Source organism: Neovison vison, chromosome 5 (genome assembly GCF_020171115.1).
Source record: "Neovison vison isolate M4711 chromosome 5, ASM_NN_V1, whole genome shotgun sequence".
Classification (NCBI taxonomy): Eukaryota; Metazoa; Chordata; class Mammalia; order Carnivora; family Mustelidae; genus Neogale; species Neogale vison.
The window spans coordinates 68,499,634-68,643,812 of NC_058095.1; the positions used below are offsets into that span (position 1 = coordinate 68,499,634).

At 41.7% G+C, this 144,179-nt stretch overlaps 3 protein-coding genes and 1 pseudogene across 3 annotated transcripts; 1 reads left to right on the forward strand and 3 right to left on the reverse strand.

Annotated features, from left to right (window-relative positions):
• Positions 1–9,029: 9,029 nt before the first annotated feature.
• On the reverse strand, positions 9,030–10,946 carry LOC122906838 (serine/threonine-protein kinase OSR1-like). Its single transcript, XM_044249249.1, has one exon. It carries the CDS (start codon positions 10,911–10,913, stop codon positions 9,330–9,332), a length of 1,584 nt encoding a protein of 527 aa, XP_044105184.1. The 5' UTR covers positions 10,914–10,946; the 3' UTR covers positions 9,030–9,329.
• Positions 10,947–31,666: 20,720 nt separating this feature from the next.
• LOC122907801 (olfactory receptor-like protein DTMT) lies at positions 31,667–32,611 on the reverse strand. Its single transcript, XM_044250628.1, has one exon. It carries the CDS (start codon positions 32,609–32,611, stop codon positions 31,667–31,669), a length of 945 nt encoding a protein of 314 aa, XP_044106563.1.
• Positions 32,612–48,240: 15,629 nt separating this feature from the next.
• On the reverse strand, positions 48,241–90,601 carry LOC122907387 (cilia- and flagella-associated protein 251-like). The gene is given in 13 exon segments (XM_044250274.1): positions 48,241–48,268; positions 66,393–66,442; positions 68,546–68,562; positions 68,565–68,622; positions 74,548–74,627; positions 74,884–74,976; positions 78,353–78,372; positions 80,863–80,972; positions 82,393–82,533; positions 84,241–84,248; positions 87,202–87,285; positions 90,024–90,143; positions 90,439–90,601. Coding segments are annotated over 12 exon segments (936 nt in total). The 3' UTR covers positions 48,241–48,268; positions 66,393–66,400.
• Positions 90,602–122,216: 31,615 nt separating this feature from the next.
• On the forward strand, positions 122,217–122,655 carry LOC122907388 (annotated as a pseudogene).
• Positions 122,656–144,179: the final 21,524 nt, after the last annotated feature.

A 144,179-nucleotide genomic window follows, 5' to 3' on the forward strand; every position in this document is an offset into this window, starting at 1 on the left:
CCTGCTTCCCTCTCTCTCTCTGCCTGCCTCTCCATCTACTTGTGATTTCTCTCTGTCAAATAAATAAATAAAATCTTTAAAAAAAAAAAAAAAGAATCACCTAGCACAGTGTTACTAGAATTAAATACTCATTCAGATCACCCAGGCATTCTGCTAAAATGCTGATTCTGATTCAGCAGGCTGGTCCTATATTTTATTTTAGATTTTATTTATTTATTTATTTATTTGACACAGAGAGAACACAAGCATGAGGAGCAACAGGCAGAGGGAGAGGAGAAGCAGACTGCCGCCAAGCAGAAAGCCTGATGCAGGGCTCAAAGTAGGGCTAGATCCTTGGACCCTGGGATCATGACCTTGCTGAGGGCAGACACTTAGGTGTCCTAAAGTTCTACATTTTTTAATTAGCGCCCAGTGACTGCAGTGCTCTGGTCCAGGGACTACGCAGTACATGGTAAATATATATGAGGCTTTTAAAAATGAAGATTACTGGGTTCCCTCAGATAAATATAATCACAATCTTAGAGGAGGCCTGTACAAAAAATGTTAAAGTTACCAGGTGATGCTAAAATAAAACAAGGGCTAGGACTACTACATTAAAGCCTACCACAAGACATGAACAGACATTTCTCCAAAGAAGACATACAAATGGCCAAAGACACATGAAAAAATACTCAACATCACTTGTCATCAGGGAAATACAAATCAAAACCACAATGAGATGCACCATTCAGTACGGCTAAAATTAGTTAGACAGTAAGCAATGAATGTTGATTTGAATGTGGAGAAAGGGGAACCCTCTTACACTGTTGGTGGGAATGCAAGCTGGTACAGCCACTCTGGAAAACAGTATGGAAGTTCCTCAAGAAGTTACAAATAGAAATACTCTATGACCCACAAATGCAGTACTAGGTATTTACCCCAAAGATACAGATATAATGAAACGAAGGGACCCCTCTACCCTAATGTTCATACTAACAATGTCCACAATAGTCAAACTATGGAAGGAGCTGAGATTTCCTTTGCTGAACAGATAAAGAAGATATCTATATCTATATCTATATCATCTATATCTATATATAATGGAATATTACTCAGCCATAAGAAATGATGAATACTTACCATTTACATCTATGTGGATGGAACTGTACTAAGTGAAATAAGACAATTGGAGAAAGACAATTATCATAAGTTTCACTCATACGTGGACTATAAGAAACAGTGCAGAATATCATAAGGGAAGGGAGGGAAAACTGAATGGGAAGAAATTAGTGAAGGGGACAAACCATGAAAATTCTAAACTATGGTAAACAAACTGAGGGTTGCTGAAGAGAAGGTGGGTGGGGTAATTGGGGTAACTGGGTGATGGGCATTAAGGGGGACACATGATGTGATGAGCGCTGTGTGTTATACACGGCTGATGAATTGTGGAACACTACATCTGAAACTAATGTTGTTTTGGCCAATTGAATTTAAAAAATAATAAAACCTGCCACAAGAGCTGTCATTACATCAGAATTATACAGTCTTGTAAGAATACATGACACAGTAATATTTACAAATGTTACTATTGACAACAAAAATGTAAGTGGTAAACATTAATTAAAATATTTCTAGAAATATTTCTAGATATTCTAGATAGAAATATTTGATTAAAATATTTCTAGAAAAAATATTTCTAGAATGTAGGGAAGTCTTAGAAGGCAGCGAGGTGAAGAAGAGGAATGTTATCATACCTGAAGAACCATCCTGCCAAACATCACACAATTTTGCAAGACCCTTGAATTGGAAGGACCCTAAGGGTCCAGCTCATTCACCCTCTGCCCAGCTTACCCAGTGTGTCTGAGGGTGACTCCAGCACAGTAACTTAAGGTTCTGTTTCCCTTTATTTACTAAGACATGTGAAGTGACAGCTTCTGTAGTCATCACCCGTGTGTCTGCAACATCCTTTCTCACATCTCCTGTTCTATACATCCCTGGGCCTAAGAGACCCTGGATCCCAAAGGAGTCTAGATCTTAAAAGAATTCATTAAAGACACAGAAATCCAGTATTCTTAGCACAAATGCTCTAAGTCCTGGAGCAGTGACTGATTACATCACTGATCATAACTGACTATGCTTTGGGGGAATGTGGGGAAGGAGAGAAGTTCATAATATGGATGCTTAATCACTCCCTGTTTAGGGAATGGACAGTAGTCCCGTGGGGCTGAAGCTGACATTTTGGAAGGTGAGGGAGGATGCTTAGAGAAGCCATAGAAAGGGGCAGGGTTCAGGCTATGAATATTCTAAAATATTTTACAGTGTAAAAGGCTTTATCTTGTGGGCAAGAAGAAGTCATCAGTGGTCTTTGAGCAAAGTACCATGAAAGACATATTTTGGAAAGATTCCCAGGGTGGCATAATCTCTCACTACAACACAGTTTCTCATAAACACACTCAAGGGGAGAGAGAAACCTGCAGCTAATAAAGATTCGATCTCTATGACCCAATCATATGCAGATGCATAGAAAGTATTGAAATAAAAGACAGTTGTCCCAGATTATTTTCAATTCTTCTTCACGCAGAGATAGAAAATGAAACTCAGATTTGAAACTCACTGAGGTACTTCTACACCATTACCTCACTTGGAAAACCTTTATAGAACTCGGTGACCACCATCATTTCTACTTCTTCCCAAGTGTCAGTTTACCCATTTTTTCAGTTGTTCCTTGTACTGTAATTGATCACAAGGCTATAGTTGACATTTGTAACTCCTTCTTTCACTACACATTCTATGTTCTCATTGGCCATCATCTCAGATGTATGGGGCTCTTTCCATAGTATAATGGGAACTTTCATTCCTAGGGAATATGCACCCTTTTTGGTCCTGTCTTTATTAGGTGATTAGATTTTCCATTAAGATTTATTATTAAGTAGATAAAATACTAAGTGGCACCCAAGTGTTCCCCAGGATTTCAGACATGGTCCTATCTGTCCCAATAGTATAGAGCAACCTAGACTCCCCTTGGTAATCATTATCACCACTTCAGGAAGAATGGCAACCCTGCTCTTTATATATCAGTTCACATAAGAACAGCAAAATGTCCAGATGGAAGTTCATTGAATTGAACTTCCAATTCAGTGAAAACATTGCTATATGAAACCATCCCCTGATAGTAATAAGAATTATGTGGGACACTTCTCGTGCTCTATATTCATTCTTCAGTTTCATCTCTTGTTTTAGCCACAGCTACAGTAATTTGCACTGACTTCAACTAGCACCTGAATTCTGCTGCATATGCTCCTTGTTTCCTGCTCTGGGACCTCTCTAATGCTACAAAACGGGATGTTGCTGGGGGGCAGAGGGGCTTTCTTAATACCCATACAAATATTTAGGTGTATGATCCACTTTGTGTGAATTGTAGGGAGTGTGAGGTATTGATTATTATTATTATTATTCACATGGAAATAAAGTTTTTCCAGCAGCTGATTGAAAATATTATTTTCCACAAATTGTCTTTGCATCTTTGTCAATAATCAGGTGGGCAGTACTTTAGTGGATCTATTTCTGGACTCTATATACTATTCTATGCTCTTGTACCAATCCGTATTTCTATATTTTCTCCAATACCACACTTTTCTGACTGTTTTAATTAACAGTAAGTCTGGAAATGATGTAGTATGAGCCCCTTAACTTTGTTTTCTTTTCCAAAATCAGTTTCTTTTTGTGTTTTTTTTTTTAGTTTCTTTGCTTTACATATAAATTTTATAATCAGATGGTCACTTTGTACCAAAGAAGTCCTGAAGGAATTTTGATTGAAATGGTGTCCAATCTCTAGATCACTTTTGGTAGAGTTGACATCTTAACAATGTTGAGTCTTTCATCCATGCATGATTTATATCTATCCATGTTGTTCTTTGATTTTTGTAATCAGTGTTTGCAGTTTTCAGGATGTGGATCTTGCATATATTGTGTAAGATTTATACATAATTATTAAGTGGTTTGATGCTAGTGTAAATAGTTATTTATTTATCTATCTATTTATTTAAGAGAGTGTATGAACAGGGGGAGGGGGAGGGGGACAGGGAGAGAGAGGGAATCTCCAGCAGACCCCCTGCAGAGCTTGGAGCTGACAGGGGGCTCCATCTCATGATCCTGAGATTAAGACCTGAATCAAAATCAAGAATTGGATGTTTAACTGTCTGGGCCACTTGGGAGCCCCTAAAATAGTATTCTAAAGAGTTTTTCCACTTTATATATGTTTACTGTCAGTTGATATAAATTTCATTTTAACATATTAGCATTATTTTATATTTACACACAGAAATAAACTTCTTAATACATTAACTTTATATCCTATGGTAATACTAAATTCACTACTTCTGAAATGACTTTTCATGTTCTTTGGGATTTTCTAAATAGACCATCCAGTTGTCTATGAACAGAGATGGTTTAATACTTTCCACTCTATATAACTTTTATTTTCCTTGTTATTTCTCACTGCTTAGGATTTCAAATATAATGTTGAATAACAGTGGTAGGATCAAGCATTTTTACTTTGTCTCTGAACTTAGGGAGAAAGCATTCAATCTCTCACCATTTAGTATGATATTACCTAAAACTTATTTTCACCACCTTTTTATTTAAATCCCAGTTGGTTAACATACAGTGTAATTTTAGTTTCAGGTGTACAATTTAGTGATTCACCATTTACATACACCATTTACATACATACAGTGTTCATGGCAACGAATGCTCTCCTTAATACCCAATCTAACTCATTCTCCCTGCTTTTCCCATTTGTCCACCACCCCTTCAGTAACCATCAGTTTGTTTTCTATAGTTAAGAGTGTTTTTACTGGCTTGCCTCTTTTTTCTCCCTCCATGTTCATTGGTTTTGTTTCTTAAATTACACGTATGAGTGAAATGATATGGTATTTGTCTTTGACTGACTTATTTTGCTTAGCACAATACTCTCTAGCTTCATCCATGTCATTACAAATGGCAAGAGTTCACTCTTTTTTTAATGGTTGAACAATATTCCTTTGTAGATATATGTCACATCTTCTTTATCCACTCCATGGACATTTGGGTTCTTTCTGTGATATGGCTATTGTTGATAATACTGCTGTAAACATGAGGGTGTACTGGGGTGCCTGGGTGGCTCAGTGGGTTAAGCCTCTGCCTTCAGCTCAGGTGATTATCCCAGGGTCCTGGGATGGAGCCTCTCATCAGGCTCTCTGCTCAGTGGGGAGCCTGCTTCCCCGCCCACCATCTCTCTCTGCCTACTTGTGATCTCTGTCAAATAAATAAATAAAATCTTAAAAAAAATCGAGGTGCATGTATCCTTTGAATCAATAATTTTTATATCCTTTTGGTAAATACCTAGTTGTGAAATTACTAGAATTATTTAAAATTAAGGTAGTTTTTTTTTTTTTGAGAAATCTCCATACTGTTTTCCAGAGTGGCTACACCAGTTTGCATTCCCACCAACACTGCACCAATTTGCATTCCCATTTCTCCTCATCTTCATCAACAATTGTTCTTTCCTGGGTTGTTGATTTTAGCTATTCTGACTGGCATGAGGTAATATCTCTGTAGTTTTGATTTGCATTTCCTTGATGATGAGTGAGGTGAAGATTTTTCATGTGTCTATTGGCCATCTGTATATCTTCTTTGGAAAAATGTCTATTCATGTCTTCTGCCCATATTTTTGGTGGTGAGTTTTACAAGTTCTTTATAGACTTTGGATACTAACCCTTTATTGGATGTGTCACTTTAAAATGTCTTTTCCCATTCTTTAGGTTGCCTTTCAGTTTTGTTCATTGTTTTCTTTGCTGTGCAGAAGCTTTTTATTTTGATGAAGTCCTGATAGTTCATTTTGCCTCAGGAGACATATCTAGTAAGAAGTTCTTACAGCTAATGTGAAAGAGGTTACTGCCTGTATTCTCCGCTAGGATTTTGTTGTTTTCCTGTCTCACATTTAGGTCTTTCATCCATTTTGAATTTATATTTATGTATGGTTTAAGAAAATGTTTAAGTTTCATTCTTCTTCACCTTGCTGTCCAGTTTTCTGACACCATTTCAGGAAAAGACTGTCTTTTTCATATTGGATAGTCCTTCCTGCTTTGTCAAAGACTAGTTGACCATGTTGTATGGGTACCTTTGGGGGCTTTCTATTCTGTTCCACTCATCTGTGTGTCTATTTCTGTGCCAGTACCATACTGTCTTGATCACTACAGTTCTGTAAGAGAACTTGAAGTCCAGAATTGTGATGACTCCAGCTTTGCATTTCTTATTCAAGATTGCTTTGTCTATTTGGGGTCTTTTGTAGTTCCATACAAATTTTGGGATGGTTTCTTCTAGCTCTGTAAAAAATGTTGGTATTTTTAAAATTCAAAATCAATTAATTAACATACAGTTACTATTAGTTTCAAAGGTAGAGTTTAATGAGTGATTCAACAGTTGTTCATTACATTAAGTGCCCTCCTTAAGGCCCATCAACACCCAGTTACCCCATCCCCCCACACACCTCCATTCCAGCAACTGTAACTTGTTACTTGTAATTAAGAGTCTCTTATGGTTTGTCTTCCTTTCTGATTCTGGCTTGTTTTAATTTTCCCTCCCTTCCCCTATATTCATCTGTTTTGTTTCTTAAATTCTACATATAAGTGAGATCATATGATACATATGATATATATTTCTCTTCCTCTGATATTCAAGTTCCATCCACACCATGGCAAATGGTAAGATTTCTTTTTTTTTGACAATTTACTCTTTATTGATTAAAAATGAGGAAACATGCAGCAAAATACAAAGTCAAAAAAAGGGAGAAGGGAAGGTCAAATATTTTACATCTTCCATAATCCAGCATATGTCATAAGGAGGAACCTCCATTTATTGATACACCATTATTCTATCCTCAGATTATTAAATAGTATCAGCTGGCTCTAGGATTTGGTTCAAAACTTAAGCAAAAAACCAAAAAAAATCCATTAGTCATATCGAATAAGACCATACATTTCACAAACAGCATTGGCACATGTTACCTTGTGCTAAATTAGTCCCTACCCCCAGGGACCAAGGGATCCTAGAGTCCTAGAGACAGAGGTGTACCCTGGACCACTGCTCCTTGAAAGGAGCAAGGTTACTCACTAGGTTACGTGCTGTCCAACCTGGGAAGTTTCTGTTCACGTATTCTCTCAGCATCGCTGCGAAAGTCAGCAAAGGGAGTCCACCATACATCATGCAGAAGAAATAACACTGTCCTGGGTCTTGGTGTCTGACTCCTAATTCCCAGCAGGGCAAAAAAATGAACTGAAAAGAAAGAGAAAGCCCTAGGCCATTTCTATTGGCATCCTTGTCCCACTGCAGTTTAAAAGTCATGGCTGGCTGGGGAAACTGAATACGGCAATGGGCTGCTGCTCACCTCCTGCCTGGGCTCCAGACCACTTCCAAACAGAATGCTAGAACAGAGTGAGGCCACCACCTCCGGATTTATCAATATGTGGATGATGATGGCTTGACTGAGACAAAAATACATACTCAAAGGTAAGCCACTATCCTTGTGCCAAAGGGACACTATCTCCTTTTCATATGTTATTCCCATCCCTCTAAAAAAAATTTAAAAAAAGAAAAAGAAAAGCTAAGTATTTTTCCAGCAAACTGATCAATCTTTTCCCTCTCTAGGCTTGGCAGGCCTCCCACTTTTTACCAATCCTGCTGGGACCCTGGACTTTGGTGTCTGATCCTCTCACCTACTTTCCTCCCAATGGCCACTCCAAACCCATCCCACCCTTCTCCCCAACATCCACTCCTTTCCCAGTATGCCTCTGTACCCAGGGCAGGGAAAGGAAGCCCATGACTAAAACAACAAGCTCAGAAGGAAACAAGAGCTGCAACAACTCAGTTGTGGGGAAAGCTTCCAGAGATATTCCAAGAGACAACTAGGTGAAGCGATCTCGTTATTCACAGACCAAGAGTACTGGAAGGGCTTGCGTGATTCTGTAAGAGGCAGCTCTTCCCTTTCCATGGTGCTAAAGCCCATCTTCATGTGTCGTTTTAAGGCCAGACTGAGTGTCCCTTTCTTAGACAAAAATTGTTGGGGCTACTTGCAGTTAGACAGAGGTTGACTGTGAAACAGTAGGAAAGAAAATCGGCCCCACCGATTACTCACATATTGCATTACGAGTGCTCGTTTTTAAACCTAAAGAATAATTTATATTATTTCTATAGAAAATCAAATGAACACTGTCTACTCAAAAATCCTAAAAGTCTCAGCACATGTGGTTTCACTTTCCATCCTGGGTCAGGTTCAGCGCACAGAAGTGTGGAGCCCCTCCAAAGGGTCAGTGCAGGAGAGGGCCGGAAGGCAGGCCTCGCTGGCCTGGTGAGTCTCCTTTATTGCTGTAGAAAGCTCAGCCTTGCATTTCCTTGTGACGTGGAGGCCAGGCAAATTTTCATGGGAGGATTGAGGAGCAGTTTTTCTTCAACTGAATTTTTTAAGATTTGAAAATAAATACTTCCACAATGATATGAGTTATTATTCTTCCTGTTCAAAACTACTGCTGGGGAAATTCACTTTTAGAAGCCATTACTTGATGTTTTCGCTAAAAACAGTCCAAAGTTCCACTTTTTAGGATCTGATGGCTGAAGTTCGACTACATTCAGATGTTTTGCACCAGCTGAAGTTAAGGCTAGCAACCCTTTCTGGAGGGAGTGATGAAGAGGGGTGCCTGAGAGCAGCTTCAGCAAAACGCTTAGAAACATGAACAAAACAATAACACAGTTTAGGCTGCCTCTTTCTGAGGCTGTGCTTTTTCCTAACAAAGGTTGCTTGAATTCACATCAGATTAAAAAAAAAAATTACTAAATTAAGTTCTCCGGGCTCCAAATAAACAATCAACTTTTAATTGCTACTTCAGTGGTGAAGATATATCCCAAGATGCCCACATCCTGTCAGGTGTGGGAGAACAGGCAGGATGAGGAAGCCCAATATAGCTGCTACTTTCCACCCAGCGCCATCATTGGAGTAAGGCAAGATGAGCTGCCAGATCTCCCTCCTGGACCTTGAGGCACAGTCCCCTTCTCAGCTGGAGAAAAACAGGGGACATGCGCAGTAAGTTTACTAACGGAACTCTTTAAAGGGATGCTGGCCACTGGTGATCCAACTTTTCTTTCCCTGTGGGAAAAGCGGGGAATGATGGCAGGAAGAACATAAAGAAAGACCTCTAAAGCTCCTAGCCGGGAGGTTTGTTGCTGGGTTCTTTGGCAGTAGTGGGTTTAGGCCAACAGAAGCAACAGAGATACGCATGTGTGGAATCTCCTTAGGCCGCCTCTTTCAGGGCTGTGGTTTAACTGATGCTGAGCTGGGCAAATCCTATTAGTTTACCATCATCAGGAATATCCGAGCCTTCGACACCAGATGCCAGTTTGAAAGTGACAGATCGATTTGACTGAGGTTCTTCCACAATTTTCTGCAAATTCGCTGCCACTATTACTAAATCCCTTCCATCGACAAGGCCAGCAGAAATGAGTTCCTGAGATACACCCTCTGCTGTATCTCTCCCAAGAGTAAACTCGAATCGAATATCATTTAGTTCTTTTTTTGAATTCCTTAATCTGAGTACTAGGCTGATTGGGATCTTGGTTTCTTGTGAGCCTGCTCCTGAAGGCAGAGCCTGAGCTGTTTTTGCTGGCTCTGCTGGGGGTGGGGGAGAGACTTGAGTTGGCTGTGCAGGCATGTGCCCAGCTGGGTGAGGTAGATGAGCAGTAATCTGTTCTGGAACTTGGAGTAAAGTACCCACGGGATCAGTTGTTGGAAACAGTTCAGAATTTGATAATGGTTTTTTCACTCGGGGAGACCTGAGTTGTGAAATTGCTGCTTTCCCTTCCTCACTTTCTTCATCAAATTCGTCATCACTCCACTCCCAGCCGCCATCTTCTGTCTTATGAAGGCGGCCACTGGAACCTGGTACTCTCCGAACCTTCTTAGCTCTTTCAGAAATAGTTGGTGCTCTCTGCAGTATTTTTTCTTGAAGAAATTCTTTATTCTTTGCTTTTTGGAAAAATTTGTGCCTTAACAGTTCTGCTGCTGTTGGTCTTTTTTCTGGATCCTTTTGAAGGCACAATGAAATCATTTTCCTAAATGATTTTCCATATTTTTTCAGCATTTCTTTGTCTTGAACACCAGTTTCCAAAGAAGGAGGATCATTTTGTAGTGTCAGCATTAAAACCTTCATTGGTGGATACTTATGGTAAGGAGCAGCCCCTGTAGCCAGTTCAATTGCTGTGATCCCAAAACTCCAGATGTCAGCTTTGAAATCATAGCCTCGGACCTGTCCCATAACTTCAGGCGCCATCCAGCAAGGAGTTCCAACAAAGGTCTTTCTCACTTTATTTTGGGTAATATCACCACCAGTTGCTAAAAAAGCACTAACTCCAAAGTCTGCAATCTGTACTGAGCCATCTTCTCCAAGAAGAATATTTCCAGCTTTCTCATCTCTGTGAATCTGTCCATTTTTATGCAGGTATTCCAACCCTTCCAGCACTTCTTTGAGTATTGTAGCAATGGTAGGTTCATCTAGGACTCCACTTTTGTGCTCACCCTTTGCCACAATATACTTAATAATGTCTAGAACAGAACCTCCACTTAGCAGCTTCATGACTAGCCACAGTTCATCTTTTACCACAAAAGACATGTAGTAAGACACAATATTAGGATGATGGCACTGACTCATGGCTTGAATTTCTTTCAGGAGTCCATCCATGCTAGTTTGACATTTCTCAAGGTTTATCCGTTTGATTGCCACTTTCTCCTTCTTAGGGGCACAATATGCTGCTTGGACCACAGCAGTTGCTCCACTCCCGATCACCTCCTGCAGCTCGTAATCGTCCCGGTTGATAGACCAGGGCAGGGCGCTCGAGTCCTCGGACATGACGGCTGCACGGCTCGCGATCCTCCCTCAAACTCGCTGAGCTCTCATCTCCTCGCCGCGCCTCTCCCCACCCCCAACCGCCGCCGCCGCCGCCGCCGCCGCCGCTGCCGCAGCCGCGCCCCCACCAACCGCCTCGGGAACAACCACGGGTCGGACGGCGTCTGGGCGCGGGGTCACCGCGCGGCAGAGCGGCGGGGGCTTGAAGCTCCAGCGGACCTCGCCTCCTGCTCCTCGGCGACCGGCACTCCCAGCCCGGCTCAGGTCCCGGCCTAGGCCTCCGCGGCAGCAGCGACAGGGTATTCGCCTGGGCCCAAACCCTCTGTCCCGCCCTCCACCCTAGCCCCACGCACGGGCCAAACTTTCCCTTCTCCCCTAAGATTTCATTTTTTAAAAGATTTTGTTTATTCACTTGACAGAATGAGAGGAGAGAGAGAGAGAGAGTACAAGCCATGGGGACAGTAGAAGGAGGGGGAGAAGCAGGCTCCCCACCCATCAATTCAGGACTTGATCCCAGGATCCTGAGATCATGACCTGAGCTGAACCAGATGTTCAACCAACTGAACCAACCAGGAGCCCCAAGATTTCATTTTTGATGGCTGAATAATAGTCCACTGTGTGTGTGTGTGTGTGTGTGTGTGTGTCCATTCAGCTGTCAATGGACCTCTGGGTTCTTTCTGTATTTTGGATACTTTGAACATTACTGCTATAAACATTGGGACATTGGGTACCAGTGCCCTTTTGAATCACTATGCTTGCATCCTTTGGATAAATACCTAGTAGTGCAATTACTGGGTTATAGGACAGGTGCATTTTCAACATTTTGAGGAACCTCCATAGTGTTATCCAGAGTTGCTGTACCAGTTTGCATTCCCACCAAAAGTGTAGGTGGGTTCCCCTTTCTCCTCATCCTATCCAACATCTGTCCTTTCCTGACTTGTTAATTTCAGTCACTCTGACTGGTATAAGATGGTAGCTCATGGTGGTTTTGATTTGTATTTCCATGATGTCCAGTGATGTTTGGCATTATTCATGTGTCTGTTGGCCATTTGGATGTCTTCTTTGGGGAAATATCTGTTCATGTCTTCTGCTCATTTCCTGATTGGATTGTTTCTTTTTGGGTGTTGAGTTTGATAAGTTCTTTATAGATTTTGGATTCTAGCCCTTTATCTGATAAGGCATTTAGAAATATCAGCTTCCATTCTGCTGGTTGTCTTTTGTTTTGTTAACTGTTTCCTTTGCTATGCAAAAGCTTTTATCTAGATGGAATCCCAACAGTTTATTTTTACCTTTGTTTCCCTTGCCTTTGGAGATGTGTTTGGAAAGAAGTTGGTCACAGAGGTTGCTGCCTGTGTTCTTGTGTAGGACTTTGATATATTCCTGTCTCACAATTGGGCCTATCATCCATTTTGAGTTTATTTTTGTGCATGGTGTAAGAAAGTGGTCTAGTCTCTCTGCATATGGCTGTGCAATTTTCCCAACACCATTTGTTGAAGAAACTGTCTTTTTCCCACTGGATAATCTTTTCTGCTTTGTCAGAGATTAGTTGTCCATGGAGTTGAGGGTCCATTTCAGGATTGTTTATTCTGCTCCGTTGATCTGTGTGCCAGAACTTTCACCGAATCCTCATCAGCAACTTTATGTTTCCGAAGAGCTTCTTCCAGGGTCCAGAGGGGAAGGTTCTCCCACTTCCCAAACACCACGAGATCAATGTCACTAGTAGGTAAATACAGGCCAAGTTTTAAAACTTCCAAATATCTGGACGTCCGCGCTGGGCCAGAGTTCCTTAATCACACTCTCGATCCTGTTCACCACCTCCATCCTCATCTTCTCCTCCTCCAGTCTTGGAGACATGTATTCATAAAAATCACTGATTTCTTCATGCAGACCCACGACTCCCTGGTTGTAGTTCCTCTGCTTCCACGGTGTCCCGCTGTACACGCCCCCGCTGCCGTCGGCCCGGCCGCCCCCCGCGGCCCGCCCTCCGCTGGGCTGCAGCAGGCTGTAGTTGAGTCCGTAGGTGCTGGCCTTATTATCGCGCTTCCTCTTGTTGCTGCTTCCTGAGGCCGGGTCCGCGGGATGCGCGGTGGGGACGGCGGCGGAGGAGTGTGGGGACGAGGACGCGGAGGGGGCGGGGACGCCGAGGGGCCCGCGGCAGCTCGGCGGGCCCAGGCCGCCGGGTGGTGGTGGTGGTTGTTGTTGTTGGTCGTCTCCAGGGGCAGGAAGTCCCGCTGCTCCGCGGACTGCGCGTGGCCGCCCAGCAGGCGCTCCCCGGAGCGGTACATGCCGGCCGGGGCCGGGGCCGAGGCCGAGGCCGAGGCCGGGGTCGCGCCGCCGGGGCTGCCGGGGCTGCTGCCGCTCCCGCCGGTGGCCGTGCTGCTGCCGCCGCCGCCACCGCTCGCGCCGCCGCTGCTGTGACAGTGGTGGTTGAAGTAGAGGTTCCTCAGCCCCTGGGTCGTCTCCCAGATCTGCATCCACAGACTGTTGGAGGGTCCGAGCTGCTCTGGCTGGAACCAGGCGATCCTCGGATCCATCAAACGGCGGCGGCCACTGCCCCCGCTCCTCCCGGCAGCCCGCAGGGCCGCCGCCGCCGCCGCCGCCGCGCCTCAGGCGCACGCCCGGCCTCGGCGGCTGCTGCTGCTGCTGTTGTTTTTACTGCTGCCGCTGCTGCTGTTGTTTTTACTGCTGCCACTGCTGCCGCTACTGCCGCTGCTGCCGCTGCTGCCGCTGCTGCCGCTGCTGCCGCTGCTGCCGCTGCTGCCGCTGCTGCTCGGGGCCCGCCGCGGGCAGCGCGGGGTCGCGCAGGGAACCCGGCCGGCGCCGGCGGCGTCGCTCCCGCCCTCCGGGGCTCCGCGGGCCCTCCCCCCACCTCCCTCCGCCCCTCCGCCGAGCCCCTGTCACTGATGATTACATTTGGTAACATAGCTTGAAGTCCAGAACTGTGATACCAACAGTTTTGGTTTTCTTCTTCAACATCCCTTTGACTTTTGGGGGTCTTTTTTGGTTCTATTCATGTTTTAATTTGTTCCAGCTCTGTGAAAAATGTTAATAGTATTTTGATAGGGATTGCCTTGAATGTATAGATTGCTTTGGGTAGCATAGACTGTTTAACAATGCTTGTTCTTCCAATCTATGAGCATGAAATGTTTTTCCAATTCTTTTTGTATTCCTCAATTCCTTTCATAAGTGTTCTATAGTTTTCAACGTACAGATCCTTAACCTCTTTGATTAGGTTTATTCCTAGGTATCTTGTGTTTTTCGGTGAAATTGTAAATGGAATCTTGATTTCTCTTTCTTCTGTCTCATTGTTAGTGTATAGAAATGCAACGGACTTCTGTGCATTGATTTTCTATCCTGCCACATTGCTGAATTCTTGTAGGAGTTCCAGCAATTTTGGGGCGGGGTCTTTTGGGTTTTCCACATAAAGTATCATGTTGTCTGCAAAGAGCAAGAGTTTGGCTTCTTCTTTGCCAATTTGGATGCCTTTTATGTCTTTTTGTTGTCTGACTGTTGATGCTAGGACTTCTGGTACTATGTTGAACAACAATGGTGAGAGTGGATACCTGTAATGTTCCTGATCTTAAGGGAAAAGCTCTCAGTTTTTCTCCATTGAGAATGATATTCGCTGTGGGTTTTTTTGTATATGGCTTTTATGATATTGAGGTATATTCCCTCTATCCCTATACTGGAGAGAGTTTTAATCAAGAAAGGATACTGTATTTTGCCAGCTGCTTTTTCTACCCCTATTGAGAGGATCATATGATTCTTGTCCTTTCTTCTATTAATTTGGTGTGTCATATTGATTGACTTGTAGATTTGAACCACTCTTGCAGCCCAGGAATAAATCTCACTTTGTTGTCATGAATAATCCCTTCAATGTACTGAGGATCCTATTGGCTAGTATCTTGGGAAGAATTTTGGCATCCATGTTCATCAGGGATATTGGTGTGTAATTCCATTGTTTGGTTCAGTATTTATTTGTCTGGTTTGGGGGATTTAGGTAATGCTGGCCTTATAGAATGAGTCTGGAAGTTTTCCTTCCATTTCTATTCTATTTCTAGAGTAGGTATTATTTCCCTTTTAAATGTCTGGTTGAATTCTGCTGGGAGGTCCTCTGGCCCTGGACTCTTGTTTGTTGAGAGATTTTTGATTATTGCTTTAATTTCTTTGCTTGCTATGTGTCTGTTCAGGTTTTCTATTTCTTCTTGTTTCAGTTTTGGTAGTATATATGTTTCTAGGAATGCATCCATTTCTTCCAGATTGCCTAATCTGTTGGCATATTGTTTTTCATAAGATTCTCTTATAAATGTTAGCATTTCATCAGTGTGGTTGTGATCTCTCCTCTTTCATTTATGATTTTATTAATTTGGGTCATTTCTCTTTTCTTTTTGATATGTCTGGCTAGAGGTTTATTGACCTCATTCTTTCAACAAACCACCTACTAGTTTCATTGATCTCTTCTACTGTTCTTTTGGTGTCTATGTCATTGATTTCTGCTCTGATCTTTATTATTTCTCTTCTGCTGGATTTAGGTTTTATTTACTATTCTTTTTCCAGCTCCTTTAGGTGTAAGTTTAGGTTGCATATTTGAGACTTTGACTTTTTTTGTCTCTTGAGAAAGGCTTATATTGTTATACACTTCTCTCTACAACTGCTTTTGCTGCATCCCAAAGGTTCTGAACTGTTGTGCTTTCATTTTCATTTGTTTCCATGAATTTTTAAAATTCTTCTTTAATTTCCTGGTTGACCCATTCATTCTTTAGTAGGTTGCTCTTTAACCTCCAAGCATTTGTGTTCCAAATTTTCTCTCATGATTGAGTTTAAGTTTTAAAGAACTGTGATCTATGGCATTTTTCAAAGAGCTGGAACAAACAATCTTAAAATTTGTATGGAACCAGAAGAGACCCTGAATTGCTAAGGAAATGTTGAAAAAGAAAAACAAAACTGGGGGCTTCATGTCGCCATTTCAAGCTTTACTACAAAGCTGTGATCACCAAGACAGCATAGACCAGTGGAACAGAGTAGATAGCCCAGATATGGACCCTCAACTCTATGGTCAAATAATCTTTGACAAAGCAGGAAAAAAATATACAGTGTAAAAAAGACAGTCTCTTTAATAAATGGTGCTGCAAAAATTGGACAGCTATGTGTAGAAGAACGAAACTCAACTATTCTCTTACACCATACAAAATGATAAACTTGAAATGGATAAAAGACTTCAACGTGAGGTAGGAATCTATCAAAATCCTAGAGGAGAACATAGGCAGTAACCTCTTCAATATCGGCCACAGCAACTTCTTTCAAGATATGTCTCCAAAGGCAAAAGAAACAAAAGCAAAAATGAACTTTTGGAACTTCATCAAGATCAAAAGCTTCTGCACAGCAAAGAAAACAGTCAAGAAAACAAAGAGGCAACACACGGAATGGGAGAAGATATTCGCAAATGACACTACTGGAAAAGGGCTGATATCCAAGATCTATAAAGAACTCCTCAAACCCACACACACTAAACAGATAATCATGCCAAAAAATGGGCAGAAGACATTAACAGACACTTCTTCAAAGAAGACATACAAATGGCTGACAGGCACATGAAAAACTGATCATCATTAGCAATCAGGGAGATTCAAATCAAAACCACATTGAGATACCAACTTAAAACAGTTAGAATGGCCAAAGTTAACAAGACAGTAAACACCAAGTACTGGAGAGACACCATTGGTGGGATGCAAGTTGGTTCAGCCACTTTGGAAAATAGTGTGGAGCTTCCTTAAGAAATTAAAAATAGAGCAACCTGATGACCCTGTAATTGCACTACTGGGTATTTACCCCAAAGATACAGATGTAGTGAAAAGAAGGGCCACCTGTACCCTGATGTTCACAGCAGCAATGGCCACGGTTGCCAAACTGTGGAAAGAACCTAGATGCCCTTCAGTGGACGGATGGATAAAGAAGATATGGTCCATATGTACAATGGAGTATTATGCCTCCATCAGAAAGGATGAATATTCAACTTTTATATCAACATGGACGGAACTGGAAGAGATTATGCTGAGTGAAATAAGTCAAGCAGAGAGAGTCAAGTATCATATGGTTTCGCTTACTCATGGAGCATAAGGAATAACATGTAGGACATTGGGAGATGAAGAGAAGAAGTGAGATGGGGGAAATTAGAGGGGGAGATGAACCATGAGAGGTTGTGGACTCTGAGAAACAAACTGAGGGTTTCAGAGGGGTTGAACCTGGTGGTGGGTATTAAGGAGGGCACATATTGCATGGAGCATTGAGTATGGTGCATAAACAATGCAAAACATAAACAAATAAATGTAAAGAATTTTGGAACACTGAAAAGAAATAAAATAAAATGGAAAAAAAAATAAAGCACTGTGGTCTGAAAATATGTGGGGAATAATCCCAATATTTTGGTACCAGTTAAGACTTGATTTGTGACCCAGTATGTGATCTATTCTGGAAAATGTTCCATGTGCACTTGAGAAGAATGTGTATTCTGTTGCTTTAGGATGAAACACTCTTAATATATCTGTGAAGTCCATCTGGTCCATTGTGCCATTCAAAGCCCTTGTTTCCTTGTTAATCTTCTGTTTAGATAACGTGTCCATTGCTGTAAGTGGGGTGTTAAATTTCCCTATATTATTGTATAATTGTCAATGAGTTTCTTTAATTTTGTTATTAATTGGTTTATATAATTGGCTGCTCCCAAGTTAGGGACTTAATATTACAATTGTTAGGTCTTCTTGTCAGATAGACCCATTTATTATCATATAGTGTCCTTCTACACCTCTTATTACTTGGTTATTATTTGGTTTAAAATCTAGTTTTTCTGATATAAAGATTGCTACCCCATCTTTCTCCTGACATCCATTAACATGATAAATGGTTCCCACACCCTCACTTGCAATCTGGAGGTCTCATTGGTTCTAAAATGAGGCTCTCGTAGATAGCATATAAATGAGTCTTTCTTTTTTATCCAGTCTGCCTTTCGATTGAGTATTTAGTTCATTTACATTCAGAGTAATTATAGAAAGATATGAACTTAGTGCAATTGGATTACTTGTAATGCTGCTGTTTCTGTAGATTGTCCCTGTTCCTTTGTGGTCTTTGTTAATTTTGGTCTCTCTCTCTCCGCTCAAAAGATCCCTTTTAATATTTCTTGCAGGGTTGTTTTAGTGACCACAAATCCCCTTAGCTTTTGTTTGTCCTGGAAACTCTTAATCTCTTCTATTCTGAATGATAAGCTTGCTGGATAAAGTATTCCTGGCTGCATATTTTTCTCATTTAGCACCTTAAATATATCATGCCAGTCCTTTCTGGCCTGCCAGGACTTATGGACAGGACTGCTGCTAGTCTTAAGTTTCTACCCTTGTAGGTTAAGAATATCTTGTCCTGAGCTGCTTTCATGATTTTCTCTTTATCTCTGAAATGCGCAAATTTGACTATTATATGCAGAGGTGTTGAGCTATTTTTATTGATTTTGAGGGGGATTCTCTGTGCCTCCTGGACTTGAATGCCTGTTTCCTTCACCAGATTAAGGAAGTTCTCAGCTATAATTTGTCCAAATAAACTTTTCCTTATCTCTCTTTATCCTCTTCTGGGACCCCTATTTTCTAATTTTATTTCATTTTATTGTATTGCCAATCTCTTGAATCCACCTTTGGTGATCCAGTAGTAGTTGTTGTTGTTGTTGTTGTTTTTCAATTTATTTATTTTCAGAAAAACATTATTCATTATTTTTTACCACACCCAGTGCTCCATGCAAGCCGTGCCCTCTATAATACCCACCACCTGGTACCCTGTAGTTGTTTTTATCTTTTTTTCTCACCTTCCTTAATCTCTGTTTGTTTTTTGGGTTTGTTTGTTTGTTTGTTTGTTTTTGTCTTCTGTATCACTGACACTCTCTTCTGCCTCATTTATCTCAGCAGTGAGAGCTGCATCTGAGTAATAGCCTTTTTAATTTTGGCCTGATTAGATTTTAGTTCTTTTATATATCCAGAAAGGGATTCTCTATGTCTTCCATGCTTTTTTCAAGCCCAACTGGTTTCTTTGTAATCATTGTTTTGAATTCTAGTTCTGACATCTTACTCATACCCATATTGATTAAATCCCTGGCTGTCAGTACTGCCTCTTGTTCTTTAGTTTGTGGTGAGTTTCTCTCTCATTGTTATGTCCAGAAAAGAGGAGATGAAAGATAGAGAAAAGACAAAAACATAAACACCACCACCAGAAAAATACAGACCAATCAGAAGAAAAAGATGAAACAAAAAAAATGAGAAAAAAATCAAACAAAAGTAAAAGAGAACAAAACAATAAACTAGAGGGGCACCTGGGTGGCTCAGTGGGTTAAAGCCTCCACCTTCAGCTCAGGTCATGATCCCAAGGTCCTGGAATCGAGCCCCGCATCTGGATCTCTGCTCCACAGGGAGCCTACTTCCTCCTCTCTCCCTGCCTACCTGTGATCTCTCTCTGTCAAATAAATAAATAAAATCTTTAAAAACAAAACAAAACAAAACAAAAAAACCAACAATAAACTAGATCCTGGGTGTATTTTGGTCTGTTTGTCAGAAGAAACTAGATCCTGGAGTAGGAAAGAGAGAAAAATTTATATATATATATATATATATATATACAAAAATAAATTGAATACAATGAAAGGAAACCAAAGATAAAAAAATATGTATCACATAAATATAAAAATAAAAACTGAAACGACAAAGGAAGAATTGATTTTAAAAAAGAAAGAAAATAGCTGAAAATGAAAAAAAAGTAAAAATGAAAGTCTCAATAATATTTTTTTAAAAAACCTATGAATGGTATATATTGTTTTCCCCAACAGCCGAAATTTTCAGTTCTCTATCATCAGTAAACTTGTTAGAGGGATGTTCCTGCTGGTCTTCTGGAAGAAGGGCCTGTTGAGCTGATTCTCAGAAGTCTTTGCCAAAACGGAATCCACCCCCCTTGCAGGGGGCCAGGGTCAGTGTAAGTGGCTCCGGATTGCACCATGTGGTGCTGTTTTGCTCCTAGAAGGCTTTCAGCACCAATTGGGGGTGATGAAAATGGCAGTGCCTCCATATCTAGCTCCAGAGCTGAAAGCTCCTGACCCCCACTCTTCAGTGGGCCCTCACAGAAAAGCAGTCAATCACTTTTGCCTCCCTGATTTCTGCCCAAACTCAGTGTTCACCCAGCCTGTGATCAAATGTTTTTATCTCAGGCAACAACCCCCTTTTGAGTCTCCAAACTTTATGAACTCCTATGGTGCACACCCATGCTCCTCCCAGAGGAGAGAGTGGGGATCTTACCATGCTGGGATGCTGCTTGGAGAGCATACACCCGATGGTGCAGTTGTTCATGGTTTACAGAAACACCGAGCAGAAAGCTAGAGCCTAGACTTGCTGTTTGCAGCTGGCTTCCCCTCTACAACACTTTGCAAACTCTGCCACACTTTGGCACCCCCATTCTTTTTGTGACCCTGGGATCCTGAGGCCATCCTATCCCACCTGGGATTCTGCCCTACTTTGCCACTTGGGCCCATTTCAGGCAGGAATGTCCCCCTCTGGAGCAGACTTCTGAAAGTTCCAATTTTGCACTCTGCTGCTTATAATACTTTCCAATAGCCAGCTTAAGGAAGTTCTCTCCTATGACAGTTTATCTTCCAATATATTGCCTTGGACTCACATCTCCATACCTCCTACCTTGCAAAAAATGGTCACTTTTCTATTTGTAGAATTGTAGTAATCCAACAGAACATTAAAAGAATCATTCACTATGATCAAAAGGGATTTATTCTTAGGTTACAAGGGTGGTTCAGTATTCACAAATCAATGTGATACACCATATTAATGAAAGAAAGGATAAGAACCATATGATTCTTTTAATAGATGCAGAAAAAAACATTTGATAAAGTACAATATCCATTCATGATTTTTAAAAAAAAAAACCCTCAACAAGTGGGAATAGAGGGGACATACTTCAACATAATAAAGGCCATATACGAAAAACCCACAGCTAATATCAACCTCAATGCGGAAATACTGAAAAGATTTTCCTCTATGGTCAGGGATAAGACAGGGATGTCCCTTCTCACCATTGTTATTTAACAAATACTGGAAATCCTAGCCTTGGCAATCAGACAACAACAACAACAAAAATGAAGGCATCCAAATGAGCAAGGAGGAAGTCAAACTTTCACTATTTACAGATGACATGATACTCTATATAGAGAACATGAAAGACTTCACCAAAGAAATTGTGAGAGCAGTTACCCAAATTCAGTAAAGTCACAGTATACAAAAATCAACATCCAGAAATCTATTGCATTTCTAGACACTGGTAATGAAACCTCAAAAAGAGAAATCAAGGAATCAACACCATTTACAATTGCACCAAAACCCATAAGACACATAGGAATAAACCTAACCAAAGAAGTGAAAGACCTGTATTCTCAAATGTATAAAACACTGATGAAAGAAATGGAAGAGGAAAGACATGGGGATGGAAAAACTTACCATGCCCATGGATCAGAAGAACAAGCATTGTTAAATTGTCTAAACTGCCCAAAGCCATCTACACATTATATGCAACCCCAATCAAAATACCACTAGCATTTTTCACAGAGCTAAAACAAACAATCCTAAAATTTGTGTGGAACCACAAAAGACCCCAAACAAGGAAGGCTGGAGGCATCACATATCCAGACCTCAAGTTATATTACAATGTTGTAGTGATAAGGGCAGTATGGTACTGAGACAAATACAGACACATAGATCAATGGGACAGAATAGAAAACCCAGAAATAAACCCACAATTATATGGCCACTAACTCTTCAACAAAGCAGGGAAGAATATCCAATGGAAAAGACAGTATTTTCAACAAATAGTGTTGGGAAAACTGGACAGCAACATGAAGAATGAAACTGGACCGTTTTCTTACACTGTACACAAAAATAAGTTCAAAATGGATTAAAGAATAAAATATGAGCTTGGGGAATCATTAAAATGAGCTGTGTGGGGCTGTATGGGGCTCTTTCCATAGTATAATGGGATAGATAGGACCATGTCTGAAATCCTGGGGAACACTTGGGTGCTACTTAGTATTTTATCTACTTAATAATAAATCTTAATGGAAAGTCTAATAACCTAATAAAGACAGGACCCCAAAGGGTGCATATTCCCTAGGAATTAAGTTTCCCATTATACTACAAAGAGGTCATAGGGAGGTCTGGGTGGCTCAGTGGGTTAAAGCCTCTACCTTTGGCTCAAGTCATGATCCCAGGGTCCTGGGATCGAGCCACACATCGGGCTCTCTGCTCTGCATGGAGCCTGCTTCCTCCTCTCTCTCTCTCTGCCTGCCTCTCTGCCTACTTGTGATCTCTGTCTGTCAAATAAATAAATAAAATCTTTTTAAAAAACAAGGAGTTCACAGGCAGTAACCTCTTTCACACTGGCCTTTACAATTTCTAACTAGATATGTCTCTTGAGTCAAGGGAAACATAATAAAAAATAAACTACCAGGATTTCATCAAAATAAAAAGCTTCTGCACATTGCACTACTGAGCATTTACCCCAAAGATACAGATGTAGTGAAAAGAAGGGCCATCCGTATGCCAATGTTTATAGCAGCAATGGCCATGGTTGACAAACTATGGAAAGAACCAAGATGCCCTTCAACGGATGAATGGATAAGGAAGATGTGGTCCATATACACTATGGAGTATTATTCCTCCATCAGAAAGGATTAATACCCAACTTTTGTAGCAACATGGACGGGACTGGAAGAGATTATGCTGAGTGAAATAAGTCCAGCAGAGAGAGTCAAGCATCATATGGTTTCGCTTATTTGTGGAGCATAACAAATAACATGGAGGACAAGGGGAGATGAAGAAGAAAAGGAAGTTGAGGGAAAATGGAAGGGGAGGTGAACCATGAGAGACTGTGGACTCTGAAAAACAATCTGAGGGTTTTGAAAGGGTGGGGAGTGGGAGGTTGGAGGAACCAGGTGGTGGGTATTAGGGAGGGCATGTATTGCATGGAGCACTGGGTGTGGTGCAAAAACAATGAATACTGTTATGCTGAAAAGAAATAAAAATTTTAAAAATAAAAAGCTTCTGCACAGTGAAGGAAAAAATCAAGAAAACTAAAAGGCAACCTACAGAATGGGAGAAGATATCTGCAAATGATACAGCCAATAAACAGTGTCCAAATATATAAAGAACCTATCAAATTCAACACCCAAAAAATGAATAATCCAATTAAAAATGGACAGAAGACATAAACAGACATTTCTCCAAAGAAGATATACAGGTGATCAACAGACACATGAAAATATCCTCAACATCACTTGTCATCAGGGAAAAACAAATCAGACTACATTGAGATATCATCTCTTATCTGTCAGAATGGCTAAAATCAACAATGTAAGACATAACAGGTCTTGGCAAGGATGTGGGGAAAGGGGAACCCTCTTTAACTGTTGGTGGAAATGCAAGCTGGTGCTGTTTCTGTTCTGTTACCTCCATTCTGTTACCATGGGAAACAGTATGGAGGTTCCTCAAAAAGTTAAAAGTATAACTACCCCTATGATCCAGCATTTTTTTAACAGATTTACCAGAAAAATACAAAAATGTTAATACAAAGTAATACATGCACCTTATGTTTATAGTAGCATTATTTATAATACCTAAATTATGAAAACAGTCCAAATGTCCACAGACTGGTGAATAGATAAAGAAGATGTAGTGTGTGTGTGTGTGTGTGTGTGTGTGTATAATGGAAGATCACTCAGCCACAAAAAGAATGAGATCTAGTCATTTGCAACAACATGGATGGACCTAGAGAGTATTATGCTAAACAAGATAATAGGAAAAAGACAAATACCATATGACTTCACTCCTATGTAGAATTTAAGAAACAGAACAAAGAAGCAAATGGAGAGAAGGAGGGAGAGAAAAAGAGAGAGAGAAAAGATAGAGAGAGAGAGACCTCTATAGTAAACAAACTGATGGTAACCAGATGGGATGTGGGTGGGGGGATGGGCGAAATAGTTGATGGGGAATAAGGAGTACACTTGTCAGGCAATGGGTGTTGTATAGAATTGTTGAAACACTATATTGTACAATTCAAACTAACACAACACTGTATGTTAACTATATTGAAATTTTTAAAAAATAATATCCCCTAGCAAGGGGCCTCATTACATAGTGACATATTGTCTACCAGTAGGTCAAAGGCAGCCACTTTCCCCCCCACCATTCTTTAAACAGCTAGCAATTTCAAATACTTTAACTTTAAAGTAATTTTAAATGCTATTTAAAAACTTTAGTTTTTTAGTACAGCACCAATGAAATACATGCCTGTATCTGGAATCCTGATGTACAAAGGGGGAAAAAATGTATCTCTACACACTAAACTCTTGCATGGCATGTGAGGTACTCATAATTCATTCATTCATTCATTCATACAGGCATGCATGCATGAATTATTATCTCTCTCTGCTCCCTGTTGCTTTCTGAACATCTTTGATCACATTTATATAAGCTAAAATTAAGGTGAATATATATACCAGTTTGTCCTGTATAGTCCCATTATTAGACTCCTTTTACTCTCAAGGTATATTCCAGTTTGATCTATGAAGATATAATACAATAGACATCCTCAGGATGAAGAGATAGCTCTAAAGTTCTTTTGTTGGTGTTCATATATATCCATGTGGGTAACAGAGTATCATAAATTATACACAAAGAAACGATAATAATAATTATTATTATTAATGGTAATAATGATAATTCCAGTTCATTGTGATGTGTTAGTCAATTTCCTGGTTTTGTTAATGTAATCTAGTTATATAAAGTGGTACCACTGGAGGAACCTGGATGGGGTATAAATTATCTTTCTCTACTATTTTTTAAATTTCTTATGAGTATATAATTATTTCAAAATAAAAATTTTATATATATCTAAATTCCAGTTTGGACAATAAACTATATGACCTCTCAGCTAAATGTACATAGTTTAGTCACACTTAACCCCCTTTCTTGACTTTACAGTTACTTCATACAACTTCCCTGATAGTGCAGCCACTCTGGAAAACAACATGTGGTTTCCTCAAAAAGTTGAAAATAGAGCTACCTTATGAACCAGCAATTGCACTACTGGTATTTACCACAAAGATACAAATGTAGGGGAACCTGGGTGGCTCAGTGGGTTAAGCCGCTGCCTTCGGCTCAGGTCATGATCTTAGGGTCCTGGGATCGAGTCCCGCATGGGGCTCTCTGCTCAGCAGGGAGCCTGCTTCCCTCTCTCTCTCTCTCTGCCTGTCTCTCCATCTACTTGTGATCTCTGTCAAATAAACAAATAAAATCTTTAAAAAAAAAAAAGATACAAATGTAGTGATCCAAAGGGGCACCTGCACCCCAATGTTAGTAGCAAAAATGTCCACAATAACCGAACTATGAAAATAGCCCAGATTTCCACTGATGGATGGATAAAGATGTGTGATACACACACACACACACACACACACACACACACATATATATACATACACTGGAATATAATGCAGCCATTAAAAATGAACTCTTGGGGTGCCTGGGTGGCTCAGTGGGTTAGGCCACTGCCTTCGGCTAAGGTCATGATCTCAGGGTCCTGGGATTGAGCCCCGCATCGGGCTCTCTGCTCAGCAGGGAGCCTGCTTCCTCCTCTCTCTCTGCCTGCCTCTCTGCCTGCTTGTGATCTCTGTCTGTCAAATAAATAAATAAAATCTTAAAAAAAAAATGAAATCTTGTCGGGGCACCTGGGTGGCTCAGTGGGTTAAGCCTCTGCCTTCGGCTCAGGTCATGATCTCAGGGTTCTGGGATCAAGCCCCACGTTGGGCTTTCTGCTCAGCAGGGAGCCTGCTTCCTCCTCTTTCTCTGCCTGTCTCTCTACCTACTTGTGATCTCTGTCTGTCAAGTAAATAAATAAAATCTTTTTTAAAAAATGAAATCTTGTCATTTGCAATGACATGGTTGGAACCAGAGGGTATTATGCTAAGCAAAATAAGTCAATCTGAGAAAAACAATTATCATATGATCCCACTCTTATGTGGAATTTAAGAAACAAGGCAGAGGATTTTAGGTGAAGAGAGAAAAAAAAAAATGAAACCAGAGAGGGAAACAAACCGTAAGAGACTCTTAATCATGGGGAAAAAGCTGAGGATTGCCAAAGGGGAGGAGGTGGAAGGATGAGGAAACTGGGTGAAGGACATTGGGGAGGGTAAGTGTTATAATGAGCACTGGTTATTATAAAAGACAGATGAATCACAGACCTATACCCCTGAAACAAATAATACAGTATATGTTAAATAACTGAATTTAAATTTAGAGTAAAAAGAAATGGTTTTTAAGTTTTTGGAGTCAGGATTTAAATGCAGATTGGATGGCAAAGCCAGTGCTCTTTGCCTTATGAGTGAGACCTCCTGAGTACCAGCTTGGGAAACAACGGAAAGGATCCAAGAAACTGTATTTAAGTTTTGAAAATTAAAGTAACTCTATTCAAAAAGGTGCACCACTTTGGAAGACATTTTGGCAATTTTTAAATAAAGGCAAATACAGGTTTGTTATACAACACAACAATCTTGCTCCTAGCTAGTTACCCAACTGATGTGAAAATAGGTCAAAATAGGTCAAAAAATAGGCTATTTGATTCTTTTTGATGCTACATCAATCTTAAAACTTCTGCATAGCAAAGGAAACAACAGAATGGAAAGGCATCCTATTGAATGGGAGAAAATATTTGTAAATATCTAATGAAACTACATATCCAAAGAAATGGTATCAGGATCTCAAAACGATATCTTCACTTCTGTGTTCATTGCACCACGTTATTTACAATAGTCAAGATATGGAAACAAAGTCCATCAACAGATAAATGAATAATGAAAATGTAATATATACATACAATGGAATATCATTCAGCCTTTAAAAAGAAAGAAACCTTGATATTCAAGACAACAGGGATGAACTAAAGGCCATTAGGCTAAGGGAAAAAAAACCACTCACAGAAGGACAAATACTGCATGATTCCGTTTTAGATAGGAGGTATTTAAATAGCCACACTAGCAGACAAGAAAAATTGAATAGTGCTTGTCAGGGGCCAGGGGGAGAAGGAAATGGAGAATTGTTTTTTTTCAATGGGTATAAGATGATTTTGTTATATAAGATGAGTAAATTCTAAAGATCTGATGTACATTATAGTGCCTACAGTCAATAATATAGTACTGTACACTCTAAAATATGTAAAGAGAATAGATTTCACGTTAAGTGTTCTTATAAAAAAAGAAAAGAAAAACCACAAAAGAACAGAGGAAATCCTTGGAGATTAAGGATATATGAAATATCTTGGTTATGGTGATAGTATCATGGATATAAGGGTAAGTCTATACTAATCAAGATGTATACATTAAATGCGTGTAATTTTTATCACACTCCTGTAAAGCTAAAAAACAAATGGAGTATAAGGGCAGTGAAAGCTTGGGGATATATAAAGAGTTCATTTTTTTGCAGGTTGATTGAAGTTCTCATAGAGCACCAAGGGGAGATGTCTACTGTGAAGATGAAAATAAAATTGGGAACTGGTGACAGACTGCAGATAGAGATGTGGAGGTAAGCAGAATATATGAAAGGATTAAAATAATGGATTTAGATGCCATCAGCTAGGGGAGACAATAGGAAAGTTGGGATTCTAGACAATGCCATACATGGGGTTAAGACTGAAAAATCAATGGCTTTGCCCCTTATTGCTGAGGTGGGGGGAAAAGGAGAAGAAACCCTAAAATTAGACAGTCTGAGAAATTAAGCTCAATGTTGATCAATTCTGGGACTTTGGTAAGTCATCAAATTCCACATTTTCAGTCTTTAAGATGGTGATAAGATTCTTTTGTGGAATCATCATAAGAGTAAAATAAGAGCATGGATGTAAAACTTGCTTAAAAATTCCAAAATACTGGGCGCCTGGGTGGCTCAGTGGGTTAAGCCGCTGCCTTCGGCTAAGGTCATGATCTCAGGGTCCTGGGATCGAGTCCCGCATCAGGCTTTCTGCTCAGCAGGGATCCCGCTTCCTCCTCTCTCTCTCTCTCTCTGCCTGCCTCTCTGCCTACTTGTGATCTCTGTCTGTCAAATAAATAAATAAAATCTTTTAAAAAAAAAGATATTAAAAAAATTTCAAAATACTAAGCAGAAGGGAGACACCCTTAAACAGTAAGGCTGTTAACCAGGCTCTGGCTTTCCCATACCTGTGGGAGTAGCCTGTAAGGTCCTAGGTATACATTAACTCCCAGGTAAAGACAAACTAAACTATTGTAGCAGATAGAAGGTCCACTTTAGGTTCAGGTCAGGTCAGAATGTAGACCTGAAGATAAATCAGAGGAGAAAAGCCTAAAAGACAGAATGATGTGAACCTGTGTTTGGGAAGAGGTAAGTAAAAATCTGCATTCAACGATGAAAATCCAGTTTATCAGAGGTAAGCAGAGTGGCAAGATGCTTGAGTTTTAGTCAATATTGACCTTGGAGAGCAGGGTATTATTTAAAGCAGAGTTGTAGTTTAAGAAAAAAAAGCACATGACATATTAGTTGTTTAACAACTGGAGACAGAAAGATCAATTAAAGGCTTAAAAATAATGCTTCTTCAGTCACCTGGGAATAACAAAGAGAAAGACCTTGTTGGCAGGTCACTGAGACCCCCTTTTGCAGTGCAACTACATAACTCCACTTCTTTTATGTATTGAACCATTATTATGTCATTTTATTTTATTTGTGTATTTTTATTATGTTCAATTAGCCAACTTATAGTACATCATTCATTTTTTTTAAAGATTTTATTTATTTATTTGAGAGAGAGAGACAGTGAGAGAGAGCATGAGAGGGGAGAAGGTCAGAGAGCGAAGCAGACTCCCCATGGAGCTGGGAACCTGATGTGGGACTCAATCCCGGGACTCCAGGATCACGCCCTGAGCCGGAGGCAGTCGTCCAACCAACTGAGCCACCCAGGCGTCCCCATCATTCATTTTTGATGCAGTGTTCAATGATTCATTAGTTGTGCATAACACCCAGTGCTCATCACAACACGTGCCCTCCTTAATATCCATCACCTGGTTACCCCTTCTCCCCAACCCTCTCCCTTCTGTAACCCTCATTTGGTTGCCAGAGTCCAGAGTCTCTCATGGTTTGTTTCCTTCTCTGTTTTCTTCCCAGAGCTCCCTCACTGCCCATATGATTCTCCATGCTATTCCTTATGTTCCACATACAAGTGAAACCATATGATAATTGTCTTTCTCTGCTTGGCTGAATTCACCCAGCATAATCATCTCCAGTTCCACCCATGTTGATGCAAATGGTAGGCATTCATCCTTTCTGATGGCTGAGTAATATTCTATTGTATATATGAACCACATCTTCTTTATCCATTCATCTGTTGAAGGACATCTCAGTTCCTTCCACAGTTTGGATATTGTGGACATCACTGCTATGAATAATGGGGTTTATATACCCCTTCTTTTTCACTACATCTATATCTTTGGGATTAAATACCTAGTAGGGGAATTGTTGGGTTGTAAGGTAGCTCTATTTTTAACATCTTGAGGAACCTCCATACTGCTTTGCCGAGTGGATGTGCCAGCTTGCATAACCACCAATAGTGTAAGAGGGTTCCCCTTTCTTCTCCACATCCTTGCCAACATTTGTTGTTTACTGTCTTATTAATTTTTGCCATTTTAACTGGTGTAAGGTGGTATCTCATTGTGGCTTTGATTTGTATTTCCCTGATGGTGAGTGATGTTGAACATTTTTTCATGTGTCTGTCAGCCATTCGCATGTTTTCTTTGGAGAAGTGTCTGTCATCTCTTCTGCCCTATTTCTTGACTGAATTTTTTTCAGGTGTTGAGTTTGACAAATGACATTACAGATAAAGGGCTGGTATCCAAGATCTATAAAGAACTTATCAAACTCAACACCTGAAAAAAAAACAACACCAACCAAATAATCCAGTTAAGAAATGGGGCAGAAGACATGAACAGACTCTTCCCCAAAGAAAACATATGAATGGCTAACAGATACATGAAAAAATCACTACAACATCACTAACCATCCGGGAAATACAAATAAAAACCACAATCACATACCACCTTACACCAGTTAAAATGGCAAAAATTAACAAGATAGCAGCCCTTTATTTGTAATGTCATTTGTAAATATCTTCTCCCATTCCATAGATTACCTTAGTTTTGTTGACTGTTTCCTTTGCTGTTCAGAAGCTTTTTATCTTGACAAAATCCCAAAAGTTCTTTTTTACTTTCGTTTCCCTTGCCTTTAAAGAGGTGTCTTGAAAGAAATTGCTGTGGCCAATGTCAAAGAGGTTACTGGCTATGTTCTCCTATGGGATTTTGATGGATTCCATCTCACATCAAAGTCTTTCATCCATTCTGAGTTTATCTTTATGTATAGTGTAACAGAATGGTCCAGTTTCATTCTTCTGTGGCTGTGCAATTTTCTCAGCGCTATTTATTGAAGAGACTGTCTTTTTTTGCATTGGATATTCATTCCTTTTTTTAAAAGATTATTTATTTATTTATTTATTTGACAGAGAGACATCACAAGTAGGCAGAGAGGCAGGCAGAGAGAGAGAAAGAAGCAGGCTCCCCGCTGAGCAGAGAGCCCGATGCGGGACTCGATCCCAGGACCCTGAGATCACGACCTGAGCCGAAGGCAGCGGCTTAACCCACTGAGCCACCCAGGCGCCTGATATGTCAACGATTAGTTGACCATAGAGTTGAGAATCCCTTTCTGGTATCATAAAAACCATCTATGAAAAGCCCACAGTGAACATCATTCTCAATGAGGAAAATCTGAGAGATTTTCCTTAAGTTCAGGAACACCAAAGGGATACCCACTCTCACGACATTTGTTCAACATATTATTAGAAGTCTTAGCATCAGCAATCACACAACAAAAAGAAATAAAAGGCATTAAAATTGGAAAAGAAGAAGTCAAACTCTCTCTCTTCACAGATGACATGATACTTTATGTGGAAAATCCAAAGACTCCACCTCAAAATTACTAGAACTCATACAGCAATTCAGCAATGTGGCAGGATACAAAATCAATGCACAGAAATCAGCTGCATTTCTATATGCTAACAATGTAACTAAAGAAAGAGAAATTAAAGAATCAATTCCATTTAAAATAGCACCAAAACCATAAGATACCTAGGAATAAACCTAGCCAAAGAGGTATATACAGTAGAAACTACAGATCACTTGTGAAAGAAATTGAAAAAGACACAAAGAGATGGAAAAACTTTCCATGTTCATGGATTAGAAAAATAAACATTATTAAAATGTCTACGCTGCCCAAAGCAATCTACACTTTCAGTGGAATCCCTATTAAAATACAATCAACATTTTTCACAGAGCTGGAATAAAGAATCCTAAAATTTATATGGAAACAGATAAGACCCCAAATTGCCAGAGGAATGCTGAAAAACAAAACCAAGGCTGGGGGCATCACAGTCCCTGACCGCAAGCTATATTACAAAGCTGTGATCATCAAGACAGCATGGTATTGGCACAAAAACAGACACATAGATCAATGGAACAGAATAGTATGTCATTTAAACATAAAATGTCATAGTGAAAAAAGGCCTGGGTCAATATTCTGATATTAATAACAATGTATCTACTTGATAAAATAATGTAAAAGTCCCCGGCTTTACCATTATACAGGCAAGGTAATTTTTTTCTTGAAAAGAACTCTTCCCAGGGCCCCCTTCATGTCTCTGTTCCTTAGGCTATAGATAAAGGGGTTCAGCATGGGGGTGACCACAGTGTACATCATGGCCATGACAGTCTCCTTAACAGTAGAATTATTAGTTGATGGGCACAAGTAGAGACCAATAACTGTCCCATAGAAGAGAGACACCACAGAGAGGTGGGAGCCACAGGTGGAGAAGGCTTTGTGAATACCCCTAGCAGAAGGGACCTTGAGGATGGAGGACACAATCCGTGCATAAGACATGATAATGAGCAGGAATGGGATGACAAGAATGAGCCCTCCCATGATAAATATCACCAACTCATTAACTCGAGTGTCAGAGCAGGCTAGCTTCAGCAGAGTAGACATATCACAAAAAAAGTGGGGGACTTTGTTGTCTGCACAAAACCACAATCTGGCCATGAGCAGAGTGTGTAACATAGCATGGAACATGGTCAGCACCCAGGACAGCACCACCAGGGAGAGACAGAGCTTGGGGCTCATAAGGCTGGTGTAGTGCAGGGGGAAGCAGATGGCCACATAGCGGTCATAGGCCATGGCCACCAGGAGGAAGCTCTCTAGATCTGCAAAAAACAGGAAGAAGTACATCTGGGTCAAGCAACCAGCATAGGGAATGGAGGAGACTTGGCCCTGCATGGTTTGCAACAACTTGGGAATGGTCACAGAAGAGAAGCAGATATCAGAGAAAGACAAATTGCTGAGAAACAAATACATGGGCATGTGGAGGTGGGAGTCCAGGCGAATGAGGATGATGATGATAAGATTCCCTAGGACAGTGGTAACATACATGGCCAGGAACAGGGCATAGAACAGATCTCGCTGATCTGGATCAATGGGCAGGCCCAGGAGGACAAATTCTGAGATGACAGTTTGATTCTTTCTTGTCATGCTCTGTGTCCAGTATCTTTTGTCCATTATAAACCTGAATAAAAATGAACAAGTTCTATGATACTAGATAAGTTGTTCTGCAATAATTGATTTCAATCTCATTATCCAGAACAGCATTCTCTAACCACAATATAACAAATCACTAAATCCAATCACTTTGAGACTTGTTTTTTTTTTCATTTCTCACTCATTACCATTTAACAATGGTTGTTAAAATGTCAGATGGTTGACTCTTCCCTCTCTCCTGAAACACTCTTATCTCTTATCTTCTGTGTGATAATCCTGGTTCTCAGCCCTTCATTCTCAGTAACTGTGATTGGTGTCCTCTATAACGGTATCTTATGTATTGGTGTTTCCTTGGGCCTTTCCCTAAATACTGTTCTCTTATAACACCACATATACAGCCCTAAAAGAATGGCCTATTCCCATGGCATAAATTACCATCTTAATCTCATTGATAAATCTCTATCACCTCAGAAACTATATCATCAATTGCGTAGTGATTATCTCTTCATATACAATCCCAAGCATCTTTGGTTCAGCAGATCACAAAGAAAACTCATGATCTCACCCTGCCCCCCTCCCAACCTGTACCTCTACATCTCTCACGTGAAAGAAATCCAGGCACAGGTCATACACCTGAGAGTTTTCTTTCCTTCCATCCTCTCTCATCCTCAATATCCAATCTGTCAACACATCCTAAAGATTCAGCCACATTCAACCTCTTTCTCATTCATTCATTCCTTATCTCAACCTTCACTATCCTGACTGGGCTGACATCATGTCTTGTCTGTACTATTGGGAACAGCCTCTTTTCTCTTCACTTTTCTCCTTGTTTCCACACTTGAACATTTTCTCCTTCTGGATGCCTGAGTGGCTCTGTCCATTAAGCATCTGCCTTCAGCTCAGGTCATGATCCCGGAGACCCAGGATTGACTCCCACATCAGGCTCCCCACTCAGTGGGGTGTCTGCTTCTCCTTCTGACCTCCCCCACTCATGCCCTCTCTCTTTCACTCTCACAAATAAATCCTTATGAAAAACAATCTGAGGGGTTTGAAGTGGTGGGGGGGTCGGAGGTTGGGGGGACCAGGTGGTGGGTATTGGAGAGGGCACGGATTGCATGGAGCACTGGGTTTGGTACAAAAACAATGAATACTGTTATGCTCAAAATAAATAAAATTTTTTAAAATGTTGAAAAAATAAAATCAAATCAAATAAATTGGAATTGGAAAATAAATAAATAAATAAACCTTTAAAAAAAACAAACAACAACAAAAAAACACTCTCTCCTTCAATATACTTCATTAATACTGTGGTATTCTAAGATGAAAATCTGAATCATCATTCTCCCTAACATCTTCATGGAATTCTCATTGCTGTAAAGATAAAAGTCAAGGGATGCCTGGATGGCTCAGTCAGTTAAGCATCCACTTTGGCTCAGGTCATTATCCCAGAGTCCTGGGATTGAGTACTGCATCAGGCTCCTTGCTCTGTAGGGAGCCTGGATCTCCCTCTGCCTCTCCCACCTGCCCATTCTCTTTTTCATACTCTCTCTCAAATAGATAGATAAAATCTCATTTTAAAAAGATAAAAAGCAAAATTCCTCTCAAAGGAATTGCACAAAAGATGCTTCAACAACTTGCTGACATCCAGAGCTTCACCTAGCCCCATAATGACACTCAATTCACCTCTCCAGAAATGCTGGGCTTGAAAGGCACAATTTCTTGCCACCAGTCTTTTCTACTTGCTGTTCCCCCTGCCTAGCATCTTCCTCTCTCTGCTCCCTCCTCACCTGGTTTGTTCCTACTTACCCTTCAGCCATATTATATGTCATTTACTCAGCTGTATCTCTCTTGTCCCCCTTCCCCAGACCAAGTAAGAACCTGCCACTATGTTTTCCAGGCATCCCATACTTGTCCCTCAAGCACTGAATGCCCAGGAGATTGGTTATAGCTGTTCTCCCTATTGGATGGTAAACATGTAGGAGAGGCCACGTCTGCCTTCATGACTGCAGAAGTGTCAGCACCTGGCACAGTGTCTCGATATAGCCAATGTTCTGTAAATATTCATTGGCTATGCTTCAGGCTGAGACATGCATTCCTTCAACTTTGGAGACAGCAAACTTCTATTAGAATATTTACTTCTACGAAATCATCTTAGAACAAAAATTAATAACTTTCAGCACTTTATTATAGAATTGCCTGACATAACCTTGTTACTCATGGAAAATTTGAATTTCAACTATGCTGCTCTTTAACCAAAATAGCCGACCCGGTATACATCCACACCATCACTATTTCCTTTTGCTGTATCCACAAGATTCAGTGATATTGCTGTAAAAAAAAATGAACCTGATGGATCTCGAGATTTAGTAACTTGGAGATAAAAGGAAGAAATACAGGTAATTTCTGGATTTGAGATCTTATATAGCAATATTTATGAATATTATTATTTTTAAAAAAAGACAAAATGTAACTGGTGAACTGATGTAACTGGTTTAACAGGTTACACCAGTGTAACCAGTTATGTAACCATATGATGGTGTAACATCAGAGAAAATATTTCTAGGGAAGTCTCAGGAGGCAGGGAGATGAAGAAGAGGAGGATTATCATACCTGAAGAACCTATCCTGCAGAATGTCTACAACATGGAAAAACAAGACTTTTGGGTTAGAAGGACCCAAATGGATCAGCTCATTCACCCTTTGCCCAACCTACCCAGTATACCTGAGGCTGACACCGGCACACTAACTTAAGGTCCTGTTTCCCTTTATTTACTAAGACATGTGTAGTGCCAGCTTTTGTAGTCATCACCTGTGTCTGCAACATCCCTTCTCAAATCTCCCATTCTATACACCCCTGGGCCTAAGGGGCCCTGGATCCCAGAGGAGTCTAGATCCTAAAGGAACTTATTAAAGACACAGAAATTACCCAGGACCCTTGCGACAAATGCTCTGAGTGCTGGAGCAGTGACTGATTACATCACTGAGCATACCTCACTATACTTTGGGGGAAGGTGGGGAAGGAGAGAAGTTCATAATATGGATGCTTAATCATTCCCTGTTTAGGGAATGGACAGTAGTCCCACGGGGCTGGAGCCTTCCTTTTGGAGGGTGAAGGAGGATGCTTGTAGAATCCATAGAAAGGAATAGGGACAAGGCTATGAATTCCTAAAATATCTTACAGAGTAAAAGGCTTTATTGCAGGCAAGAAATCGTCATCAGTGGTCTTTGAAGAAAGTACCATGAAAGACGTATTTTGGAAAAATTCCCAGGGTGGCATCACCTCTCACTACAACCCAGTTTCTCATAAACATACTCAAGGGGAGAGATAAACCTGCAGCTAATAAAGATTAGATCCCTATGACCCAATCTTATGCAGATGCATAGGAAGTACTGGAATAAAAGGTAACTCTCCCAGATCATTTCAACTTTTCCTCATGCAGTGATGGAAAAGAAACCCAGATTTTCATTCCATTGAGGTATGTTTAGCTTCTTACATCTGTAGGAACCTTAATAGCACCCTGCCACCACTATGCACATTTGTCAGATTACCTCCTAGTTTCCAGTTGTTTCTTACTCTGTATTGGTCATAAGGCCATAGCTAATATTTATAACTCCTTCTTCCATATTTCCTCTATGTGTATCACTGTAGCTACATGGTTTCTTTACATTCAACTTTCATTCCTTGTGAGTCCAAATCCTCAGTGTTGATGTCTTTATTGGGTCACTATGGTTTTCCATTATCTTTTACTAAGTAGTACTCTAAAGAACCTCCTGGATATCAGGCATGGTCTTTCCTCATTGTGTAGAGAAATCCAGTTTTCTATTGTTAATTTAGATTTAATGACTGCAGACAGTATCATAGCTCCTTTCTTTGCCTGTTGGTTCATTAACACAAAAAACCTAAAATGGCCAAGTGGCAGTCTCAGATTCCCATAGAATAGAACCATTAAAGCAATCCTGGTAGAAATATTCTTTAGGAGATGTACCAGAAACTTCTTGTGCAGCGCTTCAGATTCTCTCAGACATCTTTTATTCCAGCTACAGCTGCAGTAACCAGTTCCGCAGACTTTAACCAGCTTCACAGAGATATAATCTAACTATATTACTTCAGGCCTGCTCCACCTGATTATTGCATCTTTCTGCATAGGGTTTTTCTGCTTCCACAGAGTAGAATATCACAGGTAGCCAGTTTAATACTGATAATACTGATGTAAGGGAGTCCAGGACCCATGTGTCAACCCTTAAAAAAAAAACAAGTGGTGGGAGCTAAGGAATATACGCTTCCCATTTTCACTAAGCTGGACAGTTCTATGATGCATTTCAACAAGCCTTATTCACCAGTAGTGGTCAACTTAATAAGCCACGCCACCCCATTTATTGGTTGTCCTTTCTTCATTATTTATAACCTTCTGTCTCTTCCTGTGAGATAACAGTACCAAAAAAATACTAGCAAATAATAAGATTTTGTTTGCATTTTGAGCAACCCAGACTATAACAGAAAGTAAGATCACTAAACCAGAAGCCTAAAATTGTCAGGGTGGGAAGCAAAAATTTTATGAGGTCATCATTTGGTGTAATAATGACAAAAGTCAGTCCTGCTACCACCTCTTGATTCCCAGACCCATATATCATGGCTATGGGAGAAGTAGCACCATGTGCGTGGTCCTGGTTCATATTCCATAGAAGTATACACCAATCTTTTGGGATGTGATCTCCCAACTGGCATCACAACTTTGGTATAAGGCTGTAACTGCGAAAACAGACAAGAACTTGCTATCATCCTCTGCATCCTCCTTCCATGTACCTTCCAAGGGATTTCTCCATCGTAATTGATTGCTTTTTTTCCCCCAATTTATTTATTTTCAGAAAAACAGTATTCATTATTTTTTCACCACACCCAGTGCTCCATGCAAGCCGTGCCCTCTATAATACCCACTACCTGGTACCCCAACCTCCCACCCCCCCCGCCACTTCAAACCCCTCAGATTGTTTTTCAGAGTCCATAGTCTCTCATGGTTCACCTCCCCTTCCAATTTACAATTGATTGCTTTTGAAGCTGGAGTCCATTACTCCCCTCCACTTATTTGTTTTATAGAGCGGTGAGCAACTGAGATCTTAAACATGAGGGCAGGGAGAGGAGGTAGGGAGGAAAGACTAGAGTGCAGATGCATTTAGAAGGACAGATATAGGAAAATATAAAATTAAGTGTAAATTATATATAAATATACAAATATATATTACATATGCACACTAAATATTTGAAATAATTAAATAAACTGCATAGACTAGCAGTTCTTACATAATTCTTTTTTTAATCTAGTATCTATTTTATTAGCATTTTTGGAAATCTATTTAAGACCAGTATTTCTTTTTTTTTTTTTTCTGCTTACCTTTTTTTTTTTTAATTTCTTTTCAGTGTAACAGTGCCCCACGGCACCTCTTGATACACCCCTCCCTTCAAAGATGTCTTCCCAAGGGCTCCAGCCTGCCTGATCACTGCCTGTCCCTGTCTCCTCCAGGGGTCTGTCTTGTCTGAGCAGCTCCCTTTGATCTGTTGGGTCTTTATCTCAGGAGCTTTCACACCTGCTGGCACAGACCTCCTCTGTCTCTGGCCTCCTCTGGAGTCCTTGCCTTTGATGCTGTATCTCTATATTCTCTACCACCCACTTTCTTTCTTTTTTTTTTTAATTTTTCTTTTCAGCGTATTCATTGTTTTTGCACCACACCCAGTGCTCCATGCAATACGAGTTCTCCCTAATACCCACCACCTTGTTCCCCCAATCTCCTACCCCCTCCCTTCAAGACCCTTGGGTTGTTTTTCAGAGTCCATAGTCTTTCATGGTTTACCTCTCCTTCCAAGTAACAGTACTGATAGTGGGCACCCTTGTCTTATTCCTGATTTTAGTGGGAATGTCCCTATATTTTCCCATTAAGCTTGATGTTGGCTTTTGGGCTGACTCAAATATAGTATTACATCATGTTAAATAAGCATCTATTCCTACTATTTTGAGGATTTTTACCTAGAAATGGTTGTTTAATTTTAGCAAATGTACCATTTTCATTGAAAAAAAACTCCACATTTAAAAGGATTGAAACATTTTAATTCAACAAATGAACTACAAAAAACAGCAGCTATAAGTATGGAGATGATCATTTAAACAATAAGAAAATGCTTTAAATTATAATATTTAAACTTCCCTTATTGCTATTTAAATTTCATTCATTGTATCAGTATAATATTTCATCTCAGCATCTACAATTTTAACAAATGCTTGGAAAGTTTTTTGTTCAGAAACAGATACTGGTCTAACAGAAACACATTTGAAAATATTCTTTTTCTGGTCGTAGTTTCCAACACACCTATGAACTCGGCCTCTAATCATTCTTGGAAGTTCACGACCCTGTTTTTAAAAAAATAAATATCAAAGAAGTTACTATTTACTTCATCTGAATTCCAGTTTTTTAAAACTAATCATATGACCAACTAAATATGAATCACCCCCAAAAGCTGTAATTCCCTCAACCTGATTTAGGGCCCCACTGCCTGTAAGACCAAGATAGCTAGGTATATATGGGTGTCCTGCCACAGAAGAAAGACATTCACTTGGGTAGGGCTTCTTACAAGCTGGTAAACTATTGGTCTTAAAAGACTGAATAACTCCCAATGTAATGGCACATGAATTATTCACTTTATTAGACTGCTAGAGTTCCACTTCCAATAAACAGCAGATCAGGTAGTTCAGACTAACTCTCTAGCTAAGAACAACTCAAATAGGTGGATGAAATATTTTTAAATCTCCTCATAGACATTAGAGAGCTACCAATGCAGTGAGGGAATAGAGAGACTCCCATCTGGGAAAAGACAGAAGTCCAAAGTGGGGCTTGACATTTAGGAATGTTTCCCCTTTGAGATTATCTGTCAAGAACAGCCAAGACAGTTGAGAGTCTAAGAAAGTGAGCAGAGGTTTTGACAGGCTCCTAGGACTGGGAGAGAAAAAGAGGAATCAGAGGCTCCCAAGGAAAAGAGATTCTGGTCACCATTCTCACTCTCACCCTTGGCTTAGGGTTGGTACCCAAAAGGGCTACACCTTTCATGGGACTAGTAAAATGGAAAAAGACCAGCCAGCATCAAATCTTCTGAATCATTAATTAAAGGTGAGTATTCTGGAGTTCCCTTCACCAAATGGTCATAAAAAACACTAGGTATAAAAGGTAGCAGTGATAATTGTTAAAAAGGCTTTATTAAAAAGCAGAATTTCTGTTCCTCAACAGCCATCACTATGACTAAAAAATCAGGGCCCCGTGTGGCTCAGTCATTAAGCATCTGCCTTCAGCTTGGGTCATGATCAAGCCTGGCATCGAGCCCCGCTCGGGCTCCCTACTTGGCGGGAAGCCTGCTTCTCCCTCTCTCACTCCCCTGCCTGTATTTCCTCTCTCACTGTGTCTCTGTCAAATAAATAAATACATCTTTTAAAAAAATAAAAGACTGAAAAAGCAAACTATGGAGTATGAGAAAAAATTTGCAATATAAATAATGGACAAATAACTTGTACCCAAAATAGTCACACACACAAAAAAACCTCTGATAAATCACTAAGGATAAAACAATAATTCAATAGAAAAGAGCAAGAGGCCTGAAAAGACTTTACAGAAGAAGGAGTCTAAGTGGCCAGTAAACATACAAGGTGTTCAACCTCATTAGTTACCAGGAACTGCAGAAAAGTAAGGTAGTTGTTTCTCTGGAGAATGCCGACTAATACACATTCAATTCCTCCTCCTGACTTAGTTCCATTGATTTAACTCCTTCCTTTCTTTGGGAAATGAGGATCCCAGTTAGATGCCCTTTCTGACCTAAACAACTTCAGACCACACAGATCCGCAGTTCCCTCCCCAGTGAATGGAAACACCACTCTGTGGTCCAGATGGTGGATCTGCATTGTCACAGCTCTGTCCAAGGGAGACTTCGGGTAGTTTGCCATGTTCCCCCTTATTATTTCCCAAGTGGACTGATAAGAGGCCACATTCTATGTTAGCTACGGGAGAAATAGAGCAGAACAAGTGGATGAACCAAAAGAGCAGAACGCTTGCAAATGAAAAATAAAATGAAAAATTGAATGAAAAATGAAATGAAAAAATGCTTGTTCAACCAATTCTCATTTAAATTAGGAAATCTGGGTTGCAATTCAGATAAAATCAGCAATTTAATATGGCAGATGGGTATTTTAAAATCTTTCTTATGAAGACAGGAAAGTTGCACCAGGGAGAATTAAAATCCCTTTTAACTGATGATTAAAAAAAAATTGAAATGATTTATTTGACCAAGAAACAGTGGATCTCAATCTAAAGAAATCTCAAGGGAAAAAAAATAGGACTGATAGAATGAGAGTGCAGATTTAGACATTAACTAAAATTGAGTAGGGAATATATGAACATGATGGATATAGAAATATCATTGAAACCCAGAGACTTGCCACATTCCTCATATCTCAATGTCACAGTCAAGTCCTTCTACTTATGATCAAGTCCAAGACCATGCTGTGCTATGTGATACATCCCAGACCCATATTAGTAGTCATGATGGCAGTAATTTAACTGTGGATATTAAACACCTTCATGATACTATTCAGGGCATTCCTTGCGATCCTTATAATCAGTTCCAAGAGTGACTTTCACACAAAGGATTAATGATATTTTATCTGATGTAAACCGCTTTGCTTGTATCAAAACACTGGTGCTGGCATTATAGGTGGAATGATGACACTTTTTATTGCTATAATCATTTTATGCTTAGTCCTCAGATGCTCATGGAAATCTATCTGATGACTAATGGTTCAAGAACTTGCAAAACGGACTTTGCTGCTTCTGCATTAACAAAAAGGAGGAAATGCAACCGTCCCTCAGAATGATAGGCTGCTTGAAATATCACTAATGAGAAATCGTACTGGTCACACGAGCATGCTTGACGATGACCTTGAGAAAACCTGAACTAGCGGCAGGCCTCCGGTGGAGAGGAGGATACACGTCCTTGAAGCCCAGCGGCTCAGGGTGGAACATCACCTTTTTCCCTTTTCCATTGTCTCCCCTGCCTCATGAAAGCCAGCTGTTAGAATAACCCCTTTATGTGCGCTTGCTCAGCCAAAAATTCCAAGCTGCTGGGCCAGGCACAGCCTACTCTGTTTACCTACAAGACTATGGTCGACATAGGACTCCCATTCCTTCTCGTTGACCTACAAGACCCATGACTAATGTATAACCTCCTCCTTTGTTGGTTGTGGTCTTGTATCTAATAAATATGGGACTGAGGAGCTTTGGGGGGTGACAGTCCTTTCAGCGTCATCCCTGCTCCCTCCCTCTCCCAGGTGACTTGTTTGTTCCTCATTCTTCTCCTGAGTGCCATGAGGAAGGGGCCCCCAAATGCCTGGCAGAGGGAAGAGATGCACGGAGAGAGGCCTGGTGTTTGTGTGAAGTGGTATGTCACTCAGCGCTCAGGGAGCTGTCCACCCTCAAGGCAAAGCTTTCCTCCTTTGCCCTGAGCTAGTCTTTCATGCCAGACCCATACTCTAGGCCAGGAGTGTCTTTACATTGCACTAGGGCTGTGAAGCAAGAAGATTCCGTGGGGTCCCCAGTGGGAGAGGAGCAGCGCTTCCAATAGGCAAGGCCGAGTCTCCCCACTTTGCCCTCCCCAGGCCAGTGTTCTCCCAGGCCCATCCCCGAAACGGAAAACCTACTCTCACTCTTCAAGGGTCCGTCCTTATAGCCCTACCCGCTCTGCTGGGCCATGGGAACCTGGAAACGATGGCGTCTGGATTTCCATGCCAGCACCCATTCGGCCCCCAACTTTTGCCCACTTGACCCACAGAAGAGACTCAGGAGAGCTATGCAGAGAAACTAGAACAGGCTTTAATTAATGAAATGAACACCACCTAAAGGTTCTGCGAAGAACATGGGGAGAGGGGAGGGGAAACCTGTGGGCAGCGGCAGGAGTCCCAGGAGCTGTGGGACTGGAGGCCAAAGGGACACGGATCTCCGTGTACTGTCCCAAGGCCCATGGCCCCTGGGATCACAGACGAGGCGTCAGGCCCCCACCTTCCCTCAAAATGGTGGGTCAGGGATTGGGAAGTATTCCCAATGTTGAATGGCAGGATGGAAGCCCAATTTTGCTCCAGTACCAGGCTTGATTTGTGTCTCCCGTTCCACCCTAGTCTTGCACCGGTGTCACCTGGAAGGAAGTGCAACACCGGCTACTTCTCCAGGAAGCTCAGCCAAGCCTCTGCCTCTTGGGCCCCAAGAGAGTGGGCTGTGCTGTGGAGGGAGAAGGCTTGTTGCTCGGTGCAGCTCTTTTGCGTCCTCTCCGGTGCTGGGCAGGGGATGAGGGGGTCTTGGTGGCAAGGCTGGTGTGGGCCGTGCTGACCAGGGAGGCGGTGCTGGTAGGAGGAGAGGCCACGATGCCCCCGTCCCCGCAGGCAGCCTTGCTGGCAGTGCTAAAGCCATCTGACGTGGACCTCTGCTTGCTCAGGTGCCTGGGGATGTGACTGAAGGGAGGGGCACTCGGGGCTCCCGACACAGGCTGGTTCGTCGTGCTGGCTCCAGTGGTCCCCGACAGGGTGCTCTGGCGGGGGCGGCCTCCTGTGTTTGGGCCCAGACTTGCCCTGGAGCCCTGTGGGCCAATTGGGGCCCTGCTCGTTGCAGCTGCGATGCAGAGAGCCCCAAACCTGGAGCACAGATCTGCGACATCATCTCCCCTCCCCAAACCTGGGGGTGCTGCCGAAAGCCCCATGCTGATGGGGGCTGGCATTGTGCTGCCAGCTGGGGGGCTGGGGTGCTGGCTGTTGGGCCCAGCATGGGACACAGCGCCAGGCAGCTGGAGGGCCACTGTCAAGCCAGGGACAGCAGCTGTGGGCTGCAATGTGGAGGAAGATGGCTTGTTGCACGGTGCAGCCCTTTTGCACTTAATCAATCGCTGGGCAGGGGATGAGGGGGTCTTGGTGGCAAGGCTGGTGTGGGCCGTGCTGACCAGGGAGGCGGTGCCGGTAGGAGGAGAGGCCACGACGCCCCCGTCCCCGCAGGCACCCTTGCTGGAAGTGCTGCAGCCATCTGATGTGGACCTCTGCTTGCTCAGGTGCCTGGGGATGTGACTGAAGGGAGGGGCACTCGGGGCTCCCGACACAGGCTGGTTCGTCGTGCTGGCTCCAGTGGTCCCCGACAGGGTGCTCTGGCGGGGGCGGCCTCCTGTGTTCGGGCCCAGGCTTGCCTTGGAGCCCTGCGGGCCACTTGGGGCCCTGCTCGTTGCTGCTGCGATACAGAGAGCCCCAAACCTGGAACACAGATCTGCAACATCATCTCCTCTCCCCAAACCTGGGGGTGCTGCCGAAAGCCCCATGCTGATGGGGGCCGGCATTGTGCTTCCAGCTGGACGCCTGGGGTGCTGGCTGTTCGGCCCAGCGTGGGACACAGTGCCAGGCTGCTGAGGGGCCGCTGTCAAGCCAGGGACAGCAGCAGTGGGCTGCAATGTGGAGGAAGATGGCTTGTTGCACGGTGCAGCCCTTTTGCACTTAATCAATTGCTGGGCAGGGGATGAGGGGGTCTTGGTGGCAAGGCTGGTGTTGGCCGTGCTGACCAGGGAGGCGGTGCCGGTAGGAGGAGAGGCCACGAAGCCCCCGTCCCCGCAGGCAGCCTTGCTGGCAGTGCTAATGCCATCTGATGTGGACCTCTGCTTGCTCATGTGCCTGGGGATGTGACTGAAGGGAGGGGCACTCGGGGCTCCCGACACAGGCTGGTTCGTCGTGCTGGCTCCAGTGGTCCCTGACAGGGTGCTCTGGCGTGGGTGGCCTCCTGTGTTCGGGCCCAGGCTTGCCCTGGAGCCCTGTGGGCCACTTGGGGCCCTGCTCATTGCTGCTGTGATGCAGAGAGCCCCAAACCTGGAGCAGAGATCTGCAACATCATCTCCTCTCCCCAAACCTGGGGGTGCTGCCGAAAGCCCCATGCTGATGGGGGCCGGCATTGTGCTTCCAGCTGGACGGCCAGGGTGCTGGCTGTTGGGCCCAGCGTGGGACACAGTGCCAGGCAGCTGAGGGGCTGCTGTCAAGCCAGGGACAGCAGCAGTGGGCTGTAATGTGGAGGAAGATGGCTTGTTGCACGGTGCAGCCCTTTTGCACTTAATCAATCGCTGAGCAGGGGATGAGGGGGTCTTGGTGGCAAGGCTGGTGTGGGCTGTGCTGACCAGGGAGGCGGTGCCGGAAGGAGGAGAGGCCACGATGGCCCCATCCCCGTAGGCAGCCTTGCTGGAAGTGCTGCAGCCATCTGATGTGGACCTCTGCTTGCTCAGGTGCCTGGGGATGTGACTGAAGGGAGGGGCACTCGGGGCTCCCGACACAGGCTGGTTCGTCATGCTGGCTCCAGTGATCCCCAACAGGGTGCCCTGGCATGGGCGGCCCCCTGTGTTCAGGCCCAGGCTTGCCCTGGAGCCCTGCGGGCCACTTGGGGCCCTGCTCTTTGCTGATGCGATGCAGAGAGCCCCAAACCTTGAGCACAGATCTGCAACAACATCTCCTTTCCCCAAACCTGGGGGTGCTGCCGAAAGCCCCATGCTGATGGGGGCTGGCATTGTGCTGCCAGCTGGGGGGCCGGGGTGCTGGCTGTTGGGCCCAGCATGGGACACAGGGCCGGGCAGCTGGGGGGCCGCTGTCAAGCCAGGGGCAGCAGCTGCGCCAGGGGCGAGTGCAGCAGAAGAGGTAACTGAACCTGGCTGGGCACTGGCACGGGTACCCCGGGAGGCAGATGCGGGTAAGGGAACCACATAACCCGCCTGGGTGCCACTGCCCAAGGACAGCTGGACTACTGCTGTGCTCAGGGCCTGGAGTGGGTCTGGAGCCTGAGCTGCCGGCTGTCCATGCGGGGGAAAGCTTTGAAGGGTGCTGGCTCTGGGCCACTGCCCACCAACAGCCCCGAGTGGGGCCTGGGCAGTGGATCCCGGGTTGCCATTACCTACAGGCAGCGCAGGCAGCCCTGGGGGGGCTGTGACTGAGGCTGTGATTTCCCTGGACGGCTTCGAGAGGGCCTGGGTAGATGCAACATTGCTCCCACTGATGCCAGTGTGAGACCCCAAGAGGAGAGGCTGGGAAGAACGGGAGCAGTCCGTGGAGGTGACCTGGGAGTCAGAGGCTGGCAGGGGAGCAGCCACTGCAGCAGGCAGGGCCAAGGCACTGGATGGGCTAGCTGGGCCACAGCTGCAGGTGGCCTCTGTGTCCCCTCGAAGAGTATCTTGGATGCGCTGGAGAGCAGTTCTTTTTTCCCGGTCCAGGTCCTCTGCAGTCACTCGAAACCCCGGCTCAGGGGGTGATGGCAGCCTCAGAGGCTCCCCTCGCCTGTGTGGCAGCAGAGGAAACTTGCGTTTTCGGGGCCTGGAACAGTCAGCTGGGGATGAGTAGTTCCTCTGCGCTGCCTTCTGCCCCGTAGTGGTATCGGCATCCTTTTCCGGCTGGTTCTTCTGGCGAAGTGCAGGCACTCCGGCAGGACACAAGGGGCTCTCTTGGCAGACTTTTTTGGGGGACCTCGGGGGCCGTGAGGCCTGACTTGTGGGCAGACCCCTCTTCCTCTGCACCGGGTGGCAGCCCCTGGTGGAACTGTAAGAACTGGTAATGGCATTTCGGGTGGGACAAGAGCTCCTATGGGAGCTGGGGGACTTCTTAATGTATGGGTCTTCTGAGCTCTCTTTCTGGGGGATGGCTCTCAGCAGAGGCCCAGGCCTGGGCACAAAGGAAGAGAGGCCACCGTGGACCCCCAGGGGTCTAAATGCCCCCTGTGGGGCCTCATTGCCTTTAGGGTCCTTTCTGTGAGTCTCTATCTGGGCCATCCCTTTGCCGCTCTTTCTGTGGTCTCTGCACACCTGCTCCGCTGTAGAGACATCATGGACATTTCTGGGTGTTGAGGGCCGCAGCCCAGTGATCACTCCCTGCAGCACACAGGGGGTGACCGTGTCCACGATGGACTCGATGCGGCAGCGGCAGGACATCTGTGATCCGGCATCTGACAGCATCGACTTCAGCCGGCAGCCCCACCTGCAGGAGGATGTGAGAAGCCCCAGAAGAAAGCGAGGGGTTGCCTGGATCCCAGAGTACCTTCTCCAAGCTGCTAGGACTGAGCGTGGTTGCCACCTTGCAGGGTACTTGGAGGACCTCCTGTGAGTGGACCCCGGGGCATGGACCGCCGGACGAGCCCTGGGCTCCAAGAGTTGTCTGTGGCCACAGTGAGCCCGGTGGGGGCGGACCAGCCCTCCTGGCAGGTGCGGACCCCGCAGAGCCCGGGGATGGGGGGAGGGGCACGGCCTGCTCAAGGTGGTGCCCATAGAGCAGTCGGGTAATGCCAGATGCTGAGGTTAACGAACTAAGCTCGCAGTGCTCTCCTTCAGCTGCCAAGTCACGGCTGAAGGCCTAGAGCACAATGCGGGGCCTGTTGCCAGGACACAGCTTTAGAACCTGGAACCTGAGGAGTGAGCGCGTGTGCAGGAACCCCTGTGCACGCGCACAGCTTCTGTTGGGTCGCCGCCCAGTGCAAGAATCAGGCCTGCAGAGGCGCCGTGGAGGGGTCGACTCCCTCATTCCCAACCCTTGGGGGATTCACAGATCTCATGGGCTTGAAGGCTGAACTGAGGAAGGGGAACGGGAGTGCAGTGGGTGCCAGCCATCTCTCCTGGCTGGGCCTGAAGCACTAAGGGACAAGAGTTGGTCCCATAGCTGCGCCCCTGCAGACCTGTCAGCCGGGCATGGCAGGGCTACACGCATTTTCTCTTTCCTGGGCAAGTGCCTGCATTGCCTCCTCCTCTGGGTCTCAGGCCCTTTGGTTCTGGGTGACATCTTGGACGGTGGGCTCACATGTTGTGCAACTCTGGCCTCTAGGAGACGCTCTGAAGACCTTTAGGGTTCTTTCCCCATTTTGATTAATCCAGCAACAGGATGAAGGTCCAAGTGGGCATTATGTCTTGCCTTTTGTCCACCATTCTTGCTCCAGTGTCCTTGGCCTGCCCTTGCCATGCTCTTCGTGTACACTTGGCACACCCGCGTCTGGGGTTACATCTATAGCTGAGTCTCTCCTCTATTCTCCCTGAAGATGCCACGGACTGGATTCCATTCACAGAACTTTCTTTACTTTCTGACAGCACCCGGTGTGGAGTCTCCTTGGACAGTCCCCACAAGCACCCACTGAAACCCAAAGGGCAATTGTTTCTGGTAATACTCTCTCACAGAAACACCAGGGGTCCCCTGGCATGTGGGGGTCCACACAGCAATGGGTGATAAGCCCGCCTGTCAGATACAACTGTGATCCCGGTGCTCCCTGGGCTTTTCTCTCTCGCTGCTGCTGCCACTCAGAACCAAATTCTCACCACTGACTGCGGCAACTGCCGTGCTAAGTTCTTCATGTCTGTTCATCCCTATCGAGTCCTCAGAGGTGCTTTAAGAAGTAGGGAGTCTTCTCTTCCCTGTTCCGTAGTTGGGGACGCTGAGACACGCAGATGATTCACCACCTGTCCCAGGTCACCCAGCTGGTAGGCTGGTGCCACCCTGAGTCCATGCTGAGAGCTGGGTCCTAGAGGCTTGCAGGCCTGGCTAGAACTCAGGCCCTCACTGTCCCTCATCCGTTCAGGTCTTAGAGCTTGCTGGAGAAGGGTGGGAAGGGGGAGAAGGTGCTGAGCAGTCCCCACACTGGGACTGGGGCCTGAGCGGGGCCTGTTCCCTGTACCCTGGCCCTGACCCCACAGCTACATTTGCAGTGTGGCCCATAGGCGGGGTGGACCCCTGTCCCCAACAGGGCCCCCTTTTGCCACTCTCCCAGGAAGTACAGCTTGGGCTTTAAGGGTGCTGGCCTGAGCATGCAAGAAAGGTGGCCTGGGGGCTGAGAGATGATGCTGACTGCTGTGGACACAGTGGCAGGTAGTTGGGAAAGATGGGGCAGCAAGCAGAGAAGCAGAGAAGGGGAAGCACTGCAGAAGGAGGTGGGAGGGGAGAGGAATAGAGGAGACTGACAACACACACATACACACACACACACACATGCACGCACACACAGAGACACAGGGCAGATAGGAAAGAGGGGAGGAGCAATGACCTAGGGATACAGTGAGGCCATCTAGATCCTGCCCTTCCTCCTGGCTGCATGTCAGGTCCCCAGTGGGCAGGTCACCCCCGCTGTGTCCTAGTCAGTCTTTTCCTCATCTGCATAGCAGTTTGGTGGGACCCTGTACCTGCTTGCACGAGTGGGTGGCATCTACCATTCCCTGTGTCCAGGGCTGGCCTAGTACCAGAGCTTTCATCTGCTCACGGCCCAACCCACATCAGGGGCACACAGAGAAACTTCAAGCAATGACAGTTTCTGAGGCCACAGACATGCTTCTGGGGGCTCAGGAGGCTGAAAATTTGGCCTGGGAAGAGAATTTCTTTCCCTGGCATTTTGCTGCTGAAAACGATTCCCCCCAGGCCAGGAGCGAGCTGTGTTCTTGGAGTAGCAGGACAACCCCCCACCCCATATGGGAAGCCTGGGAGGTGGGTTTCTGAAATCCTGAACTGTAATCCCACCAGTAATACTCCAACAGTTTGCTTTGATCAAAGATCCTCTGTATTTGAACATGCTTTCCAATTGTTCAGTAATGGGAGTCCCAACATAACATGGCTCACATATTTTTATATGTGGATATAATTTTTTATCTATCCGTAGAGAAAAATGACAAAATTCTTTGTTTTTAGAGGTTATTTCTCATGCCTGAATCCATCTCTACACCCAGGGGGGACTCAAACTCACAACCCTGACACCAATCATCACACACTCCACCGCATGAGCCATCCGGTCAGCTCTACTTTTCAGAGGTTATTTCTAAAATTCTGCCTTGAAATTTTTTAAAGATTTTATTTACATATTTGTCAGAGAGAGATGGAGAGCACAAGTATGGGGGAGGGACCGAGCAGAGGGAGAAGCAGACTCCCCTTTGAGCAGCAAGCCCAATGCGGGATTCCATTCCAGGACGCCGGCCTCATGACCTGAGAAGGCAGATGCTTAACACACTGAACCAGTCGAGGGTCCTGAAAATTCTGCTTTGAAATGTAACCTGGGCAATTATCAATTTATTTATTTTCTTATTAGTTTTATTATTATTTTAAATAATTTTAATATTTTATTTGCAAATTATTTATTTTATTTTATTAATTTTACTTTTTAATTTATTTTACCATTCATTTTTATTATTTATTTATTTATTTAAGATTTTTGAAATTTATTCGACACAGAGAGAGAGAGAGGTCACAAGTAGGCAAAGAGGCAGGTAGATGCAGACGGGGAGGTTGGCTGCCTGCTGAGCAGGGAGCCTGATATGGGGCTCGATCCCAGGATTCTGGAATCACGACCTGAGCTGAAGGCAGAGGATTAACTCACTGAGCCACCCAGGTGCCCTAGATTCATTAGCAAGTTACCTTACAATAAAAAGTTCACCTTTTAGAGTGCAGTCTGGAGGATAGTTTGATTTTTCGGTGGGGGGAGCTGTTGGGACCTTAGAAAATGACAGGATCATTATGGAGCTCAGTCTGAAGTTGCTTCACCAGGTCACAATGGACAGGGTATAATCGTAGAACTTAATGTTACCTTTATTATCACCTGTGACAATATAGCTGAAATGGACAAAAACATCTGTTTGGGAACTAACAATAGTAAGTACCATCTCCTGAACAGCTCATTTTATGTCCAGCTCTGGAATCCAGGCGTTGTACAAATTTCACTTAACACTGTGGCTGATTTTACAATCGTTCCACTTTACATCTGGGAAACTAAGGCTCAAAGAAGTTGAGAAATTTGCTCAAGGCCTGGGGTTGCCAGATTTAGCAAATAAAAAATGCAGGATGCCCAGTGAAATTTGAATTTCAGTAAAACAAGCAGTAATCTTTCAGTACAAGTATATCCCAAATACCACTGGGGACCGACTTACACACGGCAGCCCCATCAAGCCCTGTGGCTAGACTGTGCAGGGACCCAGGGTTACCTAATGCAAAGCACACGCTCTTACTCTCCTCTCCCTGCCCTCTCCCATCAGCCATATGCAGTGGCAATGGGCGTTGATTGATATTCTCTGCCACGAGACCACAGAGGACATCAGAGTCCATCCAACAGCCCTCTGAAATCACACATCTTGTCAAAAGCACACAGTCCACTTTACAGGAGGGCACTGCTCTCAGAGCCATATAAAACCCTGTCCAGTGGTCACGGCCAAAGGCAGTGTCCTGTGATATAATGGCTTTTATTTCCAATTCCCAGATCCATCCCAAATGTTTTTTTTTTTTTTTAAGCTTCTGGCATAAGTCTAATCACGGTCGGGGGCAGGATGGGGGATCCTCTAATAGATGCAAAGTGATTAAATGCATTTTCTGATTGATCAGCAAGGCAGGTGAGCAGAGTAATTGGTGAGAACACCTTTCACTGCTGTCTGCTTGAAAGAAATGGCAAAACAGGCCAAGTGTTTTCAAGATCCTTGGTGGGCTCCCTGGTCCTGGCTGGGTTTTATTTACCATGGAGAGAGGGGAGTACAGGCCTGGTCTTCACTGGGCCCTAGTCCCCCAACTAATTAAAGGCTGATTCATCAGCAGCTGCAATTCTTCTACTGTATTTTCCACACCCCCGAGTGGGGACAATTTGCATTTCTCTTTGTAAAGACATGCCAGGACCTCACCGCTCTCTGTATTAAAATAAATGAAAAAAAAAAGTAGGGCTTTTGAAAATCAGACAGCACTGTGACTCCAAACACATGTGCATGGTCCCTGTCATGAGGGAGAGTCCTCCGTCCCTGTCGGGAACTTCTCAAGCATACTAATAATGATGATTTCATCTAGAGCTCCCTTGTGCCAGACAAGAAGCTAGAGTTTTATGTGGCTTGTCTCACAAAAATTCTCATAAAATCACTCTGAGGGAGAGTGTCACCATGCCCATTTTGCACGTGGAAAAATGGAGGCTCAGCCAAGTTAAGTCGCTTGCCCCGAGTCATTCAGCAAGGCAAGGATACGTCTGGAATGTGAACCCCTTTCTGTCTGAGACCAAGGCCTTTAATGACCCTCTCTGAGGCCCCACAGCCTCTTCAGTCAGAAAACTTTATAAAGTTCTGTTGTATTTCATATTTTCATAATGGTAAGTGTTGTTTTGTAATCAGAAGAAACAATATAGTTATTCATGTCATTTCCTTAAAATTAAAGTACATAATATTTATGGTTAAAATGACTCTAATGAGTGTGGAAGGAAAAAAGCAAGTTTTTGTTTCACCAATACAAAGGGGTTCTTTAAAAGTAATACATGAAAAAAAAAGGCAATCCAGGGAGGACTCAAGATGGCGGAGAAGTAGCAGGCTGAGACAACATCAGATAGCAGGAGATCAGCAAGATAGCTTATCAAACCATCCCAAACACCTACAAATCCAACAGGAGACCAAATAGAAGAAGAGCAGCAATTCTAGAAACAGAAAATTGACCACTTTCTGAAAGGTAGGGCCAGCAGAGAAGTGACTCCAAAGTGATGGGGAGATAGACCACAGGGGGAGTAGCCGGCTCCCGGCTAGCGGCAGAGCAATGGAGCACAAAATCAGAACTTTTAAAAGTCTGCTCCACTGAGTGACATTGCTCCATAAGCTAAGCTATCATTGAAAATAGAAGGAGAGATAAAAACCTTTCAGGACAGGGGCACCTGGGTGGCTCGGTGGGTTAAAGCCTCTGCCTTCGGCTCAGGTCATGATCCCAGGGTCCTGGGATCGAGCCCCGCATCGGGCTCTCTGCTCAGCAGGGAGCCTGCTTCCTCCTCCCTCTCTCTCTGCCTGCCTCTCTGCCTACTTGTGATCTCTGTCTGTCAAATAAAATAAATAAAATCTTAAAAAAAAACATTCAGGACAAACAAAGAATTTGTAAACACAAAACCAGTTCGACAGAAAATATGGAAAGGGGTCCTCTAAGCAATGAAAGAGCCTAAAAATAGTAGACCAGAAAGGAACAGAGACAATATATAGTAATAGTCACTGTAGAGACAATACAATGGCATTAAATTCATATCTCTCAGTAGTTACCTGGAATGTATATGGACTAAATGCCCCAATCAGAAGACACAGGGTATCAGAATGGATTAAAAAAAATCAATAGGTTGTTTATGAGAAACTCATTTTAGACCCAGAGTTACCTCCAGATTTAAAGTGATGGGGTGGAAAACAATTTACCATGCTAATGGACATCAAAAGAAAGCTGGGGTGGCAATCCTTATATCAGATCAATTAGATTTTAAGCCAAAGACTATAGTAAGAGACAAGGAAGGACACTATATCATACTCAAAGGGTCTGTCCAGGAAGAAGATCTAACAATTTTAAATATCTATGCCCCTATCATGGGAGCAGCCAACTATATAAACCAATTAACAACAAAATCAAAGAAACACATCGACCATAATACAAAAATAGTAGGGGACTTTAACACTCCCCTCACTGAAATGGACAGATCATCCAAGCAAAATATCAACAAGGAAATAAAGGTCTTAATAACACACTGGACCAGATAGATATCAAAGATCTATTCATAACATTCCATCCCAAAGTAACAGAATACACATTCTTCTCTAGTTCACATGGAACATTCTCCAGAATAGATGACATCCTGGGCCATACATCAGGTCTCAAGTGGTATCAAAAGATTGGGATCAATCCCTGCATATTTTCAGATCACTGCTCTGAAGCTAGAACTCCATCACAACAGGAAATTTGAAAAGAACCCAAATACATGGAGACTAAAGAGCATCCTTCTAAAGAATGAATGGGTCAACCAGGAAATTAAAGGAGAAATGAAAAAAAACTCATGGAAACAAATGATAATGAAAACAGAATGGTCCAAAATCTGTGTGACACAGCAAATGCAGTCCTAAGAGGAAAATATATAGTGATACAAACCTTCCTCAAGAAACAAGAAAGTTCTCCAATGAACAACCCAACCCTACACCTAAAGAAGCTGGATAAAGAAAATCAGAGAAAGCCTAAACCCATCAGGAGAAGAGAAATCACAAAGATCAGAGCAGAAATCAATGAAATAGAAATCAGAAAAACAATAGAACAAATCAATGAATCTAGGAGCTGGTTCTTCAAAAGAATTAATAAGATTGATAAAACCCTGGCCAGACTTATCAAAAAGAAAAGAGAAAGGACACAAATAAATGAAATCATGAATGAAAGAGGAGAGATCACAACCAACACCAAAGAAATACAAACAATTATAAGAACATATTATGAGCAACTCAATGCCAGCAAATTTGACAATCTGGAAGAAATGGATGCATTCCTAGAGACATATAAACAACCACAACTGAACCAGGAAGAAATAGTAAACCTGAACAGACCCATAATCAGTAAGGAGATTGAAACCATCATCAAAAATCTCCAAACAAACAAGAGCCCAGGATCAGAGAGCTTTCCAGGGGAATTCTACCAAACATTTAAAGAAGAATTAATTCCTATTCTCCTGAAACTGTTAAAAAAAATTGAAATGGAAGGAAAACTTCCAAAATCATTTTATGAGGCCAGCATCACCTTGATTCCAAAACCAGACAAGGATTCCATCAAAAAAGAGAATTACAGACCAATATCCTTGATGAACAGAGATGTGAAAATTCTCACCAAAATACTAGCCAATAGGATCCAACAGAAAATGAAAAGGATTATTCACCACAACCAAGTGGGATTTATCCCAGGGCTGCAAGGTTGGATCGATATCTGCAAATCAATCAATGTGATAAAAATACATTAACAAAACAAAGAACAAGAACCATATGATACTCTCAATAGATGCTGAAAAGGCATTTGACAAAGTACAGCATCCCTTCTTGATCAAAACTCTTCAAAGTGTAGGGATAGAGGGCACAAACCTCAATATCATCAAAGCCATTTATGAAAAACCCACTACAAATATCATTCTCAATGGGGAAAAACAGAGCTTTTCTGCTAAGGTGAGGAACACGGCAAGGATATCCATTACCACTGATATTCAACATAGTACTAGAAGTCCTAGCCTCAGCCTTCATACAACAAAAGGAAATTGAAGGCATCCAAATCAGCAAAGAAGAAGTCAAACTATCACTCTTTGCAGTTGATATGATACTATATGTGGAAAACCCAAAGACTCCACTCCACATTTGCTAGAACTTGTACAGGAATTCAGTCAAGTGTCAGGATACAAAATCAATGCACAGAAATCAGTTACATTTCTTTACACCAACAACAAGACAGAAGAAAGAGAAATTAAGGAGTCAATCCCATTTATAATTGTACCCAAAACCATAAGATACCTAGGAACAAACCGAACCAAAGAGGCAAGGATCCACACTCAGAAAACTATAAAGAACTCAAGAAAGAAATTGAGGAAGACAAAAAGAAATGGAAAAATGTCCCATGCTCATGGAGTGGAAGAACAAATATTGTGAAAATATCTATGCTACCTAAAGCAATCTACACATTTAATGCAATCCCTAACAAAATCCCATCCATTTTGTTTTCAAAGAAATGGAACAAATAATCCTAAAATTTATATGGTACCAGAAAAGACTTTTATAGCCAGAGAAATATTGAAAAAGAAAGCCAAGGTTGGGAGCAACACCATTACATTTCAAGCTCTGTTACAAAGCTGTCATCATCAAGACAGTAGGGTAATGGGGCACCTGAGTGGCTCAGTGGTTTAAAGCCTCTGCCTTCAGTTCAGGTCATGATCCCAGGGTCCTGGGATCGAGCCCCATGTTAGGATCTCTGCTCCACAGGGAGCCTGCTTCCTCCTCTCTCTCTCTCTCTACCTGCCTCTCTGCCTGCTTGTGATTTCTCTGTCAAATAAATAAAATCTTAAAAAAAAACAGTATGGTACTGGCACAAAAACAGACACATAGATCAATGGAACAAAATAGAGAGTCCAGAAATAGACCCTCAACTCTATAGTCAACTCATCTTTGACAAAGCAGGAAAGAATGTCCAATGGAAAAAAGACAGCCTCTTCAACAAATGGTGTTGGGAAAATTGGACAGCCACAGGCAGAAAAATGAAACTGGACCATTTCCTTACACCACACAAGAAAATCGACTAAAAATGGATGAAGGACCTCAGTGTGAGAAAGGAATCCATCAAAATCCTTGAGGAGAACACAGGCAGCAACCTCTTCGACCTCAGCCACAGCAACTTCTTCCTAGGAACTTCACCGAAGGCAAGGGAAGCAAGGGCAAAAATGAACTATCGGGATTTCATCAAAATCAAAAGCTTTTGCACAGCAAAGGAAACAGTTAACAAAGCCAAAAGACAACTGACAGAATGGGAGAAGATATTTGCAAACAAAATATCAGATATAGGGCTAGTATCCAAAATCTATAAAGAGCTTAGCAAATTCAACACCCAAAGAACAAATAATCCAATCAAGAAATGGGCAGAGGAAGGGGAGGAGTCAAAATGGCAGAGAAGTAGCAGGCTGAGACTACTTCAGCTAACAGGAGATCAGCTAGAGAGCTTATCTAAAGATTGCAAACACCTGCAAATCCATCGGCAGATCGAAGAGAAGAACAGCAATTCTAGAAACAGAAAAACAACCACTTTCTGAAAGGTAGGACTGGCGGAGAAGTGAATCCAAAGCGACGGGAAGATAGACCCCCGGGGGGAGAGGCCGGCTCCCGGCAAGCGGTGGAGCAACGGAGCACAAAATCAGGACTTTTAAAAGTCTGTTCTGCTGAGGGACATCGCCCCAGAGGCTAAACCGGGGCGAAGCCCACGTGGGGTCAGTGTGGCCTCAGGTCTCGCAGGGTCACAGAAGGATCGGGGGTGTCTGAGTGTTGCAGAGCTTGCGGATATTGGAACGGGAAAGCCGGCTATAGAGACAGAGCCGACAGTAAGCTCATAGCTCGGTGTTGCCTTGAACCGGTCGCAGGCTCGGTGAGCTCGGAGCGTGGCAGGAGGTAAGGCAGACGGGAGTTACTAGGAGCTGTTTGCTGAGGGCACACTGGGGAGCGGGGCTCCGGGTTCTCGGCTCCTCCGGGCTGGAGAACAGGAGGCCGCCATTTGTATTCCCGTCCTCCGGAACTCTATGGAAAGCACTCAGGGAACAAAAGTTCCTGAAAGCAAAGCTGAGCGGATCACTCAGCCCGGCCCCTGGTAAGGGCGGTGCAATTCCGCCTGGGGCAAAGACACTTGAGAATCACTACACCAGGACCCTCCCCCAGAAGATCAACAAGAAATCCAGGCAAGACAAAGTTCACATACCAAGGAGTGCAGTTTCAATACCAAGAAGAGCAGCAGAATTCCAGAGGAGGAGAAAACAAACCACGGAACTCATGGCTTTCTCCCTGTGATTTTTTAGTCTTGCAGTTAATTTAATTTTTTTCTTTTTCATGTTTTTCTCTTCTTCTGCTAAATTTTTTTAACTTTTACCCTTTTCTTTTTTAACGTTTTTTAACTACTTTATCTAATATATTTATATTTTTTCTTTTTTATACTTTTCTTTATTCGTTTTCTTTTTTTTAATTCTTTTTTTTTCTTTATTTTTGAACCTCTTTTTATCCCCAAATCAGAAGAGATCCCAATCTCTTCAATCTCTTTTTTTAATTCTTTTTTCAATTCTTGATTGAATTTTTAATTCAATCTCCTTTTTTTAATTCTTTTTTTTTTCTTTTTCTTTTGGAACCTCTTTTTATCCCCAAATCAGAAGAGATCCTAATCAGAAGAGATTGGGAGATCCCAATCAGAGGAGATCCCCCACCCAATCAGAGATAAGATTTCTCAGATCCCAATTAGAGAAATCCCCCCTCACGATTTGGGATCTCTTCTGATTTGGTTAAAGCATATTTTCCTGGGATTGTTGCCACCCTTTTAGTATTTTACTTGCTCCTTAATATACTCTTAGCTGGACAAAATGACAAGGCGGAAAAATTCACAACAAAAAAAAAGAACAAGAGGCAGTACCGAAGGCTAGGGACCTAATCAATACAGACATTGGTAATATGTCAGATCTAGAGTTCAGAATGACAATTCTCAAGGTTCTAGCCAGGCTTGAAAAAGGCATGGAAGATATTAGAGAAACCCTCTCAGGAGATATAAAAGCCCTTTCTGGAGAAATAAAAGAACTAAAATCTAACCAAGTTGAAAACAAAAAAGCTATTAATAAGGTTCAATCAAAAATGGAGGCTCTCACTGCTAGGATAAATGAGGCAGAAGAAAGAATTAGCAATATAGAAGACCAAATGACGGAGAATAAAGAAGCTGAGCAAAAGAGGGACAAACAGCTACTGGACCATGAGGGGAGAATTCGAGAGATAAGTGACACCATAAGACGAAACAACATTAGAATAAATGGGATTCCAGAAGAAGAAGAAAGAGAGAGGGGAGCAGAAGGTATACTGGAGAGAATTATTGGGGAGAATTTCCCCAATATGGCAAAGGGAACGAACATCAAAATTCAGGAGGTTCAGAGAATGCCCCTCAAAATCAATAAGAATAGGCCCACACCCCGTCACCTAATAGTAAAATTTACAAGCCTTAGTGACAAAGAGAAAATCCTGAAAGCAGCCCGGGAAAAGAAGTCTGTAACATACAATGGTAAAAGTATTAGATTGGCAGCTGACTTATCCGCAGAGACCTGGCAGGCCAGAAAGAGCTGGCATGATATTTTCAGAGCACTAAACGAGAAAAACATGCAGCCAAGAATACTATATCCAGCTAAGCTATCATTGAAAATAGAAGGAGAGATTAAAAGCTTCCAGGACAAACAAAAACTGAAAGAATTTGCAAACACCAAACCAGCTCTACAGGAAATACTGAAAGGGGTCCTCTAAGGAAAGAGAGAGCCTACAAGTGGTAGATCAGAAAGGAACAGAGACAATATACAGTAACAGTCACCTTACAGGCAATACACTGGCACTAAAATCATATCTCTCAATAGTTACCCTGAATGTTAATGGGCTAAATGCCCCAATCAAAAGACACAGGGTATCAGAATGGATAAAAAAGACGAAACCCATCTATATGTTGCCTCCAAGAAACTCATTTTAAGCCCGAAGACACCTCCAGATTTAAAGTGAGGGGGTGGAAAAGAATTTACCATGCTAATGGACATCAGAAAAAAGGAGGAGCAGCAATCCTTATATCAGATCAATTAGATTTTAAGCCAAGACTATAATAAGAGATGAGGAAGGACACTATATCTTACTCATATGGTCTGTCCAACAAGAAGATCTAACAATTTTAAATATCTATGCCCCCAATGTGGGAGCAGCCAACTATATAAACCAATTAATAACAAAATCAAAGAAACACATTAACAATAATACAATAATAGTAGGGGACTTTAACACTTCCCTCACTGAAATGGACAGATCATCCAAGCAAAAGATCAACAGGGAAATAAAGGCCTTATATGATACACTGGACGAGATGGACATCATAGATATATTCAGAACATTTCATCCCAAAGAAACAGAATACACATTCTTGTCTAGTGCACATGGAACGTTCTCCAGAATAGATCACATCCTCTGTCCTAAATCAGGACTCAACCGATACCAAAAGATTGGGATCATTCCCTGCATATTTTCAGACCACAATGCTCTGAAGCTAGAACTCAACCACAAGAGGAAGCTTGGAAAGAACCCAAATACATGGAGACTAAACAGCATCCTTCTAAAGAATGAATGGGTCAACCAGGAAATTAAAGAAGAATTGAAAAAAAAATCATGGAAACAAATGATAATGAAAACACAACAGTTCAAAATCTGTGGGACACAACAAAGGCAGTCCTGAGAGGAAAATATATAGCGGTACAAGCTTTTCTCAAGAAACAAGAAAGGTCTCAGGTACACAACCTAACCCTACACCTCAAGGAGCTGGAGAAAGAACAAGAAAGAAACCCTAAGCCCAGCAGTAGAAGAGAAATCATAAAGATCAGAGCAGAAATCAATGAAATAGAAACCAAAAAAACAATAGAACAAATCAACCAGACTAGGAGCTGGTTCTTTGAAAGAATTAATAAAATTGATAACCCCCTGGTCAGACTTATCAAAAAGAAAAGAGAAAGGACCCAAATAAATAAAATCATGAATGAAAGAGGAGAGATCACAACTAACACCAAAGAAATACAAACTATTATAAGAACATACTATGAGCAACTCTACGCCAACAAATTTGACAATCTGGAAGAAATGGATGCATTCCTAGAAACATATAAACTACCAAAATTGAACCAGGAAGAAATAGAAAGCCTGAACAGACCCATAACCAGTAAGGAGATTGAAACAGTCATAAAAAATCTCCAAACAAACAAAAGCCCAGGACCAGACGGCTTCCCGGGGGAATTCTACCAAACATTTAAAGAAGAACTAATTCCTATTCTCCTGAAACTGTTCCAAAAAATAGAAATGGAAGGAAAACTTCCAAACTCATTTTATGAGGCCAGCATCACCTTGATCCCAAAACCAGACAAGGATCCCATCAAAAAAGAGAGCTATAGACCAATATCCTTGATGAACACAGATGCGAAAATTCTCACCAAAATACTAGCCAATAGGATTCAACAGTACATTAAAAGGATTATTCACAACGACCAAGTGGGATTTATCCCAGGGCTGCAAGGTTGGTTCAACATCAGCAAATCAGTCAATGTGATACAACACATCTATAAAAGAAAGAACAAAAACCATATGATACTCTCAATAGATGCTGAAAAAGCATTTGACAAAGTACAGCATCCCTTCCTGATCAAAACTCTTCAAAGTGTAGGGATAGAGGGCACATACCTCAATATCATCAAAGCCATCTATGAAAAACCAACTGCAAATATCATTCTCAATGGAGAAAAAATGAAAGCTTTTCCACTAAGGTCAGGAATATGGCAGGGATGTCCATTATCACCACTGCTATTCAACATAGTACTAGAAGTCCTAGCCTCAGCAATCAGACAACAAAAGGAAATTAAAGGCATCCAAATCAGAAAAGAAAAAGTAAAATTATCACTCTTCGCAGATGATATGATACTCTATGTGGAAAACCCAAAAGACTCCACTCCCAAACTGCTAGAACTTGTACAGGAATTCAGTAAAGTGTCAGGATATGAGATCAATGCACAGAAATCAGTTGCATTTCTCTACACCAACAACAAGACAGAAGAAAGAGAAATTAAAGAGTCAATCCCATTTACAATTGCACCCCAAACCATAAGATACCTAGGAATAAACCTAACCAAAGAGGCTAAGAATCTATGCTCAGAAAACTATAAAGTACTCATGAAAGAAATTGAGGAAGACACATAGAAATGGAAAAATGTTCCATGCTCCTGGATTGGAAGAATAAATATTGTGAAAATGTCTATGCTACCTAAAGCAATCTACACATTTAATGCAATTCCTATCAAAGTACCATCCATCTTTTTCAAAGAAATGGAACAAATAATTTAAAAATTTATATGGAACCAGAAAAAACCTCGAATATCCAAAGGGATATTGAAAAAGAAAGCCAAATGGAACGCCTGGGTGGCTCAGTTGGTTGGACGACTGCCTTCGGCTCAGGGCGTGATCCTGGAGTCCCGGGATCGAGTCCCGCATCAGGCTCCCAGCTCCATGGGGAGTCTGCTTCGCTCTCTGACCTTCTCCTCGCTCGTGCTCTCTCTCACTGTCTCTCTCTCTCAAATAAATAAATAAAATCTTAAAAAAAAAAAAAAGCCAAAGTTGGTGGCATCACAATTCCGGACTTCAAGCTCTATTACAAAGCTGTCATAATCAAGACAGCATGGTACTGGCACAAAAACAGACACATAGATCAATGGAACATAATAGAGAGCTCAGAAATAGACCCTCAACTCGATGGTCAACTAATCTTTGACAAAGCAGGAAAGAATATCCAATGTAAAAAAGACAGCCTCTTTAATAAATGGTGTTGGGAAAATTGGACAGCCACATGCAGAAAAATGAAATTGGACCATTTCCTTACACCACACACAAAAATAGACTCAAAATGGATTAAGGACCTCAATGTGAGAAAGGAATCCATCAAAATCCTTGAGGAGAACACAGGCAGCAACCTCTTCGACCTCAGCCACAGCAACATCTTCCTAGGAACATCGCCAAAGGCAAGGGAAGCAAAGGCAAAAATGAACTATTGGGATTTCATCAAGATCAAAAGCTTTTGCACAGCAAAGGAAACAGTTAACAAAATCAAAAGACAACTGACAGAATGGGAGAAGATATTTGCAAACAACATATCAGATAAAGGACCAGTGTCCAAAATCTATAAAGAACCTAACAAACTCAACACCCAAAGAACAAATAATCCAATCAAGAAATGGGCAGAGGACATGAACAGACGTTTCTGCAAAGAAGACATCCAGATGGCCAACAGACACATGAAAAAGTGCTCCATATCACTCGACATCAGGGAAATACAAATAAAAACCACAATAAGATATCACCTCACACCAGTCAGAATGGCTAAAATCAACAAGTCAGGAAATGACAGATGCTGGCGAGGATGCGGAGAAAAGGGAACCCTCCTATACTGTTGGTGGGAATGCAAGCTGGTGCAACCACTCTGGAAGACAGCATGGAGGTTCCTCAAATGTTGAAAATAAAACTGCCTTATGACCCAGCAATTGCACTACTGGGTATTTACCCTAAAGATACAAACGTAGTGATCCAAAGGGGCACATGCACCCGAATGTTTATAGCAGCAATGTCCACAATAGCCAAACTATGGAAAGAACCTAGATGCCCATCAACAGATGAATGGATAAAGAAGATGTGGTATATATACACAATGGAATACTATGCAGCCATCAAAAAAACAAAATCTTGCCATTTGCGACAACATGGATGGAACTAGAGCGTATCATGCTTAGCGAAATAAGTCAAGCGGAGAACGACAACTATCATATGATCTCCCTGATATGAGGAAGTGGTGATGCAACATGGGGGCTTAAGTGGGTAGGAGAAGAATCCATGAAACAAGAGGGATAGGGAGGGAGACAAACCATAAGTGACTCTTAATCTCACGAAACAAACTGTGGGTTGCTGGGGGGAGGGGGTTGGGAGAAGGGGGGTAGGGTTATGGATATTGTGTAGGGTATGTGCTTTTGGTAAATTGGAAGGGGAGGTGAACCATGAGAGACTATGGACTCTGAAAAACAATCTGAGGGGTTTGAAGTGGCGGGGGGGTGGGAGGTTGGGGTAGCAGGTGGTGAGCATTATAGAGGGCACGGCTTGCATGGAGCACTGGGTGTGGTGAAAAAATAATGAATACTGTTTTTCTGACAATAAATAAATTGGAAAAAAATGGGCAGAGGACATGAACAGACATTTCTGCAAAGAAGACATCCAGATGGCCAACAGACACATGAAAAAGTGCTCCACATCACTCGGCATCAGGGAAATACAAATCAAAACCATAATGAAATAGCACCTCACACCAGTCAGGATGGCTAAAATTAACAAGTCAGGGAATGACAGATGCTGGCGAAGATGCAGAGAAAGGGGAACCCTCCTACACTGTTGGTGGGAATGCATGCTGGTGCAACCACTCTGGAAAACAGCATGGAGGTTCCTCCAAAAGTAGAAAATAGAGCTACCCTATGACCCAGCAATGGCACTACCGGGTATTTACCCTAAAGATACAAACGTAGTGATCCAAAGGTGCACCCTAATATTTATAGCGGCAATGTCCACAATCCCAAACTATGGAAAGAACCTAGATATCCATCAACAGATGAATGGATAAAGAAGATGTGATATATATATATATATATATATATATATATATATATATATATATATGATATGATAATGCAGCCATCAAAAGTAATCAATTCTTGCAATTTGCGATGACATGGATGGAACTAGAGAGTATTATGCTTAGCAAAATAAGTCAGTTGGAAAAAAGACAACTCTCATATGATCTCCCCAATATGAGGAAGTGGAGATGCAATGTGGGAGGTTTGTGGGGTAGGAAGGAATAAATGACACAAGATGGGATCGGGAGGAAGACAAACCCTAAGAGATTCTTAATCTCACAAAACAAACTGAGAGTTGCTGGGGGGAGAGGGGTAAGGAGAGGGTGGTGGGGTTTTGGACATTGGGGAGGGTATGCGCTATGGAGAGTGCTGGGAAGTATGTAAACCTGGCGATTCACAGACCTGTACCCCTGGGGCTAATAATGCATTATATGTTTATAAAAAATATATATATTTTTAAAGCAAACCAATTAGTACAAATGGGAACATGAGAAGAGGTGAAGCCAACCCCACCCTTGATCCCGCTTCTCTGTTCTTTTCCTCAGAGGCACCAAATATTCCCAGTTAATAAGGACTTTCTCCAGAAATATTCACTGAATATACAAAATAGGTGTATACATCCAAAAGGGTTGTAATATACTTTGGCAATCACTGATATCTGCTTTTTTATTAAGTTAATTACAGATCCACTGTAGTGAGCACAAGTGATGCCCTCTTTCTGAAAATGGACCAATTTACAAGGTGTGATTTGAGAAAAGCCCACAGAGGCGGAGGTAGGCTATGGTGAGCAGTGGATGTCCCAGACAACCAGCTTCCCTTCCGTTGTCATGGAAAGTATTTGTGTTAAATTCAAATGAAAGACTGACTGGCTAAATTTTCCCAGAAGCTTGTTGAAGGTCTGCCTTTCATAAAACAGATTACACATTACGTTGGTGATAAATATAAAACAAAGCATTTGTCAGTAGTATAAAACAAAGCATTTGTCAGTATGGCATATTTTATAAATTACATTGATTTACAGTAGGAAAAAAGATAAAAATAAAAAAAAAACAATCACTAGGAAATCTCTTCCCCATGAATTGCCATGGTGCAGGCCGTTCTGAACCTCTGAAGATTTGCTAGGAGCAAGTGAAGGGCTGTGCACGGGGTTCATTAAACTGTTTGCTTCAAGCAAATGAAAAAGTGTTTAACCACTTGTTTATATCTATTCAACTTCTCTTACTGAGGTTTTAGAGAATGATAAAAGGGACTAATGTCTGTCTTGTGCAAAAGCATGCTCCAGTTGTAAGATATTACAAAATAATTATTCCCGTCTTATAACTATAAACCTTTCCCATAAACTAGTTTCCCATCAGTAGAAATTAAGTACTGTACACAGACATGCCCCAGACACCTCATGAAATCTGTACTACATAAAATAAGGCACAAGAGCCATCTTTCTTAGGCAATGTCTTAGAGACAAAATGTAGACAGAGAGGTGAGTGGCGCCCCACAATGAATGTACAGTGAATGAATCAATCAGAGAAATGCCTTCATTTGCCATGTGATACAGCAAGTTTGCTGCCCCCTTCTCTAACGACACAGAGAAGATCCTCAGTCACCTTTTCTGCCCTGAGCACAGGAGGGTCAAAAAACAATCACTGTCAAGGGAGGCCATCAAGTTCTTCCTAAGAGCTGCTCTATTTCCTTACAAGGCATTGTCGTGACTTGTGGGTTCTGTATTTGCAAACTCACCTACTCGCTACAATTTATAACCCCAAAATCAACCCTTGTGGCCCCTTCATGATGGTTTGTAGGCACGTGCAAATGCGGAGTGGCAAAAATCTGACTCTTCCTGTGCACACGTTCCTAGCTGAGTCCAGTGAAGACATGAGCTGCCTTCTTATTCCAGCTTTCAAACTGTAAACAAGTGTCTTTCCAGGGTCTGCTTACCACCGCATGGGTCATGTTTTTGAGGTGTTTTTACTTGGTGAGAGCAGTATTTAAACTAATGCAAACATGGTACTGAAAGGCAGTCTAATGACGTACCTTCCAGAGAATATACCTGAGTTAGATAAACGTCATTCAGGTATGCGTTTCAGAGCTGTTGGCTGTGAGTCAGCGCTAATGCATTAACATTATGTATTAATACGGTGTCTTTAAAAGAAAACACACATAAGACAAGGTTATGTATCTATCTGTGGGGGAAACTGCTATGACCCAAGGCTGGCAGGAATCTAATCCTATACTTCTCCTTGGACCAATGATTTTGTATTCGCTGAGATCTGCAGAGACTTTGTGAAACTTAACTGCCACACATAATGAGAATTGACTTTATTGTTTGATAACTTTGACTTATGAAATAGAGGTTTGGACAGAATTATCTTTGTATTCATCCATCTCAAAATTTTTTTGCATGCCCTCTTAAAACTAAATTTATATAAATCCTACCAATATTGAAGAAAGGAAGCAGAAGAAACACCATCAGGTGCTCACTGAGGGCAGCTTACATGGGTGTCAAATGCAGAAATTGTGGCAGGAAACGGGACCCGAGGTCCACCTCAGATGCGACAATGGCTCCAGGTGATCAGGCAGGAAAGATAACTTGCCTGATGCATCTGATGCACCACCTTTGTACTGGCTCTGAAACGTCTAAATATGTAAGATCATGTTTTATTATTCTGAGAACTGGGTAGCCTAAAAATGAGCCACTCACATTCAACTCTTTATTACATCACTCCGAACTAACTTTTCATTCTTTGTCATATGCACACATATATTAGTACAGGCATCACTTTTTTGGGGGTATTTTCTTTTACATAATATTTTATTTTGAACAATGCTTCCATTATTTTCAGCTGACAATTCAATACATTAAAGGACCCAAGTAAAAATGTCCAGTGATCTGCCCATGGTGTACTATGAAGACAAACAAAGAGTAGCCTGAAGTGACTAAGCTTACACATATTTACTCTCTACAAAATCTGACATATAAAAATGCAGGAAGCATTACTCACTTTTTCTGTTAAACGTGGGCACTGTGAGCAAGTATATCTTCCTCTTCATACTGAGGGGTACAGAAAAAATAATCAGTACTACAAAAAGACCTGGTTTCTAAAACAAAGAAATATTATAACCACAAAATCAAAAGGAATGCATCTAAACAGGGTCAGAGCTTTGCAACCTCCTCAGATAAGAGAACCTGCCTCAGGGAACATCTGAAAGCATTCGGAAAGAAAAGCAAATATGTTTTTAAAAAATGCCACAAATGATTTTGACTTTAAATGGTAGTAAATGAAAATCTGAAAGCTACATTTCTAAGGCATTAAAGCTACAATAAGTACCAGAAGTTATAACTAGCACTGAAAATTGGTGACTGAATCAGTGTTTTTGTTTCTGTTTTGCATTTTCAATTGAGGTAAAGTTCACATAACATAAAATTAACCATTAATCATTTTATTATTTTTAATAGATTTTATGCTTTAAATATTTTGAAAATATAAATTCAATTAATTATAAAGATTTTATTTTGAGGGTGCCCTGGTGGCTCAGTGGGTTAAGCCTCTGCCTTCAGGGTCCTGGGTTTGAGCCCCACATTGGGCTCCCTGCTCAGCAAGGAGCCTGCTTCCCCCTCCGCCTCTTGTGACTACTTGTGATCTCTGTCAAATACATAAATAAAATCTTAATAAATAAAGAAATAAATAAATAACGATTTTATTTTGATGTAATCTCTACACCAAACAACTCCAAGATCAAGAGCCACGTGCCCCACTGACTGAGCCAGCCAGGCATTACGACCATTAGTCATTTTAAAGTGTACAATTCGGGGACACTTAGTACACTAACAATGCTGGGCACCATCCCCTCTGTCTATTTCAGGACATTTTCATCACCCCAAAAGGAAGACCCCCTCCATTAAGTTGTCATGCATGCCCCTCCCTTAGGCCCAACAACCACCATTCTGTACTTTGTCTCAATGGAGTCTCTGCTTCCAGACATTTCACATCAATGGACTCATACAGCACATGTTTTTTTGTGTATGGCTTCTTTCCTTTACCATGATGTATAAGAGGTTCATCCATGTCGTAGTGGGTGTCAGTGCCTCGTTCCTTTTTATGGCCGAATCATAGTCCATTGTATGGAAGGACCACATTTTGTTTATGCATTCCTTAACTGCGGGACATGTGGTTTGCTTCTACCTTTTGGCTACTGACAATTATACTGCTGATATGAATGTTTTTATGTTTGTATTTGTCTGAATGCCTGTTTTAAATTCCTTTGGATTTAGGAATTGCTGGGTCATGTGGTAATTTTATGTTTAAGTTTGATGTTTTTTTAATCTCATGATTCTGCCCTGTGTCAGTATATACATTGCTGATCTGTTTGCTAATTCCTTTCTAAAAGGGGGTAAAAACAAAGGTCTTGAAAAAATGCTGTATTTTTTAAACATGTTAAATACATTCAAATAAATATTTGCCTCATTACTTTAAAAAATTAAATGAAATTTAAATTAACTGTGGAAAGAACCAAGATGCCCTTCAACGGATGAATGGATAAGGAAGATGTGGTCCATATACACTATGCAGTATTATGCCTCCATCAGAAAGGATGAATACCCAACTTTTGCAGCAACATGGACGGGACTGGAAGAGACTATGCTGAGTGAAATCAGTCAAGCAGAGAAAGTCAATTATCATGTGGTTTCACTTATTTGTGGAGCATAACAAATAGCATGGAGGACATGGGGAGTTAGAGAAGAGAAGGTAGTTGGGGGAAATTGGAAGGGGAGGTGAACCCTGAGAGACTATGGACTTTAAAAAACAATCTGAGGGGTTTAAATTGATGGGTGGGTGGGAGGTTGGGGTACCAGGTGGTGGGTATGACAGAGAGCATGGAGTGCATGGAGCACTGTGTGTGGTGAAAAAATAATGAATACCGTTATGCCAAAAATAAATAAAAAATAAATTTAAAAAAACTATCTGCTACTGACTTAATACACTAGTTTCCAATGAGACTAAAGTAAATGCTATAATTAAATCAAAACATTTTAACACATATTTATTGCTTCCTAAGTAGATACTGTATGGTTACATTACCAAAACATCTGTACTTGGGGAATGAACATATACTTGTCCCTACATTTAAGACAAATCAAAATATTTCTACTTACCCACAAATAATATATTACTGTGTTCTACTGTTGCTCACCAGTTCTTTATTATTTGTTGGATTAAAAGTAAAATAGTTCTGAAATATAAAGTATGGAATATATTACATTATGACAAATTTTCTGTTTCACTCAGGATAAGCTAAATGTTAAAAATAAATAATATTTATATTATATTAAATAGATGAGTAGGAATATAAAACATAAAAGACAACAGCATTTTGCAAGTGATAGGAACAGAATTGAAACCCTGAACATTAAAATTAATGGCCTCAAATATGTTCCCTTTCTTATTTAGTCTTATTTATTGTAATTCATCATCTGTAAATTGGAACAAGCACAAGTAGCACAATATTCACTGATAACCTTTAATCTGTGTCCTTTTGAACAAAAACTGCTGCATACACATTTCTAAATTTGACAAGGCCACAAGGTAACTTGGAGTGAATGAAAATACTGGAAAGAGTTTCTGATACCTGCAAACATGGTGAAGAGCATGGGCTCCTGGCTCCCTTCCCATAAATCAACCCTGGGGTAACTATGCAAGTGAGGAAACCACAAAGTGCAGAAGCTGAACAACAGCTACACCACCACAGAGCTCACTGGGGAGACTGAGGCACGTGTCCTGTGGGGGTATGTGTATGGGAGGGGGTGGCTGTGGCCTGAGGTGAAGGGATGCAGGGGGCAGCCCTGGGAGACAACTTCTAGAAACATGACTTACATTCCCTTCCTCCCACCTCCACACCATCACCTACTCCATGCCTGCTCCAGGAATGTGAAGGACCAGTCCTAATATTTGAGAAGTAATTTCAGGACAGCTCATTAGCCTTGGCAGGGGTGGGGGGAATCGGGTGGCCGGGAAGGGGGCAGAACTGTTGGAGGTAAATGCATGGACAAGTCCTCAAAAAGGCTGGAAATCAGCCTCAAATCACTTAGATTTGTGATGCAATTAATCAATTAATCTCGTTAACTTTGCCAGATGCCAGCAAGAAGCAAAAGTGAGTCTTCCTTGAAGGAAGGTACCATCCTGAGTATCAAATTATTCCTAGACATCTTAAAGCATGACACTGAGCATCCAATGAAACACAACCAGGCATATGAAAGAGACATTTTCAAATAACTGACAATTGAGAGGGAAGCAATCATCAGCAAGAGACCCCAGGAGATGCAGGCATAACATCAACACACGCAGACTTGACAATAACTGTGGTCATGGAGTGCCAGGGAGTAGAGGGCAAGATGGGCAATCTCAGCAGTAACACTATTTGTAAAAAGAATCAAGCGGAAATTCTAGATCTAAAACAAAACAACAACAAAAAAAAAACTGATTTGAAAAACTTCAAAAGATAATTTAACAGAAAATAAAATATAGCCAAAGAAATAATTGGTCAGTACAATGGGAAGATAAATTGTAGGAGAAAATGTCCACACTGAAGGATAAAGACACAAAAGAACAGACAATAAAGACAATAAGGGAGATAGAGCACAAGACAGGTCTAATGTCTGTATAATTGGAGTACCAAAAGGAGAGGAAAGAAAAAAAAAGTGATAAAAGTGATGTTAAAAGTAGTGGGAGAGAATTTTGCAAAACTGAAGAAAGATACAATATTCCAAGTTCAAAGAACTCCAGAAGATATGTTTTTGTTTTTTAGATTTTCATTTTTATTTATTTATCCTTTTTTTGTGAGTAATCTCTTTGCCAACATGGAGCTTGAACTCACAAGTTAAGATCAAGAGTCACATACTCCACTGACTGAGCCAGCTAGGCACCAATTTGGGATTTTTTAAAAAATCAACAACATATTCATATACATAGAGACACATCCTTAAAAACTGCTAACAATTAGCAGAAAACCTTAAAGGCGGCCAGAATGGGGCAGGAGGGGAAAGACATACATAATTTTCAGAAGGGGGAACAATAAGATTGATAGTTGACTTCTCAACAGAAATGATGTTAAGTCTGAAGACAATAATATCTTCAACATATGGAAATAACTACCACCCTACAGCCCTAAAGTTAGGGCAAATAGCCTTCAGAAACAAAGATAATTACTAAGAGAAACAAAAGCATATATCCTACGAAGACTTGTGCATGAAAGTTCATGCACCTTTGTTTTCAACAGCCACAAACAGGAAACAGAGCAAATGTCTTTTAACAGGTGAATCAGCAAATTGTGACATATCCATTTGATGACTACTCAGCATTCACATTTTAAAGGACACATAAAGAGGAATAAAGAGAAATAAACTATTTTTGCATTCATAGATGAATCACAAAAATTAAATCAAATAAAAAAATTAAATTGAATAAAAGAAGTCAGCATCCTCCACAAAAAGAGTCCATTTCTGTAAAATTCCAGGGAATACAAATGGACAGACATTAATAAACAGGAGGGTAGATGCTGGAAGATGGGTGGAGGGGAAGCTTAGGGTTATCCCCCTCACAAAGGGAAGCCACTCAAAGACTTGAAGTAAGAGAGTGGTATGATCTGTCCAGCTCACTTAAGAACTGTTGCTCTGGCTGCTGCAGGATGGCAGGAAAGACTGAAACAAGAGTTAACACAGATCAGCTGGAAGGATGTTGTAGTCATGCAGGGAGCTGTGGTGGCCATGGAAATGGAGAGGGGAGGAAGGATTTCGGGTGCATCTTGGGAGTGCACAGGACTTAAAAGTCATGGGAATGGATGAGAACACCCAGGAAGAAGGTGTCTCCATAAGAGGAGCTCCCACAACTCAACCCTGAGGACAGCCAGCATTTAGAAGGTGTGCAGTCAAAGAGGATAAGGCCTCAGAGTAGCTCGGGGAAGGTTGTGAGCACAAGGAAGGTGTCTTCAGCACTCACTGGGAACGGTGCTCGTGTCGATGTAATAGTTCTTGCTTCACTTGGAAATACCAGTGACTGTGTTAAGCACAGATTTGGTAGAGCTGTGGGTAGGTGGAAGACAGATCAGAAGAACCAAAATTTTCATCATCAGTAGGATAGATAAATGAGCTATATTATATTCAAAGTAGAAAAGGCTAGATAGGCGTGAAAATAGTGAATTATAGCTCAGTAATCAAAATGGATGAATCTCAGAAACAAGGCAGACAAAATGAATCAATTATGATTCCCGATATGCACCAATCAAAACAAGTAAAACAAAATAGGATAGTGCTGAGGGAGGGGCACCCAGCTGACTCAGCCAGTAGAGCCCATAGCTCCTGATCTCAGGGTCCTGAGTTCCAGCCCCATGCTGGCTGTGGAGCCTACTTTAAAGTGGTGGCGGAAACCTGGGTGTCTCAGTTGGTTAAGCATCTGACTCTTGATTTTGACTCAGGTCAGAATCTCAGACTCCTGAGTTCGAGCTCCACATCAGGCTCTGCACTCAGCCTGGAGTCTGCATGAGAGTCTCTCTCTCCCTCCTTCCGCCCCTCCCTGCTCAAGTTCTCTCTTTCTCACTCAGAGAAAAAAAAAAAAAAAGGAAAGTACTGAGAGACACTTGCTAGACAAAAGTATACAGGAAAGCATGGGAATGTGTAACACAAAATCTGGGACACTAGTTAACTAGTTAACCCTAGTTAACTTGGAGATGGGATTGTGGAAGGAGGACAAAGGGATTTCTAGGGTTTGGGTTATTTTCTTTCTTCAACGGGCAGTAAACACACATGTACCTTTTGTTTCATGCCTTAAAATGTACACATTTTGGATTTATGCCTCCTTTAGCAATGAAAATATAAAGAGATCAAATATTTTGGGCAAAAAAGTGTAAATGAGACATGATGAAGTCAGAAAGCAGGCACAGACAGCACCTCAGAGACATGTAACTGTGAAGAGGTGCAGAGAGCCAGAGCTGGAGGGAGATGCACCATCAGTGGTGTCCCCCAAAGACAGGGGAATCAAACACATGTGTGTCTGCACGGAGTATAGCCACAGAGGGAGGGAGAGCGGATCATTGCAGGAGAGGGCCTCGGGTGCCCCAGAGGAGAGGCATCTCGGGCACTGGCCACTCTTACACACAGAGGAGCAAGAGACACTGGTGAGGATGAAGCAGGTTGTAGGCTGAGAGGGAGAACAGGCCAGTGTTTGTATATGATGGCCCCCATTCTCTCAACGCAAAATGAGAGAGGTCATCAACCAAGAGGAAGAGGAAGGGATGGGGAGGGATGAGGAGAAGGTGTGAGACAGTTCACTCTAATGAAACAGCCAACCTTCTAGAAAGCTGGGCTGTGCTGAGAGCTTGCTCACCCTTTGTGACTCAAGCCCAAATCGAAGGGCTCAGTCCAGCGGGGTGGGCAGGAATGTAGAGCAGGCACAATATGGCAGAATCCTTCCAGACTTGGGACCTTGCAGCGCTGTCCACAGCACATTCCTCTGTCGCCAAGATAATGGTTCATCTGTTCTGCCAAACTAGGCAGCCACTGGCCACTGGTGGCTGGGGAGTACTTGAAATGTAGTGAGGCCAAGGAAATGAATCTGCAGTTTTCTTTGTTTGTTTTTGTTTTGTTTTAAAGATTTTATTTATTTAATTGACAGACAGAGATCACATAGTGGTCAGAGAGGCAGGCAGAGAAAGTGGGGAAGCAGGTTCCCTGCTGAGCAGAGAGCCTGATGTGGGGCCCGATCCCAGGACCCTGGAATCATGACCTGAGCCAAAGGCAGCAGCTTAACCCATGGAGCCACCCAGGCGCCCCTGAATCTCTAGTTTTATCTCACTCTAACCGACTTAAATCCAAGTAGCCACTTGCATTCAGCAAAGTTTCATGACACAAAATCCTACACATAGCAGATGTGTTTCTATAGACTAGCAATGAAAACCCACGAAGGGAATGAAGAACACCAATCCACTTATGACAGCATAAAAAGACCTACGAACAAACTTTCAGTGGAGGGTTTGTTTGCTGCAAAGGACACTGCTGAAGGAAACTCAAGAAGATGTAAGAGAATGGAAAGACAGCCTGTGCCCGTGGATTCTTTTGTTTTTTTGATTGTTTACTTGCTTTAAAGATTTTATTTATTTATTTGACAGAGATTACAAGTAGGCAGAGAGGCAGGGGGGGGAAGCAGGTGGGAGGTGGGGGGAAGCAGGTTCCCTACTGAGCAGAGAGCCTGATGCAGGGCTCAATCCCAGGACCCTAGGATCATGGCCTGAGCAGAAGCTCAGAGGCTTTAACCCACTGAGCCACACAAGTGCCACTGTGCTCATGGATTGTTAAGAGGACAACTGCCCAAAGCAATCACCAGATTCAATGCAAGCTCTAAAAAGTCCCAGAGTGGTTTCTTCCAGCAACAGAAAAACTCACTATGGCCGGTGGCTACTGTATCAGCTCAGCTTATAAAAGCTGTGAGGAAATTTTTTGCGGAGACCTAGAGGGAAGGTGGGGGACAAGAAGGAGAGACGTGGACATGAAGCTGCAGTATGGCATGTACCCAGCTGAGCCCAGTCACCCAGGACCTCTGACTGGGTTCTGGGTCCTGCACCCAGGTGAACACTTTGCACAGTGTCTGGCACATCGTAGGGACCAAGCAGCCGTGTGGTGAGCGAAGGGTGCAAGGATGAGTAAGACGATACAGAACGGAAGAGTAGACTCGGTGGTTGTCCTTGGCAAGTCGCTTCAAGCAAACTGAGACTAATAATTTCTGGGTCTCAGGAGCAGTTAAGAGCATGTCTAGAACAGGAAAGGCCACTGGCCCATGACTTCAGACAAATTACCTAGTACTTAACAGTAGCAGTCCATTGTGTTACTAAAGAACTCCTTCCCAGCACGTTTGCATTGACTGTGTCAGATGCTTGCTGTAACAAACTTAGCAGAACCTGGCACATAATATATGCTCAAGAAAATATTGCTCACTATCAAGAAGAGTAAAATGAGATCAAGGATACGGCCGTGGTGTTTTTTGTTTTGTTTTGTTTTGTTTTTTACAAGTGCTAGTGTACCATAACTGAATGCCAGCAAAACCAAAAGTAGGTTTGGACCTGGGCTTGGTGTGACTGTAGACTAGCTTTGCACACTCAAACTGAGCTCACCTGAACACCATACTCTTTGAGGAGATTGTGGGTACATGCTGGCATTTCCACGGCTAATGTCCACCTCCAGATGCAAACTTCCTGTGAATGAGAGTAGATGGAGCAGAATGAGAAGGTTCCTGAAGACTGTGGATAAACCCGACACCTCTCATGGTAGCCATGTAACTTTGGCTCGGGAACATGGCACCGTGAGCTAAACCCCAGAAAGAGAACCCCCAATGAGGGGCCGTGGGATCCAGTCCTTCCCTGAGAGCATCACATCACCACATGAACTGCTCACCAGGACCCACTTGACAGGCCAGCCAGCCCACTGAGGCCGCCTCCACGTGCCCCATATCTGGATTTCAGCATCAGAGATGGTTCCCAGATATTTGGCAACCCAGGTGATGGCTATGGCCCTGATGCCATTGCCTTCTGGGCAGCTGTCAATATTGTGTGCACAGGAATGGTGCAAAACAGGACCAGGGAACACCCAATTGTGGAGGTCTGCCTTTCTCCCCAGAGGGACTCGCTTCAAAATCTATGGAGGAAACAAGTGTGGTCCATCCATACAACAGACCGCAATGCAGCCATACAGAGGAAGGAAGCATAGACCCCTGCTGTATCAGGGGTGGACCCCCCAGAACATCACATGAAGTAGAGAAGTCTGACACAAAGACCACACGTTGTTCGAGCTCATTGATTGAAGTTTCCAGAATTAGAAAATCCACAGGGATGGACTAGCATGTCAGTGGCTGTCAGGGGGAATGGGAGGGATGACTGAGGGCTTTAGGTTTTCCTTGTGGGGTTTTGGAACTAGGGGCACCCAGCAGGCTCAGCTGGTGGAGCATGTGACTCCTGACCTCGGGTTTGTGGGTTCCAGCCCTATGTTGGGCATAGAGATGACTTTAAAACAGCAGTTGGAACCGGATACTAGCAGCGATGGCACAACATTATAAACACGCTCAATGCCACTGAATCACAGGCTTCACAACGGCCTATTTTACCTTATGTGAATTTTACCTCATTTTAAAAAATAATAAAACTAACTCAGCATTATGCAAACATGCTGTTTGTTCTCTTCATGAAGTCAACTGTCACCCACTATTGAACGCTGATTCTGTGCCAGGCACGAAGGACGGAAATAAGAAAAAAAGATGCCTAGGACAATACCCCAGCTCTCAGGAAAACAAGCGCCCTCCCACCTAAGTGGGAATGAAAATAAGCACAGTCTTTCTAGACAGCAACTTAGCTGCATCTGTCAAAATTTTAAATGCACACACCCTAGGATTCAACAATTGCTCTTCTACAGCTTTCTTCCAAGAAAAAGAATAGCAAAATTAAACAGAGATAAATACAAAAATAATGTTCATCATGCACTGCTTTAATGGCAAAAAATCTCAAAAATACAAATATCCACGGATGTGGGAACTGTTAAAAAACATTATGACATAACCATATAATGAAAAACTAGGCTACTTGCAAAAAGATTGAGGCAGGGGCACCTGGGTGGCTCAGTTGGTTAAGGGGCTGCCTGCAGCTCAGGTCCTGGGATCAAGTCCTGTATCAGGCTCCCTGCTCAGTGGAGAGCATGCTTCTCCCTCTCCCTCTGCCTGTCACTCTGCAAACTTATGCTCTCTCTCTCTCCCTTTCTCTGAAAAATAACTAAAAAAAAAAAAGAAAAAGAATGAGGCCGATGTGGGAAGGTGACCAAAATTTTGTGAAAAAAGCAAGTTGCCAAACAGTGTAGTTAGCTTCATCCTGCATGAGGGAGAGAGAGTGCACACATTTCTGTGCACGGAAGAGTTTAAAGGAACAGATTCTAAACTAAACAAGGGTGACTCTGGAGATGGGTCTGGGTAAGGAAGGACTCACTTTTCCTTCCCTCATTCACTACTATACTGTGTCACTGGCAAGACTGTAGAACCCTAAGAAGCAGGAAAAACCTTGTCACATGCAGAATTAAATGAGATACTTAAATAGCTAAGTGAGCCAGAGGAACACAACAGAAGCAAGGATGTGAGTGATGTGAGTGAGCAGCAGCATGGGGGTCAGGGGAGCAAAGGCTGGTGGTAGGACATCTTGATCCAGGACCATGGGCTGGTGGTTTCCCATTGTTTTTTCATTACAGAGCTCTTGTTACAGGAAATACCAGTAGGCCTTGTAGGTCACTCCACGGCCCCAACTTGCTGGGACCAAGTCTGTGTCCCAGCTGAGGACCCGCTGTTTCTCTGTCACCGGAGAAGGCTTCATCCCCTGGGAACTAGCCCCCAAAATCATTTGAGAGAAGGCAGTCCTAACATTGCTGTGAATGACACCATGATGTCCTTAGTGGGGAAAAGCATCTTATCCCTGTGGCTTTCCAGAATTAAAACAGAGAGCCAGTGATGTCAGCTGGGCCTGTTCTGTAAACATATTGGTGGGAAGAGAATCTGTTTATTTTGCTTAGGAATGGGTGATGTTTAAAAGAATTTAACATATCAGAGCCTCTGATGGATTGAATTTGTGACTCTAATTTAAAGCCCGTCATTGATTCAGACTTGTAATTTTACACTCAAATCACACTGGTTTATAAACAGTATTAGATTACTTAAAAGAACTTAAGATATGGCATAGTTATGTCTAATTTATTAGATTTACAATAATTCTCTAAGTATGGGTAAAGGGTTTATTTTTTAATCAGACTACTAAAGAACTTAGAGATAAAACCAAATATATTCAATTTCTAAGTGCAGTTTAAAAATTTTTAAAAGGAATTAGTAATCAAATCTGTGATTTGGGCCAAACATTAATCAAAACCTCCTTAAAGGCAATTATAAAAATCTGCTAGATTTATAAAAGGAATAAGATTTATAAGTTGAATTAAAAAAAAACTTAAGGGAAAACTATGGTTCTTAGTTTATAACTTCAATAAAGTGAATATTAATTCTAAAACCAACTAATTTTTTTTCTGGGTCCCAAATTCATCATTTACCATATCATAAAACTCGCATTGACATATTGAATCATTAACCAAAGATTCACTTTACTTTGCAATTAAAAAGAAAAAAAATCACTGCCAGAGTCACCCCTAGTCTAGTCGGGGAGACAGCTTTATAGGCAAGAGAAAAATCAAATCGGGGCGCCTGGGTGGCTCAGTCAGTTAAGCCTTCAGCTCGGGTAGTGACCCCAGTGTCCTGAGATTGAGCCCCACATCAGGCTCCCTGCTCAGCAGGGAGTCTGTTTCCACCTCTCTCTTTCTGCCTTCCTCTCTGCCTACTTGTGCTCTCTACTTTGTCAAATAAGTAAATAAAATCTTAGAAAAAAAGAAAAGAAAAGAAAAGAAAGCAAAGAATAAAGCCTTTTTAGGGGGCCAGCTGCGCCTGGGGAAGGGAGCTATCAGCAACAGTTTCAGAGAAGAGACACATGTGAGGCGCCCACCCTTCCTCCTGTGGACTCTATCACAGGATAGAACAACTTTTCTTCATGTGTAAGTCAGATATTCCACTACTTGCAGCTGGAAGCATGTGACAGCCATAGGTGACAGCCAGGCACACAGAAGGGGAATTCCACTTTCTGGGGGACAAGTTCCCATGACTAGGATGCAAAATGCGTTTTTCCCTCTATCTCAGGCTGCATCGGCAAGAGGCAGCCTCTGAAGGGTGTTCAGCAGGGGAGTAACAGAAACAGATTTTGCTTTTGTGAAAAGATCACACTCAAAATGCTGTGGAAAACAACCACATGATGCTGCATGCTGATGTCCATGGATCTGTATTTAGGACAATAGCAAATGTTTTGGAAGGAAACACACCAAATTGACTACCTCCAGGAAGAGGGCAAAGATTGGAGATGGTGGTCAAAGGAGACCTTAGCTTTCAATTAAAAGATTATTAAAAATCAACAGATGAGTAGATAAGCAGAATCAGTATATCCATGTGATAGAATCTTGAAAACAAAGGAAGCACTGACTGATGCCACAGCACGGGAGAACTCTGAAAACATTATGCTGAGAGAAAAACAAGACATAAAAAGCCACATAGGATTCACAGACATAAAATGACGACAGGCAAACCTATAGAGAAAGAAAGTTGATGAGGGGCACAGAGGAAGGAGAATGGGGAGCTCACTGTCATAGAGTTTCTGTTTGGGGTGATGAAAATGTTCCGGAAATAGTGCCGATTGTCACACAGCATTGTGAATGTAATTAATGCCACCAAATTAGACATTTAAAAATCATAATTTGGGGCGCCTGGGTGACTTAGTGGGTTAAAGCCTCTGCCTCCAGCAGATAATAAAATCTTTAAATTAAAAAAATATATTTTTACAATGGGGCGCCTGGGTGTCTCAGTTGGTACAGCCTCTGGCTCTTCGTTTCAGTGCAGGTCATGATCTGAGGGTCCTGGGATCAAGCCCCATGTTGGGTTCCGCACTCAGCGAGGAGTCTGCTTGAGGATTCTGCCTCCCTCTCCCTCTGCCCTCCCCCCACTCACACTCTCTAGGTCTTAAATAAATGATAAAGAAATCTTTTCTAAAAAATGTGAAGATGGCCAATGTCATGTTATGTGTATTCTAAATCACCATCCTGGAGGTTGGTTTGCAGAGTGAAGCTGCGGAGGAGGAGGCTGGCCAGGTGGGAGTGGGAGGGCAGGGCCAGCAGAGTGGGCTTTAGAAGGCCTCTGGGAGGTGATGTAACAGGGCTTGGGGACATTTTAGCAGGAGATATCCACGGGACATCCAAGTGGAATGTTCTCCAGCAGCTTCCTCATCCATGAAAAGAGGAATTATGAGGTGGTAAGGGAGATTAAGATGGTGTGGTTACCACCCCAGGTCTGCTCCCTCCTGGCTGGAGAAAAGGACCAACTGTATCCTCCTCACCATCTTGAGCCAGAGGAAGCAGAGTCTGAGAAGGCAGATGAAAACCAAGGAGATGTGGTATCAGAGAAGCCAAGGAAATGACAAGTGTCAAATGCCACTGAGACATCTAGTAAGATGAGGACCAGGATTAAGTAACAGGGCCCTAGGACATCACCAGTCACCGGGGGGACCTGTATCTTAGAACATTCAACCTAACTTTCCAGAATACTCAAGAGCTTTAAACAACGTCTTACTACTCATGAAAACATTATGCTGAGAGACTCATAATGTTTTCATTATGAGTGGACTCATAATGGACTCATCTGGACTCATCCATCCCTATGTCACCACCCCTACAACTCAACCAGGGCCTTACAATCTTATGAATTAATCTAGCACTTCACTCTGCCTCTAGGACCAGGAATGAAGAAAGAAAACACACATGAACATCTATCATGGGCCATGTACTGTTTGCTACTGGTCTTCATGACAGTCCCGAAAGGTAAGTGCAGTGTGTTGAGGGCCTCCTCAGAAGTCAGGTCCACCCAGAGCCTCAGGATGTGAGCATATAATGCTCACAGGGTCCTTGAGACGTATTAGTTCAGATGAGGGTGGATTAGGATGGATCCTAAAACCAAGGACTGCTGAACTGATAGAAGGGCACACACAAAGAGACACACAGAGGACAACGCCATGTGAAGACAGCATCAGAGATTAGAGTGATTAGTCTACCAGCCAAGGAACATCAAGGGCTGCCAGCCACCGCCAGCAGCTGGGAGAGAGGCCTGGAGCAGGTTCTCCTTCAGAGCCCTAGAAGGAAGCACTCCTTAGGGCACCCTAATTTCAGACTTCCAGCTTCGTGAACTGTGAGGGAATAACTTTCTGTTATTTTAAGCCCCTCAGCATGTGGTGATTTTTTTAAAGATATTAATTATTTATTTGATGGACAGAGATCACACAAGTAAGCAGAGAAGCAGGCAGAGAGAGAGAGAGAGAGAGAGAGAGAGAGAAAAGCAGGATTCCTGCTGAGCAGAAAGACAGATGCAGGGCTAGATCTCAGGACTCTGGGGTCAGGACCTGAACCAAAGGCAGAGGCTTTAACCTGCTCAGCCCTTCAGGCACGTCAGGGTGTGGTAATTTCTTAGAGCAGCCCAAGGAAACTAAAACAGTGGGTATGATTAGCCTCTTTTTTTTTTTTTTTTTTTTTTTTTTTTTTTTTTTTTTTTTTTTGGTAGATGGGGAAAATGACTTCACTTCTCTGGGCCTCCAAGCTGGGTTAGAGTTAACCTCCCTCATCTACTCTGGGACATCGCCAAACCAACCTTCTTGGCCTAAAGGGCCAAGAATTGTAATGGGGGAAATTCATGAAGGTAATGTCACCCCAGGCCGCTTCACCCTCACCCGGCATCCCACCGCTGGCTTCTGCATGCCCAGACCAGCATTTCTCATTTGTTGCAGATACGCTACACAGAGCAGGGAAAAAGAGGCTTGCAACACACCTACCCTGTGAAGGAGTCCCATGTGATTATCAGGCAGTCGGGCCCTTTGTCGGCAGTGGCAATCCACCGTCTGTCTTCGCTGATGCAGAGGCAGGAGATCACATTAGCATGGCCCTGCAGAAATGCAGAAAAAATGCTCTGAAACATTCAGGATGGCCAGAGAGGCTGGAGCCCCACAGAGAGAACTAAGCTCCCCTTCCTGGTTCATCAGGCTGAAAATCCCACTCCTATGGCCTTTCCCTGGCATTTCTCCATAATCAGTGGTTTTCCGATTTTCTTTCCCTCAAAACCCCTGAAGGGTAAGCCACACTCTCCACAAGGACAAGGGCTCCCTACAAATCTAGGCATGTGCCCAACTGTGAACCCAGGTGGGGAATAAATGTTGGGGTTCTGCCCCACCTCCAGCCCCCTTGAAGCCCTGCTGGCCTCCTCTCCCTTAAACAGTGTCCACCCAGGCCACTGAGCAGATCTGGAGTAAAAGCCTCTCTGCTGGTCTCCCTGCTTTCATTCCCATCCCCTCACAATCCTTTCCCAGTAACTCAGGAACCTTCTGGAAACAAGATGCTAGTGCTGCCTGCCAGGAAATAGCCCATTTTCTCCTTCCTTCCTCTTCCCTTGCTCATTCCATGTCAGTCATACCAGCCTTCTTTCTGGACCCCATGGGCAGGCCTGCAAACCTGGAGCTCCCTGGGTCTGGACTGCTCCTCCCCAAACTGCCCATGGTTGGTTCTCCTCAGTCAGTCAGATCTCGGCACAAAGGGCATGTTTGCCAGCACAACCAACTGGAGGGCCATCTCTCACTCCTCATCTCTCTCCTGCAGCAGTCCACATTTCCTTTGGAGTGTTTATTGTAATTTGTAATTGGGTATTTATGAGACCATAAGCTCCAAGTTTTGTTCATGACTACAGGCCCAGAATCTGAAACAAAGAGGTTCTGATAAATAACTATGGAATAAATGAATGAAGGAATGAATGGATGGTTGGATGGATGGATAATCAAGGCCACTCCCAGCCACAGGACTCTGCAGGAGGCTGGACAGCTGCCTGACATGGTCCCTACTTCTCAGTCCCTCTGCCTGCTGCTCCTTCCTCGCTCTGCAGACACAAACTCCCCCCCTCCCTCCCATCAGCACTGGACTCAGTGCTGCACATTCAACTAAGCTCCAAGAAGGGCTGCTTGTGGGCTTGTGTGTTTCCAACACCTAGAGAGAAAATTCTGCACCTACATGGCATGGATCCCTGAGTATGGACTAGACTTTTGGGAAGCCCTCTGTGATGTTTTTGACCTAGGCATTGACTTAAGGAAGGTCCTTATTAAAATATATGTCTGGGGACTCTTGGGCAGCTCAGTCAGTTAAGCGTCTGCCTTCAGCTAAGTCTTTGATCTCAGGATCCTGGGATCGAACCCTAGGTCAGGCTCCCCGCTCAGCAGGGGAGTCTGTTTCTCCCTATTGCTCTCTCTTGCTTGCTCTGTTAAATAAATTAATTAATTAATTAAATACATCTTAAAAAGCAACGACAAAAAATTGCATACCTGAAGATGGTGCTGAGTATTCTTGAAGACATCGTAGATGAACACAGTGTCAGCACAGATGTACAGAAGAACTCGCTGGTTTTCATCTTGAATGTAGTAAACAGGAAGAGAGCTGTTCCATCCGAAAGACCAAGTCATGGTCTGGAGGACAAAAGGCAAGACCCTGAGAGTACGGAGCCCAGAACTGTGATGCCAGGCACCCCTGGCGCAGTCTCTGGAGGGGAAGGATTTCACATCATCAGTTCAAAGTGAGGGAAATCCTTTCAAGAACATCCTCAGTGGCATGCTAGGGTGCGGAGGACCCTCGAATCCATGACGCTGAGTGAAAGGGGCCACACACAGTGCAGGGTCAGTCCGACCCATAGATATGGAAAGGAGCCCAGTGGTGCTGGGGGCCTGGGAAAGGTGGTTGGGGAGCGATGGCTAGGGGATATGGATTTCTATTGTGGGGGATGAAAATGTTCTGGAATTAGACAGTGGTGACAGCTGCACAACCTTGTGAACATGCTAAAAAGCAATGGATGGTACGCTTTAAAGGGGTCAATTTTATGACGATGTGAAGAAATTGGAACCACTGGGCACTCCTGATAGGAATGTGAAATCATGCAGCTGCTTTGGAAAGCCCCAGGGAGAGCTCTCCAAACACTGAAAGCAGAATTAGCATATTATGCAGCAATGACACTTCCGGTTACCTACCTCAAAGAACTGGAAGCAGGCTCTCAAGGAGACATTCACATGCCCATGTTTAGAGCAGCATACTTCACAGAAAACAGAAGGTAAAGGGAAGCCAAGTGTCCTATGACAGATGAAGGGATGAACAACATGTGAGTGTTGCTCAGGCTTTCACAGGAAGGAGACCCGATGCTCTATGACATGGATGGGCCTTGGGGACATCATGGAAGTGAAATCCATCAGTCACAGAAAGACAAATATGGTAGGATTCCACAGACATGGTCCCAAGAAGAATCAGTTCCGTAGAGACAGAGAGTGGAATGGTGGTTGCCAGGAGCAGGGCTGGGGAACGGGGAGTTCTTCAATAGGTAGGGAGTTTCCTTTTCAGGAGATGAGTTCCAGGTGTCGGTTGCACCACAGTGTGAATGTACCTACTACGACGCTGTACACTTCAAAATGGAGAAGATGGTAAATTTTAGGGGTGCCTGGTGGCACAATTGGATCAGCAACTGACTCTTGGCTTTGGCTCAGGTCGTGATCCCAGTGTTGTGGCATCCAGCCCCACATCGGGCTCCATGAATAGTCTGCTTAAGACTCTTCTCTGCCCTTCCCCAATCCCCCTCTCTTTCAAATAAATAAATAAATAAATATTTAAAAGAAAGATGAGGGGCACCTGGGTGGCTCAGTCATTGGGTGTCTGCCTTCAGCTCAGGTCATGACCCCAGGATCCTGGGATTGAACCCCCTGCCAGGCTCCCTTCTCCTTGGGAAGCCTGCTTCTCCCTCTCCCACTCCCCTTGCTTGTGTTCCCTCTCTCTCTGCCTCTCTCTCTGTCAAATATATAAATGAAATCTTTATTTTTGAAGATGCTAAATTTTACCTTATGTGTATTTTACCACAATTGTAAATTTTAGAAAGGTAAATTTAATGGTATATGAATTATACCTTGCTTAAAAAAGAAAAGAAAGTCAACAGTAAACAGAAAGAACGTCCTATCCTCCTAATCCCCAGAACCTAGGCTGCTCAATGCCTGACACATAGTGAGCACTTAATATTGTGAAATTCAATTTACTTCATGAAAATAGATGGAAGGGGGAAGTCACAGTACAGTCACTGAGGAACTTCATAAGAAAGGCAATTATTCAGCTGGGAATATTTGTATTTGGTCCTCATATACCATTTCCCCTGGAAGAATAAAGCACAAAAAGACAAAATTCCCTAAGCATGATTAAAAATTCCATATTCCCAGGAATAAATCCAAGATAAAAATTTTCTGAAATGAAAAATTTGAGGTATTATAAATCTATTACGTTTAACTCAATAGTAGTTTACTTATGCATATTTTTGTGTGCAAAGTCTTTTATAAAAATCACACAAGTGATTAAAACAGTTTATAAAAGCTGTGGATTCATACAAAAGAGTATTATTCAGAAATAAAAAGTAATGAACTAGAAAGCCAGGAAAAGACATGGAGAAATCTTAAATACATTTTGCTAAGTGAAAGGAGCCAACCTTAGGAGACTTCACAGTGGGGACACCTGGGTAGCTCAGTTGGTTAAGTGTCTCCCTTCGGCTCAGGTCACGTTCTCAGAGTCCTAGGATGGAGCCTTGCATTGGGCCCCCTGCTCAGCCAGGAGTCTGCTTCTCTCTCTCTCTCTCTGCCCCTCCCCCGACACGTGTTTTCTCTTTCTCTCTCTCTCTCTGACAAATAAATAAATAAAATCTTTTAAAAAAGGACTTCATGTTGTATGATTCCAACTACATGATATTCTGGAAAAGCAAAACTATGAAGACGGGGGGGAGAAAATGGTGGCCGGGGAGCGAGGGGGTGAAGGCAGGGATGGAGAGTGGGGCACGAGGGATGTGAAGGCAGTGACACAAGCCTGTAGGACACTACAATGGTGGATATACCTCATCATACTTTAGTCAATGCCCAGAGAATGTCACACCCCCAATTGTGAACCCTAAAGAAAAATATGGACGTTAGTTAATAATAACAGTCAACATGGGCTCATCACCTCTAACAAATGTCTCCCACTAATAAAGATATTAACAAAAGGGGAACCTGGTGGGGGGCACAAGGGAGTATATGGGAACCCTGTACTTTTCATTTCGTTTGCTATCAATCTAAATTGCTCCAAAAAATAGACTTTAGGGGCATGTGGCTGGCTCAGTCAGTAAAGCCTATGCCTCTTGATCTCAGAGTGTTCCAGCCCTTCACTGGGTGTAGAGATGACTTAAAATAAAAGCATTCCATTTAAAAAATTAACCGAGGCCAATTAATTGAATGTGGTAGCTTCTAAAGTGATGGCTAAGTGATTAGAGACTTTTAGCAACTGACTCACTCAGTATTAACGGGACCTCCTTCCTCCAGCAGTGCTCACACTCACTGAAAGCACGCGCTATCAGCTGATGCTGGGCACTAGTGCTACTGTTCATGGTGAATGGTCATGGAGTAGCCGGCTCTTACAGCAACCTTCCAAACATGAACACAAAACGCTATGGTCCAAAGCAGATTTCACTGCACTTGACAATAATCAAAGAGTCCTTCTCATAAATGCAAGACATATTGTTTTCTCGGTGGAAGTCAGTATCCAGGGTTATGCCTACTTACCAGGAGCACTCTGAATTACTCCAGGCCTCTGGTGTAAGGCAGGGGACCCCAAAGGAAAAGGGGGATACTTCAGGCAGAGAGAGGCAGGAACACACTTGTTGAAGCCCCTTTGGTGAGAACAAATCAGAAGTAATGAAAACGGCATTCCATAACAGGGCACCAGTTGAATTTAAAATGAGGAAGTGGTTCTACACGCCCTGATACAGAAAACCCTCTGAGACATACTAAGTGGTCATGCAGAAGATCTTACCGGTAAAGAAAACAAAACCTAGCGTGTGTGGTTTATGTGCGCACACACAGAGACATGTCCATAGATGCCCAGGAAAAGGTCTGTAAAGATATACAGTTATACAAAACTGGAATGACAGTCACTTTCAGGAAATGGATTTGGCATGGTCTGTACGAGAAGTGGAATCTGCCTGATTTTTTTTTATTTTGACTTATTTATTTTTAGAGGGGGGAGGGCCAGAGGGAGAGAGGCAGAGAGAATCCCAAGCAGGCCTTATGCCCAGTGAAGAGCCCCATGCGGGGTTTGAGCTCACAACCCTGAGATCACAATCACAACCCCAACTGAAATCAAAACTCAGACACTTAACCAACTGAGCCACCCTGGTGCCTCTGCTTTAATTTTTTTTTTAAAGCACATATTATTTTTAACAGGAAGAAAAAAAGAGGGAGCACCTGGGTGGCTCAGTGGGCTAAGCCTGCCCTGATGCCAGGGTCCTAGAGCCCCACACCAGGATCTCCACTCAGCAGGGAGCCTGCTTCCCCCTCTCTCCTTGCCTGCCACTTTGCTTACTTGTGATCTCTTTCTCTGTGTCAAATAAAATAAAATAAAATAAAGAGAGATAGAGAGAGAGAGAAAAAACCAATACAGGAAGGGGAACAGAAGGAAGGTGTCTTCAAGGAGCTAAACAAATTTGTGGAGGGAGGTGGTCTAGAAGAGTTGAGTTCTGCAGTGAGCCCAAGGCTAAGAGAGGACCCAAACCCCTGGCATGCAGGACACTTGCTCTCATTAGCGATATCCCCGGATGTCGTGCTAGCTGGCTAAACAAGCCAAAAGTCTTCACGGTCTCTGAAACTTGTTCTATCTTTCAGACAGGACAAGCCCAAGTTTTGACCTTGAACGCCACTGCTCAAAGTAAACCCAGTCTACAGAAACGAGACTGTCATTTGTCTGCATCTCCCACTAGGTGTTTGCCATCATCCTCATCATCACTACCATCCTTGCCGCCACCACCACTATCATCATCCAGATGTGAACACCCATCCAGTGCTCACTGTGTGTCAGGAACTACATTAAACACTTTATGTGCATCTGATCACTTACAAATCTTCCAAAGGCAGAATCTACAGGGAAAAATAGAGGTGAATCCTAGGAAGCAATTTTCAGTGGCACATGCAGGAGGAAGGGAAAAACTCTCCTCCTCTTATTCTCTTGGTAAATGGTGATATTTGTGCGGCAAAGGCAGATGCCAGTCAACACCCTGGTGCCTTTCTCAGTGCCTTTCACTTTTTCCATACCTTTTGCTTTCTGGTCCATCTCCGAATGCGCAGTTTTAGGAGCCCGTAATGGTTTTAGGAGCTTGTGGAGAAGCATCAAGCCATCTAAAGCAGAAGAGGTGAGGAGAGGAGGGAAAGGGGAAAGAAATGGAGGAGCAGGAGGAGGAAGTGAGAAAGAAGGGGAATGGGGAGGAGAGGGAGATATTGTCCTTGAGTCTCCCATAAGAAAGGGCACCCTATGTAACAGAAAAACCAGGTCCGGAATTTCCTGCCTGGGGAGCAACACTGTCGGACCCAGATGTCAGGCCCAGAGGCAGCACTTCTGTCACACATGTCCCTCCAGAGCGCTGAACTGAACTTTAAAACATACGAGTCTATTATTAGTTCAAAAGGATATTTTGGGTGGTATTTTTTCTTCCATATGCATAAAATCCCCTTATTTCACAATGCTTTTAAAGCACTAGAGGACACTAAAAGCCATGTTACACTTCCTTATCAAAGGATACACGTTGGCGCGGTCATCCCTTCAAAACAATATGTCCTCGCTGGTAGACACCAGTGATTTCTCCAGGATTTCTGCTTTGGACTGGAATTCTTCCTCTTGTCACTAAATTAAGTCTGATCATCTTCTTTTCCTCTCTCCTTTCCTATCCCAGTTCATCCTGAGGATCTGATCGATTTTCTCCCCAAGCCTGCTTGAGGGCTGTGTTTCAGGGAAACTAATCTCTGGTTCCTTGGAACCGCTTTGATCCAAATCAAGACATTTTACTTTTGAGCTCAAGTCTCTTAAAGGCTCATTTGTTTCCAAATGCTCTGATTCTAATGCATACTTTCACTCTCCAAGGGTTCTCTTAAAAAAGAAATAAAAGAAGATTGTGATTCCAAATACAATGTATAGCTGCTTCATTCCCTCCTTTACTTTTCTTTCTGTTCCTACTCAGCCAGACTTAGTGTTCCTCTCACACTGGAACTATCAACTATTTCAAAAAGGTGCCTGGGGGGTGTCTGGGAGTTAAGTATTTGCCTTTGGCTCAGGTCATGATTCTGGGATCTAGGATGGAGCCCCACATTGGGTTGCCTCCTCAGTGGGGCATCTGTTCTCCCTCTCCTGTTCTCTCCCTGCTTGTGCTCTCTCTCACTCTCTGTCAAATAAATAAATATTAACAAATAATAATAATTTAAAAAATAAAAAGGAGCCTGGGACATTTTATACTTAAATAACATGAATCATGCATGTGCCAGGTTTATTCTTGATCTATGAGCAGAACCACACAGCAAAACCATTCTTCTAAGTGGCCCTGGTCATCTCCAAGGATGGGCGAGTCACAGTCACTCTTCTCCTTGGACCACAGCTGAGTTCTCCTTCGCAGGGAGAGCCTATATTATTATAATCACACTGACTGTGTTCTAAGACAATTGCATTCCAACTAACCCCTAGGAACTCTGTCAGCTCCCCTGCACACCTTCTCCAGGAGGCCTTCCCTGACCATCCTGGGCTAAGTGTCCTTGATTTTTGTTTTTTAAATATCTCCCATGCATCTCTCAATCACTGCACTTAGGATATTGTTTTATGGTGCTCAGGTATCAGTCGGCCTCCCTACACACCCTAGAGCTCCTTAAGAGAATGGACTGTGTCTTATTTGTATTATCCCCATAGCCTGGCAAATGGTGAGTATTCCATGATTCTGAATGAATGAATGAATGAATGAAAGAATAGATGAATGACTTAAAATTACTACTTACTAGGGAAGTTCCTGACATGACTGACTGTAAGTATCTCCCCTGCACCTGACATTCTTTGTGGAGTTTCCTTTAGAGAAATATTGACCATAACCATCGGCAGTTCACTCTGCTTCCCATTTTAATTTCCTAGTACATGAACCTATCAATGAACTGTGCAATACCAGCTCTGTTTCCTTTCCACAGGAATAAAAAGAATTTCATACTTCTGGGAAAACCTATACCTAATTGGAAGCATATTGATGTCAGGGCCTCTCATCTTTCCAGAGCTCTGTAACTCACTTTGTATACATTCATATTCCCACAGGCAAGCGAAATGATAACCCAGGCATTTACAACAATTCTAATAATGTAAATAAGGACAAAAGCAGCGACTTAGTGGTTAAAAGCGTCGGCTTTGCAGTCGGCCTCTCCTAGCACTCAATCCTGGTTCCACCACTCACTTGCTCTGAGACCTTGGGCAAGTCGCTGTTCCCTCAGAGTGCCTATTTGCTCACAGGCAGGATAAAAGTGAGAACCCTAATTTCTGGGGTTGAGATGACCTATGTAAAACGTTCAGTGCAGCTGCCACAGAGGGCTTGAGAAAAGCAGCAATCGTTTACAGTTTAACAGCCTTCTAACATAGTCTCCATTCATTTCTTTGGAAAAACTGGAGTTTGAGGATCTGGAAGTTGAAATAACTTAATGGGCTCACACCGCTGGAAAGAGGCAGACCTCTCTAATGCTCAGTTCCTCCAGGTGGAAAAAGCACTCAAGGCCCAGGGCCTTGAGTAGGGGGCCTGCTCCAACTGCAAACTTTGCCAGCGCATCTTGATGTGGGGCCCAAGGGAGGGGAGGAAAGTGCAGGGGTCTGTGGGGGAGGGAAGGGGGACACAGAGGCACAGGTTCTTCCTCCAGCTTAGGTCTCTCTGAGGCTGACCTGGCCCCCAAGCTTCCCCAATCCCCTCCAGGGCACCAGGCCCTCCCACACCAGGACCCCCAACCCGGACTCACAGAGTGCGCCCTCCAAGGGCCTCAAAGGCATGGCCCTCCTGCCACCTGGACCCCTCGGTCACCTCCCCAGCCTCCAGTGGCCACTGCTTTCTCCTCCAAGCGCTCCCTACCTTGGTTGTCACCCAAGCCCCACCCCATTTTAACCGCCACCAGGGCCAGCGCAGTAAAGCGGGAGGGCCGGCTGGTGGTCACGTGTCCAAGGCTTTGTCTCCCGCCGGCGGGCACGCCCCCTGGCGGTCAGCATGGGAGAGGCGCCACTGGGGCCCTTGTCCGGAAATTAGCCTTCCTCCCTCTCAACCACTGTCTTCAGCTCCCTCCCCCAACGGATTCCTAAGGCGCCAAGGCGTAAGAAGCGGCATTGGTGGCACCTGCAATTCTGACTTTCTGAAGACTAGGTATGAGCTGTTTGGTAAAATCCTCCTTGCCAAAAGAAAACTAAATTTCCCTGCCTCTTGGCTACTCCGCGAAGTGACCCCCTTACTAGGGGTGCCAACCCGCGGCGGTGCCTTCCCCCCAAGGTCCCGCCCTCATGGCCAAAGGACAGGGCGCCTTTGCCCTCTTTCTGCTGCTGCAGGTGCGTGAAGTGCGGCAGAGCGAACTCTAGCAGGTCTGCAGGCTGGTGCCTCGCCTTGTCCACTGTGAAGCCCTGCAGCAGCTCCGTCAGTCCCGCGGGGATCTCCATGCACATCCCGCCTGTCCGCCGGGGGGCACCTGGGAGCTGCCCTCGCCTCCTCCCTGGACCGGTCTGCGGCCCTGCGGCCCCCAAGCGAGCGCGCTCAGAGGCGTCTGGAGGCGCTACTCGCTGCTAGCGCGGCTCTCTGGGCCCAGGTCTCCCCGCTGACGCGCGCCTAAGCTCAGGCGCCCTGCTTCTCTGTCCGCCTGGCTGCGGCTGCGGCTGAACAAGCCCTGCCTGTGGAGAAGGCAGTATCTCGGGCTCCTCCCGCTCCCCCTTCCCTCCCGCCGCTTCTCTCCCCACCCCTCCCACTCTCAGCTATTGTTCATTTTTGTTAAAGATTTGTTTGTTGGGGAGAAAGAGCACCCGTGAGTGGGGGAGGCGGGAAGGGCGGGGCGAAGAGAGAGTTCTAGCGGACTCTGCACCAAGCCCAGAGCTTGCCTCAGGGCTCTAAGCGCAAGAGCCTGGGATCAGGACCTGAGCCAGAACCAAGAGTTGGGCACTTCACTGAGGGTACCGCCCAGGTGCCCCTCAGCTGCTTTTTAAAAAATTCTTGAGGGGCGCCTGCATGGCTCAGTGGGTTAAAGCCTCTGCCTTCAGCTCAGGTCATGATCCTAGGGTCCTGGGATTGAGCCCCACATCTGGCTCTCTGCTCAGCGGGGAGCCTGCTCCTCTCCTCTCTCTGCCTGCCTTTCTGGCTACTTGTGATTTCTGTCAAATAAATAAATAAAATCTTAAAAAAATAAAAAATAAAAAATTATTGAGCCTTGTTTTAAAATGGGCTTGAATGTGGTTGATCTCAATGAGTATTTCCTGTGTCCTTGGGTATTCTGCATTTGTTGGGCCTTGTGTTCCAGTGCCAAACAGGTCAAGCAGATTGAATGGATTTTTAGGTCTATTTACTTGCCATTTTTCTATCTTCTTCTTCTATTAATTATTGACAGATGAGTGTTGAATTCTCCAAATTGAATTGTGGATTTGTCAATTTATTTTTTTCAGGATGTTTTTGCTTCTTGTATTTTGAAGCTCTCTAACCAGATGCAGACACCTTTATGATGGCCATGTCTTTATAAACTGACCCTTTGTTGTTATGAATTGTCATCTTTCTCTGTTCATTATGTTGGTTGTCTTTCTATTGGCTATTGTCAATACCTATTAAATTCAGCCTTTGATGATTAGTATGTTTACGGTATAGCCCTTTTCATAATTTTTCTTTTCACAAAATCTATATTATCCTCTGCATTCTATTTAAAGTTTATTTTTCACTGACATATTTAGGTCTTTTATTTAAATAGATTATTAATAGTTAATTCTTAAGGTAATTTTTGAAATGTTTAAGTTGAAGTCTACTACCTTGCTAGTTGTATTTTATTTTTCCCATCTGTTCCATCCTCCCTTTTGAACTACCTTCCTTTAAATGAACTGAGTCACTTGTCGGATGCTATCTTCCTTCTATTATTGGCTGTCACACGGGCAGTGAGATATTAGTATGGAATTCTAACTGTTTCTAAAATTGTTCTTCAACTTGTTGAGGGAATCTGTACAGTAACCTTTATTTTAGGGTTCATTGAGTCCCGCTACTAACTCGTGATCCTTACCGGGTTTCTACTGAATATTCTGACTTAGCCAAAATAACTCTTCCCTCTGGCTGGTTGGAACTCCAATGACCTCTAGCCTTGTATGAGTCTTGTCAACCATCTGGTTCAGTTGCCTTTACTCTTTGTTAGAACCTGGGGCATTTTATTAGACACACACTGCTTCCTATTGAGCAAGGACTCAAGAGGACTCCAGTGTGTATTTCCAAGAGCTTGTTTTCTACTTGACTTCCTTCTTTCTGGAACCCATGGCCTTTTCATCACTCCAGCTTTCCTGAATTCCAATCTCTCTTTCCTCACACCAGGGAGACTCCCATTTTTTCCTTGGAATCTCATCCCTACCCCCACCATCCAGAACTCCTCCAGATGAAAAGCTGAGTGAATCTGGGGCTCAGTTTTTGTTTGTTTGTTTGTTTGCTTGTTTTCCTTTGCACAGGGTTCACAAATGTGTGTTCTTTTTCAATGTTTTAATGTTTTTCAATGTTTATATATATACTTATATATATAAATATATATATAAAGATATAATAAACATTGAAAAACATATATATATTTATACACACACACATATATATATTTTTTCCACACACATATATATTTTTTTCCAATTCCCCATGTGCTTATGGTTGGTTTCTTTTCCTCTAACAAGGTTTGTATTAGTTTTCCAGGGCTGCTATAACGAGATACCACAAATATATATATATTTTTCCACACATATATATACATATATATATACACACACATATATATACATATGTATATATATGCCTACTGTGATTTCTGTCTGTCAAATATATAAATATATATATTTATATATATAAATATATATACACACATATTTTTTGTTTATATATATTTATATATATGTATTTTTGTTTATATATATAAATAAATATATTTATTTATATACATATTTATTTATTTTATATATATATATTTTTTGTCCAATTCCCCATGTGCTTATGGTTGGTTTCTTTTCCTCTAACAAGGTTTGTATTAGTTTTCCAGGGCTGCTATAACAAGATACCACAAACCTAGTGGCTCAAACAACAGAAATGGACAGTGTCACAGTTTTAGATGCTTCAATGTTGGTAGGCCATGCTCCTTTTGAAGGTATTAAGGAAGGATCTGTTCCAGGCCTCTCTCCCAGTTTGAAGTATTTCTCTGGATTTGGGCTTCTTCATATGGCCTTCTCCCTCAGTGCATATCTGTGTATCCCAATTTCCCTTCTTATAAGGACACAAGTTCTATTGAATTAGGGGCCCACCCTACTCAAATATGACCTTATCCTAGCCAGTTACATCCACAGGGACCCTATAACCAAATAAAGTCACACTCCCAGGTGCTGGGGTTTAGGACGGGAGTAATATATATATATATATGCATGCTAAAAAAATTTTTGTTTAGAATCTCAGTCTTCCTTCCTTTCATACCAAGGTTATTTGTATGCTTTTGGTTCCTACTGAACAATTCTACCACCTCGACCTCCTAAATCTCCATGAAAGCTATTGTTACCGAAAGTCATATGCCATCTTTTGAAAAACAGTTTTCATCTTTTTGGAGTTTATAGTTTCTTTGGTATTTAATATCTGTTTATGTGCTAATGAAGGTAACTTTCATCCTACTCCTTCCTTCTGAATTTGTTTCTATTTGTTAAAGTAAGTTCTCTAGTGTTTTAAAAGAAGGATCTATAAAAGCTAAATGGTTATTCTTTGTAAGTCTACATTTATTTTTTCTCAGTTTGTATGTACTTTTAGTGAGCAGAGATTTGGAGGCTGACAGCATTTACCAGCATTTTAAAGATAAAAAGGAAAAATATCTGTATTTTTAAAAAGGGATACAAAAAGTGATGAAGCAAAAAAATTGCAAGACAACGGACAAAAATTTAGGGGCTTAGTAACTTCATGAACTGTAAATGGGTTATATACTCTAATTAAAAGATTAAATTTGTTAGATTTCATTAATACATACATGCACACATAGTGATGTGCTGTTTCTAAGAGAAACATAATAAGTTCACCAATGCAGAAATACAATTTTGTAATATTGAACACCTAAAATTGAACAACTAATCTATAAACCTAGAAGTGGACGTCCTAGCCAGTATAATAAGTTATGGAGGAATAATTAAAGTTATAAGAACTGGATAAAATGAGTGAAATTTGTATAGAAAGGTATTCTAAAAGAATGAACAAATATTAGAACCAGTAGGTGAATTAATCAAGGTCCTAAGATATAAGTTACTCCACCTTGATTGAGAGATCCAATGCAATCCCAGTTTCCTATCTAGCAAGTGCCTGTGTACATGGATAAGCCAATTCTTAAATTTCCATGGAAATGAAAAGAACTAGTCATTACCCAGCAAGAGCAACAGTGAGGGAGAAAGAGAGTGAGAGGAGAATCTGATGGGACTGGATTTATTACAAAAAGAGTATTGAAGTGACCAGAGAAAACAGACAAACAAAAAAGGGCAGACTTTGACAAATCAGTGCTAAACTAGTTGAATATCCACATGGAAGAAAATAGCCTAAAACTCAATTCCAGACTGATGTAGCCTAAATTCGAAAGATGACATCACAAATTTTCTAGAAGGTAAAATAGGAAAATATTTTTACGATCTGGGGGAGGGGACAAAGATTAGTTCAACAAGACACCAAAAACATGAAGCGTAAGAAAGGTTGGCAAGTTGTACTCTACTCATTAAAAGGTAAAAAAAAAAAAAAATCTTGCCCACCAAATGACAAGACTAAAACTGTGAAACATCGATATACAAACTAATTACCTGTATACAAAAATATGTAGGATAACTATGAATCAATAAAGAAAGGTAGGTAACTTAAAAACAATGAAAATACTTGAACAGAAATATCACAAAGAGAAAAAAAATCAGCCAATAAACACATGAAGATTCCTAACATCCTCAATGATCACAAAAGAGCAAAGGAAAACACAATGTGTTAGCGTTAACACATAGAAGGCAGACCCAAAAAAGTGTTGCTTAATAAAACTTATTTAATAGGTAATGTAGTGGGGCACCTGGGTGGCTCCATTGTGAAGCATCTGCTTCTTGCTGGGGTCCTGATGCCAGGGTCTTGGAATAAAGCCCTGTCTGGGGCTCTCTGCTCAGCAGGAAGCTGACTTCTCCCTCTCCCACTTCCCCTGCTTGTGCTCCCTCTCTGCTTGTGCTCCCTCTCTCACTGTCTCTTTCTGTCAAATATATATATATATATATATGTATATATATATATATATAATTTAAATTAATAAGTAAAATAAAATGGAGATGCATGGGGTACTATTGAATAGCAGGAATATTTAGGGTTTTTAAAAAAAGATTTTAGGGACGCCTGGGTGGCGCAGTTGGTTAGACGACTGCCTCCGGCTCAGGGCGTGATCCTGGAGTCCCGGGATCGAGTCCCACATCAGGCTCCCAGCTCCATGGGGAGTCTGCTTCGCTCTCTGACCTTCTCCTCGCTCATGCTCTCTCTCACTGTTTCTCTCTCAAATAAATAAATAAAATCTTTAAAAAAAAAATAATAAGTTTAAAAAATAATAATAATAAAAAAAAATAAAAAATAAAAAAAGATTTTATTTATTTCTTTGATAGAGATCAGAAGTAGGCAGAGACGTAGGCAGAGAGAGAGGGGAAAACAGGCTCCCTGCTGAGCAGAGAGTCAGATGCAGGGCTGGGTCCCAGGACCCTGAGGTCATGACCTGAGCAAAGGCAGAGGATTAACCCACTGAGCCACCCAGGCACCCAGTTTTGTTTGTTTGTTTTGTTATATATATATTTATTTTAATTAAATCATTTAATTTCTTTTTTTAAGATTTTTATTTATTAATTTGACAGAGAGAAATCACAAGTAGATGGAGAGGCAGCCAGAGAGAGAGAGAGATAGGGAAGCAGGCTCCCTGATGAGCAGAGAGCCCAATGCGGGACTCGATCCCAGGACCCCGAGATCATGACCTGAGCCGAAGGCAGCGGCTTAACCCACTGAGCCACCCAGGTGCCCTAAATCATTTAATTTCTTTTCAGTGTAACACATTTCATTGTTTATGCTCCACACCCAGTGCTCCATGCAATACGTGCCCTCCCTAATACCCACCACCAGGCTCCCCCAACCTCCCACCCCTTGTCCCTTCAAAACCCTCAGGTTTCTTTTCAGAGACTATAGTCTCTCATGGTTCATCTCCCCCTCCAATTTCCCTAAACTGCCTTCTCCTCTACATCTCCCCATGTCCTCCATGTTATTTCTTATGCTCCACAAATAAGTGAAACTTAACTTATTTCTCTCAGCATAATCTCTTCCAGTCCTGTCCATGTTGACACAAAAGTTGGGTATTCATCCTTTCTGATGGAGGCATAATACTCCATAGTGTATATGGACCACAGCTTCCTTATCCATTTGTCTGTTGAAGGGCATCTTTGTTCTTCCCACATTTTGGCGACTGTGGCCATTGTTGTTATGAATATTGGGGTAGAGATGGCCCTTCTTTTCACTACATGTGTATCTTTGGGGTAAATACCCAATAGTGCAATTGCAGGGCCATAGGGAAGCTCTATTTTTAATTTCTTAGGGAACCTCCACAATGTTCTCCAAATTGGCTGCACCAACTTGCATTCCCACCAACAGTGTAAGAGGGTTCCCCTTTCTCCACAGCCTCTCCAACACATGTTGTTTCATATCTTGCTAATTTTGGCCATTCTAACTGGTGTAAGGTTGGTATCTCAATGTGGTTTTAATTTGAATCTCCCTGATGGCTAGTGATGATGAACATTTTTTCATGTGTCTGATAGCCATTTGAATGTCTTCATTGCAGAATTGTCTGATCATGTCTTCTGCCCATTTTTGACATGATTATCTGTTGTGGGTATGTTGAGTTTGAGAAGTTTTTTATAGATCCTGGATATCAGCCTTTTGTCTGTACTGACATTTGCAAATATTTTCTCATTCCGTGGGTTGCCTCTTTGTTTTCTTGACTGTTTCCTTTGCTGTGCAGAAGCTTTTGATTTGGCAGCATTTTTTAAGATTATTTATTTATTTATTTGACAGAAAGAGACAGCAAGAGAGAGAACACAAGTAGGGGGAGTGGGCGTGGGAGAAGGAGGCTTCCTAGTGAGCAGGTAGCACCTAAGATGAAGGCTTGATCCCGGGACCCTGGAATCAAGAACTGAACCAAAGGCACATATTTAACTACCAAGGCACCAGGCACCTCAAGGCAGCCATTTTTAATTATGTATTTAAGAAAATGGTTGTGTCTGTAACCGATAGATTTTCTTCTCAATTGGAGGTGGAAACGAACAAAAAAAGACACCATTTTTTTTGGTGACTATTCCAGTCTCCACCTCATCCAAAGCATGTTGAAACAAGAACTTCATCAGAAACCTATGTTCACACTTGTTAAACGAAATATCCTTTATGGGACCTCAGATGTGAAAATTTCTACATGACAGAAAAGAGTTAATAACTGGTTTTCAAGAAACGCCACATCACAGGCTTAAAAATGGGTTATTTCAACCTGGTTTTCATTTTTGTTGTTGTTGTTTTGTTTGTTTAGTATAAAGTCCATTCCTTTAACCTTATAGATCCTTCTTGAGTTCATGGTTCATTCCTGGTTTAATCTGCAGAATTTGGGGTCCTTTAAAATAATATGATCACAGCAAAAAGTAAAGTACCAGCTTATGCATTGGTCACTGGCAACTTTAGAGAATACTGATATACTTTTTAATATCATACATAACAGAAAGGGACTAAAGTTTGGGAATTACTAGGTAATGGGGTGAGAACAGAATTGTTCACTCAGTGACTGCTATCTATACTAACATTTAGTCACTTTTTGGAAAATGTATTAGAGGCTATGATAAGTGTGTTACATTTATTATTAGTGCATTGGCTTTTTACAAGGTCCTAAAATGAGTTTCCTCATTTTAGAAGTGATGAGATCACAGCTCATAAGATGAGGAGCTAAAGGGTCCTAAAAGACGGTCTAGTAATTAATTATATATAAATTAGAGAGGAAAGTATCCACACAGCTAGAAATTGTAATATCAAGTAAAATTTTCTCTCAGTCTACTGTGTTTCCCTACAAATGGGTTTTCTTACAATGTCAATGTCAGACTCTACCGTGTAAATTATTTTCCCCCCAGTTTTATCATTTTGATAATTCTTCTAGAAAAATGCAAACTGCATAAAGGATGTGCAACTTTGTTAAGACACTAAAGTAGAATCAGAATACATGAATCCTCATTCTCAGGAGATTTTCTTGTCATTAGACCACATACATTCATGATCCAATTTTAGAAACTCGGCCACTTCAAATCAAAATGCTCCAGTTTGTTAATCACCCTCCAAAATGACTGCCCAAGAGATGGGAGAACATATATTGATAACTGTCAGCCTTATCTTGTTCCAACTACATTTTATTATAAACAAAATAATTTATGTGTGATGATTACAATGATTCCAACCATTATTTTCATAATGGCTTTTCTTTCACTAAATGTGAGGAATTTAATCACTTACTGTATCAAAATTACATGTCACTGGCACAGAGCTAATCTCACTTTGTAATCTTGCTTGTCATACAGTTTGCAGGTTTGAGGTACTTTGAGTGTAGACTGTGCAATCAAATAAACTAATTTGCATTTTTTAATGCACACTATGTTTATTTTAATTTTCTTCATGCTAACAATATTGTATTTCTTTATGGCTGATGTACCACAGGCAGTATAGAAATTACTGGATTTTATGAATATTTAACAAAGAATAGCTCTTTTTGGATGATGTCATCTCTTTTCAATACAGTAAGGGACTAAACTTGTAGAAACCTTTTTTTTTGGAAATTTGTAGAAGTTTTAAATAGATGTTTTATACTTATTATAAGCATCTTAATGTTTGAAGGGAACTTAAGAGAGTCCTATTTCCTTTTGGATACAAAATATATTTTCCCCTCATTTTTTAATAGAATTGCCAAGTGTATAAAAGGTCAGATGAGTTGTCTAAAGTCATACAAGAAGCATTAGTCACAGAAGGGAGATAAGCATGCAGTTTTTCTGTTTTCTTGTATATTTATTTGTTATTTTTAAATCTGATATAGTGTCCTAGTCATCCACAACTAATATAATTATTTAAGATTAAATGGTACAGAGGGGTCAACTTGAATTATTTCCATATCATTCTTACTTAGGAGTATATAGTATATATTACCTAAATAATTTTGAAGATGAATTGCTGAACACTGGGTGATAAACATGAAAGAATATCAAGTTTTCAGATACTGAACATTTGAAAACATCATTTCTCTGTGCTACATAAAACCAGTGGCTCCCAACATATATCAAAATGTCATTCTAGGAACATAAATAATCTCTTTTTATAGATTTTATTTATTTATTTGACAGACACAGATCACAAGTAGGCAGAGAGGCAGGCAGAGAGAGAGAGAGGAAGGGAAGCAGGGTCCCTGCTGAGCAGAGAGCCTGATGCAGGACTCAATCCCAGGAACCTGAGATCATGACATGATCCAAAGGCAGAGCCTTTAACCCACAGAGCCACCCAGCTGCCCTGGAACAGAAATGATCTTAACCATGACTTGTACTTCCATGTGTCTCTAAAACACATATAATTTTATGTTTTTTTAAACATATAAAGCTTTTGTAGAATACTCATTAATAAAGACTATTTTAAATTCACTATGCCAGGCATTTTCACAGACATTTTGCCCCTCAACACCCTTTTCATTATGTAAAACAACTATTCCTACTTTTCCATTTCATTATTTTGTTTTACCTTTTCAATTTTAATAATTTAAAAAAAGCTTAGGGTAATACATTTTTCAAGTGATAGATTTAGAATATCTCCCAGGTCTTAATTCAAGCTATGGTTGTAGTTCACCATATTCTTATACTAATACTCTTGTTATACAATGTTCTGTTTGAAAGTCAGCTGTCCTTGACTAATTTTGCTACCTGTGGCTATAAGAGAGGAGAATTTACTTGCTGTCAAAAGCAGTGAAACTGGAACTTCCTATCAGTGAGTTCAAAAGTATTGTTATTCTAGGGGCACCTGGGTGGCTCAGTGGGTTAAAGCCTCTGCCTTCACCTCAGGTCATGATCCCAGGGCCCTGGGATCGAGTCGAGTCCCAAATCAGACTCTCTTTTCAGCAGGGAGCCTGCTTCCTCCTCTCTCTCTGCCTGACTCTCTGCCTACTTGTGATTTCTGTCAAACAAATAAATAAAATCTTTTAATAAAAAGAAGTATTGTTATTCTAAATAGTGAGTGACTTGACTTCAGGTGACATGATTTCCATGGAGAATTGGGAAACTCTGGCTGTGTTAATTTAAAAAAAAAGAGAGAGAGAGAATAAATTTTAAAAGTAAATAACTAACATAAATAGTGATACAAGAAACAGTATTATTAAATAAAGACTTGATTAACTACTATTTTAAATCCATAATCTTGGTAAAGAAACTGGTGGTTTTAAATGGTATTTGAAAGCCTTTACAGAGTTCTGATTTATTCGTGGTGACTGAAATAGCATAGATATTTGATATAATTTTAGAAGGCAGTTATTTTTCAAAGTTGTTTTCCTATATTCTATAAAGGTAAAAACATCAATTTTGCTTTCAAGTAAGAATTTTGAAATTTCATTCGTATGTAGGACCACTGTCCAGTACTCAGTAGTTCCTCTAATTCTTTTTAACCTTTATTTTAATTTTTTTTTAAAGAGATCACATGGAAGCTAGAACAGTATTTGTCTAAAAAAATAAATCATTACCATTTATATACCAGGTCACATTTTCTTTTTACTACAATATCAATAAAGTACTGGTATTTTGTATTTTCAGGAAACTTTTATTCTAAATTAAATGTTTTATTCTAAATTAAAGGAAAGGGAAATTGTTACTATAATATCACTCAATTTCCTAGAATCCACTCTTCCTCCAAATATAAACTGAATGTCTAGAACTGTAAAATGTTCTTATTTGTACTTGCTTGTTTTCAAAAACTAAAAAATGTATTGTGTATCATAGTTTTGAAAGCCACTAAGTGCTCAAGATGAATGAGTATTCTGTTGTTTTTTGGGGGGGGGGATGTTCTATCTATATCTATGATGTCCATCTGGTCCAATGTGCCATTCAATGCTCTTGTTTCTTTATTGACATTCTGCTTCGGTGATCTGTCTGTTACTGAGAGTGGCATGTTAAAATCCCCTACTACTAATGTATTCATATCAATATGACTCTTTTTTCTTGACTAACAGTTGTCTTATGTAGTTGGCTGCTCCCATAACAGGGGCATAAATATTTACAATTGTTAGATCTTCTTGGTGGATACATACACACTTTAAGAACAATGTGGTGTCCTTCTTTATCTCTGACTACAGTCTTTAGTTTAAAACCTAATTTATCTGATGTGAGAATCGCTACCCCAGATTTCTTTTGAGGCCCATTGGCATGAAAGATTCTTCTCCATCCCTTCACTTTCAGTCTGGATGTATCCTTGGGTTCCAAATGGATCTCTTGTAGACAACATATGAATGGGTCCTATCATTTCACCCAATCTGCAACCCTGTGCTGTTTTATGGGAGTGCTTAGGCCATTCCCATGAGATTGATTAATAAAAGATATGTTTTTGTTGACATCCCATTGCCTGTGAAGTCCTTGTTTCTATAGATCGTCTCTGTAGGTTTCTGTTCTATGTCACTCTTGGGTTCTTTCTTTTATACAACCTCCATTAATATTTCTTGTAGTGCCAGGTTGGTGGCCACATACTCTTTGAAACCTTGCTGGTCTTGGAAGCTCTTTATCTCTCCATCCATTTTGAATGTCAACCTTGCTGGATCAAGTGTTCTTGGCTGCATGTTCTCATTTAGTGCCCTGTGTATGTCTTGCCAGCCCTTTCTTGTTTGCCAGGTTTCTGTGGACAGGTCTGACAAGATTCTGATGGACCTTACTCTGTATGTAAGGAATCTCTTCCACCTAGCTGCTCTCAAAAGCTCTTGCCTCAAATTATGATTCATCAGTCTTGCTATCAAGTGTCTCCAGGACTTTCTAGATTCATTCTTCTTGAGGGGTGATCTTTCTACTTCTAGGACATGAACACTGGTTCCATTCCCCAGATTGTGAAAATCTTCATGGAGAATTTGTTTAATTATGTCTTCTAGTCTTCTTTCTTTCTCCTCTCCCTCAGGGATCCCAATAATTCTGACATTGGAATGTTACATCGTGCCATTTATTTTCCTAAACCCGCCGCGTCCCGAGTGGCCGAAGCACAAGACGCCCCCGAGCAGCCGCAGCTGGGGGAGCCCAGTGTCAGCCGCTGGCTATGAGGACCGTAGACCGTGGGACCCGCCCTCCCCAGCCCGCCCGCAGCTCGCGCGGCTCCGGGTCGGGGCGTGGCCGCACTGACCTTCGCACTGTCCGCGGCGTGGCCTGGCTTCTCAGCGACCTGGGCCACAGCCGGCCGAGGCGCTGGTCTCCAGCCAAGGGGCTCCGGTCTCTCCCCCTGGGCGCGCCGGGCTCTGTCACGGGAGGAGCGGCCTGGCTTGGCTGGCGCGAGGCCGGCGGGCCTGACCCTGAGCGAACGGGGCTGCGGAGCCGCGCTGAGGAAGGAGGACAAGCCCGAGCCGGTGGGCCGGGGCTGCCGCGGGGACAGCGCGGCTCAGCCACAGACCAAGCGCCCGCGCCAGCGGGGACGGCTCCTCGCCGATGGCGGCTCTCGTCGCCCCCCACCCCCCCCCCGCGTTGGTCACGTCCGTGAAGGTCACGCCGCGTTCTGGCAAGCCCCGGGTTTGGTCGCGGAGACCCCGGGAACGAGCTGAACCGCGACGCGCTCTCGAACACGTGGTCCGCTGCACCACAAGCCAGTGGGCAGCGCCCAGCCGAAAATCTTTTCATATTTTTTGCAGGGCAAGTCAGCTGTCTGGGAATTCTCCCAGTTTTTGTTTATCTGAGAAACTATTTATTTTTTACTTTGGAAGGATAATCTCAAAGGATATATTATTCATGGATGCAGAGTTTTTTCCATCCCCCAAGCCCCCAAGCATTTTAAAGATCTCATTACACTCTGGTTTGCTTTTTTTTTTTTTTAAATGAGAAGTCTGCTGTAATTTTTATCTTGTTATTTTGTATGGAAAGTGTTCCCCCAAAACTTGAATTTCATCAGTATTTTCTCTTTATCTTCTTTTCCCTGCAGTTTAACTCTGTGATGTGTCTGTGCGTATTTTGAGTATTCTATTCTCTAAACTTCTGTTTCTATGCTTTGGTATCTATCATTAATTTGGAAAGTTCTCAGCCATTATTATTCTTGCAAATATTTTTCTGTTCCATTCTTTTTTCTCTGATATTCCTAATTATAGGTATATCACAACTTTTGATATTGTTCCACAGTTCTGGGAGATTCTTCTGTATTCCATTTCATCCCATCCTATCCTTTTTTTTTTTTCTTCTTTTTGTCTCTTTGTATTGCAGTATGAGAAGTTTCTATTTACTCATATTCAAACTTAGTGATTCTTTCCTCAGCCGTGTCCAGTGTACTGATGAGACCCATCATAGGCGGTCTTCATTTCCAATACTGTTTTTCACATCTAGCATTTCCTTTTCTTCCTCTCTTATAGTTCTCAACTTTCTGCTGACATTCCCTCTGGTCTTACATATTATCTCCTTTTCCCTGGAGAGCTTTGACCATATTAGTCATTGTTACTTAAAATTTCCTGAGATAATTTCAACATCATTTTTATATTTCAGTCTGGTTCTGATACTTGTTTTGTCTCTTCAGAGACTTCTTTGTCTCTTTTAGAATGCCTTGTGAATTTTGATACCAGACATATTGTCCAAAGTAACAGTAACTGAGGTAAGTAGGTCATTAGTATGAGGACTTATGTTAATCTGTCCAGGAGTTTGGGTACATTGCATGTTTATTTTCGTGGTAAGCACCAGAGGTTTTGCATTACTCTGGTGATCTTGTTTTTCTTCCCTCTCGGCTTTCAGTTTCCTTTTGTACTGTTTTTAGAGAGTGTGTGTGTCTTGCAGCCCTTTTTCTATAATCCACCTTTATTACTTCTGGAGGTTTGTTAGTATTGTGATAGGTTAGAGAAAAAAAAAGGGATGTGCTCTAATCTTCTGATTAAGTGTCCATCTTTTAAAGTGCCTGTCTTGGGGATTTGGCCTAAGAGATATTTCTGCTTCTCCTCCAGGAGCAGAGCTTTGGTCACTCCTATCTGCTAGTCTCCTCTCCAGCTATAATATTTCTAGTATATTTACTTATGTCCTTTTCTTTGTGGACTCCACCTTAGGTGACATGGGAAGGTATGACTGGTCTGGGGTGGAGTGTATTTCCTTTTGCCAAACTGGGTTATGTTTCCGATTCACGCTCTAGTGATGTCCTCTGTCCTGGAGATTAGGCCCTTGTTAGAGAGAAAGGGTTTTTGAGAGTTTTGCAACACCTACTACCCTCTTTGCCTGTCAGGACCAGGAAAACAGAAAGGAATGGAATACAACAGAGGAGAAGAACTGTGGCAGAACAAGGACAAGCTCCTTAGGAGTTTTCTCTGATCTCCCAGTGAAAATCTGATGGGGTTCCTGGAGGAAAAGGCTGGGAAGGTGTGGGGCCCCCTTCTAACTGCATCCTCAAGAACCTTATCACTGCCTATAGTCTCTCTGCAGTCTGGTAATTCCTAATGCATACTGCAAAACTGATCCTTGACTGACAGCTCCTGCTCTAGGTAAGCCAGTCTCAGGAGCATTATCTCTCTGGATACACCAGACTCTTGAGTTTTGGGGAATGCAGTTTGTCCTGCAATCTCATTTATTTGGTGTGTCTGAAAAACACTGATTTTCAGCTTGTCTAGTTTTGCTTTCTCATTGTAAGAGTAAGAGTAATGATTTCCAATCATTTTATATGTTTGGCTAAAAACTAAGTCTTCAGATTCATGGACATATATTATATTGTGGGGGTTATAATGTAATATTACTATTTACTGTGTTGCTTTATTTCAGCATTGGTCACTGAGAGCTCTTTATAAATGTGGCTCCTGTGACCTTAGGACATAGCCCCTTTCTTTCTCTAATAGTGAGATCTCTGACTCTCATTACTAAAATGTATTCATTTGTTCAAGCCTAGTACTCACATAAAGCAGTTTGAAAATATGTCCCACAGGTGCGTGTGAAACAAGGTTACCAACTAGAATGCAATATCCCCTTAGTTCTTTTCACCTTAAGGCTTTGTGTTAGCCAGTCAAAACACTATTTTCCAGTTACTTAGGTTGGGTTTTTCTTCCCCACTCACTTCATTGTGTTTATTTCATTCATCTAACAACTTCTTAGTCATAGTTTGCATTCTGGCCTGGGTGACTTCTGTATGCCTGTCTTCTAGTACATGGATTCTCTCTTTGGCTATGCCCAGTTTACTATTAAGCTCATTGAAATCATTCTTTGTGACTGTGTTATGCATTTTTTGGTGTTTTTATTGGAATCTTGATTATAATTTCTAAATTTAACCACCTGTCTTACATGTTGTATTCTTTTCCCTTTAAAGCCTTTAACATAATAATCATAGTTATTTAAAACTCCCTCTCAGGTACTTCTAACATCTCTATCATATTTGAGTTTGGTTTAATGATTGCTCTGTTTCTTTGGAGGGTGCTGAGTTGTTGTATTTTTTTTTCTTACCTTTTTGTATGTTTTCTAGCTAATTCTTGAAAGACGTACATCTTGTGTAGGATGAAGAGATTGTGGGAAATCATTTTCATGCTTGGAAATGGGCATGCTCTTCTTCCTGCTCGGACTTTGGTGGAAGAGAAATTTGGTGAACCCATTAAACCTGATTTTTCAGATCTGTACCACAGGGTTCAAATTCTAATACTACCCTGTGTTTAGGGTTGGAGTTTTCAGAGGGATTTATATTTCAATGCTTACTCCATGTTAATCTTCCCTTCATACTGGACCTCAGTGAAGGTCTGTCTTTTGCAAATTACTTGATTCTTGATGCTTCTTTTCCTGTGGTATGTGCTTGGGGATGGGGGACCACAGGCATAATTGTTCTCTACTCTGATTAAATTTTTGTCTTAGGGGCACCTGGGTGGCTCAGTGGGTTCAACCTCTGCCTTTGGCTCAGGTCATGATCCTAGGGTCCTGGGATCAAGCCCCACATTGGGCTCTCTGCTCAGCGGGGATCCTGCTTCCCCCCTTCCTCTGACTGCCTCTCTACCTACTTGTCATCTCTATCAAATAAATAAATAAAATCTTTTTAAACATAAATAAAAAATAAATCTTTGTCTTGGGCACTGTGTACTTCTCAGTCCTGCAGTTTGCTTTGCAGTTTGAGTCCAGTAGATCTTTATGCCCCTCCTCCATGTTTCAAGTTTCTTTTCTCCTATTTCCTTTCCCTAGCTGCAATGGGTTTTTTTTTCCCCAATTTATTTATTTTCAGAAAAACAGTATTCGTTATTTTTTCACCACACCCAGTGCTCCATGCAAGCTGTGCCCTCTATAATACCCACCACCTGGTACCCCAACCTCCCACCCCCCCGCCACTTCAAACCCCTCAGACTGTTTTTCAGAGTCCATAGTCTCTCTTGGTTCACCTCCCCTTCCAATTTACCCAAATTCCCTACTCCTCTCTAACGCCCCTTGTCCTCCATGCTATTGGTTATGCTCCACAAATGAGTGAAACCATATGATAATTGACTCTCTCTGCTTGACTGATTTCACTCAGCATAATCTCTTCCAGTCCCGTCCATGTTGCTACAAAAGTTGGATATTCGTCCTTTCTGATGGAGGCATAATACTCCATAGTGTATATGGACCACATCTTCCTTATCCATTCATCCGTTGAAGGGCATCTTGGTTCTTTCCATAGTTTGGCGACTGTGGCCATTGCTGCTATAAACATTGGGGTACAGATGGCCCTTCTTTTCACGACATCTGTATCTTTGGGGTAAATACCCAGGAGCTGCAATGGGTTTTTGCCAGTGCCCCAAGAGCACCAGGGTGCACCATCCCCCCTACATGTTTAGGTTTTTTAGTTTTGTAGGGAAGATAGAGGAGTAATGTCTTGGTTGAAACATGTGAATCACCCTCACCCCCACCTCCACAGGAGCAACTTACTGTTTCCCTCCTCCAGTTCTGCACCCCAAGGGAGACTTTCTCAAAAATTGACCACAATGGTCTATGAGTCCTCCACTGGCCGACCTCCAAGTATTCGCAGTTTCCAGGGCCTTCACCACTTGCCATGCACATTCACTTTCCCCCAATTTTCCAATAATCCCAGCTGATTTGCCAATGAGGAACAGATAACCCCTTCTTGCTGTCCAGCTGCATCCTGTCTTGGTAAGTGTCTGTTCTGATCTTGTATCTCCCTGAAGCCTCCAGTCTTTTCTTAGATTTTTTTGGGACCAGCAGACTGCCTTGCAACTTCAGCACTCCAGTGGGTTCCAGAAGAGTTGTGAACTTGCTATTGTGTATATACCTTTTTATATCACTGTGAATTCTGAATCATGCAAATGCATATTCACAAATTTTAAAAAGGAAAAAGTGCAAAACAAAGTAGTACCTACTCAAAATTCTTGCATGTGAGAAGCAATCTGTTCACAAAAGTGTAGTAGTAGATCTTGATAGATTTTTACTATACTTACCCATGCTTACCTGCATAGGAAAAGCTAATACTAAAATTCTCCATGCCTGAGCTTAAACTCTAAAAATCTCCCTTCTGCTAATAATAGAACTACAAATAATCACTGGAGCACATATTAAGATGAAAAGGGATGCACTGATACAATTGTTGCCATGTGGTAATGGAATTTTATGATGCCCTTTGCTTTCAAATTGGAATTAAGCTGCACTTCTGTATTGAAACTTCATTTTTTTATTTATGACTTAGTTATGCACTAATAGCCTTCCTACCTTGGATGGTAATCTTATTTGCCTAGCCATATAAATTTTTCTGTTTATTTTTTAATTTTTATTACTTTGAAGATTCTTTCATTGAACTTTGTAACTATTTTATTTATAACAAATTTGCTTTCCTTCTAGGAATTTATTCTTTTCTATACACATTCACATACACTTGCAGACGATTTTATTGAAATGAGGTCATATCTATGTTTATATATTTATATGTATGTATAATATATTGCATATTTTTCCTACTTATGATACATTTGAGCCACCCTGAAGTGATCAAATATTTATTTTAATATATATATATATTTTTTTTTCCTTTTAGTTTTTTTTCCCCAATTTATTTATTTTCAGAAAAACAGTATTCGTTATTTTTTCACCACACCCAGTGCTCCATGCAAGCTGTGCCCTCTATAATACCCACCACCTGGTACCCCAACCTCCCACCCCCCCGCCACTTCAAACCCCTCAGACTGTTTTTCAGAGTCCATAGTCTCTCATGGTTCACCTCCCCTTCCAATTTACCCAAATTCCCTACTACTCTCTGACGCCCCTTGTCTTCCATGCTATTGGTTATGCTCCACAAATGAGTGAAACCATATGATAATTGACTCTCTCTGCTTGACTGATTTCACTCAGCATAATCTCTTCCAGTCCCGTCCATGTTGCTACAAAAGTTGGATATTCGTCCTTTCTGATGAAGGCATAATACTCCATAGTGTATATGGACCACATCTTCCTTATCCATTCATCCGTTGAAGGGCATCTTGGTTCTTTCCATAGTTTGGCGACTGTGGCCATTGCTGCTATAAACATTGGGGTACAAATGGCCCTTCTTTTCACGACATCTGTATCTTTGGGGTAAATACCCAGGAGTGCAATTGCAGGGTCGTAGGGAAGCTCTATTTTTAATTTCTTGAGGAATCTCCACACTGTTCTCCAAAGAGGCTGCACCAACTTGCATTCCCACCAACAGTGTAAGAGGGTTCCCCTTTCTCCACATCCTCTCCAACACATGTTGTTTCCTGTTTTGTTAATTTTGGCCATTCTAACTGGTGTAAGGTGATATCTCAATGTGGTTTTAATTTGAATCTCCCTGAGGGCTAATGATGATGAGCATTTTTTCATGTGTCTGATAGCCATTTGTATTTCTTGATTGGAGAAGTGTCTGTTCATATCTTCTGCCCATTTTTTGATGTGTTTGTCTGTTTCGTGTGGGTTGAGTTTGAGGAGTTCATTATAGATCCTGGATATCAACCTTTTGTCTGTACTGTCATTTGCAAATATCTTCTCCCATTCCGTGGGTTGCCTCTTTGTTTTTTTGACTGTTTCCTTTGCTGTGCAGAAGCTTTTGATTTTGATGAAGTCCCAGAAGTTTATTTTCGCTTTTGTTTCCTTTGCCTTTGGAGACGTATCTTGAAAGAAGTTGCTGTGGCTGATATCGAAGAGATTACTGCCTATGTTCTCCTCTAAGATTCTGATAGATTCCTGTCTCACGTTGAGGTCTTTTATCCATTTTGAGTTGATCTTTGTGTACGGTGTAAGAGAATGGTCGAGTTTCATTCTTCTACATATAGCTGTCCAGTTTTCCCAGCACCATTTATTGAAGAGACTGTCTTTTTTCCACTGTATATCTTTTCCTGTTTTGTCGAAGATTAATTGACCATAGAGTTGAGGGTCCATATCAGGGCTCTCTACTCTGTTCCACTGGTCTATGTGTCTGTTTTTATGCCAGTACCATGCTGTCTTGGTGATCACAGCTTTGTAATAAAGCTTGAAATCAGGTAAGGTGATGCCGCCAGCTTTATTTTTGTTTTTCAACATTTCCTTAGCGATTCGGGGTCTCTTCTGATTCCATACAAATTTTAGGATTATTTGCTCCAGCTCTTTGAAGAATGCTGGTGGAATTTTGATCGGAATGGCATTAAAAGTATAGATTGCTCTAGGCAGTATAGACATTTTAACAATGTTTATTCTTCCGATCCAAGAGCATGGAATGGTCTTCCATCTTTTTGTGTCTTCTTCAATTTCTTTCATGAGTGTTCTATAGTTCCTCAAGTATAGATCCTTTACCTCTTTAGTTAGGTTTATTCCCAGGTATCTTATGGTTCTTGGTGCTATAGTAAATGGAATCGATTCTCTAATTTCCCTTTCTGTATTTTCATTGTTAGTGTATAAGAAAGCCACTGATTTCTGCACATTGACTTTGTATCCTGCCACGCTGCTGAATTGCTGTATGAGTTCTAGTAGTTTGGGGGTGGAGTCTTTTGGGTTTTCCATATAAAGAATCATGTCATCTGCGAAGAGAGAGAGTTTGACTTCTTCATTACCAATTTGGATACCTTTTATTTCTCTCTGTTGTCTGATTGCTGTTGCTAGGACTTCTAATACTATGTTGAACAAGAGTGGTGAAAGTGGGCATCCTTGTCTTGTTCCTGATCTCAACGGGAAGGCTGCAAGCTTTTTCCCATTGAGGATGATATTTGCTGTGGGTCTTTCATAGATAGATTTGATGAGGTTCAGGAATGTTCCCTCTATCCCTATACTTTGAAGCGTTTTAATCAGGAACGGATGTTGGATTTTGTCAAATGCTTTTTCTGCATCAATTGAGAGGACCATGTGGTTCTTCTCTCTTCTCATATTAATTTGTTGTATCACATTGATTGATTTACGAATGTTGAACCATCCTTGTAGCCCAGGGATGAATCCCACCTGATCATGGTGGATAATCTTTTTAATGTGTTGTTGGATCCTGTTGGCTAGGATCTTGTTGAGAATCTTAGCATCCATATTCATCAGTGATATTGGTCTGAAATTCTCCTTTTTGGTATGGTCCTTGCCTGGTTTGGGGATCAGGGTAATGCTGGCTTCATAGAAAGAGTCTGGAAGTTTTCCTTCTGCTTCAATTTTTTGAAACAGCTTCAGGAGAATAGGTGTTATTTCTTCTTGGAAGGTTTGGTAGAATTCCCCAGGGAATCCGTCAGGTCCTGGGCTCTTGTTTTTTGGGAGATTTTTGATCACTGCTTCAATCTCGTTAGTAGATATCGGTCTATTCAGGTTGTTGATTTCTTCCTGGTTCAATTTTGGTAGTTTATATTTTTCCAGGAATGCATCCATTTCATCTAGGTTGCTAAGCTTATTGGCATATAACTGTTCGTAATAACTTCTGATGATTGTTTCTACTTCCTTGGTGTTAGTTGTGATCTCTCCCTTTTCATTCATAATTTATGAATTTGGGATTTCTCTCTTTTCTTTCGGATTAGTGTAGCCAGTGGCTTATCGATCTTATTGATTCTTTCAAAAAACCAGCTTCTAGTTTCATTGATACGTTCTACTGTATCTCTGGTTTCTCCCTCATTGATCTCAGCTCTAATCTTGATGATTTCCCTTCTTATGTGTGGAGTTGGTTTGATTTGTTGTTGATCCTCCAGTTCTTTAAGGTGTAGAGACAGCTGGTGTGTTCTGGATTTTTCAATTTTTTTGAGCGAGGCTTGGATGGCTATATATTTTCCCCTTAGGACCGCCTTTGCTGTATCTCATAGGTTTTGGACCGAAGTGTCTTCATTGTCATTGGTTTCCATGAATTGTTTCAGTTCTTCTTTGATCTCCTGGTTGATCCAAGCATTCTTAAGCAAGGTGGTCTTTAGCTTCCAGGTGTTTGAGTTCCTTCGGAACTTTTCCTTGTGATTGAGTTCCAGTTTCAAAGCATTGTGATCTGAGAATATGCAAGGAATAATCTCAGTCTTTTGGTATCGGCTGAGTCCTGATTTGTGACCCAGTATGTGGTCTATTCTGGAGAAGGTTCCGTGTGCACTTGGGAAGAATGAGTATTCTGCTGTTTTAGGGTGGAATGTTCTGTATATATCTATGAGGTCCATCTGGTCCAATGTGTCATTCAATGCTCTTGTTTCTTTGTTGATTTTCTGCTTCGATGATCTGTCTAATTCTGAAAGAGGCGTGTTAAGATCACCTACGATTAGTGTATTCATATCAATATGACTCTTTATCTTGATTAACAGTTTTCTTAAGTAATTGGCTGCTCCCATATTGGGAGCATAGATATTTACAATTGTTAGATCCTCTTGGTGGATAGTCCCTTTAAGGATTATGTAGTGTCCTTCTGTATCTCTGACTACAGTCTTTAGTTTGAAGTCTAATTTATCTGATATGAGAATCGCTACCCCAGCCTTCTTTTGAGGCCCATTGGCATGAAAGATGCTTCTCCACCCATTCACTTTCAGTCTGCGTGTATCTTTAGGTTCGAAATGGGTCTCTTGTAGACAGCATATGGATGGGTCCTGTCGTTTTATCCAATCTGCAACCCTGTGCCGTTTTATGGGTGCATTTAGGCCATTCACATTGAGAGTGATTATTGATAGATACGTTTTTATTGACATCGAGTTACCTTTGAAGTCTTTCTTTCTGTAGACTGTCTCTATATTTCTGTTCAATGCTATTCTTGGGATTTTTCCTCTTTTATAGAACCCCCTTAATATTTCCTGCAGTATCGGCTTGGTGGTTGCATAGTCTTTTAAGCCTTGCCGGTCTTGGAAACTCTTTATCTCTCCATCCATTTTGAATGTCAGTCTTTCTGGATAAAGTATTCTTGGCTGCATGTTCTTCTCATTTAGTGCCCTGAATATATCTTGCCAGCCTCTTCTGGCTTGCCAGGTCTCTGTGGACAGGTCTGACATTATTCTGATGGGCTTCCCTCTGTAAGTAAGGAGCCTCTTTGCCCTGGCAGCTTTCAAGAGATTATACCTACAATTATAATTTCTCAATTTGACTATCAGGTGTCGTGATGTTTTTTTGGAGTGTATAATCTTGGGTGGAGACCGTTCAGCCTCTAGTACATGAACGCTGGTTTCATTCGCGAGATTCGGAAAGTTTTCATGAAGGACTTGTTCCACGACATCTTCTAGACTTCTTTCTTTCTCCTCCCCTTCAGGGATTCCAATAATTCTGACGTTGGAACGCTTCATGGCATCATTTATTTCCCTAATTCTGCTTTCGTGGGATCTAAGCTTTTTGTTCCAGGCTTCCTCCTGATCCTTTCTCTCTATCTGTTTGTCTTCCAGATCACTAATTCTATCTTCTGTCTCAGTTACCCTAGCTTTGAGAGAGTTTAGATTGGATTGGAACTCATTGAGAGCATTGTGGACCTCCTCCCTGGTAGCTTTAAGCTCCGCCCTAACATTGTGAACATCCTGTCTGGTCGCTTTCAGTTCGGCCCTAATCAATTCTGTTTGGTCATCCATGGCTTTCTCCAACCTAGCTATTGCCTGGATAATTGTTAGCCTGAATTCTCTTTCCGACATATTGTCTATGTTGATAGCCGTTAGCTCTATTGCAGAAGGTCCATCCTCTGTATTTTTCTTCTGTTGGGCATTCCTCCTCCTAGTCATTTTGGTGGGAGAAGACTGAACAGATGTAGCTGGATGTATCAACTCTGGTGCAGTTAAGGTGCACCCTGGAACACTTCCTGATCTCTGTCTCAGAGAGAAGCCTCAGTCTGGGTGCAGAAGCTGAATAAATTCCCCCTTGGACGCTGGCAGTGCAGGTTCCAAGTTAAAGACCCTGGGGGCGCAGGATCTTTTGCTCGTCCCCAAAGCCAAGGCAGTGGCGGCTGTCTGGGAGCTCCTGACCGCCAGAGAGGTTCCAAGCAGCGATCGCACACTGAGATTTTGCCGCCGGCCGGGGCTGGGAGTGCCCGGCTTGCGCGCACCTCTTTTCAGAGGCGGCTGTGGGTCGGGCGCGCGTCTGGGGCACTGAGAACGGGGCGCTGGTCCGTAAGCCGCAGGCTGGGCTTTTGCGCACCTCTGTCCGGGGAAGAGTTTCGCGCGCACTCGGCTTAGACTTTGAAAACAATGGTGCGGGTCAAGAAGCGCCCCCGGGCCTTAGAAACCCAGGAGAGCTGGAGCGACGTGTGCGCGCATCTCAACTTTGTGGTAGGGCTAGTGCGCGTTCTGTATATATATATATTTTAAATAAAGTTTATCATGTGCTCAACCTCACTGTAGAGGCTGGAAATTTGATGGATTTCTCTTATTTCATGAATGAAAAATGTCAATAAACAAAGCTACATATAAGGGAAGTGGTTTATTATACATTTACTCATTGGATTGCTTTGGAGCTAAAGTTGGCATACAAACATTTGATGAAAACTTTTGTGCAGTTTTCCCTCTTGTCGAGGAACCAAGTGGCATGGATTCTGCAATGAACCATTCTCTCAGTTCTAGCAATTAACTTTTGTCTTAGATAAATGTATTTAATGTAGAATAAAATACATTTTGTTAGCATTGTGACGTCCAGGGTACTGTTTAATTCCAGAATGATAAACAAACATGCAGGATAGAATGATCAGTCCCTGCCTGCCAAGAACTTACCATCAAGTGGGCAGAGTTTACAATAGCAACATCGTATGAATCAGACCTGTCTGTGACTCCTTTTCATAGCTATCCTGACTTTTCAAAAATTGCCTGGGGTGGGACAAAATTCTTTTCAATGGGCTGAAGATTCTATATTGTTAGGCTAAGAATGAGTACAATTTGTGTTACTGCCAAAGAAGAAAGTAAGCCTGTCTAATTCCAACTTCCATGGAATACCCTATGGTCTCTTGGACTGTGGCTCTTAGATATCAAGCACAGACAAGTCTCAGAGCTCACCAGCTGATTAGGGAAGAGTCATCTAGAACCTTTCAGGATGGGGCTCCTTTTTGTCCAAGCCAGAAACTGAGAGTCCATTACTGAGAGACTGTCCAAATAGAAAATTAAAGAAGTATAAGCTTTGTTTTGTTGAATACTTGGATTTTTTTTTAAAGATTTTATTTATTTATTTGACAGAGAGAGAGAGATCACAAGCAGGCGGTGAGTCAGGCAGAGAGAGAGAGAGAGAGAGAGAAGCAGGCTCCTGCCAAGCAAAGAGCCCGATGCGGGGCTCGATCCCAGGACACTGAGATCATGACCTGAGCCGAAGGCAGCGGCTTAATCCACTGAGCCACCCAGGCGCCCCTGGATTTTTTTTTTTTTGAGGCATAAGGGAACGCAAAAAACAAAAGTAATATTTACAGAAGAAAAGAAAGAAGACCAAACTGGCTCAGGTATAACCAGAAGGGAAGTTTCAATTAGGAAACCATTGTCAGTATTACAGAGCAGAGTGACTGGGATAGATAAGAATAAGCAATACAAAAAGGGCCTTCATATTTTAGTACCTTGGTATACATCCCACATTTTAAATGAGAGTACAGAATTCTCTTTCAATTTAATGAAAAGGGGCAAGATACAGTTATCTTAGGGTTGAACAGGGCTGACAAGAAAACATTGCCCTGTCCCACCCCTACCCACCATTAGTGAAAGCAGCAGTAGAAGGGATGAGCTGTCATTCCAGGCTGTCAGTTCTACTACCTACAAGCTCTATATCCTTTAGGTGTTTATTTAACCTCTCTGCCACTCATGTTTCTCATCTGTTAAATGGCAATAGTATTAGTATCTATCTTACAGCAACACAGTTTTGAAGATTATAAAAATATACTATTGATAAATGTTTGCTTTAGTAGGTTTCTTATGTGAAATCCTCAGAGTCATAGGTGCCATGGAATTCAGATTGTGAAGTCATAAGGATTATATACTACATGGCACATAAAAACCATATGGGTTCTAGGGAAGCCCACATGAATAATTCTGCAGCAAAAATACATGAATTTTAATACTAAATAGAATAAAGAATATAAATAGCTTCTTTAAAAAGAAGATTTTATTTATTTATTTGACTGACAGAGATCACAAGTAGGCAGAGAGGCAGGCAGAGAGAGATGAAGGGAAGCAGTCTCCCCACTGAGCAGAGAGCCCAATATGGGGCATGATAGCCTGGGATCATGACCTGAGCCGGAGGCAGAAGCTTTAACCCACTGAGATACCCAGGCATCCCTATAAATAGCTTCTTACAAGTCCATTCCAGAGGTTGATGATAAATAAGAACTGGTCAGGACAGGATTTTACCACAAGTTCCAACAAATGTTTAGTTTTTAGAGTTTTCTGGATATAAGATTTGTCTATAAAAGAAAATCAGCAGCAGTAGCATTGACTAAAACTAAGTGTAAAGGGATGATATCAGGTGTCAAGTTTACTCTTGACAATGTGTCTTAGAAAGTTTATGGAGTAGTCACACTGATGATGTAGCAACTGTCTCTTTTGGTTAAGTTTTTCTTTTGTATCTTACAATGCTAGCCAAGCCCTCCAGTGCAAGGTTAACAATTATTGGTAATAGCAGCATCTTTGTCTTGTTCCAGATCTTAAAAGGACTATGTAATTTTTTATTAAATAAATTATATAGCAATGTAATTTCCCTGGTTAAAGTACCAGAAGATAGGTAAATAAAGAATAAAATACCAGAAACCTTGATGGAAATTCAGCATATTAGGCAATTTGGTTTAAAAAGAAATCACAAAATACTCATTCAAGAACAATTTTTTATTAGTGGTTCTATATAATTTTGACACACTTACACATGACTTCTGTATTTTCTGAATTATTCTATACAAGAAATTAAGTGTACTTCTGGTTTTTAGTTGCTCATATAAAGAGCTTGGAAGTTGCCACTCCTTCCTTTTTTTTTATTTTAATTTCTTTTCAGTGTAACAGTATTCATTGTTTTTGCACCACACCCAGTGCTCCATGCAAAATGTGCTCTCCCTAATACCCACCACCTTGTTCCCCCATCCTCCCACCCCCTGCCCCTTCAAGACCCTCAGGTTGCTTTTCAGTGTCCATAGTCTTTCATGGTTCACCTCCCCTTCCAATTTTCCTCAACGCCCTTCTCCTCTCCATCTCCCCATGTCCTCCATGTTATTTGTTATGCTACACATGTAAGTGAAACCATGTGATAATTGACTCTCTCTGCTTGACTTATTTCACTCAGCATAATCTCTTCCAGTCCTGTCCATGTTGACACAAAAGCTGGGTATTCATCTTTTCTGATAGAGGCATAACACTCCATAGTGTATATGGACCACATCTTCCTTATCCATTAATCCAATGAAGGGCATCTTGGTTCTTCCCACAGTTTGGCGACCGTAGCCATTGCTGCTATAAACATTGGGGGTACAGAAGGCCCTTCTTTTCACTACATCTGTATCTTTATGGTAAATACCCAGGAGTGCAATTGCAGGGTCATAGGGAAGCTCTATTTTTAATTTCTTGAGGAATCTCCACACTGTTCCCCAAAGAGGCTGCACCAACTTGCATTCCCACCAACAGTGTAAGAGGGTTCCCCTTTCTCCACATCCTCTCCAACACATGTTGATTCCTGTCTTGCTAATTTTGGCCATTCTAACTGGTGTAAGGTGGTATCTCAATGTTGTTTTAATTTGAATCTCCCTGATGGCTAGTGATGATGAACATTTTTTCATGTGTCTGATAGCCATTTGTTTGTATTCATTGGAGAAATGTCTGTTCATATCTTCTGCCCATTTTTTGATATGATTATCTGTTTTGTATGTGTTGAGTTTGAGGAGATTTTTATAGATCCTGGATATCAACCTTTTGTCTGTACTGTCACTTGCAAATATCCTCTCCCATTCTGTGGGTTGCCTCTTTGTTTTGTTGACTGTTTCCTTTGCTGTGCAGAAGCTTTTGATTTTGATGAAGTCCCAAAAGTTCATCTTTGCTTTTGTTTCCTTTGCCTTTAGAGACATATCTTGAAAGAAGTTGCTGTGGCTAATATCGAAGAGGTTACTGCCTATATTCTCCTCTAGGGTTCTAATGGATTCCTGTCTCACATTGAGTTCTTTTATCCATTTTGAGTTGATCTTTGTGTACGGTGTAAGAGAATGGTCGAATTTCATTCTTCTACATATAGCTGTCCAGTTTTCCCAGCACCGTTTATTGAAGAGACTATCTTTTTTCCACTGTATATTTTTTCCTGTTTTGTCAAAGATTATTTGACCATAGACCAGCAAGGCTTAAAAGACTATGCAACCATCAAGCCAACACTGCAGGAAATATTAAGAGAGGTTATATAAAAGAGGAATAATCCTAAGAATAACATTGAACAGAAATATAGAGACAATCTACAGAAAGAAAGACTTCAAAGGTAACACGATGTCAATAAAAACGTATCTATCAATAATTACTTTCAATGTGAATGGCCTAAATGCACCCATAAATTGGCACAGGGTTGCAGATTGGATCAAAGGACAAGACCCATCCATGTGTTGTCTACAAGAGACCCATTTTGAACCTAAAGATACACCCAGACTGAAAGTGAAGGGATGGAGAAGCATCTTCCATGCCAATGGGCCTCAAAAGAAGGCCGGGTAACGATTCTCATATCAGACAGTTTAGATTTTAAACTAAAGACGGTAGTCAGAGATACAGAAAAACACTACATAATTCTTAAAGGGACTATCCACCAAGATGATCTAACAATTGTAAATATCTCTGCCCCCAATATGGGAGCAGCCAATTACATAAGAAAACTGTTAATCAAGATAAAGAGTCATATTGATATGAATACATTAATAGTAAGAGATCTTAACATGCCTCTCTCAGAAATAGATCATTGAAGCAGAAAAGTCAATAAAGAAACAAGAGCATTGAATGACACATTGGACCAGATGGACCTCATAGCTATATACAGAACATTCCACCCTAAAACAACAGAATACTCATTCTTCTTAAGTGCACATGGAACCTTCTCAAGAATGGACCACATACTAGGTCACAAATCAAGACTCAACCGATACCAAAAGACTGAGATTATTCCCTTCACATTCTCAGATCACAACGCTTTGAAACTGGAGCTCAATCACAAGGAAAAGTTTGGAAGGAACTCACACACCTGGAAGCTAAAGACCACCTTGCTTAAGAATGCTTGGATCAACCAGGAGATCAAAGAAGAACTGAAACAATTCATGGAAACCAATGACAATGAAGACACTTTGGTCCAAAACCTATGGGATACAGCAAAGGCGGTCCTAAGGGGGAACTATATAGCCATCCAAGTTTCCCTCAAAAAAAAAAAATGAAAAATTCAGAACATACCAGCTGTCTCTACACCTTAAAGAACTGCAGAATCAAAAAAAAAAAAAAACTGTAGAATCAACAACAAATAAAATCAACTCCACACATAAGAAGGGAAATCATCAAGATTAGAGCTGAGATCAATGAGGGAGAAACCAGAGATACAGTGGAATGTATCAATGAAACTAGAAGCTGATTTTTTGAAAGAATCAATAATATCGATAAACCATTGGCCACACTAATCCAAAAGAAAAGAGAGAAAGCCCAAATTCATAAAATTATGAATGAAAAGGGAGAGATCACAGCTAACACCAAGAAAGTAGAAACAATCATCAGAAGTTATTATCAACAGCTATATGCCAATAAGCTAAGCAACCTAGATGAAATGGATGCATTCCTGGAAAACTATAAACTCCCAAAATTGAACCAGGAAGAAATTGACAACCTGAATAGACTGATATCTAGTAACGAGATTGAAGCAGTGATCAAAAACCTCCCAAAAAACAAGAGCCCAGGACCTGATGGATTCTCTGGGGAATTCTACCAAACTTTCAAAGAAGAAATAACACCTATTCTCCTGAAGCTGTTTAAAAAAAATGAAGCAAAAGGAAAATTTCAAGACTCTTACTATGAAGCCAGCATTACCCTGATCCCCAAACCAGGCAAAGACCCTACTAAAAAGGTGAATTTTAGACCAATATCACTGATGAATATGGATGCTAAGATTTTCAACAAGATCCTAACAAAGCAGCCACCTTAAGGAGATTCTTCCTTGCTTTGGAAAGCATCATACATCACTTTGACTTAAACTGTTTTCAGGTGTTTCTGACAAGTATTACAAAATTTCTAAAATAATGGTCATATTTTTTCTTGTTCTATGACTTGTATTCCACTTCTACATAGTAGGGTAATGAAGATTGATACCTTGATTGAGAAGGTTAATCTTGCCATGGCTCCTGGGCTGTTTGATTCATTTCTTTCACACTAAAGTGTACCCTTCCACTTCTGAACAAAGGTGTTGCAGTGCAAAAACCTCCATTTTGTTGAGAAAAGAATGTTCAAGAATTACCTAATATCTGACTCATAGAATATTCAGACTCAGAAATAGCTGATATAAGTGATAAATGAAAATGCTTTAAAACCATTTTGTCTACTCAAAATGTTCAGACCCATAAAGGTTACAATTTGGGGGTTTAGCAGTTTTCCCCAGCCATCTACCAGACTGGAATCACATTTATCATATCTTGACAAGGTATTCCCAGTGCCCTCAAGATGGAAATCTCGTTACCTACATAAGTGACTTGTTTTAGATTTTTAACTGAATCTTCCTTTAAAACTTCCACCTAGCAATCTCAGTTCTTTCTAGAGTAAGTCTCAGCTCATGTCCATTGAACAACATATCGGTTTTTGAAGATGGGTGTCTTATGAGGTTTGTCCATTCTGATAGGTTATTTTAAGCCATTGCCTGCACTCGTGCACTACTCTACTTGTGGTCATCAATGCTGCACTTGATAGGAGGGTTTATAAATACTTATAATACTAGTCTTCTAGGCAGAATATATATGTCACTTGATACATGTGTCACATCAGAGGTCCCAAAGGCATTCATTCTTTAATTCACATTATCATCTGTTCTGATTCCCCCACACCCCATTTCAATTTATAAAGATCATTTGTGACTATGAATTCTTCCAACACTTGATCTTTCTTTGAAGTCTAGATGGGGTAGAAACTTTTTTAATTACTTGATTTTATTTACCTTCTGTAGTAAAATTCCTACCCTATAAATGGAAACTAAGAGAACAAAGGACCAATTTTTATGTATAGTCCTTATTCTTCTCAAAACATCAATCCTACCAAAAATTACTTAAACTTTATGGGGATGAAGAGCTTTTGATAATTTATCGATGACTTCTATCAAAAAGCAAGTCAACTTCAGGGTGAGGATTCCTCAACTTTAGTATTTTTACAATGTAATTCTCAATGTACTCCTGCAAATATTGGACCCTTTATGCTTTTTCTCCCAGGTTTTATTTATTTGAGAGAGAGCAAGATCATGAGCATGTGGGGAAGAGGGGCAGGGAGAGAGGGAGAAACAGACTCATGACTGAGCAGGGAGCTCCACACAGGACTCTATTCCAGGACCTGAGATCGCAACCTGAGCAGAAGTCAGACACTTAACTGACTGAGCCACCCAGATGCCCCTGGGCACTTTATTTTATTTTTATTTTATTTTATTATTTTATTCTACTTTACTTTATTTCAGAGAAAGAATGTGTGAGTGAGAGAGCAGAAGCAAGGGGAACAGCAAAGGGAGGGGGAGAAGTAGACCCCTTGCAGAGAAGAGAGCCACAACAGGGCTGGATTGCAGGACTCTGAGATCATGACCTGAACTGAAGGCAGACAACTGACTGAACCACCCAGGTGTTCCTGGACCCTTCATTCTTATATCAAAAACCTGTACACACAAAAACAGCTTGGGTACTTATACTATGAGAAAACCAAAATCCAAATATGTAAGACACACATTTAACTTTCTTACCAGTTAAGAGTTCTTAGTGGGTTATTTCTTCTATAGGGTCCACAAAATTCGGAAAATGAAACAGATATTAAGGATTGTAGGGGTTTTTTTGGTTTGTTTTTGTTTTTGTTTTTTTCTGTTCTCAACTGAATTCCTAAACTTGGGACAAAATAAATATGCCCTCCAGATCACAAAAGTATGTTTTTTAAACTTTAAACAGAAAAAAACTCTCACTGTGTTACCCATTCGATACAATATCTTGAGGGGATAGGATGAATAAAACACCAATCTCACAGGGACTATTACCATACAATTATATTCAGCTACCCAAGCTAGTTGAATGAGAGATGACGTCTTTGCTCATAAACAAGTGCTTTGAAAACCTAATGAAATTCTTTCATTTAAAAGACTGCCTTCATTTAAAAAAATGTCTTTGAAAGTTAATATATTTCATTTTGACTGGAGACTAATTAAGCATTCTTATTAAAATGGGCACATGCTACTAACCCATTGCCGGTTTATATAAGCATCCAGTAGAAGGTAACAGTCACACTCAGCAAATCTCTCTGCAACTCAGCTGAACTCAGAACTCGGCATGCATTACAATTGCAGCCCTGGAAACTTCTCCTCCCACTCTCTTGGAGGTTACCTGGGGTACCCATGTTCCACCTATGATTCTTTCTACCCCAGCAATGTAGTCTACTCTCCCAGCACCTGCCAGCTGGGCTCCTCTGTTTTCAGTGGCTATCAGGAGATCTGCTGTGAACCTACCAGCTTGGGCACATCCTGTGCTGGAGCCAGATCCTACCAGAAATCCTGCTTCTGCCCAGAGTTCCATCTTATTCAGTCCCTGTCAGGGGTCTCTGGGATGTGGAAATATTGGCCTTGGGTCTCTTCATTGTGGAAGCACTGGTTTCCAATCTCTGGGCTGTGTGTCCAGCTTCAGTCATCTAACTTACTTTACTTCCAGGAGTTTCCAGTCAATTTGTTACCAACCAGCCTTTAGCTTTCACTTGTTTGGATCAACTTGCTAAATATTCCCCATTATTCCACCACTGTGTCTGTGACTTATGAAACCTTAATGTGTAGCCTGTCCAATATCTGTGATTACTGACCATCTGCATCACCAGGACTTAACATCATGATCTCTCCCAGACTATGTGATTCACTGTGGACAAAGTAACCTTGTCCTGTGACCTCTTCTACATCAGACATATGAGATAAATCTTGGATTTTCATTTTTATGTCAATGCTCAGAGTCCCTTTCATTCCTCTCCATGATTTTTCTCTTATTTTTCTCCTAGGATTCTTTCACTTAAGTATATTTCGAATAGCACTGGCATTTAAAGTAAATTTTTCTGTACTATGAATTATGGCACTCCATTTTTTTTTCATATTGTACATTTGTTGAATGTAGCCAGTGCCTTCAACTGTCATCATTAGGTAAGCACCTTTTTGTTTTGTTTTGTTTGTTTCATAGGTTTTATTATGGTGTTACTGAATAGAAAACAAGGAATTTAAAGGATAATTAAAATATGTGACATATCTTACAGGTTAAGGATTTATGTACCCTGATAGATGGATTTGTTCATTTAATTGCTTTAGAAAATTTTGTTTTTAGTTAGGTATTCACTGCAAAAATATTTATGAGTTTTGATTATAGACCTGCTATCATCCTGAATAAAGGCATAAATTCCCTGCCTTCATGAAGTTCACACACATACAATTCTAATTTACTGTCATGTAGCAAGTACAATAATGGGGACAAATAATTAAGTTTCAGTAGGAATACAAAGAACAGGGACCTCAAAAGAAAGTGCGTGGGGGGGAAAGTGTGAGGAAATCACATAAAACTCATCAGTGACAACCCAAAGAGTTATCATTTTGTATTAAAAAAAATCTTGTTGATCTAATGTGTTAGTTGTAGTCCTTTGAGAAATATCTGCCAAACAGGGTTTGACCTAAAAGAAATTTATTGGAGAAAATGCCTGTCAGGGGAAATGGAGAGGTAGCTGGAGAATTCTGGGAGAGTCATCAGACCACAATGAAGATTTGAATTCAGTGAAGGAAAGATAGGAACAAAGAAGGAATGTTGGGTGGGAGTAACCTTCTTCGGAGGAGATCCAAGAAAGCTATGATAAGTTATCCATTAAAGTAGTTCCATGTCTCACAGATGGAGACAGGCCTGCCTTAGTATCCCTGCCAAGCTCAGTAACTGGCCAAGGAGAGGGCACGGTATGACGTTGGCATGCATGTGGTGGTAGATTCAGAGACTGGAGACTAGAGATGTCAGTCAATTATCTTCCCTGCAGAGGGAGGTGTGAGAACTACATTTTCATAGTTTCCATGATGTTTATTCTGATTTATAATGAGGCCAAATAGTGATAAATGGTGAAATGATAAATAAAAAGAATTTTTATGAGTTAAATTCAGTATCTTTTTTTTTAAACTTAATTTGGTCAAAAAATTAATTACTGAAACAGACCCTATCTAAAACCCAGTGAATGAAACTCTAACTTTGCAGCTGAATATGAGAAGGAATTGAGAATTACTGGATGGCCATCTTTGATTTTAAATATAACTAATGTATTAAACATGCTAGACCCATTAGGGTATAATTAAGAAATTGCTTCATCTTTCTCGTGATACTGAATTTCACACTTGACCTGAGGGCTCTAACTAGCCTGGATCCCTGAGCAATTCAATGGGCATCTATGATCACATTAAGATATTAACAACTGTCTTTATCTCACATTAGTAGTTGATTTCCATCCACTATAAATTAAAAATCAGCATTATAGCTACATTGAGCCTCCTCCCTTTTTCTTTAATTTTAGGCCTTTCATGTGATTTGACAGGCCACTGATCATTGATCATTGATCATTGACATGATCATTTGGTTTAAACTCCTTGCTCTCCCTTGTCTTCCATCAGCGTGCTGATCCCAATTTCTCCTCTTTAAGCCAGAGAGAAAAGACAGGAGGAAAGAAAATGAGAACTCAGGTCATCCGTTCCAGCATGCTTTAGACTACTTGTGTCAATGTGACTTCTTTGTTTCAGGAAACTTTTCCTGAGTAAAGGTGAGATTAAACCAATGAATCTTTTCACTGTATTCTTCAGGAAACTTTTTATGGACTAGCTTACTGGACAAAGTTGTCTTTAGACCTGGAAAAACAGAGCCCAAAGTAAGCAACCATTTGCTTATTGAGAGACCTGTGCCAGTATGTTCTCTTTGCTATGCTCGCCAGTCCTAAAATATCACATAGTAAGTTTGCCCAGTCCCAATCAATTTCCTGCCCTGACACCATTTGAACCTAGAATTTCACTTCTAACACCTCTCTTGGGAGTCAACAGCTCAAACTCCCAGCATCCTTCCCTCATGCAGGAAGTTTGGCTATATTTCATTTTGCTTAAGTAGCATACTGGTTGATATTCAAAGGTGTTCAAAGTGAAATAAAAGTGTTCACTTAGCTAGTGTGATTTGTGAATCTGTCTTTGCTGTTGAAGATCCTCAGTTTTCACAGGTGTCAGAATAATGGCTCTTTCCCTAGTGGAGACTGTGGTGTGTTTTCCAGAAAGCATCTTGTTATCACCCTACACCACTGCCTGGAACCTTTGGCATGGAACCACTCACCTTACAGTGACCACACTATTCCACAGCTTCTTGTTAGTTCCTCACCCTCCATCCCTCCTGCCACCAGAGCTATGTCCCATCCTGCTTTCTTCTGCTAGCATCTGTTTGCTCTAGAGACAGACTTCTTGGCTTAGAGGAAACACACACACTATCTGCCTATCCATGGAAGCAGAGTTTGCTCCTAGAGCAGCTTCTTTTCACTCAGCCAACCCTGGTGACTCACTGCAGCATTTTGGGAGAGATACAGGGAATACTAGCCACTATAAATAACAGTCTCAAGAAACATATACAATTTTCTGCCTTGTCCCCTCAGTGGCACTAAGGCACAAAATCCCACAGGTATCTCATATTTATTTATTTATTTATTTATTTATTTATTTATTTATTTATAAGATTTTGTTTATTTATTTGACAGACAGATATCACAAGTAGGCAGAGAGAGGGGAGGAAGCAGGATCCCTGCTTATCAGAGATCCCAATGCAGGGCTCGATCCCAGAACCCTGGGATCATGACCTGAGCCAAAGGCAGAGGCTTTAACCCACTGAGCCACCCAGGTGCCCTTACCATTCTTTTTATGAACATGTTACATTTAGCAAATGCATCCTGTACTTTTCAACTGTCTTCACTGGGTCAACATTCTTTGTTTTGTTTCATATTTTTTTCATATATTTTGTTTCATATATTTTATTAACATTTTTGCTGGACAGAAAGAAGAGAGGTTAAATAAGAGTTGAAATCTATGACATAGCTCAGCTTTTGAGAGATGTATATTCTCTCCTAGGTGCCTTTATTCATCTAATTGATTCAGTTTTTTGTTTGTTTGTTTGTGTGTTTTGTTTAGTTAGGCATTCATTATACAAACATTTATTAAGCTCTTATTATATAAAATATTCCTATTGTATAGGATAAGATTACTGTATCCACTTCTGGGAAGCCACCACACTGTCCACAGATGGTACTGTGACCTTCTCTCCCTTCACAAGAAATGAGAAGTACTGTGTTTGTGTGTGTGTGTGTGTGTATGTGTGTGTGTGTTGTGGGGGAGGGGTGATATCATTTTATCAGAATGAACTACTTGAGAGTAAATCTCCTCCCCCTTAGGAATGTCTAAGCCTTAGGAATGTCTAAGCTTCTCTTGAAGGTTAAAACATTCTCAAAACTATAAAATGGTTTGGCCATGTCTTCTCTTGGGGATGTGACTAGAGAAAGATATGTGTGGACAGAGAGAGAGAAAGACACATCCACACAAACAAGGATATTTAAGGAATTATCTCATATGACTTTGAGAGCTGGCAAGTCCAAAACTCCTAGGGCAGGCCAGGGGGCTGAAAACTCAGGCAGGCTTTCTTTTGTCCTCTTGAGCAGAATTTCTTCCTCTAGGAGAAAACTTTGCTTTTTGCTTTTAACACCTTAACTGCTTGGACAAAGCCTACCCACATTACTTAGAATAATCTCTTTAAAAGAAAATTTATTGTAAATGAAAATTAAATCTACAAAATATCTTTTCAAGAACAGCAAAACTAGTTCTTGGCCAAACAACTAGGTACCATAACCTAGTCCACCTGACACAGAAATTATCTACCACAATCTCTTGAAAATCTGGGCTGAGGGTATCTATTGCATAACACATACACTATAATTTAATGCATAAAACCTTAAGCAGGAGTAAATTAAAATTTTACTTGTAAGTAATCTTCCTCTCAGTTCATAAAATTATTTTCATACATTTTTAGATCATTTTTTTCTTTTTTGGGGGAAGATTTTATTTATTTATTTGACAGAGAGAAAGAGAGACAATGACAAAGGGAACACAAGTAGGAGGAGTGGGATTGGGAAAAACGTGCTTCTTGCTGAGCAGGGAGCCAGATGCAGAGCTTCATCCCAGGACCCTGGGATCATAACCTGGGCATGCTTAATGACTAAGCCACCCAGGGGCCCCCATTTTTCAGATTCTTAAGTCTAATTTGTAAGAGATATTTCTAGCAGTTTCACAGTTGCCCACTGGAATATGGAAACCTCTTAATACATGTCTGTGTGTGTTGAGAAGAACAATTTCTTTTCTGCTAATGATCTCTCCAATGCAGTTTTGCTAGGAACACAACTCTGGCTATCTAAGCACATGAGACATATTAGGGCAGAGGACAATGTTCAGGGAATTGATTTCCAAGAAAATTTCCTTTGAAGGATTCATTTGTTTATTTTAGAAAGAGCAAGAGAGCACTCGAGCAGGGGAGGCACAAAGGAAAGGGAGAGAGAATCTCCAGCAGACCCAACCCCACACCCCACAGAGAACTGAGCTCAATGAAGGGCTCTATCTCACAACCCTGAGATCATGACCTGAGCTGAAACCAAGAGTCACCCACTTAATTAACTGAGCCACCGAGTCACTGTCTCCCTCCTCCCCCACTCCCACCCCCAATAGTCTATTTGCCCATCTTATGCTATTACTGGTCATGATATTTCTCATGTTTGCTTCATTCCTTAGCTTTGGTCATACTCCACGCCATTTTTGTCATGCCCTTCTTTTTTCATTTTCTACATTTCTGCTTTGCTTCCTGCACTTTAACACAGCATTCATTCTCTTTATGTTTCCAGAACTCCTGGCATTACTTTTAGCATTTGCATTGGGTACTTCTTTGTCAGGATAGGGGTGTCTTGTGCATTGTAAGATATTTTGTAGCTTCCCTGACCTCTTCTACCTGATGCCAGTAGCACTGCCAACCCTCCACACACACACACCCTATCTCCCTTGTGACAATCACAAATGTCAGCAGACATTACCAATTGTCTGGTGGAGGCAAAATTATTCTTTATTTAGGACCACTGATTGAGATGGTGTCTGGGGAATGAGCTGCTTGGGATAGTTCGTAACCAAGACCACTGAACATATCCCCTATTTGGGATGGAGATAGGGCAGTGGAAATAAATATGGTATTACTCCATGCATGAATAAGGTGTTATGAGTGATGACTACTGGATAAATGCGTGTATATTTCATAAATCTAAAATAATGTTGAGCTACTTACTTGGTAAATAGTATTCCACTATTACACATGCGAATGTAGTAATTGTGATGATGTTCATAATCATAATGACCTGTTCAACTGCAATTAGAGAAAAAAAGATGGCACTTTTTGTGACCAGTTTCTCAGTCCCAGAACATTTAAGTTCTCTATTGGGATCGTACTCCCTCTTTGATCAGACTGGACCAAGGAGAAATAGCAAGACTGGGATTATCTTCTCACTGTATTTTCAGGTAATTAAGACCAACTGAGACCAATTCCTGGTTTATGGACTTTGCTTTAATAACTTTGGGTATTCTCATGGTTTTCCTCAATTTGTTTGACTCATTCTGTGTACTCCACAAAAAAAGACTTCAATTCTTAGTGTCGACTGGAAGTGATGGAGCTGATCTTAAACTACCTTTCTTCATTTTGAAGCTTGGAAGCTGATACCATGGGTTTCACTCTAAGTATCTCAACACCTCATTTCAGTTCATCATATGAGCACTTCACTGACTTTGAACTTCTTCAGTTGTGTCTACCAAATATGTCATGCTAACAAGCATCTGCCCAAAGAAATTTCATATTTCAAATACAAGAAAACAAGTTCATTAAACAAATATTTATTTGTCCCTGCTACATGACAGAGTTTATGTTAAGTCCTGGAGGATGTGAGTTTAAGCAACAATGTAATGGGATTGGCACATGCCTATCAATATTATGAATTAACTGTAACTCTAATCAGACCTGCATAGCCTCACAAGAAAAGACGTGGAGATTGAAGGACTTTTCCCAGAAGATGCAAAGCTCAAGTTAGGACCTAGAGGATAATCCATTTGATCAGGCAGAATAAAGTCACAGGAAATTAAATAGGACAGTACAGTGTGCAAAGCACTGGTTTGAGGAAGGTCAAGGACTCTCCCTTTCCCTTTGCATTTGGAAAAGAGGTTGAACTTGAAAGGCTCTTTGTCCTTGGATATCATGCTAACAAATTTAGATTAGATTACAAGAGGAACTGGAGAAGAGTAGAATTTTCTGAGTAATTCTAGAATTCCTTCTGTCACCTAAATTTAATATGATTTGGGGAGCACATTTTTTTAAGATTTTATTTATTTATTTACTTGACACACAGAGATCACAAGTAGACATAGAGGCAGTCAAGAGAGGAAAAAACAGGCTCCCTACTGAGCAGAGAGCCCGATGTGGGGCTCAATCCTAGGACCCTGGGATCATGACCTGAGCTGAAGGCAGAGGCTTTAACCCACTGAGCCACCCAGGCACCCTGGGGGAGCATATTTTAAATAAGAAATTTTATTTGGTTGTTTTAGTCAATATTTAATTTGCAATAATATTTCTTTTTAAAAATATTTTATTTATTTATTTGCCAGAGAGAGAGTGAGAGATCACAAGCAGGCAGAGAGACAGGCAGAGAGAGAGAGAGGGGGAAGCAGGCTCCCTAACGAGCAGAGAGCCAGATGGGGGGCTTGATCCCAGGACCCTGAGACCATGACCTGAGCTGAAGGCAGAGGCTTTAACACACTGAGCCACACAGGTGCCCCTTTATGCTACTTTCCAACTCTTGCCACCTTGTCTGAAAGGAACCCTTAAGACAGGAACTTCTACATAATTCATTACTTTCAGAGTCTCATTTAATAGAATGTTAGCAACTGATTCATCATTATACCTAAAAATAAAAATAAGTAGTGGAAATTGAGGTCATTAGTTTATTCACCTTTATGTTATTTTTAAAAATAATTGTCAAAAGGTTGTGGGCTTTTATTTTTAACTATACATGTTATAACAATAAATTCTTATAATCCATAGAACAGTAGAAAGAGTTGGTTTTCATATTTGGTTTTATTTGTCTGTTTTTTTTTTTAATAAGACTTCTTAGGTACAGAGAAATTTATTTGTCTGAAGTCACACAGCTAGTCAATATTATATTATAAACTCAGTTTCTACTTTTACAACTACTTTAAAAAATATTATCCTACACAATGAGTAAAAACAAACAAACAAACAAGCAAGAGAGCACTCATCTTGATGATGGTGAATTGTGAATAATCTTCTAGGTAGTAAAATGTCTATTTGACTTAGTAATGTTTCCAAACATTTGACATCAAGGAAATAGTGAGCATTACATTTTTTTCAAAGATCTTAGATAATGTAGGATTTGGTTATTAGGGATCTGTGCCATTAACAAATTGCATTTCCACAAATTTATTTTATGAATAAAATCTCTGCAGAAGGTAAATGAATGCTTTTAAAAAAATCCTAAATGGATATGGCAGGACATATAATGAAGTATTTAAGAATATTTATTTGGGCAAGTGGAGCACAAATTGAGGAATGATAATATGAAAGAAATAGTCTGGAGAATTGGATGGTATTACATACGGTTGGAGAAAGACCCTACTTAGATTTACATATCGGCACAAATATAGGAATGCTCATGCAGAAGAACTAAGTATAGAGCAGGCTTTCTTGTATAAAATACAGTGCATTCCCAGTAAACCCATTTGGCTACTACATTCTCATAGCTAATAAATTAGAGATTTCTAACTACTATGATATTGACTTAAGTAATTGGATTTTTTCCCCAATTTATTTATTTTCAGAAAAACAGTATTCATTATTTTTTCACCACACCCAGTGCTCCATGCAAGCTGTGCCCTCTATAATACCCACCACCTGGTACCCCAACCTCCCACCCCCCCGCCACTTCAAACCCTTCAGACTGTTTTTCAGAGTCCATAGTCTCTCATGGTTCACCTCCCCTTCCAATTTACCCAAATTCCCTACTACTCTCTAATGCCCCTTGTCCTCCATGCTATTGGTTATGCTCCAAAAATGAGTGAAACCATATGATAATTGACTCTCTCTGCTTGACTGATTTCACTCAGCATAATCTCTTCCAGTCCCGTCCATGTTCTTACAAAAGTTGGATATTCGTCCTTTCTGATGGAGGCATAATACTCCATAGTGTATATGGACCACATCTTCCTTATCCATTCATCCGTTGAAGGGCATCTTGGTTCTTTCCATAGTTTGGCGACTGTGGCCATTGCTGCTATAAACATTGGGGTACAGATGGCCCTTCTTTTCACGACATCTGTATCTTTGGGGTAAATACCCAGGAGTGCAATTGCAGGGTCGTAGGGAAGCTCTATTTTTAATTTCTTGAGGAATCTCCACACTGTTCTCCAAAGAGGCTGCACCAACTTGCATTCCCACCAACAGTGGAAGAGGGTTCCCCTTTCTCCACATCCTCTCCAACACATGTTGTTTCCTGTCTTGTTAATTTTGGCCATTCTAACTAGTGTAAGGTGATATCTCAATGTGGTTTTAATTTGAATCTCCCTGAGGGCTAATGATGATGAGCATTTTTTCATGTGTCTGATAGCCATTTGTATGTCTTGATTGGAGAAGTGTCTGTTCATATCTTCTGCCCATTTTTTGATGTGTTTGTCTGTTTCGTGTGGGTTGAGTTTGAGGAGTTCATTATAGATCCTGGATATCAACCTTTGTCTGTACTGTCATTTGCAAATATCTTCTCCCATTCCGTGGGTTGCCTCTTTGTTTTCTTGACTGTTTCCTTTGCTGTGCAGAAGCTTTTGATTTTGATGAAGTCCCAGAAGTTTATTTTCGCTTTTGTTTCCTTTGCCTTTGGAGACATATCTTGAAAGAAGTTGCTGTGGCTGATATCGAAGAGATTACTGCCTATGTTCTCCTCTAGGATTCTGATAGATTCCTGTCTCACGTTGAGGTCTTTTATCCATTTTGAGTTGATCTTTGTGTACGGTGTAAGAGAATGGTGGAGTTTCTTTCTTCTACATATAGCTGTCCAGTTTTCCCAGCACCATTTATTGAAGAGACTGTCTTTTTTCCACTGTATATTTTTTCCTGTTTTGTCGAAGATTAATTGACCATAGAGTTGAGGGTCCATATCAGGGCTCTCTACTCTGTTCCACTGGTCTATGTGTCTGTTTTTATGCCAGTACCATGCTGTCTTGGTGATCACAGCTTTGTAATAAAGCTTGAAATCAGGTAAGGTGATGCCGCCAGCTTTATTTTTGTTTTTCAACATTTCCTTAGCGATTCGGGGTTTCTTCTGATTCCATACAAATTTTAGGATTATTTGCTCCAGCTCTTTGAAGAATGCCGGTGGAATTTTGATCGGAATGGCATTAAAAGTATAGATTGCTCTAGGCAGTATAGACATTTTAACAATGTTTATTCTTCCGATCCAAGAGCATGGAATGGTCTTCCATCTTTTTGTGTCTTCTTCAATTTCTTTCATGAGTGTTCTATAGTTCCTCAAGTATAGATCCTTTACCTCTTTAGTTAGGTTTATTCCCAGGTATCTTATGGTTCTTGGTGCTATAGTAAATGGAATCGATTCTCTAATTTCCCTTTCTGTATTTTCCTTGTTAGTGCATAAGAAAGCCACTGATTTCTGCACATTGACTTTGTATCCTGCCACGCTGCTGAATTGCTGTATGAGTTCTAGTAGTTTGGGGGTGGAGTCTTTTGGGTTTTCCATATAAAGAATCATGTCATCTGCGAAGAGAGAGAGTTTGACTTCTTCATTACCAATTTGGATACCTTTTATTTCTCTTTGTTGTCTGATTGCTGTTGCTAGGACTTCTAATACTATGTTGAACAAGAGTGGTGAAAGTGGGCATCCTTGTCTTGTTCCTGATCTCAACGGGAAGGCTGCAAGCTTTTTCCCATTGAGGATGATATTTGCTGTGGGTCTTTCATAGATAGATTTGATGAGGTTCAGGAATGTTCCCTCTATCCCTATACTTTGAAGCGTTTTAATCAGGAACGGATGTTGGATTTTGTCAAATGCTTTTTCTGCATCAATTGAGAGGACCATGTGGTTCTTCTCTCTTCTCCTATTAATTTGTTGTATCACATTGATTGATTTACGAATGTTGAACCATCCCTGTAGCCCAGGGATGAATCCCACCTGATCATGGTGGATAATCTTTTTAATGTGTTGTTGGATCCTGTTGGCTAGGATCTTGTTGAGAATCTTAGCATCCATATTCATCAGTGATATTGGTCTGAAATTCTCCTTTTTGGTATGGTCCTTGCCTGGTTTGGGGATCAGGGTAATGCTGGCTTCATAGAAAGAGTCTGGAAGTTTTCCTTCTGCTTCAATTTTTTGAAACAGCTTCAGGAGAATAGGTGTTATTTCTTCTTGGAAGGTTTGGTAGAATTCCCCAGGGAATCCGTCAGGTCCTGGGCTCTTGTTTTTTGGGAGATTTTTGATCACTGCTTCAATCTCGTTATTAGATATCGGCCTATTCAGGTTGTCGATTTCTTCCTGGTTCAATTTTGGTAGTTTATATTTTTCCAGGAATGCATCCATTTCATCTAGGTTGCTAAGCTTATTGGCATATAACTGTTTGTAATACCTTCTGATGATTGTTTCTACTTCCTTGGCGTTAGTTGTGGTCTCTCCCTTTTCATTCATAATTTTATGAATTTGGGATTTCTCTCTTTTCTTTCGGATTAGTGTAGCCAGTGGCTTATCGATCTTATTGATTCTTTCAAAAAACCAGCTTCTAGTTTCATTGATACGTTCTACTGTATCTCTGGTTTCTCCCTCATTGATCTCAGCTCTAATCTTGATGATTTCCCTTCTTATGTGTGGAGTTGGTTTGATTTGTTGTTGATCCTCCAGCTCTTTAAGGTGTAGAGACAGCTGGTGTGTTCTGGATTTTTCAAATTTTTGAGGAAGGCTTGGATGGCTATATATTTTCCCCTTAGGACCGCCTTTGCTGTATCCCATAGGTTTTGGACCGAAGTGTCTTCATTCTCATTGTTTTCCATGAATTGTTTCAGTTCTTCTTTGATCTCCTGGTTGATCCAAGCATTCTTAAGCAAGGTGGTCTTTAGCTTCCAGGTTTTTTAGTTCCTTCGGAACTTTTCCTTGTGATTGAGCTCCAGTTTCAAAGCATTGTGATCTGAGAATATGCAGGGAATAATCTCAGTCTTTTGGTATCGGCTGAGTCCTGATTTGTGACCCAGTATGTGGTCTATTCTGGAGAAGGTTCCGTGGGCACTTGAGAAGAATGAGTATTCTGCTGTTTTAGGGTGGAATGTTCTGTATATATCTATGAGGTCCATCTGGTCCAACGTGTCGTTCAATGCTCTTGTTTCTTTATTGATTTTCTGCTTCGATGATCTGTCTAATTCTGAAAGAGGCGTGTTAAGATCACCTACGATTAGTGTATTCATATCAATATGACTCTTTATCTTGATTAACAGTTTTCTTAAGTAATTGGCTGCTCCCATATTGGGAGCATAGATATTTACAATTGTTAGATCCTCTTGGTGGATAGTCCCTTTAAGGATTATGTAGTGTCCTTCTGTATCTCTGACTACAGTCTTTAGTTTGAAGTCTAATTTATCTGATATGAGAATCGCTACCCCAGCCTTCTTTTGAGGCCCATTGGCATGAAAGATGCTTCTCCACCCATTCACTTTCAGTCTGCGTGTATCTTTAGGTTCGAAATGGGTCTCTTGTAGACAGCATATGGATGGGTCCTGTCGTTTTATCCAATCTGCAACCCTGTGCCGTTTTATGGGTGCATTTAGGCCATTCACATTGAGAGTGATTATTGATAGATACGTTTTTATTGACATCGAGTTACCTTTGAAGTCTTTCTTTCTGTAGACTGTCTCTATATTTCTGTTCAATGCTATTCTTGGGATTTTTCCTCTTTTATAGAAGCCCCCTTAATATTTCCTGCAGTATCGGCTTGGTGGTTGCATATTCTTTTAAGTCTTGCCGGTCTTGGAAACTCTTTATCTCTCCATCCATTTTGAATGTCAGTCTTTCTGGATAAAGTATTCTTGGCTGCATGTTCTTCTCATTTAGTGCCCTGAATATATCTTGCCAGCCTCTTCTGGCTTGCCAGGTCTCTGTGGACAGGTCTGACATTATTCTGATGGGCTTCCCTCTATAAGTAAGGAGCCTCTTTGCCCTGGCAGCTTTCAAGAGATTATACCTACAATTATAATTTCTCAATTTGACTATCAGGTGTTGTGATGTTTTTTTGGAGTGTATAATCTTGGGTGGAGACCGTTCAGCCTCTAGTACATGAACGCTGGTTTCATTCGCGAGATTCGGAAAGTTTTCATGAAGGACTTGTTCCACGACATCTTCTAGACTTCTTTCTTTCTCCTCCCCTTCAGGAATTCCAATAATTCTGACGTTGGAACGCTTCATGGCATCACTTATTTCCCTGATTCTGCTTTCGTGGGACCTAAGCTGTTTGTTCCAGGCTTCCTCCTGATCCTTTCTCGCTATCTGTTTGTCTTCCAGATCACTAATTCTATCTTCTGTCTCAGTTACCCTAGCTTTGAGAGAGTTTAGATTGGATTGGAACTCATTGAGAGCATTGTGGACCTCCTCCCTGGTAGCTTTAAGCTCCGCCCTATTGTGAACATCCTGTCTGGTCGCTTTCAGTTCGGCTCTAATCAATTCTGTTTGGTCATCCATGGCTTTCTCCAACCTAGCTATTGCCTGGATAATTGTTAGCCTGAATTCTCTTTCCGACATATTGTCTATGTTGATAGCCGTTAGCTCTATTGCAGAAGGTCCATCCTCTGTATTTTTCTTCTGTTGGGCATTCCTCCTCCTAGTCATTTTGGTGGGAGAAGACTGAACAGATGTAGCTGGATGTATCAACTCTGGTGCAGTCGAGGTGCACCCTGGAACACTTCCTGATCTCCGTCTCAGAGAGAAGCCTCAGTCTGGGTGCAGAAGCTGAATAAATTCCCCCTTGGACGCTGGCAGTGCAGGTTCCAAGTTAAAGACCCTGGGGGCGCAGGATCTTTTGCTTGTCCCCAAAGCCAAGGCAGTGGCGGCTGTCTGGGAGCTCCTGACCGCCAGAGAGGTTCCAAGCAGCGATCGCACACTGAGATTTTGCCGCCGGCCGGGGCTGGGAGTGCCCGGCTTGCGCGCACCTCTTTTCAGAGGCGGCTGTGGGTCGGGCGCGCGTCTGGGGCACTGAGAACGGGGCGCTCGTCCGTAAGCCGCAGGCTGGGCTTTTGCGCGCCTCTGTCCGGGGAAGAGTTTTGCGCGCGCGCGGCTTAGACTTTGAAACAATGGCCCGAGTCAAGAAGCGCCCCCGGGCCTTAGAAACCCAGGAGAGCTGGAGGGATGTGCGCGTGCATCTCAAGCTTTGTGGTAGGGCTAGCGCGCGTTCTGCAGACCGGCGCAGCTCCCATCCCCTCACAGGAGCCGGAACCCCCGCGCTCTGGGGCGCGCTGGCGGCTTAGGGACCAGGAGCCGGTTTCCCCGCCGCACTCTCTCTGCCTCCGCGCCGGGGAGGCCGTCTGGGACCGGGGACTTAAGCCCCTGTCCCTAGCCGCCCCGATTCCCACAATTTGCCCCTGCGATCCTTTGCTCTTTTGGAGTGCTTTCAACCAGTCTCTGAGTTACTGCTGGTCCCCAGATGCAGGGCACTCTCGCTCGTATCGGGGTATTACTTTCGCACCGGTCGCCTCTGGTGGTTCCCTCCCCCTTTTGTTTATCTTCCGATATCAGTCCGCTGTTCCCACTCCGCTCCACCTGCTCACTGGCATCCTCTGCCCCTTTAGAGATCCAGACGTGCACAGTTCTGATCTCAGGCTGATTTCATGGGTGATCGGAGTTCTTTGGTAGGTAATCAGCTCACTTTGGGGTACCAGCTGAAAAGACGCCTCTTCCTAGTACCCCGCCATCTTGTCCCCCCATCATTCAGGTTTCTCAAATGGTCATTTTTGAAGTGACAAATGGGATATAAATTTTTTTTAATTATTGAATGGCATTTCGGGTCAGTTGGAGCCACACAACATTTTGCTTCATAATGACATTTATGTTTGTATATTATTCTTACTGTACTACAGATATTTCAATGTAAAGATGATGATGATTATGATGATGATCATGAGCAGTGTTCCCATGAGACAAGTGAGATGAGGGAGATGAATGATCCAAGTTCATATTTGATTATCCAGTTTATCAATAACTTTTATGTCTCTCTTATTTTGCATGCATAACAAATAGATGAAAGCAGATCATGAATAATGGAAGATAATATATATTTCAAAGATTCATAGGAAAACAGAGCTTATTTTCTATGAAAATTTAGCAATGTGGATTATGAGGTTTGTGGAAAGTTTGCTCTGATTAGAGTTGTAGTGGTGTGGTTGTCTAATAACTACAAATATCTAGATGGAACCTGTTTTTATAAGACAAAATAAAGGAAGGCAATAGACGTGGAAGATTAGTTGCAAATTTTGAACTCCATTAAAAAATAAAGAGATAAATATGAAATATGTAAAACAACTATATATATATTTTTAAATACAGGAAGATTTAACACTCCACATTTCATTTTTTGGCTGCCAAATTCAACTTTGAAAGTTATATAACTAAAGTAAAGAAAAAGAATAACATTCTATTGTTTTGAATTAGTAATTCTCAAACCAGAGTTCTTTTTTATATATTAATATGTACACACACATCTATAATTGTGTGTACTGTATTTCTAATTGTGAAGAGCAAAACCTACATGTAAGTATGTGCACATAACTGAGTAAAACAACTCCCCTACCCTGCTAAACCACATTTTCTATTTCAAGTTAGGTCATTTATTGGTATTCAACATAAATCATCTGTTAGTGCCCAAACTCGGGATGCCAGAGGACATAATACAGATACCTTAAAATAATAAATTATCTGAAATTTTTAAATTTCTCTTGGCAAATAACCCAGGGTAATCCCAGTGTGTTGACTGAAGTATGTGTGGTCAATCTGCTCATGGCAAAAGATTTCAGGTTATCAGGGCAGTAGTTTAGTAGCAGCTAGAGAATCCATATCCTCTATAGCATGATGAGCAGTGGCAACCATATCTGTGGTCTCCCCAACCCCAGCCCCATCTGTGGAAGCTGCCACATGTCCAGCCACAACCACAACCCAGACTAGGAACCCCCAAGCCATAGCTCAGGCTTCCATAGTAGCTGCCATAGAAAATTGTGGTGTCAGGAATGATGAGCTGGTTTGCTGTTCAAAGCAAAATACGGAGTGTGAATATCGTATAGCTATACTTACATCCCCTGAGCAGAAAGTGTGATAAAACAAGAGGGCATTCCTTTGTATCATTCCAAATTATTCACTCACTTGAGACAACTCATTAATCTGTTTGCTGAGACAAGGAGAGGTGCACACTCATTAAAAGTTATGAGCTTGCTTAGCTGCCTCATTAGAACACCCTTGAACTCATTACATTCTTTCTGTTTTAATGAAAAATCTGTCTTCAATGTCACAAAATAAAAATTCCCTACATAGATTTCTTCATCACTAAACATATTTCATCATTCATATTTGATGGTGTTTTCTCATTATTTTCTCATTTCCCATTTTCATGTCACTCTGTGGGTACATGTATCTTACTTCCATCTAGATTAAAATACACTGATCACCTTTAAGATTCTTAAATCTATCAAATTCTCCAAATGTCAAATTTGTTGCTCAAGTTGAATACACACACACACACACACACACACACACACAAGAAAACTATTTTGATATTATACATCAGCTTGTAAAACATACTTTTGGTTAATCAACATAGGAATATTTATTTCAGAAACTGAGAGACCATCCAAGAGACTAAACTCACTTTTATAATCAATCAATCAATCAATCCATAAGCAGTTCAAAAATATTGTCTTTACACATTACTCATTTGTCTAGACTAGGCCAACCCCAAAGTATTCATTTAAAATGCAGATGACCTTGTCTCATGGTTTATAGTAATCTTTTTTTTTCTTCACCTTTCTTCATAATCTATACATCATATCTTTTATCAAACCTCTCTTTAAATCTTATAATCTCATTCTACATTCCTCCCCAATACATACTTGCAGCAGTTAGGCCTTTTGTTCTTACCCATGTGTTCTACTCAGTATTTCATCCCTCTGTTCATACCCCTAATTTCATCATGGTATCTTTATTTTTATCTTTTCTTTACCAATTATGTATGGGTCCACCTTTTTATTTTCTCTCAGGCAATAAGCAAACTTTTTTATGCCATTACTCATTTATTAAGTCTCTAGATTTTTTAACATATATACTCTAAAAATCATATAACATTTTTAACAGAGTTTCTTAACTTGAAAATCCCAAGAATGAATGTGCAATCAGGAAATGACTGTGTCAGGAAACAAGGAAGGTAGAGGGCCAGTGATCACTGGTTGCTCAGCTCACTCTGTGAAGACAGTAAAACAAATCCAAAGTTTAGGTCCCACTGGAGCATGATCAGATCTTGGACTTGGATCTTTAACAGTGTGCTTACTTTACATGACCTTAGATATGTTACAGAATATTTTGTTTTGTTATTGTTGTATTGTATTGTTTTGGCTTTGAAATTTATAAGTAACATTTATAAGTAACATTAAGTAAATGTAATATTATAAGGTACATTTATAAGTAACATTTTATTTATTGAAATGTAATTGACAAATAATATTACACAAGTTTCAGGTACACAACATGATGGTCTGATATTTATATATATTGTGAAATGATCACAGTAAGTCTAAATAACACTGACCACCATATACAGTTATAATTTTTCTTGTCATGAGAACTTTCAAGATTTACTCTCCTAGAGATTTTCAAATATGTAATACAGTAGTAGTATTTATAGCCATCATGTTGTATAATACATCATTATGACTTACTTATTTTATAACTGATTTATACCTTTTAACCCCTTTCACCCATTTTTGCTTCCCCACCCCCATCCTCTGCTTCTATGAACCACCAATCTATAAGCTCGGTGTTTAGTTTTTTTTAGAGTCTCTACATATATGAGATCATATAATATATGTCGTTCTCTTGACTTACTTCACTTAGCATATGCCCTCAAGGTCCACCCATGTTCTTATAAAAGGCAAGCTTACCTTCTTTTTAATGGATGAGTAATACTCCATTCTATGTGTGCATGCATGTGTGTATGTCTTATTCTTTCTTCATTCGTTAATCCACTGATGGACACAGGTTACTTACACACATGGCTACTGTAAATAATGTTGCAAAGAACATGGGATGCACAGAACTTCCTGACTTCATGTTTTTGTAACATTTTTATATATTTAATTTATTTATTTTAAGAGAGAGAAAGTGAGAAAGAGAGCATGAGCAGGCAGAGAAGCAGAGGGAGAGGGAAAAACAGACACTCTGATGAGCAAGGAGCCCAATGCTGGGGCTCCTCCAGGACCCTGGGATTATGACGTGAGCAGAAAGCAGACACTTAGGCAACTGAACCACTAAGGCACTCCAATACCATTTTTGATAATTCATTCTCCCAGCTGGATTTGTTCATTGTTCTTACAAACAAAATCATTTGATGAATTAATGAAAAGTTGTATTCTACAGACTGTAACTTGTATCAATTCTCTAAGATGGAATATGGATTAAAATGTTTTTCAAGTTTTAAAGGAATATTTAGCCCAGTAATTGCCTTGGATATTAAATTCTTTTTCCTTCTTATCAAAATGTATTCTATTTCTACTTTTCATTGTGGAAAAAGAGTTGGAAAATTTTTTTTTAATTCTCAAAGAGTCATTTTGAAGCCAAACAATCACAAATAAATCTAATGAGTTTAAGAATCCCATGAATGGTTAAGTAAATCTACTAGATTGTATGACTGTGATGACTAATTTATGTACTTATTTCTAATTCAAATAACTATGTCCATATAAGATAAAAATCAATATATTTCACAAATTTTTTAAAAAGCTCAATAATGAAATGTATCCTTATTCATGTATTTTCAAAGAAGAAAAGGAGTATGGGATTAAGAATAAGAAGTTGTGAAATAATACTATCAAATATATGAACTAAATATTTTTATTGTTTTTTTTTCCTGAATTAAAAATAGAAAAAAAATGATAATATCCTTTGGATATGAATTATCTTTGAGAACTTAGAAATGTATTTTTTGAAGGTTTTGTTTGTTTTTTTTTGCTTAATTTGGTGGACTCAATGATTTAGATGATTCTTTGTCATTCTCTTTCCAGGAACTTTTTACAAGGAAACAATGACTTGATGTGAAAGTCAGATCCTGTACTGATGTATGAAATGATGAAAATATATTCTCCACTGGCCAAATTATAGTTTTTATTTGAAAGTTAAGGGCAATTTTTCTTATTTAATTTGATTTATTCAGTGTTCCAAGACACCCAGTGCTCCTTGTAATACATGCCTTTCTTAATACCCACTGCAAGGCCCTTCCCAAACCCCCACACCATCCCCTCCAAACCCTCAGTATTTTTCTCAGAGTGCACAGTCTCTCATGGTTCATCTCTCCCTCCAGATCCCCCCCCAACTCACTTCTCCTTTCCTTCACCCAATGTCCTCTGTGTTATTCCTTATGCTCCACAAGTAAGTGAAACCATATGATAATTGACTTTGCCTGCTTGACTTATTTCACTCAACACAATCTCCTCTAGTCCCATCCATGTTGATACAAAAGTTGGGTATTCATCCTTTCTGATGGAGGCATAATACCCCATTGTATATATGGACTATATCTTCTTTATCCATTTGTCTATTGAAGGGCATCTTGGCTCTTTCCACAATTTGGCGACTGTGACCATTGTTGCTTTAATGTTGGGATGTTTAATATTACAGATGGTCCTTCTGTTCACTAGTCTGTATCTTTGGGCCAGTTGTGCAATTGCAGGGTCAAAGGGAAGCTCTATTTTTAATTTCTTAAAGAATACTTACACTGTTTTCCAAAGTGGCACTTCTGTTATAAATTCAAAATATTTTTCCTTCACTCAGACAAAAATTAATTAAATCAGGATTTGACAAGATGGCGGGGTACTAGGAAGAGGCGTCTTTTCAGCTGGTACCCCAAAGTGAGCTGATTACCTACCAAAGAACTCTGATCACCCATGAAATCAGCCTGAGATCAGAATTATACACGTCTGGATCTCTACAGGGGCAGAAGATGCCAGTGAGCAGGTAAAGCGGAATGGGAACAGCGGACTGATATCGGAAGATAAACAAAAGGGGGAGGGAGCCACCAGAGGCGACCGGTGCAAAAGTAATACCCCGATACGAGCGAGAGTGCCCTGCGTCTGGGGACCAGCATTAACTCGGAGACTGGTTGAAAGCACTCCAAAAGAGCAAAGGATCGCGGGGGCAAATTGTGGGAATCGGGGCGGCTAGGGACAGGGGCTTGAGTCCCCGGTCCCAGACGGCCTCCCCGGCGCGGAGGCAGAGAGAGTGCAGCGGAGAAACCGGCTCCTGGTCCCTAAGCCGCCAGCGTGCCCCAGAGCGCGGGGTTCCGGCTCCTGTGAGGGGATGGGAGCCGCGCCGGTCTGCAGAACGCGCGCTAGCCCTACCACAAAGCTTGAGATGCGCGTGCACGTCGCTCCAGCTCTCCTGGGTTTCTAAGGCCCTGGGGCGCTTCTTGACCCGGGCCATTGTTTCAAAGTCTAAGGCGCGGGCCCGCGAAACTCTTCCCCGGACAGAGGCGCGCAAAAGCCCAGCCTGCGGCTTACGGACCAGCGCCCCGTTCTCAGTGCCCGACCCACAGCCGCCTCTGAAAAGAAGTGCGCGCAAGCCCGGCACTCCCAGCCCCGGCCAGTGGCAAAATCTCAGTGTGCAATCGCTGCTTGGAACCTCTCTGGCGGTCAGGAGCTCCCAGACAGCCGCCACTGCCTTGGCTTTGGGGACGAGCAAAAGATCCTGCGCCCCCAGGGTCTGCAACTTGGAACCTGCACTGCCAGCGTCCAAGGGGGAATTGATTCAGCTTCTGCACCCAGACTGAGGCTTCTGAGACGGAGATCAGGAAGTGTTCCAGGGTGCACCTTGACTGCACCAGAGTTGATACATCCAGCTACATCTGTTCAGTCTTCTCCCACCAAAATGACTAGGAGGAGGAATGCCCAACAGAAGAAAAATACAGAGGATGGACCTTCCGCAACAGAGCTAACGGCTATCAACATAGACAATATGTCGGAAAGAGAATTCAGGCTAACAATTATCCAGGCAATAGCTAGGTTGGAGAAAGCCATGGATGACCAAACAGAATTGATTAGAGCCGAACTGAAAGCGACCAGACAGGATGTTCACAATGTTAGGGCGGAGCTTAAAGCTACCAGGGAGGAGGTCCACAATGCTCTCAATGAGTTCCAATCCAATCTAAACTCTCTCAAAGCTAGGGTAACTGAGACAGAAGATAGAATTAGTGATCTGGAAGACAAACAGATAGCGAGAAAGGATCAGGAGGAAGCCTGGAACAAACAGCTTAGATCCCACGAAAGCAGAATTAGGGAAATAAGTGATGCCATGAAGCGTTCCAACGTCAGAATTATTGGAATTCCTGAAGGGGAGGAGAAAGAAAGAAGTCTAGAAGATGTCGTGGAACAAGTCCTTCATGAAAACTTTCCGAATCTCGCGAATGAAACCAGCGTTCATGTACTAGAGGCTGAACGGTCTCCACCCAAGATTATACACTCCAAAAAAACATCACGACACCTGATAGTCAAATTGAGAAATTATAATTGTAGGTATAATCTCTTGAAAGCTGCCAGGGCAAAGAGGCTCCTTACTTACAGAGGGAAGCCCATCAGAATAACGTCAGACCTGTCCACAGAGACCTGGCAAGCCAGAAGAGGCTGGCAAGATATATTCAGGGCACTAAATGAGAAGAACATGCAGCCAAGAATACTTTATCCAGCAAGACTGACATTCAAAATGGATGGAGAGATAAAGAGTTTCCAAGACCGGCAAGACTTAAAAGACTATGCAACCACCAAGCCGATACTGCAGGAAATATTAAGGGGGGTTCTATAAAAGAGGAAAAATCCCAAGAATAGCATTGGACAGAAATATAG

What these genes read in the sequence shown, in the direction of transcription:
- LOC122906838 (XM_044249249.1), bottom strand. Translation starts at nt 10,913, where the DNA reads ATGTCCGAGGACTCGAGCGCCCTGCCCTGGTCTATCAACCGGGACGAT.
- LOC122907801 (XM_044250628.1), bottom strand. Translation starts at nt 32,611, where the DNA reads ATGACAAGAAAGAATCAAACTGTCATCTCAGAATTTGTCCTCCTGGGC.